Here is a 113,910-nt window from a genome sequence, read left to right as displayed (position 1 = left end):
TAGTAAGCATGTGATTAAACAGTGATAGCAAACAATTATAGAAACATTAAAGCACAGTCACAGTTGTTTAGAAAACCTCAAAATTGGACCTATTCTTTCTGATATTGCAATGTCAAAGCAAACACCTTAATATACAGGTACTGGTCATATACTTAAAAAACAGATTTTGCTCCATGGAAAAAGGTGTTTGACATCACATGGTGCAGAATGCAGACACAATGCTAGTATTCACCTGCATAAACGACATGTTTTTGAACATCTTACCAGACAGAGGGCTTGTAATAGTGCGTGGTACAGACAGACCCCCACGAGCCCACTGCGACACCCCACGCTGCACTCCCTAATCAGCTACACAGCACAGATAATACAGAGCAGCACTCAAAATAGGGGCTGGAAAGTTTGTTTGTATCTCTCCCTGACTGTCAGTGTAGGTGATTTGATTGAATTCTCCTCCTCCCTCTTGTACCTCAGACAGGTGTGCTCCATTTCCTGATTACCCTCACTATTTAAAGGAGCATAGGGCAGGATCTAGAAATCAGACTCCATAATACGCATAAAACCCTCTTAGATGTCAGAACTGATTATATGTGGTGTGATTGATAGATAAAATGTTCGCTGCTTTATTGAAGGGTTTGCCTTAAAATGGAATACATTCATTCGAAACTATGCCTTTAGTTGCATCAACTTCCCCCTTTGTTTGGTTTGAAACCAAACAGAATGTAAACTCGTTGACTTTGTGCTATTCTGTGGTTAACCTACCTGATTGTTACGTGGTTTGACATAGACGCAGAATATCATTCAGGCATATTCAGTGCCTGCCTGCCTTAGATTTTTCACATCTATTGTTATACCACTAAAAAAAAAAAAAAAAAAAAAAGATGATTTAAGCAACAACAAAAAAAGGCCACATACAGTATAAACAACCTGTTTTGATCCTGGTCATGAGCTAGAAAATACTGTAGGTCTGTGGGTTACACTCTGTGTTACCTCTACCTCTACCCTGGATACAGTGTGTGCCAGAGTAGGAGAGATCACTCTTAAATGGCACATGGAATGTAATTGCAATAATAAACCACTTTTAGGCAAAAAAAAAACCTATAAAGAAGAAGGAATGTTTGTGCCCCTAATTAAGTCTGGGTATAAAGGAAAGCAACAAAATAATTACAAAATATCTAAAAATACCCTATCATTACTCTTTGGGGTGGAAGCACTCCTTCAAATTCAATCATTACTGAAAAACTCTCTACCCTCCTTCCTTCCTCATTTCTGTATAATCTCTTCATTCTTTTCACTCCTCTAATCTCTTTTTCCAACTCCTCCAGATTCTCCTCAACTGCGGTTCCAGATATCACTCCTCGTGTCACTGTATTTTCTCCGATCACGAACCTATCATATACAGGTATGGTCCTTCCACACACACACTTCATTTTCATTGCCTTATTTTTCTGTTCCTTCATTTTACTAATAATCAGCAAACTCCCACGACATCACAGACACAGGTGGTTTTATTCTCCTCCTCTCCGTCTTAACACGCCGTGAAAACTCGTTGGCTGCTTGTCATGAAAAGAGAAAGATAAAGATGCTCCACACAGTGTGAACTTAAAGATGACCCAGTAGTGTAAGCTTGTAGATGCTCCATACACACACAACTTGCTCCAACAGTACACGTTTCTTACACGAGATTAAAGCCGATCAAACTTATCTGCGCTCGGTCTCCGCTCTGACTGTGCATCGGTTAATTGTGTCGTGCTGATACCTGACGCTAAACAAAGGTTCCGCCCCAGAAATACAGGTAAATAATCAAAACAATTAAACATTTCTTTTCAACATAAAACATTATGTAAACCCTTTTACTTCACTCATAAATCATGAACTATTTACCTTTTAATATAATATATAAAGTATAAACATTTAAGCAGCAAAACCTTTCACACAGCACTTACACTCCCACCAAATCATCACATTCCTGTGAAATCTGAATGTGGGATTTCCTTGAAAGATTGGGAATCTAATATATTTTAACAGAATGTTTTTTAGTGTGTGACTTAATTGGCCTCCAGTAAAGTAACTACTTTATGAATAGGCCTTTCAAGAAAAACTGACCCAGTTTGGAACTTCCCCTTGTCAAATATGTTGTCACTAATCATAAGTTTGAGCTTTCGCACCAGGCCATCTGCACTTGGGTATGCTTCGACAACTTTAGCAAGCTTCCATGCATTTCTGGGTGAGTTGTCATCTTGCAGAATAACAATGTCATTCACTTGTGAATTTCTTGAAGGTCTTTGACATTTTCGACGTTGTTGAAGATTTAGGAGGTATTCTCGCTTCCACCTTCGCCAAAACTCATCAGCCAGAAACTGTACTCTTCTCCATCTTTTGCACAGATAAAGGTCCTCTTTGCAGAACTGTCCTGGTGGGGGCAAAATTATTGACGATTTCATGGTCAATATATGGTTGGGAGTGAGTGGTTCTGGACCAGTTGGATCATGTAGATGTTCAACACGTAGTGGCCTAGTGTTGATTATAGCCATTGTTTCATAAAGAAACGTTCTTAGAGTTGTCATGTCGAGTCTGCTGGCGGACTTGTCAAGCATTACAGTGAGGATGCTTCTGATCGTGCGAATTTGCCGCTCCCAAACTCCACCCATATGGTTCGCTGAGGGAACATTCATTACAAATTCACAACCAATTGCTTTCTGACGTTCCAAATCCAATCCCTTTAGGAATTCAGAGAACACTCATCTGGCACCAACAAAATTTGTTCCCTGATCGCACCTAAATTGATCCACAGGTCCTCTGATAGCCACGAACATCCGTAGTGCATTTAGGAAGGCATCAGTTGTTAAATCATCCAGTGTTTCGATATGCACAGCTCTGGAGCATAAGCACGTAAACAACAATCCATATCTCTTTAATTCCTTTCGTCCTTCCTTTACAATAAAGGGACCGAAGCAGTCGAGACCACAGTAAGTAAAGGGGGGAGAAGTCTCGGTTCTCTCTTCCGGTAGATCAGCCATTTGTTGAACTTCTGTAACTTGTAATCTTCGGCATTTTGTATACTTGTATATATGTGATGAGACCACACCTCCAAAACCGATTATCCATGCTCCATTTGCACGTAACTCGTTCATTATCATGCCTCTTCCTTGGTGGAGTACGCGCTCGTGATGATGTTTGACAAATAAGGCTGAAATATGTGATTTCTTTGGTAGTATTGTGGGATGTTTCACTTTATGGTGCAAGGCTGAGTGGGAACGGCGTCCTCCCACCCTGAGAACGTTGTTGTTATCCAAGAAGGCATTCAACTGGTGTAACTTGTTGCGCTTGCCCAGAGTGTCTTTCTTTAGAAGCTTGATTTTTTGGATTTCATTAGAAAATGCTTCCTCTTGTACCAACTTAATGATGAAAATTTCTGCTTCTCTTCTTTCTTCAAGGATAGTTGTTTTGTTCCTTCTCTGGTGAAGTCCACTAAATTCCTTAATGAACCTCTTGAGCCTAGCAATAGCTCTCACTGCTCGGGACCATTCAGAAAATTTAGTGAGGTGGTTCACAATTGAACTCGGTTCTCTTGTTTCAACCAGACAAACACAGTCTTTGCGAAGTTCAGGGTCGTTCATTTTTATTTCTCCCACCATCTTCTCTTTTGGAATGATTTGTTTTCAAAGGAATTCTGGTCCTCTCAACCACTTGGACTCTTTTAGCTGTGCTGCATTAAATCCTCTTGAGGCAGAGTCTGCTGGGTTGCTTTCAGAGTTAACATGCCACCATTGTTCAGGATTTGTGCTGGATCTAATTCTCTGGATGCGATTTGCTACGAATGTATGAAACCGCTTAGCTTTGTTATTCACATAGCCCAGAACCACTTTTGAATCAGTTCCGTAATACTCTTGTAGGTTTTCTATCTCAAGCTCTGATTTGATGACATCTCCGTTGCGGACCGAAAACACAGCTGATGTTAATTGGAGTCTAGGGATAGTCATTAATCTGGTAGGGGCAACTCTTGCCTTCCCCATGACAAGTGAACAATTAATCTGTCCTGCGTTGCTTGTTGCGCGAAGGTATGAACATGCACCATATCCATTGCAGCTTGCATCCGAGAGTTGTGGAGCTCGTATTGTAAGACTTCTCCAAAGTTTGATTGTAAGTGACTTCTTGGAATCTTAAACTCTGCCAAATGTGGCAAGTCTCTAAGCCATGACTCCCACTTTGGCTGAATGTGCTTGGGCAGTTCTTCATCTCAGCTTACCTTCTCTTTGCATAGCTCCTGCAGAATCTGTTTTCCGATTAGTACAAAGGGGGCCGCAAATCCTAAAGGATCATAGACAGAGGCGACAGTCAAAAGAACTCCTCTTCTAGTCATTGGCTTCTCCTTCACTGTGACTCTAAACTGGAACTAATCTGCTTCGACGCACCACTGAACTCCAAGTGCTCGCTCGATATGAAACTCTCCCAGGGCCATGTGAAAATCCTTTGTTTGTGCTTGTTTCTTCAGGTGATATTACAGCAACAACATCTTTGTTATTAAATACAAACTTATGCAATCGAAGATTTCCTGTCTTGCACAAAGATACTGACTCTTTAACAAGATGTATGGCTTCAGCAGGTGATTCTACACTTATTAAGCCATCATCGACGTAGAAGCTTCTCTGGATGAACTTTATTGACTCTTTGCTGAATTTTCCACAACCTTGTGATGCCAAATACTTTAGACCAAAGTTAGAACAGCCGGTTGAGGATGCTGCTCCAAACAGGTGTACGCTCATTCTGTACACTAAGGGCTTGGAGTTCAGGTCACCATTGTCCCACCAGAGGAAGCGAAGGTAGTCTTGGTGTTCTTTCAGGACATGAAATTGATGAACCATCCGTTCGATGTCACACATAATGGCGATTGGGCCCTTCCTAAATCGACACAGCACACCAACTAATGTGTTGGTTAAGTCTGGTCCTGTCAAGAGTTGTCATTTAAAGAAGTTCTTGGAAACGAGCTGAACAATCGAAAACCACGCGAATTTTCCTGGTTTGTGGGGACGGCACACGTCGTGGTGTGGAATATACCATGCTGGTTTGTTGTCAAGTTCAGTCTCTGGCACCTTCTCTGCATCTCCTCTGGTTATTATGTCATTCATGAAATGTACATAATCCATATAGTATTGTTCATCCCTTTTGAGTCTTTTTTCCAATGAATTGAGTCTGTACACTGCACTTTGTTTATTGTCTGGGAGACAAGGCTTTTCAGTTTTGAAAGGAAGTGGGATTTCGTAATAGCCATTTTCTTTTTGGCGTATACCTTGTGTCACTTTAGATAAGAACAGGATATCTTCTTGAGAAACTGTCTTATCGTCTGTCATGTGATTGGTGAAATCAAGTTCAAGAGCTTTAATAACATCTGCGGGGCTTATCGCTTTAACTTGAGTTTTGCACATAAAGTGTATCATTGTCTTTAGCTCAGCTGAAGGTTGTACTATTGGCATTACTTGCCGAACTATGACTCGATGACTGGTTCCAATAGCATCAGCGTGGTGACCTTTTGGATTTGAACATCTGACGATGCTCTAGCCGAGATCTGTTCTTTGTGCATATGGATCATTTTCTTCACCAGCTTAGATTTCCTTTGGGAGTAGGGCTTGTTGACAGTCTTAGCCAATGAAAAGTCCAACCTTGCATTCCAATGGTGGTGGCATCTTATCTGCCAACTTCTCCAAATGAGGCCATTTTAGAGCAGTTTGAGATGTTGGGATGTGTGACTTGTCAGCTGGTATGAACTCTCACGTGTAGAGTGATCGCAACAAAATTCTTTTCTTCAAGTTATATCCTCTCACTTGTAGATTTGAAAGTTTTTGACAAGGTATTATTGTCGACTTATTTGACATTGTTGACAGTCTCAAACTAACATTCTCTTTATTTGTGTCCAAATCTTTAACCACTTCTTCTAAGATAAAGGTTGTGTCGCTCTAACAGGAAAAATCCTTCGATGGTCTTCTTCGCGGCTCCATCGACATATTTTCGGAGGTAATACAGTTTTTCTTTCTGTGGAATAGCCTTTCTGTCTATTAATGTTTCAAAGGAGAGTTGCCAGTCTTTGAATGTCAAAGGATCTCCACTGAATACAGCTGGTTCTGGTGTTGGGAGTCGATTGGCAGTTATAGCTTCTGCTAGCATGCTGACAAAATCTGAATTGTTTTGTATGGATGGTGAAGTTGGCAGGGCTTCATTTGTAGCTGTTTGACTTTGAGCGATAAATGGGGGACTTGAAGGATTAAGAGTTTGCATAGTGGAATTAGGAATTTGAAGTTGTACCAAAGGTTTGATATCATGTACTGGGTTAGCTGATCCTGAATTTTCTTCCACTTGATCATAAACTTTCACTCGAGCTCTTGGAGCATTTAGTTTTTTAACCTCTTCAAGATCTTCAAGCTTTCTACGTTTGTCTTGTATCGCTTGTTGTCTGGTTAAGTTCTCAAATTCAAACTGTACAAGTCTTTGTTTTTCTTCAGCCTCTAGTCTTTGAATTTCAGCTGCCTCCTTATCTTGTTCTTCCAACACTGCCAAAACTTCTTGGGATGCAGCAGCTTCAGCTGCAGCCTCATTCCTTTTGATTGATTGGATGCTGGAGTGGTTTTTAGCCACATTGTGAGCGATGAGATGGTTGCATGGAAAGAGAACCTGTTGAGTTTAGAATTGATCCTAGATCAGGCCAAGCTTCTTCCTGTTCATCTGATATGTGGCCTTTAACTTGGCTCTTTGCTCTTTTGACAATGAATGCTGAAAGTGACATGCACAAATCCGCTCTGCGTCGCATATCTGGATCTGGAGTTTATATTTGACGCAACTCTTCATAAATGTTCTGTACATCAGAGCAGCGGTTTTCCATGTTCTCAATCAGATCTTTTAATTCATCCTCAGAGGCTTCATCTCTTAATATTTCTTTTCCTATTCTTGCATGGTACCTCCATTTCTCATAGACAATTTTGTACCGACGTTGTAGATTCTTTAGCTTTTCTTCATGGAGTTCCTTTCCCTTTTCTGTTCCTTTCACTTTTTCTAAGTCCTTTCACATCCTCAGTTTCTTCTGATTGGATATGTGATTTGTTCATTTTAGTCTAGGTTTCTGCAGCTGTATCTGATATTTGAGACATCTTGACTGATTGTGATGTATAACTGTAACTGAGTCCACTTATCTAAACCTCACACTGGCTTTAAAATGTTAAAGAAAATAAATGTGAAATGACTTTACTCAATCTAACAAATACGCTTCAATTCGTATTTTTCCTCCTTTTTTTAATTTAAATTTTATTTATTTAAATTATCTTTTAAATTATTATTATTTTGTATTTTATTGATCTTTTATCGAATAACATGATTGACCGATTAAACCTAATTAATTTCAAATAAACAACACTGTTACTGAACTGAAGAATATGTTCTGGTTATAAAATTGTACCTTTTCTTTGAATTTGAATTGAAGTTTCTTTCCCACAGGACTGAGTTGTAACTTAAAAACTTAAATCCACTTCAAACTTATGACAGCTATTATCAGCACATTCACCTTCTTCCCCAAACATGTAGCTGAACACAGAGAGCAAGATTGATAGACAATGTCCTTAGTTGCAACCTTACAATTTTAAACCACCTTTTACACCACTTAGCTGGTAGTACTTCTTTGGTCTTGGCTTGAAATTTGCGCTTTAACACAGTCTAATCACAGCTGCCTTAAGTCTCTATGTCGGCCAATGACGTGGGCTTATCTGATATGCTGAGACGCTGCAGTGTAGATAGTTTCCCGCGGCGCACCGTCGTCTTTTCCACCCGCGATGAGCAGTCGAGTTTTCACTGTAACTCCTTCCATGACATCACAGACACAGGTGGTTTTATTCTCCTCCTCTCCGTCTTAACACGCCGTGAAAACTCGTTGGCTGCTTGTCATGAAAAGAGAAAGTTAAAGATGCTCCACACAGTGTGAACTTAAAGATGACCCAGTAGTGTAAGCTTGTAGATGCTCCATACACACACAACTTGCTCCAACAGTACACGTTTCTTACACGAGGTTAAAGCCGATCAAACTTATCTGCGCTCGGTCTCCGCTCTGACTGTGCATCGGTTAATTGCGTCGTCCTGATACCTGACGCTAAACAAAGGTTCCGCCCCAGAAATACAGGTAAATAATCAAAACAATTAAACAACTTAAGTTATACATTTCTTTTCAACATAAAACATTATGTAAACCCTTTTACTTCACTCATAAATCATGAACTATTTACCTTTTAATATAATATATAAAGCATAAACATTTAACACAGCACTTACACCCATCCCTCACAAACTTCACCATCTCAATTTCTCCTACTTTACTGTTTAACTGTTTGGTTTACACCAAAGGACTCGTACCAAACACCTGCGCACCCAGCATTACTTTGACTCGAGTTTGTTTCCTTTTCCTTCGTACTATCCTCTCTCTGTCCTTGCCACTACTTTCCTCTAAGTCCTGTTTAGCCCCGACATTTCTTCCTCAGTTTCTCTTTAAAGCTTTTCCTACTTGAGTTCAGTTTGAGTCTGTGTTTGCTTCCTCCTCCTCTGACTCTGGCTCTGACATGGAAACTACCAGAGAGGTCATGTATCTCGCCATTACCAATACCCACTGCGCCGACCGACCACTTTCCCTGGCCTCTTTCCAACACCATCGATCCTCTAGTCATAGTCTTTTGACTAAAATGCTTAGCTTTAGTCCAAATTTAGTCATCAGCACTATTTCAGCTATAGTCTATAGCAGTGTTCGCTAACTTTTCACACTCCTGTACCCCTTCAGACATTTAACCTGAAGCCATGTACCCCCTACTCCTGCAAACTTAAAAAAAACATAAAAATGTGATGTCATATACAGTGTAGCCCTAGAGTGCAATTTATCCCTGAGGGAACGTGAGCTGGGTTAGACCGTCATGAGACAGGTTAGTTTTACCCTACTGATGATGTATTGTTGCAATAATAATAAAGAGTAATAATCTGTAAGCAGACAAGAAAAAATCTTGTTCAGAATTATCACTTGTTTGCTTTATTAATTAATAAGCCTACTGGTATTTTCAGTGATATAACAATCTCTCTTTCTTTTTTTGAAATTAATTTACCAAAAATTTGTTAATTGGACATATTGCAGTAATGCAACACATTCTTCACCCCATGACAATTTACGTACCCCACTTTGGGAACCTAGGGTCTATAGTTTAGGTCAACTAAATGACATTAGAATCATCAACAAAAAAAGGCAAAATGTAGGGTAAAAAGGAAACAAGTGGTATTTATTGGCTAAAAGTTTGCTTATATAGATGAAAATTTGCCAAGAAAAGACAAAAATTGGACGATTTGGACAATTAATGTTTGTAAATACGCACAGTTTTGTTTTTATTAGTCGACGAAAATACAAATGTATTTTCATATTGTTTTTGTTACGTTATGTTTTGTTTTTTAATAGTCATTAGTAGTTATTGTCATTGCGCTGATGTTGACCAATCTGATGCTTTCACATTATACAACTGTCTCTGAACTCATTGGTTTGAATCCCAAACAATCCTGAGGCAAGACACTCGTCACGGCTGTGGCTACAGATGTAGCTTACTTCCATTTGGGTGACTGTGGCGTCACTATTAATTAGAGCTGGGAAGATTTTATCCTGATACTTGGGTGCCAATTCCATTTATATTGCAATTCTGATTCTTTATTTATTTTTTTCAATCATTGAGATTCGATAGCAACGATTATTGCAATTTTTATTTCCTTTATTGTCACACACTTCATAAACTTCACACGCAACGTCAACCTATGACATGTGCAGACGTGGTATGAAATTATAATTAAAAAATTAGAAAAGCAGTAAAGTTTATTTGTATCAGCAGCATGAAGCTTCTCAATAACAAATTAAAAAAAAATGTGGCAAAGCTTCCAGATTCTCATCTAAGACAAAGATCCAGTGCATGTATAATGTATGAGAGATGTTCTCACCCAGCCACAGCAGGAGAGAAACACAACATGAACATTTGCATTAAAGCACTGGTTTTCTCATACAGTGTAATGATGCTACAGCGAAAAACAACAACTCTAAACCAGGTCACTGTCTGTACACCGAGTACTTGTACCGTCTACATGAACTCATCGACCTCAAATTTATGTCCCAGGATGTAAACACATAATCCTCTTTGTGACAACGATCTGAAACCAAGTCTCTCGCCCTCCCCTCTCTCTCAAGCTCAACAGTTTCATAAAAAATGTGCGTGCGTTTCTTTTTCTACGACTTAAAGACGATTATCTTTTCATTTGCACAAAAAAGAAGAAGAAAAAAGCATCTATACTGTACCTATCAGGGTTGGGGTCAATTATAATTGTAATCGTGTATATGACAATTAATTACAATAATGATGTAATTAGAATTTTAATAAAAAATATTTTACAACTTGCATTTGTAATCATAATTTAATTGTAATTGACTTCAGATAATTGACTCTGTAATTGTATTTGGCATGGACATTCTATAAAAACTATAAATTACAATTTAATTAAATGTAAACCCATGGAACCATGTTACAGACCTATTGCTTACACATATGTAGTTAACAATTATTAAGAATATGTTTCAGATCAAGTAAATATAGGGCTATACTGACAGAAAAAAAGGCTCAGACACCCACACCAAATATATTAATACCAAAGTTTTTATTGATTAGGAAGCTTAACAGGGTAACCAAGAGATGAGAAAACTGACTCGTTATCATAAGCAGGGGCGTAGCACCACATTTGGGGCCCTGGGTACAAACGATGTTGTTGGGCCCCTACTGTAAGTTATGTACACTTTTTTTCCCCCCGGAAAACCATACTAGTATTTTTGCATAATTATACAAGCTTTCTTTTTTATTCACGTTAACCCAGAAGTTCTCAACGTTTCTCGGGTCGTGAGTGACCCCATTTTATTTGTATTACAAATGTCCAGCGACCCCGGAGACATTTTCTTCTTCTTCTAGAATTAGTTTTTGATCATGTTTATTAAAGTGTGTTACAAACACAGAGTAGCCAGGATTAGTGACAAAGTGACAAATGCACCACCTTAGATATTTTTATACTGCATTTTATTTGAACTAGATTCATATTTGAAAAAGTTATAGGATACAGTTATTTGATATTTCTTGTCTGTAATGTGTATTTGAAAAATAATAATAATTGAAAAAGAAATTAAAAATACAATTTTAATCCTTTTTTATCTACTTTTTTTCTCCTTTTTTTTCCTTTTTTTTTTTTTTTTTTTAACAATTACTAGACATTATAGGCGACCCCATTTTAATTCCAAGCTACGCCTCATCCTGACTCTAAGGTAGAAAAAAACTGCAGTAACCTAATGACTCCATATCCATTGCTTGTATCTTATAAATCTGTACTACTATATTTTAGTGGTTTATTGAATATTGTGTTTGTGACATATTTTTGCTACAATTTAGGGATGGCTGGTAATTTTTTATTTTCTCTTTTTTGGGGGGGGGGTATAACTAACACACACACACACACACACATATATATATATATATATATATATATACCCCTCCCATTTCTGCAAATATTTAATTATATTTTTCATGGGACAACACTGAAGAAATGACACTTAGATGCAATGTAAAGTAGTTAGTGTACAGCTTGTATAACAGTGTAAATTTACTGTTATAAATATTAGGTCTGGAGACATGCTTGGCAACTCCACTGAATTTCTTCAATGTTGTCCCATGAAAAGATATCATTAAATATTTGCATAAATGGGAGGGGTGTACTCATTTTTGTGAGATACTGTCTATATACTGTATACATATTATTAATATCATTATAAATCTGTGCATTTTTCTTTTGGGGGCCCAAAAGAAAAAAAACAAAAGTTGATTTCTCAATTATTTGCAAATCGAATATTACGACGGTTGGTGGTACCGAATCATTGGCACATACCAATATATAAATGGGGACCATTACCCCGTACGTGTCACGGGGGCCAGGGGGACCCCGGGGGACTCATTTTTCAAATGACTACTCCTCCGTTAGTTCTTGTTAGATCGGAATACAGTTTGGTATGAATACTCCATGAATGAATATGATGAGACGCTCAAAGCCCCTTTTTTAAATGGGACTCGGGGGCCCACCCCCCATTTCCGGTAATTTCCGAATTTATGGGAACATAGTTGTGTGTTCATAGTCGGTTTCAAAGGTAATTCAATGTAGATTACAATTATGCCTTGCACAATGCAATTAGGGGCCCGTGGGCCCACCCCCTTTTTTAGGCAATTTACATTAAAGTTGTTTTCTCTATTATTTGTGGGTCAAATATTACGACAGTTGGTGGTACCGAATCATTGACACATACCAATATATGAATGGGGGGGTGGGGGTGATATATCGTTTCAAAGGCAATTCAAAGTAGATTACAATTTTACGTTGCACAATTTAATTTGTTTTACTTTGAGGAACCGAATCATTTCACTGAATTCTTTGGAACGCGGCACGTGCTATTCGGTGCATAGACGTTCCGTGGGCCTGGCCGTAGTTCATCAGAACTTGTTAAGATAAGTCTCCACTTTTACAACCTTTACATCTTAAGGAATGTCTGTGCCTGCACTGATGTCAGTCTACTTTTAATTGTCTATATAGCTGCCGGTGCTAGTTGATTCCCTTTATATTCTAAAACACCTTTTTTTAGTCCCATGTTTCCCCTTTGATATTTTGTCAAATCATGTGGTGTGTACCCCCTCATTATATCACAAGTACATCCTTTCCAGCTCCATCTGTTTCTCTGCTGAGCTAACCGGAACACGTTATGTTCAATTGAATCTAATGAATTCCACATTGCTATACACAATTATTGCCATTAAAAAACTGCCTGCTTTGACTGTTTTTAAAAGCAAACACAGTGTAGAAAAACACAAGACATGGACAAAAACAGATCTATGACAAAATCTCAACCCTTTATTAGAAAAGTGGACAAAATCCCACTCATTTTGTTTTCGCTTAATCAAATATCTACCTCTCATCATAACCGACTGTAATACATAGTTTGTTGTAAAATACGTGTCATTATTTTACGCTGCGATTCTGTCCATTTCGCTAATGAGGGATTGGGACAAAGTCTGTTTTTATCCAGTCACCAGGTGTAACACGACATTATTCATTATGGTTTTTTTCCTGTTTTGTTGGTTCTTAGTCCTGTTTGTTTTTCCAAAGTTGTCTTCCTAGTCATTCTTTTTCTCAGCATATAATTGTTCTAGAGCATATTATACTAGATAAGTCTCATCACTGTAGTGACTATATCTTTTAGAAGATGCGAGAAGAGCCCAGGGTCATTTTGTACTAATTTAGTTTAACTTAACAGCCATCAGTCATGTCACATCAAATGATTTAATCACAATGAACAAAGTTCCATCACCACTTGATGCAACAAACATTATGAAGACACATGATTTCATTTTGGTCACAATGACCCAAGGTCACAGGAGGAATTAAAATAGTTATTAAAAGCTATACTAAATGATCTTTGCAAAATGCTTTTGCATTCCTGTCTTTAATGCCATCTGTTCCCAGCAACTCTTTGTACTGTTTGTTCACTCTCTTCAGTCTTTTACCATCCTGTCAACACTGAGAAGAGACTTTCTCACTCAACAAATGATCTGCGGTGTTATTTATTTGTTTTATTTATTCAGTTCATTTCCGACATGGTTGCAATCACAGAAATTCATTTTGACATTCATAGCAGAATCACATCAATGTTTTTTTTTTTGTTTTTTTTGTCCTTTTGCATGCCGGAAAGGGCGACGGAAAAAAGCGTTATGCTTATCCAGATCCGTCCCTTGATTTGAACACAGATAATTTTACATCAAACCTCGTTTCTTCCCTAGTCAAATATTCTCATCTTCTGCATAATTTCATCATTAACGTTTTTTTCTTTTTTGTTCACGCACTGACAATATTCACCATCGCACCTTCAACTCTCTTTTGAAATTGTAGTTTTCATGCTTTGAAGGTGGTACCCAATTCAGAAATGTGAATAAATAAGTGCAAAATCATTCTGTTAATGCTTCCTTCTTTAAATAAGAGATGGATTCAACTTTATCATCATTTTCAAGATTTATTTTTGAACCATTACTCAGAACAGAATCAATGCTGCAATAAATCAACTGAAGAGATTTTTTTTATTTTTTATTTTTAAAAAGTTCTTTGAGTGCAAAGAACATATTTTTAAAACAAAAAGTTTTTCATTCTCTTTTTAATACTTTATTGCATTAACAGACAAGATGTCATTTTCACAGACAGCTGTCATCAAAAGTACACTGCATTTTATTTTGATAAAACAAAACGGACCAAAACAGAGCAGAACAAACAATAATTAACAATAATAAAAACAAACATAAAAGGAAATTGAGGATAAATAAAAAAGTGTCTTTTTGTCACACATCTTTTGTTGAATCTATATAAGTGTGTAGCCTACTTAGTCTACTTTCAGAGTAAATTGTATTCATTTTTTCCAAGTTATCTCTAATTTTTAATATTATAATTTCCATCATCTAAAATTTGCTCTATCGTTCTCAACCAAAGATTTATTTTGGGTGAGATTTGTTGTTTACATGTCACCTGCTTTCACGGCTGCAATACATAAAACAATAACAACTGGAATATTTCCGCCTTGTTTATTATTAATAATATATGTATTCCCAGTTTAGGAACCACTCCCATTTTATGATTGCGCTAAATATCGATGTATTATCATTTTTATGTGTGCTTTTTACCATTTTTTGGTTGACACTAGGCCACTTGTTGTTCAATCTTTTCTTCAGAATCAGAATCAGAATTCCTTCATGTATCCCAGGGGGGAATTACTTTTGTTACAGCCGCTCAAGAAAATGTCACAAATGCAAAGAATAACAAAGACGAAGGAACGAATAAACGTTAAAAATTGTATAATTAAGTAAAAGACTGTTAGAAATAAGGATTAGATACACACACATTACAGTAGTAAAAAAATAAAGTAAGATAGATAATACTAATAATACTAATACAAATATACAAATTTGTATACAAATATGATACAGATATCTATATATTATTAACAACTATGCATGTTTTTTTTTAATTTTTTTTTTACCAAAAATAAATTAAAAACATTAATTGTAAATAAAAAAACAAAACAAAACAAAAAACACAAACAGGTCTGAAAATGGATGGTATTGGATGGAGTTATTATAATGCATCATTTTGACCATTACCAGCACTTCCTAAGAAAGGATGAGAAAGCCTGAGTGAGTGGGAAAGGCAAAGTTAAGGGGTTTGGGAGGACAGTTATTGATTAGATCAAATAAAAGGAGTGGCTGGTTTGTCTAATTTTTTGTTTGTTTAGTGTTTCATCTCAGTCTGTGTTAATTTCTGTGAAACTGATACTAAATTGCAGTAAATAAACTTAAAAATGCAGCACTTGACAGTGTTGAGGCTGTTTTTTCGCTGAGATACGGTAGATGTTCGGAATGCATTGTGTGAATTCCTTATAGATTGTGCTAGAATCACGTTAATATTGATATTGTGAACTTGTATTGTGTATCATATCGCACTCTGCAATTCCCACCCCTACTCAACATTGTGATTAATTACAGAAAAGAGAATGCTTAAAGAAAACAAAACAAAACAAAAAAACTACGGAAATAATTATTTTTTAGAGGAATTAAATGAATTGGATGTCATAGATACGGCAGATGCTGCTCCCACTGGACCAACAGGCTGGCTCTTTGATTCAAGTTGTATTGAGGATTTGGTTAGTTGTGGTGTATTTTCAAAGGACCTTTTAGTCGAATAGTCACACTGTGATTTTGCTGAACATTTTGACTGAAAAAGAATTACATTAATCACTCATTTCCTCTGACAGACTTCTAATAGATCACCACACTTGTGACTATTCACCTGCAATACGTTCATTTACCTTTCACCCTTTGTAGGTTTTGATCCTGGGATCAGAAGGTTGAACAATCTTTAGGTATTTTTTCTTCTTCATGAGGTGCTGAATTAATTCCAATTATGGCGTAATTATATATGCAATTTAAAAAATCGGTAACACTTTAGTTTAGGGAACACCTATTAACCAATAATAGCATGGAAATTAGTAACATATTCACTCTTAATTAGTCATTATTAAGTATTTATTGATGCCTTATTCTGCATGGTCTTATTATACAACCGCTAAGCCATTAACTCAGAGTTTTCCCTCAATAACCTCAGAATTATTACATATTAGTAGTAAGTAAGGAAGTTGTTATATAATGAATTATGATCTCAATATGTCAAGGTTAGGGTTAACCCTAATCCTAACCCCTAATCCTAACCCTAACCCCTAATCCTAACCCCTAATCCTAACCCTAACCCTAACCCTAACCCCTAACCCTAACCCTAACCCTAACCATAATCCTAACCCTAACCCTAACCCTAACCCTAACCATAATCCTAACCCTAACCCTAACCCTAACCCCTAACCCTAACCCTAACCCTAACCATAATCCTAACCCTAACCCTAACCCTAACCCTAACCATAATCCTAACCCTAACCCTAACCCTAACCGTAATCCTAACCCTAACCCTAACCCTAACCCTAACCATAATCCTAACCCCTAACCCTATTCCTAATCCTAACTCTAACCCAAACCCTAACCCTGTTTGGACTGAGAGATTGCCATTAAGTGTATAACAAGGCATTAATAAGAATTAGGCATTAATAAGTACTTAATGATAAGTAATTAAGAATCAATATGTTACTAATGCTAATAAGTAATTAATTAATGGTTAATAGGTGTTCCCTAAACTAAAGTGTGACCAAAAAATCTGTTGCTGTTGTAACTGTAATTAAATTGTAATTGAGTTCAGATAATTGACTTTGTAATTGTAATTCCCATGAAAATTCTCTAAATATTGTCAATTATAATTTAACGCAAAACTGGGGAACCATGTTAAGCTCTACAGTATGGACAGTTCTACACATATGTAGTTAGGTTATCAAACTTTCCCATACTTTACCATTTAGCTAGGGGCTGACTCAGCGTAGAAGGTGGGTCCCCAAACTGGGGACCCCCTTGCACGACATGAACCCATCCTTCTTTTCAGCCTGAGTCAGCAAACTGAAAAGGAATCTCTCTATGAATCTGAATATTGGCTGCATCGTAAACAAAATGCGACGTATGTGCAAAATCTGAGCTTGCGCATTGTTCAAATAACTAAAATAATAATTCATAATCACTGGTCATTTTGACAGCAAATTTGGATTTAGTTTTAGTCGTAGTGTTTTGACAAAAATGCAACTTAGTGTTACAGATATTATAATAATGCATAGGATTTTATACAGCGCTTTGTCATAGACACTCAAAATGCTTTACATTGTTGTGCATTATTCTTTCACTCCACACACAGTGGTGGCAAGCTACTATTGTAGCCACAGCTGCCCTGAGGCAGACTGACAGAGGTGAGGCTGTCATAGAGTGCCATCAATCCCTCCGACCACCACCAACACTCACACACTACATTCATACGAGGCAATGTGGGTAAGGTGCCTTGCCCGAGGACACAACGACAATGGCTTGGATAGAGCGGGATTCAAACCCACAACCCTATAGTTATAGGATGACTTACTCTACCACTGACAACAAAAGTAGTTTTAATTTGATATCTTCCAAAAATAGTTTTAGTTATGATTGGACTTAATTATTATAGTTCAGTTTTATCACTTAACAAAAATATCAACATTTAGATTTAGTTTTTGTTCACATGTATATTTTTATTTAGTTATTGTCTCTTCATTTTTTTTTTCCTATGAAGGTAGTTGCAAAGTTGCAAAATGGGAGAAATTGCTAAATAAAAATAATACAAATAATATAATATAATATAATATAACAATGTAAAAAATGTAAAGTTTTTTTTTTCAGTTTCAGTTTATTTGCTTGTTTCAGTCTAACAAAAAAAAAAATATTCAAACATAAATTACAATTTGAAAAATGACAAGACCGAAACAGGTAGAAGCCAAAATGCTTATATGCCCAACATAAATCATAACATTCAAGTTACCTTTTCCAATAATACATACAAAACAAATGCAAGCATTCAACATTGTTCCACAAACTAACCCATAGAACAGACAGACATCTTTGTTTAACTTCTAATCTTGCTTTTGGTAAAATAAACATAATCAAACATGATATTAATTTCACGTTACAAAAGAAGATTAGGACCAATTTTGATGGAGAAAATATTTTTAATAAAGTCTAGTCTATTACTATGGTCTACTGCCGACGGACTTATACTGTATATAAGTCCCTCCTTCGTCCTATAGACCCCTATATAAATGGAAATGATCGCTGAGTGCGCCCAGCCAATAGGCTTTGACTTCCTGTTTTTGAGTCTGTCAATCAAAGTGAATGCGGAACTGTGCACTGAAACAAGGCCGCGCGTCACAACAGCAAACAGGTAAATATGATTTTGGCTCTTAACTGACCCATAGACCTATATCAATGCGACCCGATCCAACCTTGTTCTGTGCGTGCAGAAAAGTAGAGGCGGGGCTTCTGGTAGATTGGAAGAAGAAGTGGGAGGAAGTGAGGCTGTTGAGGGCGGGACATTGAGATGTTTCTCAGCAGCTTTAAGTCAAAATTTCGACTTTATAGAGAATATTTTTCCCCATCAAAGTAGCCCTAATACGCCGTCGTATCACGTCACAAATGATTGGAAAACATGTGAACATGTCACGCATGTGTGAATCTTTTCTTTGGTGGATTTTTTACACAAGTAAAAATGTTTATATACAAGTTCCCATTTTTTTCTCTTCAAGTTCTCACAGCGCATTCTACAAGCTCTCCTATTTTGCAACTTCTACCTTCATATTTTCCCTACTCGGACACCGACCTGCATACATGTGTTATTAACTCCCTGAAAAATCCACACATAGAGTGCTCTACTGTATTGGTCGCATTCTCAACTTTAAAAGAAAAAATAGTGACCTATACCAGTGTTTCCCAACCTTTTCTGTCTCGTGTACCCCCCGATCTCTCTCTTCAGATTAGGAGAACGCCTTCGTCACTCCAATTTAGTAAAATGTCTTGTATTATGAATGAATGAATGTTGTTTTTCTTTAAGTCTTTACACTGGCTCCCAGTCAGCCTCAGAATAGACTTTAAAGTTCTGCTGCTTGTGTATAAATCTGTGAATGGGTTTGATCCAGAATACATCAGTGAGATGTTAGTCAGGTATGAACCCAGCAGGTCTCTCAGATCTATGGACACAGGTCAGATAGTGGAGCCCAGAGCTCACAGTAAACATGGTGATGCTGCTTTTAGTTGTTATGCTGCAAAGAAGTGGAACAAACTGCCAGCAGAGCTGAAGTCAGCGTCACATATGAACATTTTTAAATCAAAGTTAAAGGCCCTTTTTTAAACAGTTGAATGTTTTATCATGTAAAGCATATTGAGTTGCCTTGTGTATGAAATGCGTTATTCAAATACATTTGCCTTTCCTTTTGTTTTGTAAATTGTCAGTTGTTGTTTGCTTGCTTTGTTGTGTGATGTGTTATATGTAATTGTATACTAGCGGTGTCCTGATCCGATATCAATATTGGATATCAGCCAATTCCTTTTTAATTAATTTTATTCAATTGTAGAATACTGTAGATATCATGTTGAAGGTTAAAATTCATGTAACCAATTGGTTAATAATAAATGGGTCAGTTTTTCTCATACCTACTGTTGCTGACTATCACTTGATCAAGCATTTTCTAACATTACACACTACAAAATAAGTAATTATTATTTCTTTAATAAAGAAAAAAAAAACAAGAAAAGGATGTATGATTTATGTTGATATCAGATCAATATTGGTATCGGCTGATACGCAAGGCAGCAATATTGGTATCATATCAGAAATGAAAAAGTTGTATATCCCTATTGTATACTGCACTAATAAGACAATTGTAGTGGGTGTGGACTCCGGAAAGAGTAGCAATGGTTCTATAGCCAAAGCTAATGGAAATCAAAATAAACAGAAATACAGATATTGATGTTGAATTGTTTCTTCTTCTAGAACTGCAGCACCTGCAGCCAAGCAAACTTGAAGCACTTGTTGCACTTATAAGGGCTTTTCCTCCAGCCTAAATTCTTGCTTGTGTTGTACATCGCTTTGGATAAAAGTGGCTGCTAAATGAATTTGTAGAATTGTAGATTATGAGGCCATTGAAAAGAAAGGAAAAAAAATCCAGATACTGTTTGACAGGGATCTCTAAACAGCTCCCAAGTGTTTCAGTCAGCCCAAATGGTGTGAAACAACTTGTATCCTGGGGAGTTAACAAACTGTTTTGGCATCTCAAATATTCTCCTTTTTACCTTTGAAGCACCCAAACCATTTCAGCTGCTATAAAAAGCTGGTGGGGAACACACAGCAGGATGTCTCCAACTGGAATCAGTATGAAGTCCTAAGTGGCTTTAGACTGAAGGAAAGTGTTTCTCAGTCAACCTCTCATCACACGTGTACGTCATCAAAGCCGTTTATTATGTTGTATTTGTACAAATACCTACTTTATTTGCAGATTATTTGTATATGTTTCAGCTGTTTAATTACTGACAATGATTATAAATAAGGCAACAAAGAAACAGTTCATAATCATCTAGAACAATAAACAAGTTATTATAGGCTGGTAAATGTTTGTTTTTACTCAACGACTGCAGACTTATTATAAAGAGTCTAAAGACTAAAGTTCTCGATGTCATTTTAAAATTGCAACATTTCATGAAAAAACTTACTGCGATTATGCAGAAATCATATAAATGTAACCCAGCTTTGAGAAGTTGTAAAGTAAGTAAATCCATTAGTTAATGAGCCAGTGAATGAATGAATAATTAAAAAAAATAACAGAAAGGTGGGCATCATTATTTTTTTGATTTTTTTGCAAAGAAGAAATGAAACAAGATGAATTGCTAAATTAAACTTGTAGGAAATACAATAAATGAAAGGAATGAAAGGAAGAAGCAAACCTGATGCAGGCAGGTCTCAGCCCGTGTTGCCAGGTTGGAAAGGTTCAAGTTAAACACGTTGGGTTGGAAAAAGTAGCATTGGTGGGTTGATACAGTTTTTACTGCTTTTCACAACATTTGACTCCTTTTTTTAATATATAAATATATAAAACAATATCTTTTTTATTATTATATTTTGAAATGGATCTGTTCAACTTGGCATCATCAATCAGTCATTTTCATCATATGTATCATATGTTTGTGTTGCCATTTCTCCTTTTTTAACATTTAAATTGAAATGAATAATTAATTAAATTAACTACAAAGTCCTGATGAAGACCAAGAGGTGAAAACACATTACACCAATTTTAAAATTGCTGCATTGGCTCCTTGTGTGTTTTACGATGGATTTTAAGGTTCTTTCACTTGTTTTTAAGTGTCTTAACGGTCTTGGGCCTACTTATCTCACATAACTGCTTTTATGATGTAAATATTATGTAAAAAAATCTATAGAATCCTTTCTTTACCGGGCAAATATCTGAAACTAGAATACGAAAAAACTATTTAAATGATATTTTTTTGTCAGTAGAAGACTTATACAAAAACTAAATCAGGATTACACTGATAACCATTACTCATGTTACCAAAGTTGGAAGGCTCCAGCCCCCTGCACAGCTCATCTGCACCGACTCCGACGCCACTCATAAAGTGTGCAGATTGATGACTGGGTGGTTTTTCGCTGAGAGGACCATAATACATCATCAAACAAATGTAATCATGTAAAAAAAACAAGTCACTTCTCTTTGCGCAAGGTTTAATGATTGACATTTATTTTTTTTATTCACAAAATACCACAATCTTTTTCTGCCCACATGCAGTCCATTTGTATTTTTAGGATTAAAAACACAGCATAACATGAGACTGTGACCAAATCAGATGACTTCCTATGTCTAACTTAAGTGTTCCCACTTCCTTCTGATAATTTAATCCAAACCAGTCAGGAGTGACACGCGGGGATGTGGTGAATTGCTTGGTTCCATCTGGTTCCTGTCCAATGCCAGGGGAAAATATAATTATTCAAATAACAAAACAAACAGGCCACCATTGCACTCTCCTGAATTTATTGATTTCTGTCTCAATCTCATATAGAAAGTAGGTGGAGGAAGCGGGACATGTAAAAATCAGCTATGGCTTGACAAGTATATAAATGAAAGCATTAAATCAGAGACATCAATAAAACCATAATGATCCCCAACATTTAATGCACTATTTCATTCCGTCTCAAAAAATTAGAAAAATTACTTCCAAATTAGAAAAAGGAAAGCACTAAAGACATTCAGCCATGTTTAAGACTTAACATGAAGCTGTGTTGTGTGAAGACTCAGACTTATACTGTGTAATTTCAGGGAAATCAAATTTCAGGATGTTATATTATTAATTGTAATGCTGTGACTGAGCCACCACATTTGGAAAACTTAAAGGAGTCATTTCATACTTTCAAATCCTTCCTTTTTACATATAAATCATACAGTTGTGGTCTATATAAAGTGGAACTGCAATGCTTGGGTCTGAATACCTCATTATTATAGCTCCACCCCTTTTCTACCCCTTTTCTGATGTGCTTCTAAGAGCAACTTGTTTTGGTGCTGTCTCTTTAAATGCAAATGCGACACTTCATACCCCGCCCCTCTTCAGGTGACACTCGGTTCAACTCCACCCTGTTCGGCCATATTTGTAGTTTGATAGAAGAGATGCGATTATTTAGCGACGCAGAAAATGTTTATTCACGCGTTATTTACAAAATGTCAACAACAGAAGACTTGTCCATCCAGTCTTACATGTTCGAGCCAGAGTCTGACCCGGCGGAGCGAGATGAAAATGAAGATGATGAACCTGCAGAACCCTAACAAGTGAGCTAACACAAGCATCGAGCTAACGCTAGCGCCAAGCTAACGTCACGAAATGCATTTTAATACAGTCTTTTCAAAAAATGAAATGACTAATGAAAACTTTAGACTTAAATTAAATCACGTAGGCCATATCATCAAGGATCTAAAACGAGCACACAGCGCTAACATATGAAGACGGTGCAACTGCTAATGCTAACAAAACAATGACAGGGACGTCTTATCATCACACTTTTTAGCGTTATTTACAGCTTACCGAAGTGCTCTGTTCGTCGTCTCCAAAGATAGAAGGAATTGAACCCTCAATCAGACAAAGTCTTTCTGTAAATCCTTCTTTATACTGGTGGAGGTTGATGAAGCAGTCATCCTTGAAGTGCTTCGCGCACACAAAAATGACCTTACCCACAGATGTGGGTACATTTTCGTGAAAAATAAAACTCAACCAGGCACTTTGAAAAGGTTCTGATGCTGGGAGACGGTGTAATGAAACGTGTGGGTTTCTACATCCAACAACCGAACATTTTGACTTATCCTCTCGTAACTTCGGCATCCTTGAGCTTGGACTACAAAATAAAAGCGAGAAATAAAAATGGCGGATTGCTCGAAGTGTTGGGCCTGGAGTTGATGTCCTAATTTGGCAGTTCCGCTGCAAATACTGTGAATTAATAGTTCAAAAAACGTAATAGAGAATAGAAAAATCGAAACAGATTGAAAAATATGAGCAAAACAGAATATAAAGATATCTACGGAGCACCTGAAGAGATTAATTTGAACTTTTCTGTACTTCTAAACACTCTAAATATACAACAAAATGCATTTAAGGGCTAAAAAAGTGGATTTAGCATGATATGTCCCCTTTAAGTCCGTAACATGCGTTTTTCCTTGAGTAAGTCTACACAACTACAAGGAGAACATGCAAGAGGAACCTCTATACCATGTTATCTCCTCCATCCAACACACATACTGAATGTATCATTATCTTGTGTAGGGTGTCAGAAAACAAGTTACAAGTAACAAGGAGCCAGAGGATGGCTGAAACATGCAGGACAGTCGCTCTCTAGGACCAGACAAGAGAGTCAGTCAGCGCTGCCTCATTTTCACCATCAATTTACATAAAGTACGCAGACTTTAAATCCGTGGAAATTCTGAGTTTCAAAGGTGGTGAATGTTCTTGACACAAACTGTGAAAACAAAGAAAATGTTCATTGGAGAAAGAAATAACCTCCAAAACATAACTCCCAAACCGTTCTTTCTTTCTTTCTTTCTTTCTTTCTTTCTTTCTTTCTTTCTTTCTTTCTTCAAGAACATTTCAGGCCATCACGCTTCTAAACTTAAAATGATGGATAAAAAATAAATAAATAAATAAACTTTCAATGAAGGCTACAAATTGTGCTCATTGACTGCAAAAAAGCAGGGATAATTTAGGGAAAGTGCAATTAAGCTTGTTTTTATATCTTACACACTGACAGAAACATTTACGTGGAATTCTTATTTATGGCGCTAACTTTCTGTATATATTCTCTTTGTTTATTTTCTTTCTTTTTGTGTTTTGTCCAGATTCACAAGCTCAATACGATGACATTTCATTGATAATGCTGCACATTGGAGATTGTACGTTTGTAATGACAAATAAAAATATATTCTGTTCTATATGTATTAAACTTTATTCTATTTCATTACTTCATCCATCCATTCTGTATGCTGGAGACTCATTGGTTTTCCTGACATGGCCAACATCCAACTGTAACATAAGAAATATAAACATTCAAACGGCTGTAATTATTCTCTTTTCTTTCATTCTTAAAACAGGAGCATTCAAGTTATTAGGTTTGACTAAAATGATAAAAATAAATAGTCTTTTTACAGTATTTCAGTTGGTTAAAGTCTGTCACTATGGACCTTGGGCACATACATAAGCCCTCAGGCCAGACATAGACAACTGCAGCCAGGGGGGAACATGTGGCCCTTCGTCTAATTTTGTGCAGCCCCCAAAACAAATCCCAAAAATTGTATTTCAAGAAGTTGGAAGGAATATAAAGCCCAACATAATGCACAAAATAACTCCCAAAACACACAAATTGAGAGCAAATTGCACAAACTACACAAAAACACACACAAAATTATTCCTAAACTACACAAAATGACTTATAAAACACAAAGGCAGACACAACACATTACAGAATAGCACCAAAAGACACAAACTGTCAACAAAATTACACAAAATGACTGGAAAATACAGAAACAACAAAAATACAAAAAGTGACCCCATAAAAGCACAAATCGACAACATGAATGCAGAAAATGACAGAAAAACACACAAAAGTACAACAAAAACACAAAAAAATAACAAAAATACACAAAATGACCACAAAGACAGACACAACAACCACTTAAATAAAGAAAAATGACTACGAAAACACACACAAAAAAAACTATACATTACAGAATAGTTCCAAAAAGACACACAAACTGTCAACAAAATACAGAAACAACAAAAATACGGAAAGCAAATTGAAAACACAAATGCAGAAAAATACACGAAAATATAATAAGAACACAAAAAAAAATATAACAAAAACACAGAAAGTGACTGACTAATGAATTATTATTATAAGTGCTGACATAAATGTTGACTGTGTGGCCCTCGGATCGGATACCATGACATTTTTGTGGCCCCCGCTGTGCTAGAGTTGCCCATCCCTGCCTTATGTGGTTTTATTTTGAAAAGAAAAAAAAAAAAAAAGCCCCTGCGCTCGTGCTTGTGACGTAGACTTGATGGCGAGGAGCCCTTTGCGCGCTGCTCATTACGCACAGACAGCGCAGCGCGGAGTCGTGGATGGACGAGGTTGTGATGGATGGAGCTCTGTGAGAAATACTGACTGACATGTGTGCGACCAGACTCCAGCGTTCACATTGTCTTCTTTTTGCCCCGACTATAACTCATTAGAGCGGAAACCATCGAGAGGATACAGAGTTCACCCTATTTTGTCTTTCTGCACGGACCACCGGGACTCCAGAGGTGCGTGTGTCTTTATTTCTCTTTTAGGACAATATTAAGTTCCACACTTCATCATGTTAATGGAGATGTGGAGGATGTCAGGCTCTTCACCCCCCCACTCCTTATTTAATGACCACCAAAGTGTGCAGGAGGATCGGAATTAAATTAGTAAATGAGATTAAAAGTAAATCTTGGATCAGATACAAATATTGGAGGTTAGTTTAAAGAGGCGGGGCAATGCATTCCACCCCCATTTAGTGTTCTTAGTTCTTATTAAAGTATCCAGATAAACGTGTGCGCTTTTTAACACACATTTTCATTTTTCTTTGCACATCATGACTTCTTTAGGTTGGAAACACTTCCACAGGCCACCACAGAGGGCGCACTCTAGCTAACCCACAACCAGAGGCAATGCATTTAATCAATTCAAATAATGAATTTATCTGTACATACATCATGTTAGAGGACTGTGAGAAGAACCTGGAGAAGTTAGGGATGCAACCTTTCAGTTGTGAGGTTGAATTCAAACCACTTTTCCTGCAGTGGTTCTCAGATGTTTGTATAGTTTGCTGCTATTTTTAAACCTACTCGTGTGTTTTTTCTCTCTTTCCAATTATATCATTGGTAAAAAAAAAAAAACGAAACAACTTAACATTTCGATATATGCAATATTGCAGTTTTATATATCACCAAAATAGAAAACTTGATATATCGCCCAGCTCTAGTATACTTTTTTTTTTTTTAAATTTGGACGATTATAATTTTTTTTTGCATTTGTAAAGAATGAGGTTGTCCATGGTTACATCATTGTTTTGCAGTGTTTGGCTTTTTCACTCTTGGTGAGAATGGCACGCAAAGGCTGCATATGCTGTGCATTTCAGAGTAAGAGTAATAGTGTTTGAATGCTTTAGAAAGATATATGCTGACAATCTCTTTTTGGTAGTATTCCAAGCACCACACAACTGAAAACAATAGCAGTCCATTGAGCAAAAAGCTCCATGTGCGTATTCAATTCCTCTGGATATTGTCCGCCTTCTAAAACATGCACTTCTGCTTTACATTTAGCAAAAGTTGCAACACATCAGTTAATTCATGTTTCTTCTCACTGTTTTCATCGTTTGCCAACAGATGTTTGATCCCTAAATTCAGTTCAGTGTGTGTCATTTAAAAATAGCTTCTGTTTGGCCAGGTCAACACACTAAATCTTGTTAACTTATTTCACTTTGTTAATAAAGTCTATTAGGTGAATACTCTCACTGGCTGGTGTTCAACCTAATCCCAAGGCTACAATGATTTCAATTCAAAGTCAATGTGAGCATTACAAACCTGATTTTATGCAGTCTGTAAAATTACAGATTGAAACATGTACAATAATTACCTAATAATATAATCTAAGTAATTCTTCTGCCTTAGCTTTAACCGGACTAAAGAGCATGAAGCTAAAACTCATTCAAGCTCACGATGGGTTGAAACTTAGAAAGAATGATGAAAATATCCTCGACTTCCTCAGTGCAAGACAAACGCAAACTATGACATCAATGCTGGTACGCAAGACGCTTGTTTTACCATTTATGGAGAAATAACCAGCTTCAGTTTCTTACACAAGAAGCTGGAATCAAACCCACAACCTTGCATTTGTATCAATATTTTGGTTTTTGCCTTGGGTTCAAGAGCGGTCACACATATTGCTGTGTCAATGACAAGTTGCTTATCCTTTAATCCACTTTATCGGCCAATTTAAAACAATCTTTTCTGTCAGTTTTCTTTCTTCCTAAACCAGAATATTGATAAAGTAAGTTAAGGAGGTGCTGCTTTCTCTTAGTGTTCAGATTTGATTTAGTTGAATATTACATTGATGACTAATATTACCTCAAAACTTCTTCTGTGATTACTTGATTAGTACTTCCGTGTGCTTTGAAGTGAACTGTTATTGTGTTTATTATCCACATTCCTGTCAGAGCTGTGAACAGTATCCACTCTATGCTATATACTTACCACAAGGACTAGTATGAATAGGTTCAACTGGAGTAAGCCTTTACTTTAAGTTCTAATGATGTTGATTGAATAGTGTCTCTGTCTGAACCGGCTGTAGTAGGGCTGGGCTAAAAAATTGATTTATCAAATTTGTAGATAAAAACAATTTTTATTTAAGGTTAAAAAAAAAAAAATTCTCCCTCCACTACAGTTTTTTTGGACATTTTTGCATTTCGTCCTTGTGGGTTACTGTAGCGTGATGTGAGCCATGTTTACATGTGTTTACCCTTTGAGTAGGCTATATGTGTGCCACAGGCATGTTTCATTTTTTATTCTCACCATAGTGAGATGTTAAGGGAAGAGTTTATTTTATTTTTTTTATTGTCATGTTATATTTTACAAAATATGTAGTTATCTGATTTCTTAATCAGAAAATATGAGTATGAAAATATGAATTGAAATAAAGTCAGACCAGAAAAATCATTTTGGTTTAAATTTTCTGATGCTCATTTATTAACAAACAGCTGCACAATTTGTGCCTCTTTTGGCTTTTTTTTTTCCTTATAAGGGACAGCATGTGTGAGTGAGTTGTGTAGTGTGGCTTTTTTAGGGGAAGTTCTGGGTTAAGATGCACTCAGCAATCCATCTGACTTAGCTTTTCATGCTTTTTTGAGTAGCAGCTAAAGCAGGCACTCCTAAAACGAGTATTTTAATACAAAATGAGCTATAAAAAATTAGAGTTGCAACTAACGATTATTTTTGTAGTCGACTAATCTATTCATAATTTTTTTGTTCAGTCGACGAGTCACGATTATTTCTTTGTTTTGAAGCACATGTTTTGGACTGTTTTTTTTTTTTTTAAATCCTTCCACCTGTTGTACTGTGACAGCATGTTTTACAGAGAGGAATTAAAACAATGACATAAAACATGTATTTGTAGACTAGTTGTTATATTGAACACATAAAATATCATTGAAATCACAATAAAATCATGAATAAATTAAATATCACAAACTTAAAGTTAAACTGCCTTGAACAAAGTAGCAATAGTAAACAAAGAGTGTAAATAAGTAACTTTAAAAAGCTGGAGCTGACCTGCAGGTTGTGGAGGTCATGATCTTTAAACCAATCACAGAGTTCCTTTCAAAGGCCATAAAATAAAATAATAAATAATGACATCTTGTTTCAAAGAATTCTTCAAGTTAAGAAATGTCTAATTAATGTCATCCAAATCACATATTATATGAAAAACTGTGAAATAGTGTTTGCTATAAGATGTAATCAATGTATTATTTCTATTAACTTGGTAGAAGAGAGGTTTTTCTCTTTTCGTGCAGGTGTGTTAGTATGAGCAGTGAAATCCTTTTTGTGTCTTTGATATTTTTATAGTAATGAATCTCCTAAACATACCAAGTCTTACATTGAATACGGTCAATTATAAGACATTTATGAGAAACTACATCTATGACTATCAGTGATGTATTTTGAGGGTGGCCAAAGCATTCCCTCCTTTAGAAAATCTAGTTATCATCACCCTACCTGGTGGTTAGAGGATAATCTGCCCCTACTGAAAAAATAACTGTGACACATATGAACGTGTGCTCATTACTGACTTTTAATGAATAAGTTTAAGTTCCAGGTTTCACAGAAGAAGTCGTAGGATTAATAACTGTAGGAAGCCTTTGAGGCAACTACCTTCCGGCTTCCAACCACCTGCAAAAACTCAAATTTCAAAACATTAGGTCAAAATAGAAACTTGAGAAAGGCGAACTGCATTTCCCAAACAGGATGCATAAACTGAACCCCTTGGAGTCAGAATAACTCCTTATAGTCAGTACACCCTGAGTATAATCCTTCAAAGTCAGTATAACCCTCAGTATAATCTTTGTGAGTCAGTATAACCCTCAGTATAATCTTTGTGAGTCAGTATAACCCTTAGTATAATCTTTGTGAGTCAGTATAACCCTTAGTATAATCTTTGTGAGTCAGTATAACCCTTAGTATAATCTTTGTGAGTCAGTATAACCCTTAGTATAATCTTTGTGAGTCAGTATAACCCTTAGTATAATCTTTGTGAGTCAGTATAACCCTTAGTATAATCTTTGTGAGTCAGTATAACCCTTAGTATAATCTTTGTGAGTCAGTATAACCCTTAGTATAATCTTTGTGAGTCAGTATAACCCTCAGTATAATCTTTTTGAGTCAGTATCCCTTAGTATAATCTTTTGTTAGTCACTATACCTAGTATAATCTTTGTGAGTCAGTATAACCCTCAGTATAATCTTTGTGAGTCAGTATAACCCTTAGTATAATCTTTGTGAGTCAGTATAACCCTCAGTATAATCTTTGTGAGTCAGTATAACCCTCAGTATAATCTTTGTGAGTCAGTATAACCCTTAGTATAATCTTTGTGAGTCAGTATAACCCTTAGTATAATCTTTCGGAGTCAGTATAACCCCTTAGAGTCAGTATTAATAATGTAAACTGTATTATTAATGATACTAATAGAAGGGAGCACTGTGTTCACTATCCTGATAGGTTTGAATGGGAACATTTTGATTAAATTTTTGCCAGGTATTCAATAAACCTTAAACTTACAAAAATGCCAGAAAATAGAGTCCTTAGTATTCTGAACACTGGGGTTCCCCGGTCGGTAAAATCGGATTAAATTTGGGGGCAATTTTTTTGACAAGAAAATATGTTCCATAAGAATAACAATAATAAGAATAATAAGTACAAGGACAACAATAGTGAAGAAGAGTAAAGCAAAAAATAAAATGAGTGAATCATCTATCACAGTAATTCTCAACTGGTGGGTCGGGACCCAACAGTGGGTCGCGGACCTTTACTGGGTGGGTCGTGGACAGCTGGTCAAAAAATAAATAAATACTTATACCTCTCATATTGGACTTTTTTTTACAGGCATGATGTGAACTGTATGTTTTACGTAAATATATAGATTTACATAAAAAAAAAAAATATATATATATATATGTGTGTGTGTTTTCAACATTTTTGAAAAACTACATTTGGTTGGTTGAATTAAAAAAAATAAATAAACTTGGGTCGCGATTTAATGACTATGGCAAAATGTGGGTCCCAGGGTGAGGCCAGTTGAGAACCGTTGATCTATCACACTGAAATATAGATGATTGATTGATTGATGGATGTCTGGACTCCAAAGTCACAAAATTTATTTATGACATCTCATGAATGAGACCATGTTACAGAGGGGGAGTCCTCCACGCCCCTCTGCGCTTGCCTTAGGACAGTTTCCCTCCCATTGCTATCAGGATAGCTGTGTTCATCGCCATGACAACTGTTGTGATGGTGATGAATATTATTTTATGGAGACGGTGTCAGTCCCCCGACCCATATTTCACAATGATTTTAACATAAAATCAAATAAAAGAGCTATCAATTATAAAAATCTGAAAAAAATTAAAATCTCAAATCTAGAAACACCAAAACATAAAACCATTAGATGTGCTCTATTAAATATTAGATCACCGAGATCCAAATCTCTACTAGTAAATGACCTTATCTCAGAAAATAACTTTGATTTATTCTGTTTAACTGAAACATGGCTGTATCAAGATGAATATGTTAGTTTAAATGAAGCCACTCCTCCCAGACATTTAAATACTCATATGCCACGAGACATAGGCCGTGGAGGTGGTGTAGCAGCTATTTATCATTCCTCTCTCCTAATCTATCCTAACCAAAGGCCAATTACACTTCCTTTGAAAGCTGGTTCTAAATTTATCTCATATCGAATCAAAAACCTGCCAGCCAGTCTTATTTGCGATAATTTACCGTCCTCCAGGCCCTTATTCGGAATTTCTATCAGAATTCTCTGAGTTTATATCAAACTTAGTCCTCAGTTCTGATAAAATACTGATAGTAGGAGATTTTAATATCCATGGTGGACAAAGATAGTGATAGCCTGAGCTCAGCCTTTTATGTCCCTAATAGACTCAGTTGGCTTTTTTCAACTATAATGAAGCTACTCATCGTTTAAAATCATACTCTGATCTTGTTCTAACATATGGCCTTGATATTAATGAACTAAAAAGTCTACCCTGAAAATCCTCTGCTATCAGATCACTTTTTAATATCTTTTAACATTATCCTAGAGGATCTCGCACTGTGCAATAAAATAGTTACAAGTAGAAATCTATCAACAGTGCTGTGGCTAAATTTAAAGAGGCATTCCTGCTGCCTTAAACTCAGTGCACCATCCAATAAATAACTATGATATTAATTATAACCCCTCTCAACTGGATCTGCTTGTCGATAGCTCTGCTAGTCTACTAAAATCCACCTGGACTCAATTGCCCCATTGAGGAAAAAATTATTAAACGTCAGGGAAAGCTCCGTGGTTTAGCTCTGAAAACTCACACACTCAAACAAACAACCCGTAAATTAGAGAGAATGTGGCGCTCCAATAAAACAGAGGAGTCACGAATACTTTGGCAAGAAAGCCATAGTAAATACATGACAGCCTTACGACATAGTCGATCTACATACTACTCCTCACTAATTGAAGAAAATAAAAATAATCCGAGGTACCTTTTCAGCACTGTAGCCAGGCTAACACAAAGTCAGAGCTCTATTGAGCCCATGATTCCTCTAGCCCTCAGCTGTGAGGACTTTATGACATTTTTTAACGATAAAATTCACAAGATTAGAGATAAAATTAGCCACTCCCGCCTTCACCTGGGCCTGCTGTACCATTAAATGTAAATAGGCCTAACCTAAACTGTTTCACACATATAGGACTTCAGGAACTTAACTCTATTATTTCATCCTCCAAACCATCGACCTGCCTTCAGATCCGATCTCAACTAAGCTGTTTAAAGAAGTTATTCCCCTAGTCTGCCCATCTTTGTTGGAGACAATAAATATATCCCTATCAATAGGCTACGTGCCACAAGTCCTTTTAAAGTAGCTGTAATCAAACCCCTTCTCAAAAAAACCTACTCTTGATTCCAGCACTTTAGCAAACCTACAGGCCTATATCTAATCTTCCTTTTATTTCAAAGATTCTTGAGAAAGTTGTGGCAGCTCAGCTCTGTGAATTTCTTCAAACAACAGCCTGTTCGAGGACTTCCAGTCAGGCTTTAGAGCTCAACACAGCACAGAGACTGCTTTAGTTAAAAGTAACTAATGATCTACTCTGGGCTTCAGATGAAGGACGACTCTCAGTGCTGGTTTTATTAGATCTTAGTGCAGCTTTTGACACTATAGATCACTATATTCTACTAGAGAGATTAGAGAAATTACTTGGAATCACAGGGACTGCCCTAAACTGGTTTTAAGTCCTACCTATCTGATAGGTACCAGTTTGTACACGTGAATAATAAGTCTTCTGTGTACACTAAAGTAAGCTACGGGGTTCCTCAGGGCTCTGTGCTAGGTCCAATCCTCTTCTGTATCTATATGATCCCCCTTGGCAATGTTATGAGAAAATACTCTGTTAACTTCCACTGCTATGCTGATGATACCCAACTGTATGTATCAATGAAGCCAGGTGAGACAAATCAGCTATCTAAACTTGAGGCCTGTCTAAAGGACATTAGGGCCTGGATGGACCAAAATTTTCTTCTTCTCAACTCAGACAAGACTGAGGTCATTGTACTGGCCCGCGACACCTTAGAGAAACCTATGCTAGCCTAACTGCCCTAGATGGCATCACTCTGCACAAAGCACAACTGTTAGAAACCTTGGGGTTCTATTTGATCAGGACTTATCCTTCAACTCTCACATAAAACAAACTTCAAGAACTGCCTTCTTTCATCTCCGTAACATTGCTAAAATCAGATCTATCCTGTCTCAGGGCAACGCCGAAAAACTAGTCCATGCTTTTGTTACCTCTAGACTGGATTATTGTAATTCTCTTTTAGCAGGCTGCCCGAGCAAGTCGCTTAAGACACTTCAGCTGGTTCAAAATGCTGCAGCACGTGTACTGACTAAAACTAGGAGAAGAGATCACATTACTCCTGTATTAGCCTCTCTGCATTGGCTTCCCATAAAATATAGAATAAGAATTCAAGATTCTTCTTCTCACTTATAAAGCCCTAAATGGACAGGCACCAGTCTATCTCAAGGAGCTTGTAGTGCATACAATCCCCCCAGAACACTACGCTCTCAAAATGCTGGACTACTCGTTGTTCCATTCATCTCTAAAAGTAGTATAGGAGGAAGAGCTTTCAGTTATCAGGCCCCACTTCTCTGGAACCATCTACCAACCACGGTTCGGGGGGGCAGACACCCTCTCTACCTTTAAGGTTAGGCTCAAAACATTCCTCTTTGATAAAGCTTTTAGTTAGGAACCAGCTCATAGCTCATAATTAAGATGCAATAGGCATAGATGCCGGGGGGGGGGGGGGGTCTGGCATGCTCGGTTGGAGAGAGGTTGGAGAGGGCGTTAAGAGAGAGGTCATTTAGGTTAGAGAGGGACCGGAGAGGGTCCCATTCCTCTTTCAAACACTCCCTCTATGTCTGCTTCTTCCCTTGTGTGTTTGCTCCTGTACTCCTTCTGGCTTTTGTCTTGCAGGTCCGTGGGATCCTCAGTGTGGAGTTACAGAGACTCAGCGGCTCTGTCTCCACCCTTTTCTCTGCACACACCCAACACAGCATAACGTGGATGGCTGTTCATCATAGGAATGGGATCCACACAAGGTTCCTGCTGCTTAACAGAAGGTTTTCCTTGCCGCCATGATGAATTCATGTTGGGTGTGGGATACATATGTATGTGTATTTACGTATATATGCATATGTGTGTATCCATAAAATGAAGAGTCCGTCCTTAAGACTGCTCTACTGTAAAGTGCCTTGAGATACCATTGGTTATGATTTGGCGCTATACAAATAAAGATTGATTGATTGATTGAAAACATGCATCGAAAGTTGTAAGGCTCTCTAAGTGTGTGGCTGTCAAACAGATATACTTCTTTTTCGATCCCAGGGTTTAACTCATCTGTATTTTGGCTTTGATGAACTGCTGAGGGTTCAGTTTCTGCCAGAGGGCAGCAGCTGGTGTGTGATAGGAGCATAAAACATATTTATACCCAACCTTCTGTTGTAAACACGTTATCCAGACTGTGGTTGTTTAAGCTGGAGTCTATCCCAGCCTCATGCACAGTGCACACCACATCACCAGCCATCACAGGCCAAATGCACAATCTCCTGCTTGCACACATAATCTGCCTGTATAGTTACAATGAAAAAAAAACAACTAAGATAGTGGAAATAAACCCAATGGCATCATTTATATAGTACGTCCATCTGTTCTACTGGCTTAATCTGTTCAGGTTCATACAAGGCCAACACAGAGACGAAGACATAAAAGTACAGTTTCAATTCTATGCAGACATAATTTATTATTAATTACTGCTTAATCTCTGCTCGGGTTGCAGGGGTTCGTTCAGGTCAGGTCAGGAAACATTTACTAGTATCTGTAGATACAAATAAAAAAACACGTTAAAGGTGCGTCTGCAACTCTCATAAAAGTGACTTTTTGTCATATTTGCTAAAGCTGTCACTATGTATGGACAGCTTTACATCAAACTAGTAGTTTGTGTGAAATAAAAAGGCTCATTGAGTCCCTCCTGCTGCTCCTGCTGCCTTTGGCAGATTGCCAGAATGTACCATGACCGAGCAAAAAGAACCAATCAGAGCCAGGATTGTGTTTGATGGACTGTCTGACAGCTGTTGCTCACAGGCCCCGCCCCTTTCCCGGAGCTTTTTTACAGTGTATAGTCTGGAAGAGTAGAAGATGGAATTGGTGACTTTTCTCTTTTCTGCTTGAAAGGTAATTACTGCTGCTTGATTTACATTATGTTTGATTTGTAGTTGTTACACTAGAACTCTGTAGTGCATGTGTTGTTTGTGTGTGCAGCAGCCTCTGTGTGGGCTGCTGTAAGTGACACTGCTGTTTTGCTGCTGCTGCTGCTGCTGGGGTTTGTGCCCATAGAGAGAGAGAGAAGCGCTGCAGTAATATGCTTTTAACAGAGCATGTCATATTACTGTGATGTTGCTGACGGACTAACATTAGCTTGTTAGCTCCTCTGAAGGAGGGACTTTGGAAAGTTTGGAAGCAGGGCAAGAGAGCAACGGGGAGGGAGGGGGAGAGAGGGATCTGAGAGTTGCGGACTGCACCTTTAAGAAATCCAAACAAAACACGAGGTGAGAACAAGGACATTAATGTGGAAAAAACACATTAAGTAACCGTCTCTCCCTGCTCACTCTGGGTGTAAAACCGATGTCACTGAAATCAATGCAAACATCTCCCACTCAGGCCCCTGTATTTACTTTACCACGTGTTTGTGTTTTTTAAAAAAAAATGTTTCTTTAACCTTAGCATCATCAGCGTTCTATTCAGACTGGAAAGCCAGGAGTGTCAATCGTTTGCCACTCAACACATGGAAAGAAATTGAAAATAGATGCTCGTATGGTCTTTATCACTAAACTAAAACATCTCATAAAAATGTTAAATATATGCAATTAGGCATTTCAACCTCTGCCAAGAAGGAATTTTGACAACATTTTTACCAAAGAAAGACTTTACGCCAGGGGTCACAACCTTTTGAAACTGAGAGGTACTTCAAAGCTAGTGAATAATCCTAAGGACCACCGGTTTGATATACATTTTTTAAAATTATGAATATATTCTCGGTTTCCCTTTAATTGAAGGGTAAGATAGTGTTTTTTAACCTTTTGTAACATGTGGGGTCGCCTGGAATTAGAATTGGGTCCCCTGGAATGTCTTGTAATTGATCAAAAAAAATGTACTGATTAAAATGATATATATATATATATATATATATATATATATGTATATACAATTGTTATTATTATTATATTGTTATTATTATTTTTCAAATGCATCATACGCAATATTAAACAACTTTATTCTATACTTAAACCTTCTGTATAGCACATTTCATACACAAGGCAACTCAATGTGCTTTACATGATAAAACATTCAACAGGTTAAAATCAATAAGAACATTTATAATCATCAGTAAAATCAATTAAAATCATCAACAAACACATGACATCAACAACATGACCAAAAATCTCCCTCTCAATCATATGCAGTAGAGCCTTTAACTTTGATTTAAAAATGTTCACATTAGATGCTGACTTCAGCTCTGCTGCAGTTTGTTCCACTTCTTTGCAGCATAACAACTAAAAGCAGCATCACCATGTTTACTGTGAGTTCTGGGCTCCACTATCTGACCTGTGTCCATAGATCTGAGAGACCTGCTGGGTTCATACCTGACTAACATGTCACTGATGTATTCTGGACCAAACCCATTCACAGATTTATACACCAGCAGCAGAACTTTAAAGTCTATTCTGAGGCTGACTGGGAGCCAGTGTAAAGACTTTAAAACTGGAGTAATGTGTTCTGACCTCTTTGTTCTGGTTAAGACCCGAGCTGCAGCGTTCTGAACCAGCTGTAGATGGTTGATGATCTTTTGAGGGATTCCTGTCAGAAGACCATTACAATAGTCCAGTCTGCTGGAGATAAAAGCATGGACCAGTTTCTCCTGATCTTTCTGAGTCATTAAACCTTTCACTCTGGAGATGTTCTTTAGGTGGTAGAAAGCTGTTTTTGTGATAGATTTGATCTGACTGCTGAATGTAAGATCTGAGTATCTCAAGTATAAATCTAAAAATAATTTTAATCATTTAAAAATAAAAATAAATTTCAGAACAAAAATATCTGAGGTGGCGCATCTGTATCCTTAAAACACTATAACAAACTTTTCCAGAAAACTAATTCTAGGGGGAAAATGATCTGGGGTCACCAGACTATACATCTAGCACCTGTAGTTATCTTTGGGAGTTTGAGTACTAGTGCTTATGTTACAACAGGCCTGAGGGCACCTCTTGTGGTCTATGCGGGCTTCCTGGTGCTCACGTGCACCATGTTAGTGACCCTTGTCTTATGCCATGGAACATTTATTACATTTTGAAATGTACGTAGATCAGTTTGAAAAACCCCAAAAATCTAATTTCTTATCATTGCCGAAATTTCAAAAGTTCATATCTTGGTTCGTGCCGATACATTTGGACCTACTGTATAGCCATTAAAGGAGATAGAAATGTCTACCAAGCCTTTAAAATGTGAATTATCATCCAAGACTCTTCCCACCTTGGCCAGCCTCTGTTTGATATTTTGCTGTCTTAGGTGTTGGACATACAATTCTCACCCATTTATGTAAGAAACAGACCTGATGCAGAAATTGTGGCGTCAAATGTGTAAGAATAAATCAAACCAATGTCCATCTCGGTAGTGGCCTAAAAAAATAAACGTGAACAGGAGGAGGAGCTCATGGCTCATTCCACGAATAATAATCTTATTCTAACAGAATAATAGAAAACAGAATTCCAAATTCTTCACCACGTGAACTCCTCATTGTATTGCTTTGCTTTCTCAGTCACAGATGGATCTTTGCACTAAGAATTTGAGTCTTTGCTACAATAGATGGAGTTACAGACAGAAGAGTAATCACAGTCTGTGACATGCAACTGTAACGTGCTGGATTACTATTTAATGCTTCTTTAAATAACTGCGATTGGGAACATAATCAAAGGATGTAGAATTGTACCAGAAATATTACAGTTCATCAGGTAATAGAAAACTGATTTATTGCCCACGTCAGTGTGTTGGAGTAATATGATATGTCCTCTATAGCATTCTTCTTAGTGTGACAAATCAATGACATTAGTCTTGTGTGCTTTCTATTTAACCAGTTGAAACATTCCTGATGTGTGCCGGTGTCTCAACATTTATTTTGTCAAAGTATTGAATACTTTTGTCAGATGAAGTATCTGTGCACTATCATCTATGCATTTAAGCACAGTCAGATACAAGGGGAAAGGATTGTCCACATTTAGATTTTTTTTTCATTATTCAAACAAATGATAAATATAAAAATGCCACTGAAACTTTTACAAATCTGTGGCTGATGTCCCATGTTGTATCACTCTGGGAGCTTTTGCAGAGTTCCATATAGTTTCATTCATTTCTTCTTGGACAAGTGCAGAATACAGTTGGGATTGTGTAGTTCTGCATTTTTCATTCACAGAACAAATCATTCAAAGTCCACTGGTGAATTGGTGAAAAATATTTATCTATAACCTTTTGTAACCGGGGTCTTGCTCCACTTATTCATTAAAGGGGTAGTATCAAGAAAAAAAATCACTTTATATTGGTTTTGCTACCGTGATATACATCCCTTTAGCCTTATTCAGAGGTCCAAATTTGAAAAAGTTCTGTTTCCTCCCTCTAGGACTGGGCAAAAAATGGATTTAATCGATTAATCAAATTTGTAGATAAAAACGATTTTTATTTTGCAAATTTGAGTTATAAAAATAAAAATAAAAATAATAATAATAATTTTTAAAACATTTTTTTTCCCACCACAGTTCTTTCGGACTTTTTCGCGTTCCGATGTGAGCCAGCCCCCTCTTTGTTTACATTTGTTTACCCTTTGAGGAGGTTATACGTGTTCCACAGGCATGTAAAAAAATGTATTTGCACTATGCTGAGATGCTAAGGGAAGAGTTTATTATTTTTTTTCAATTGTAATGTTATATGTTATAAAATATGTAGTTATCTGATTTCTTAATCAGAAAATTGAAGATACTGTGAAGTTGCTGTTGTACTTTTGCTTAAACCTTTTTAAAGCTTGAAATTGTTGAATGACAGAGAATCATTTACTTTTTATTTTGGGATTGTTTTATGCATTTTAACTCTTGAGGACAATCACAGCAATAAAGTTGTACTTTTGACAATATATCTGATGTCTGCAGTCAGTTTTTCTTTAAAAAAATCAGAGATTTTTTTAGGCAAAATTGCCCAGCCCTACCTCCCTCCCTTATTATTTCACATTTTGTAAAAAGTCAGCTCCAAACCGGCGATTTGGATTTTTCTCGCTACTTGACGTCACCAAGCGGAAACTCCTCCTGACAATCCTATCTCCTCCTACCTTATAAGAATGTGAGCTCCTCCCTCTCAAACTATCATCTATTTAATATAGAATATATATTATACTTTATTGTCATATATGTAAAGCTACATACTAGGGCTGCAACTAACGACTATTTCAATATTCGACTAGTCATTGATTATTGAAACGATTAATCAACTGCTGCTGCTACCATGAAGCGCTGACATGGACTCACAATCACAATAGCCTGTGGCCTTTGCTTGGGGGGCGGACATTGCTGTGCCGGGTGGGTGGCTTGGGGGTTGGCTCGTCTGGGGGCCTGGGGTGGTGGGGTTCATGGCTTTGGGACGGGGGGGTCCGGGGTGGGGGTGGCGCTGGGGGTGGCTACCTTTGGGGGCGTCCTGGGTTGTTGGGTGGCGGGGTGTTGCGGTGGGTTGCTCCGCCGGCCGGGTTGGGCGCCTTGGCCTGGTTCCCTGGGGCGCGCCTTAGCTAAGGGTGCCGCTGGCGCGGTGGGCCGGGTCACTCCCCCCCTCCCCCTTCCCGGGGGCTCACTTGGGGGACTGAAAAGAAAAAAAAAACAATCACAATAGCCGCTTAAATAGCCAAACAATAACAGCGGTGTGTGGATAGCAAAATGAAATTGATTTGGTGATCACTGATCTCCCTCGCAAGAGCGAGGGAGAAGTCTGTCTACAAACACGCCCACTCATGAATGTGCATGAGGCCTCAAAACAGTCTGCTTATAGAAGCGTCATGAAATTGACTTTTCAGAGGGCTAAGACTCGAGAAAACAGGCGAGTTTGGGAAAATAAACCTTAAATACTATGTTGTTGGGGTTGTTAGAACAAATGGAGATGGGTGAAAAATAGCATAATACTGGACCATTAAACTTCTTCATCTAGGTCATCATAATGATACTGTTTTGGCTTAATCCCTGTAAAGTGTGCAATTACTATGTACTTTAGTCATTACATGGTATTTGAAAATAATTTTGGATTGTTCTCTTCCTGGAAGACAAACAGCCATAAAATAATAATATAAAGTCACAAATGAAGCATAGTGACTTTGCTGGCTATTAACAAAAGGTTCATATTTCCTTCAATTAAGTTTGACTTTATTTATATTGCACCAAATAAGAAAAAGGCATACCATGGCACTCATTACATATAATATAGTTACGTTTCAATGGCAAACACAACATTTCCACATGAGCAAGCGTCATCAACAATAGAGAAGAAAAATTCCCTTTTAACAGGAAGAAACCTCCAGCAGTCTACACTCATTCAGCCTCATGATCAGTCTCAAACTTTTATGCAATATTATGGAAATGTGACCAAATACAAACATTGTCATGAAGTTTGGTTTTTCTAGTGGTTAGTATCCATGTTTCAGTTACTGCTATCAGGCAAAAAGACTTAAAGTTTCACAGGCTCGGATAACCTTAACCAATATGTATTTATTTTTCTACAGAATATCCTTAATCAAACTCAACATCTAATATTTCACTAGATTCAATTTCAATCTCCTAGTTTACTGCATGTTTTTGGTTTAATGCCAAAAAATAGTGGTTCTCAAAATATTTCGGTTACAAAATTGCCCTGAGCTATCTACGTAGCTTAGGGAATTTTTTTTTTTCTTGGAAGCGATTTCATCTTCCTTCCGAGGCTTCTTCAATTTTGAAATTTTCTAGTTGGGAGTCCAGTATTTATAATGTGGAGTTGATTAGCCTTGGTTAACCTATTGGGTCGGTCATTAGCATACTAAATTATTTTTGGCATTGGTTGAATCAGGTAGACTGGTGTAAAGAGATAAATTGATTATAGATGGATAAAACAGATTGTATAGAGTATAGTGTGTCACCCCCCCCCCCCCCCCCCCCCCCCCCCCCTTCTGTTCAATGATGGGCTTTCTTGTTTTACAAAGATGGCTTCCTTGACACCTCTCTTAAACCATCTGTCTTCTCTTGCCAGGATCTTGACCTTAATACCCTCATTTTTCCTTCATGTGTTGGTAAAGTTTTGAAGTTTTGAAGTTCAAAGGAAGACAGATGGTTTGAAATAAGTGTCAAGGAAGTTTTCTTTGAAAAACGAGGGTTATCATCATGTAATGTTCTTCGTCGTGCTGTTGCTACAGTGAGTGATATTGCTGTCATGCATAACCGGTTAAACATGCCATGATGAAGTGCAAATGTATCTAGTCCAAAACCAGTTCAAGACATGCAACATATTTTGTAAACCTGGGCCTGCAATAAATCTAACACTACATGTAGAATAACTTAAGTACAACATTGATATTTACCAGCTGTGTGGTAAATTGATTTAACTTTCTTCAAAAATGTCTTAAAAAAGTCAGTTATCATTTTAAATGTGGGTAAAATGTGACGTTTTGAACAGAAGATCTCAATTCATTACCTAGCAGTTTACCCACATCTGAAGGAAAATGGACATTCTTGTGAAGATAATGATGTTAAGATCCTGACAGGAGAAGACAGGTGGTTAGAGAGAGGAAGCCAGTCTTTGTAAAACAAGGAGGGCCATCATTTAACAAAAGAGGGGAGTTGACACACTATCTATACAGTCTGTTTTATCAATCCACAATCCACTCATCAAAGAAGCTTCTTGAACGAGTGGTGAAAAGTCTTCTAGCAAAACTCCAACTACAGTTGCTTTAACTAAGCTAACAGATATCAGGCTCTGTGAATTGTCACTGTTTGATGGTGGCCTAGTTGTTAAGCACGCTGGGCTTGTTGCTGGTTTGAATCTCACCTGGGCCATCGCTGTGGGATATTGAGCAAGTCCCTTAACCCCTAACTCCTCCTCAGGTGCCGCAATATGGCTACCCACTGCTCCTCAGGGATGGGTTAAATACAGAGGACAAATTTCATATATGTAATAACATATATGACCAATAAAGGCGAAACCCCCCGATTTAATTTTTTTTTAATTTAAATAAAGGTTTATGGGAAAAAACAAAGCTACTTGAATCAACATGACTTTAATGTGAACTAGATTTTGTAAATCTTTAAAAGACAACTGTGCATAATAAAATCAATAAAGCACAATTTGTCAAGTGTTCAGCTTCGATGCGTTTTTGTATAAATGTCTAGCAGTCACAAGTTCTCAAACTTTTCTCCATCCCATTCCTCCATTTGTTAGTTTTGCAGGAGTGGAAAGCGAAACCTATGATCAATGAAGCTGGCAAGAACACGCTTTTAGCAATGTTTCTAATCCACAAACAATCTCAGCTGACAAAGAGCCTGACCTTTACTTAAAAGATGTCAGTCCACAATTGTCATTCAGGCTCAACTTCACATACTGTAATATGGGTCTGGTCTAGCTAAAATGACTTCTGTCCATCCTGGACATTGTCAAAGAAAGCTTCATTATCATCATCTCTGCCACCTTAAGTTCTTGAAAAAGCGCAGTGCTCCTAACTATACCTGATCACATCCTTCACTGCCATCTTCCCCTAACAATCTTGCTGCATCCTTCTGTCACACCCCTCCATCCTGGCCACTCGGCCATCACTCTCTTCTTCAAATCTTTTGTGCATTGTCACTTCCTGTAAGTGGACGACTCTTATTTAAAATCACTTCCTTCATTTACACATTTCATCTTGTCCTTTTTACTCATTGGTCTTTCATAGACATGTTTAATATCTTGCTTTAGCTGTCTTTTATTTGTCTGCTCTACATTAACTTTAGTGGCTATTTAATTCTCATGCGAGATAGCCATAATCACTAGTATAATTAGAATATTTGTAATCCCTGAAGAAAATGTAAGTGAGGAAGTAGGCGCTGGCCCGCGTCGCACTGCATAAGATTAGCATTAGTTTAGGAATTAGCATTAGCATTAGCTAGCATTATCATTGACTAGCATTAGCTAGCATTAACATGAACTAACATTAGCATTACCATTAGCGAGTAATAACATTAACTTAAATTAGCATTAACATTAACTAGCATTAGCTAGCATTACCATTAACATTAGCTAGTGTTAGCATTAGCTTGCATTAGCATTAGCACTGGCCTAGCATTAGCCTAGCATTAGCATTAACCTGACAATGGCTTTAATCTAGCATTATCACTAAATCATTAGCACTAACTTAGTATTAGCCAAGCAATAGCATTTAAAATGGTAAATGGTAAATGGACTTGATTTATATAGCGCTTTATCCCCACACTGAAGCAGTCTCAAAGCGCTTTACATATCAGCTCATTCACCCAATCACTCTCACATTCACACACCAATGGGACAGGACTGCCATGCAAGGCGCTAGTCGACCACTGGGAGCAACTTAGGGTTCAGTGTCTTGCCCAAGGACACTTCGACACATAGTCAGGTACTGGGATCGAACCCCCAACCTCTCGATCAGAGGACGACCCACTACCACCTGAGCCACGGTCGCAGGTGGTAGTGGGTCGTCCTTACCTAGCAATAGCTTGATATTGGCAATAAGGTTGAAAAAGGTTGAAATGGTTGATATGGGTTTGAACGTATTAGCTGAATATGCTAAAGGTTGAATGGTGTCCACTCTAAAAAGGGGATCGGAGCTGAAAAGTAAATGCAGTGTCACAAAAAATGTAAAAACTCAAAAAGTTTTAAAAATCACAAAGCAATAGCATAAATCTCGGGAACTTTTTGAACGTTTTGATTCTTTAATTGTTAAAATCGGACAAAGGGTGTAGGAGTAGTAAATGCAGACAGAAGGAAAATGGATAACAATAGCGAGGATGCTTCCTGCGTCCTCAGTAGTAAATAGGGATGTAACGATTCACTCAACTCCCGATACGATTCGATTCACGATACTGGGTTCACGATACGATTCTCTCACGATTTATTTTACAAAATGGGACTGTAGACAAAATTTTTTTTTGGGAAAAAAACTAGAAAATACTGTATTATTTTCCTTTTATATTTCATTGTCAAAAGAATCCCTTGATGAACTATTCAAAACAATGTAATTTAACTAAAAATAAATCTTGAATGAAATAAATAAAGGAATAATAGAAATGAAAATGAAGCCTATTATTATTATTCTATAATAAACAATGCAAAACTGCATAATTGTTCTTGTTCTTTTAAAAGTGCAACTGAAAATGTATTTTGTGCCTTAACAATTGGACTTTAAAAAAAAAAAAAACCGTGATTGCAATGATTTACGTCATATTTGTTTGGACCAGCAGAGGGCACTGGTAACACAGTGGTCAGTTGGCATGCAGATATCTTGCAGTGAAGAAGAGAAGCTATGCTAGCAGACAGAGCTAATAGAAAAACGTGACTTTTACAGATATTCAAGTAATATTACAGATATTCTTTCGGTGCTAAAGGGGTAATGAATCATTTATTAACATATTTAAGAGTAGAAGGCGGCCAGAAAGAAAGTATTAGCAGACTCCGCCCGCCGCTTACACTTGTGGATAGCGCCCTCTGCGGGTTAAAAAAAGTACTGCGATTCAATTTTCAAAAAATCGATATCAACCGTGATACCTATGAATCGATTTTTAACTGCCTTACGATTAATCGTTACATCCCTACTAGTAAATAATCATTCATGTGAACTCTGGCCTGAGATCATTAGTCAGCCTCCTCTTTACTAATCGTCCTATGAAACCACTATTTCATCTTCTTATTCAATCAAGTGTATTTCCTAAATCTCTCTTTGTCCAATAAAAATAAAGCATGTGGTAACATTTAGATAGTTTTTCAATATTTTCAAGCATGGCAAGTTTTAGTGTCCATCTGTTTATCATTATTCAAACCTACTGGATTTCTTGACTATTTCTGTCTCTTTATTTCAGACTGTCGACAGCGGGAAGCAATTAAGAAAACTAACAAAGCCAGGATCAGTTTGGATCTCAGCGAGCGATGCTCTACGAAGCAATGAAGACCAAAACTGAGGCATATGTGGCTCTTTGAACAAATGCATTGAGAAGACATCAGTGTCGAAGCAGAGTTATCTGTCGCCCACCTCCTCTGTGCGTGACCACATCGTGGTGAGTTTAAAGCAGCGTGGAGCTGGAAAAAAAAGAGTCGAATATGGTTCCACTGAGTGCTCCAGTCTGCCTGCTGGGAGCCCTTTTGGGTAAGAAGTGTGTGTGTGTGTGTGTGTGTGTGTGTCCATGCTTTAAACTTACTTACAGTTGAAACTTACACACTTGGTGCTTGTTTCCCATTGCTATTAGTTTGGGTTCAAAGATTCTTCAATAACATTTTGGCTTGTGAGTCTTTAGTATGAGTGATAAAGATACAGATTTCTGAAGTTATTAGGTATTAGCTTGTATTTATATCCTACTTTATATTTTTAAAATAAAAACTAAAACTTCCACTTCCACTATAGTCACACTGTTAAAGGGAAGCTACCCTGAGCTGCCCTGAGGTAATCTGAGGAAAGGGTAAATCCTACCTACACCTAAATCTAAAGCTGCAGTATGTAGATTCGTGAGATTTGTATAGAAACAACCACGCTCCCCCCTCCCATCCCTGTTTCGAGACCGGTCGTCCCTTACTGGCGTCCTTTTGATCTTTTGTTTTGTTTTAATTTATATATATATATTCTGTATACTCCGAGTTATTTTGTGTATTTTTGTTGTCCTCTTGCATATTTTTGTTGTTCTGTTGTGTATTTTTTGTCCATCTGTGTATTTTGTTGTCCTTTTTTAGTCTTGATCTTTAAAAGCTAAAGACTAAGACAAAAACCTTGGTGTTCTGATTGACTCAGGTCTTACATTCAGCAGTCAGATCAAATCTATCACAAAAACAGCTTCTACCACCTAAAGAACATCTCCAGAGTGAAAGGTTTAATGACTCAGAAAGATCAGGAGAAACTGGTCCATGCTTTTATCTCCAGCAGACTGGACTATTGTAATGGTCTTCTGACAGGAATCCCCCAAAAGATCATCAAACATCTACAGCTGGTTCAGAACGATGCAGCTCGGGTCTTAACCAGAACAAAGAGGTCAGAACACATTACTCCAGTTTTAAAATATTTACACTGGCTCCCAGTCAGCCTCAGAATAGACTTTAAAGTTCTGCTGCTGGTGTATAAATCAGTGAATGGTTTGGTCCAGAATACATCAGTGAGATGTTAGTCAGGTATGAACCCAGCAGATCTCTCAGATCTATGGACACAGGTCAGATAGTGGAGCCCAGAGCTCACAGTAAACATGGTGATGCTGCTTTTAGTTGTTATGCTGCAAAGAAGTGGAACAAACTGCAGCAGAGCTGAAGTCAGCATCTAATGTGAACATTTTTAAATCAAAGTTAAAGGCACTATTTTTCTCTGCTGCGTATGATTGAGAGAGAGATTTTTGGTCATGTTGTTGATGTAATGTGTTTGTTGATGATTTTAATTGATTTTACTGATGATTTTAAATGTTCTTATAGATTTTAAACAGTTGAACGTTTTATCATGTAAAGCATATTGAGTTGCCTTGTGTTTTTCTGTAATTGTTTTGTCCTCTTGTGCAAGCGAACAGTGCTTGCTCACCCCGGAGGGTATGGCTCTGTCCCACTGGCAGAGGGGCTCCTCCCCCTGTCCAGACCACTGGTTCCACTGTAGGATCTGGTGGTGGTTCTGGAGGGATAAAAGTGTCCTCCTTTCGAACCACTTGTAGAGACAAGCCTGAAGTTTGCCTCTCTGAAGGTTGTTTTGTCACTTGGCGCTGGCATCAGCTAAGCGGGTTAGTGACCTCCATGCGCTCTCGGTTCACCCGTCATGCGCTCAGCTCTTTCCGGGCATTTTGAGGATGATTTTGAAGGCCTTTGTGCTGAAGGTGGTGGGCTCGTCATCTCCCATAAGCCTTTCCTGCCTCACAAGATGAGCAGTGGCCTCATGTGTTGTGTCCAGTCCATGCATTACGCACATACATAGACATGACGAGGAGCCTCAGGAAGGTGATCAGCTGTTTGTCTCCTGGGCTAATACCTCTGCCATGTTTACTGTTAATGGGGCATGCTTTAAAATAGCACTTTAAGTTTGTGATGAGGCTATACTATGTGTTGTGGGTTTTATCTTACATCTGACTAAGTGGGATGGAGGGATTTAGCTGTTTGTTCTTGCAGCTAGCGTTGCCTGGGGTTTTGGAGGCGGAGTACCTTGTTTCACTGTCTCTGTGAAAGGACAAAAGTCCTTTTTTTCTGTTTCCATCTTGGTACGCAGTCAGAACATCTTAGCCTTTAATATTGTATAAAAATTTGATTAATGAGTGGATCTTTATTTTAACATCTGGATCTTTGATTTGATTATTAATGCTTGGCTCATTAAATGGAATGTTAATGGCTTGAACCATCCAGTTAAGAGGAGAAGGCCCTTACACACCTCAAAAATTGAAGTGCAGGAATAGCATTTATTCAAAAGACACACCTCAAGAATTCAGACAATGCTCGGCTGAAATGTGGATGGGTGGGACAGCTCTTTCATTCAACTTTTTAAGGTAAAGCTAGAGGTGTTGCAGTATTGATAAATAAAGGCGTCTCCTTCACATATTCCTTTGATTACAGCCGACCCCAATGGACGGTACGTTTTAGTAACCGGTAAGCTTTATAATTGCAGTGTTATTTTAGCCAACATACTGTATATTCTCCAAACTGGGATGACCCTTAGTTTTTTCCCCGTGTCATTAATCGGCTCCCTTGTTTAAATTCACACTTGCTGATCATGGGAGGGGACTTTAATTTTTGTCTGGACCCTGGATGGATAGGTCATCTTTTAGGCCAGGATATGCAACATCTAAATCTGTTTTATATGCAGTCATTTCTTTCCATTTATGGCATTTTCAGATATCTGGGCGCTTCTTAAACATACCCAAAAAGGCAATGCAAATTCTCTCTTTTCGTATGCTCATCAAACCTTTAACACAATTGATGATTTTTTTATTGATAATATATTAACAGCAGAGGTTCAGACATGTGAATACTACCCTATAGTAGTATCAGACCATGCTCCTTTTTTACTTAAACTGAAGTTCCCTGTTGCTATAACGCCCAGACGGATGTGGAGATTTAATCCTCTTCTGTAATCTGATGAAAACTTTCTGGACTTCATCCAAATCTCTCTGTTTTTAGATATTAACATGACACCAACCAGATGTTTCCATGGTGACTGTCTGGGAGGCGCTTAAGGCGTATCTAAGGGGCCAGGTAATATAATTTATGGCCTAAAAAAAAGGACTCAAAATCAAAACAAGTGGAATTGGAAGAACAAATAGCTGATTTAGATCAGAAAAATTCACAAACTCACTCTCCAGATCTGTACAAAGAATGTTTAAAGTTAATAACGGCATATGACATGATTACTTCACACACTATTGAAAATGTATTGTTAAAAAATTTGAGTAATACTTATGAGCACGGAGACAGAGCAGGGGAGGTTCTGGCAAGGCAGCTGAAGGGTTCTGCAGGGCCAAGCAAATAATCAGGATGGCGAGATTGTCACTGACAAGTTAGGAATAAATGATGCATTTCAATGTTACTACCACAATCTTTATAGCTCTAATAATTCTTGTGACCCTTCTTTAGAGATCTGCCTATTCCAACTTTGTCTCCAGATCAGATCACTGCCAATTCAGTTGCAGGAGATTGAGGAGGCAATCAAATCATTACAACCCAGGAAATCAGATGGCCCTGATGGCTTGCCGAGTGAGTTCTACGCAGCGTTTTCTAAACAATTAACACCTGTTTTTGCAGCAGTATGCGTAGACTCTTTAAATAGGGGGACTCTTCCAGACACTTTGAATCAAGCTTGTAAAACACTGCTCCCTAAAAAAGTTAAAAACTAATAACAAATAAATTCTGGCCAAAATATTGGCCCACCGTCTAGAAGGGGTTTTGCCCCAGATTATATCATCAGACCAGACTGGCACTGTCACAAGGAGCCGAGGCGCCGATTTATCAAGCCATCATCTAGTATCCATAGAGACGCCTCGTAACTGACCAGCTTTATGAATCTTTTTGTTAAGACAAATGAAGGTGTATTGGTCCATGTACCGAGTGTCTCTTTCCCCTGCTCTTCTTCTTCACGTTTTTTTAGCGGTAGTTTCCTCTTCCTCTTCTTCTGTATTTTTGGAGGTGGTTTGGTTGGCAAACAACGTGTCTTATAAACTCATGTTTTATTAATAAGCTTTATGATGTAGTTATATAACGTATATGACTTATAAGTTACAGTTATAAATATATATATATATATTTTTTTGCCTCCAATTGGAGGGTCTGTCATTTAGTACCAGTGCCAACTGCTGGTTTCTAGCGGTATTGCAGGAGAAACAAGTATCAAAAGTTACAGATTGCATTCGCCAAATGTGTTCCAAAAGTCCTGTGCAAAGAGACAGTCAATAGAATGTTAACAAAGACACACAGAAAGGATTACACACAGACAACTTTGTTTACAAGTCCTAGTTCTACACACATGGATCAAGGTACAGACACACGGATTGTATTATGCACACACAAATGCTTTTACACACTAGAATTCTACACATCAGTAGAATATTTCAGTACTCTTTCCACCTCTACCCAAATGAGAATAGCGCTTTATATGCAGCGCGTCCTCCGTGCCACACAAAGAAACACAAACGGCCCAGCATCATTCCCCCGAGCACGAGACATCAATGTGAGAAATTGTAACCCGCTAGCAACGTAGAGGCAGAGCCTGGCACCAATTGGTCTACAAACTGACACGGTTGGGGTCAATTACAATTGTAATTGCGTGATTGATCATTAGTTACTATTGTTATGTAATTGTAATTGTAATCGAACACATTTGTTGCTGTTGTAATCATAAATGAATTGTAATTGAGTTCAAATAATTGACTTTGCAATTGGAATTAGAAATGAAATTCTATAAAAACTGTCAATTACAAATTAAATATGCAAAACCATGGGAACAATGTTTACATTCAATAAAATATATTTCATTTCAGGTTTACCATCACTTCTTTTAGGGATTATTTTACCATTTAAAAAAAAAAATCCAGGGGTATACGGACAAAAAAAAAGCTCAGAAACCTAAACCAAAAATTTTAATTCCAATATTTTCATGGATAAGGAAGCCTAACAAGGTAACAAAAAATGAAAAACAAATTGGATGATTGACAATGTTTTTTAGTGTATTTTTTTTCTAGCTGATTTAAAACATAAGTCAAAACTGGCCCATTATCATAAAAGATGCTAACAGAAAGCTAACACAAGAGGAAGATTATGTTTTATGGGATTATTTTTTAAAAGCTCATTAATTATGATTAATTGAATTTGTAATTGACTTTCCGGGGGAAAATAACAATTGTGTATTTAATTGTATTTGGAAATGTCGGTCTCCGTAATCGTAATTGAGTTGTATTGAATTGGACATGGATAATTGAAAACGTAAATGTAAATGAAAAATGGAATTGACCCCAGCCCTGACGTGGTGACCACCGCCGTCTCCCTTTCCACCTCTTCATGTCAGGCAGGTTTATCTTACTGAACCATGGCCATGAATGATGGGGGGGTTGATCCAGCTCAATAAAGTGGGTGCAATCCTGTCCTGCCTCTATTTCAGGGAGGATACATCTTCTGTCCACACCTTGACTGGACACATAACTGAGCTCCAAACAGGAGCCTTTGGGTTTCAACTGCCTGCCGCTGTGACTTTCTCATATTCAAAATGTCTCAAATTTTTCATGCCAAAGTCACACCACAGAATGCTTTCCTAGCAGCAGCGTGCTTGTGAGAGCAGTTGTGTCGAAACAGTTCCGGAATGTACTGCAATTTGTTTCGTTAGCAATTACTTTGTTTTCCTTTGTTGACATTGTGGCTGTTTTCATTGGCATTGTTTATAAAGCAGTCCAGTTATGTCCAGAAATTACTTGTTGACAATCTTGTTGACAATCTGACCAAAAGCCAAATTGCTAATTAATACAGAGAAATGCCAATAATCTAAAGTAATTTTTAACACAACACGTTTCATCAGTCATATGTAAATCAGACTTGTCAGATCAGATGTGAATAGTTCAAGTGGACAATCATCTCTATTGTTTAACCTCATGGATCCATCTGTGCCACATTCTGAAAACGTGAAAAGATTGAAGAAAGTGAAAAGTTGAGATAAAATTGAGGAAAAACTCTAACTTTAACTTTAACTATGTCATTAGCAGCTTACACTGACTATTTTAACAAAATATACACTATTGTAACCCAAATGCATGTTTCTAAGCTTATAGATCTTGGCTTCAGCTAATCTGAAGGCTCTGGTTCTGGCTCTGCTAGTTTCACTTTATTCTGCTCAGTTTTACAACCATATACAAACACCTTCACCTTCTACCTCTTAATGTTTGCACAACAGTTGATTTACTGCTTGTTGTGTACATTTTTTTCGCTGTTATTGGGCAGCTGCTAGCGTGTTTCGCTAACTGTAGAAACCAAAGTCTTTTAATACTGGGTTTACCAAGGACCAGGACACTCAATTTCTCTTTCATCGCCTGAAACAGATGACCATTTGTCATCGAAAATACACTGCAATTTTTTTATATATATATATTAATTAAATAAGTCAAGAAACACCAAAAAACAAAACAGTACAGAACAGAACAAAACAGAACAGAACAAAGAAAAACAATGAACAAAATCTAAAAAAAGGGGAAAGCAAAAGTTTAAAAGACATACATAAAAGGGAATTACAGATTTTGGCAAAATAAAAGCAATATTTCTAAATGTTGACAAACTATAATTGTGCTTTGAACATATTTCCATTGAACGTCGTTTTGGGTGGGAGCCTCTTAACTCCCGTAAAATCTATTCTCGCGAGACTTTGCTGCAGGAAGATGGACACTCAGAACCTCCTTATAACACTCTGCATTCCTTTGTTGTTTCACGTCTAATGTGGCACTAATCATTCTTAAGTCTAATGCTAAGAAATGTCTCGGTCCCCTCTTCTGTCTACACGTACCGCGCCATGTTTTCTCAGAGAGAAGTGGTCATGTGACCAGGTACCTCACATCATGTGACCATATACCTCACGTTCTGTGACATATATTTGTGGTAAAAGTGTTTCCATAGCACTTTTGCGACACATTTGAATGTCGAAACGTCTGAAATAGCTTCTTATTAAAGCGTAATAACATTTTAGCGATATTTGAGTGTTTTTTATTTTTTTTTGTTTGTTTTTTTTTTTTTTTTTTTCGAAATTCAGGCATTTCCATCACCAGTTTTTATTGCGCTATTTAGATTTTGCGCATTTCCAAGGGTAATGGAAACGCAGCTAGAGACGAGCTTTGAGTAGAAACTGGCAGACGAGCTACGAACGAACCGACACCTTTAAAACACATCCCTGAAAGAGTACATGGACTACAGAGAAGCCCAAAGGATTGTGGGGAATGTAGAATTTCACTGGAAACTACTACGTGGCAGGCAGTGCGCTCGAATATAACAGCTCTGATGAGTGCAGACATTCCACGCTCTGTCTACGTTCTGGCCGAGTATGTTACGGTACAAGCCTGATCAGGGTTCTCCCTGCATGTTTCCTTCACAACAGACCGCTCAGGAACCAATTAGAGCTTGAAGCATCTGACTTTATACATTTCAATGTTCTCTTCAACAGTTTATAAGTTACTAGTAAGGGGAAGGTGCTTTTACCTCAATTTTCAACCATTTTCTGCTCCAAAGGTTTTATCGTTGTTTCCGTTGACCCCTCTCAATGAGGCTGTGTGTGTGTGTGTGTGTGTGTGTGTGTGTGTGTGTGTGTGTCTACCTACTAACTAAGTCTAAGTATCCTACACTTGTAAGTAGGGATGTAACGATTCACTGAACTCCCGATACAATTCGATTCACGATACTGGGTTCACGATACGATTCTCTCACGATTCATTTTACAAAATGGGACAGTACTTAAATGACTGAAAAATATTCCTTTATTTTTTTGGGGGAAAAAAACTAGAAAATACTGTACTATTTTCCTTTTATTTTTCATTGTCAAAAGAATCCCTTGATGAACTATTCAAACAACTTGAATGAAATAAAGGAATAATACAAATGAAGAAGCCTATTCATTTAAATTCTGGTTCCATCGTAAACAATACAAAACTGCATCATAGTTTTTTTTTTTTTTTTTTAAAGTGCAACTGAAAATGTATTTTGTGCCTTAACAATTGGACCTTAAAAAAAAAAAAAAGTCTGCACTGTCTTTGCGTCAGATATTTGTTTGAACCAGCAGAGGGCGATGGTAACCCAGTGGTCGGTTGGCATGCAGCTAAGTGCAGTGAAGAAGAGATGCTATGCTAGCAGACAGGGTTGATAGAAAAACGTGATTTTACAGATATTCACGTAATATTACAGATATTCTTTTGGTGCTAAAGGAGTAAATAATCATTTATGAATATGTTTAGGAGTAGAAGGCGGCTAGAAAGAAAGTATTAAAAGATTTCGCCCGCCGCCATGACTTCTGGTTAAAAAAAGTACTGCGATTCAATTTTCACAGCATCGATGTGAACCTTGATACCTATGAATCGATTTTTAACTGCCTTACGATTAATCGTTACATCACTACTTGTAAGCAGGTTACATATAGCCAGAGGTGTAAAGAGTACTTATATATTCTACTTAAGTAGAAGTACTGTTACTGGATTGAAATTGTACTCAAATACAAGTACAACTAAATCATACATAAAATACTCAAGTACAAGTAAAAGGTTGCTCCATTAAATAGTATTCAAAGTAAAAGTTAATACCGTAGTTATTTTCACCCCCTACATTTATTGTTGTTCCCTTGCATACAGTAAACATCTCATGTATAAACTTAGAAAGGAAAAGACCAAATGTTGCACAATTGGAACTTAAATTATTTTCCACAAAAGCATCTGTATAAAATAAAAGGTTTGTCAAAAAGTACAATTCTTTTTTAAATAAAACAAAATCTCAGGCTCTAAGTATAGTTACATTTAAGAAATCTAAAACAAAAAAAAAAACCTACATTCAATGCTGTTTTTGCGTCGTACATTACATTGAATCTGATTGGTCGGCTATGATGTGATGCATTTGGTTGTTGTCTGGACATTTAATTTTGTGTAGTTTCACAATGTCCGTTGATCATTTTAAAACAGAAAATAATAATTTACTCAGTAACAGTTGGGTGTAGAAATGTAACAAATTACTTTACTTCCTTTAAAACATATAAGTACAAGTAAAATGACTGATTTATAAATATATTCAAAAAAGTACCCATAAAAGCAACTGAGTTACAGTAACTGAGTAATCTGTTACTTTCACCTCTACATATACAGTAAGCTACCGGTAAATAATAACACTACTCATAATAATACATTCATTGTACATACAGTATTCTCACAGTCTGCTTTTCTGTTTTGATATGGTGGTTCTGGATGGTGGATCTTCACGCATAGTTAGTTACCAATTTATTTTCAGAAACCAGGCTCTCCGGACTTCCTAGCTAAGTTAGAAATCGGTTTGCTTTCACTTTTACACGAAGTGATTCAGAAACCACATTATTATTAGAAGATAATGCAAAAACTCCATGGAGAGGTTGTTTTTCTGAGTCACTTCCTCAATTTTTATTGGAAAAAGTAGGGACTTACACCCTGGAAAATACAGTACTTAGATTTGATTTACAAAAAAGTTGAATTAATATGGCTTAAAAAATATTGCGTCTGAACGTGGTATTTATACAGACTGTCTGACTTTTTATTGACAATGAATTACAAATAAAAAGGAACACAGGTCAGTTTTTGACACAAAAAGAAAGAAAGACGGCAATTGAGCTGATTAAATAACACAGAAATGTAAAAAAGAAAAAAACGTTTAAATTGATCCAAAAACAAATAATAATAATAATAATAATGCATTTATATAGTGCTTTATCATAGACACTCAATGTGCTTTACAGAATTAATGCATTATTCTTTCACTCCACACTTAGCGGTGGTAAGCTACTATTGTAGCCACAGCTGCCCTGGGCAGACTGACGGAAGCGAGGCTGCCATAGTGCGCCATCGGCCCCTCCGACCACCACCAACACTCACTCACTCACACACTATATTCATACTAGGCAATGTGGGTGAAGTGCCTTGCCCAAGGACACAATGAAAGATGCCACTGGAACTAGGAGTGTGACGATATCACGATAGGGCGATATATCGCAATATTTTTCCGCACGATCTATTATGGATATTCTCCCGCTAAGTATCGATTTTTAATTTTTTTTCCTTTCAAAACCTTTTCTGCTTTTTCACTAAAATGTTCAGGTTGGTCTTCACAGAAATGTTGAAGAAACCAATATATTGTTTACTGGAATATTGCACTATAATGGTGTCACTGGTAAGAAAGACCCTATTTGTTGTTTACAGAAAGCACTATTGGAGATACTTATTGGTTTACATTGGTATGTTGACACTTATTTACAGAAATGTTGCACTAAAATAGTGTCACTGTTCATAGGACACTTTTTCAATTTATTGTCTTTCAGAGATATAAAATTAAAAAAAAAATTTCACTTAATCTTTTTTTTTCTTATGTCATAGAACATTGTAGATTGATTTGCAATCAATTTATTGATAATCGCAGTTCGTCATATCTTAAGATAACCGTTATTGTGAGCTTGCATCGCATCGTGAGTACCCAGCTTTTCCCACCCCTAACTGCACTGTGGCACTGGAATTCTCAGTGGTCTCCCATCCAACTCTAACCAAGCCCAGACCTGCTTAGCTTTAGAGATCTAATCGGGCAATGACAGACTGGGTGTAACATATAGAACTCAAAGAAGGTTTCTCATCTAACAAAAGTTTAGCTAATAAACTCTAACGTGGCTGAATGTGAGGACGATAAGATCTGTGTAGATGTTTAAACTTCATGTGATAGACCGGTTTAAATAGCTGTTCTGGGGGCTTTACCATCTCAACTTTGCTTTCCTCTGACCTTTTATAAGTTTCCTCCTCAATTCTCTGACTCTTCTTTTGCTAATTAAAAATAATCATAAGACAGGAGGGACACAGATGTAGGTTGGAGTATAGCAAGTATATAATGACCATGTACTTGTATAGCGTACTAGAAAGTATACTAATTTATTACTCTTCGGACTAAATTGGAGCATTTTAAGTTTATAAAAGTATACTTTCAAGTATACAGCACGTACACTCATCTATATACTACTAGTGTACTAAGTATATACTTCTAGTCCACATTTTAGTTTATTAAAGTATACTTTATAAGGTCTTTTTAAGTTTACAAAAGTACACTTTCAAGTATACTCTCTCAGTTTTAGTACAAAATAAGTATACTTGTAGCACAAGTATAAGCTTTAGTCTTAAAGTATAAGTGTAAGTCTAAGTATTAATGTACTTAGTCCTTAGACTATTGTTTATACTTTTTCAGTATAAGCTAAGTATCCTTCACTTTACGTTTCTTAAGTATATAAAATATAGTATATAAAAAGCACACTCCAAGTATACTGCCTCAGTTTTAGTATAAAATAAGTGTACTTGTAGTACACTTGATATAAACTACTTTTCGCTAAGGGCTACCATGTGTTCCATATTTACTGATGAGGAAACACATTAAAAAGACATGTATGTATGAAATGAATTAACCTGTGTGTTGGCATTATGAACTTTTGGCATTTGTGTATGGTTTACAGTCTTATTTTGTGTTTAGCCACATGTGACCACAGCCCCTTGTGACCCCTTTGTGACCCCACCCCCATTTGGGACAACAGATGGAAATTAGCCACTGGCTAACAATTAAGTACAGTTGTAAGTGAATACACACGTCTGAAAAATGTTTATTTGTTTGACAGAAGCTCTTAGAAACTATAGTAAAATATTTGATATTTGCATCCATCTTTTATCCCATGTAGAGGCTGATATCATGACAGACACACTATAGTTTGAGCTTTTTCCAGAGAAATAATTCCAGATGTGCAGCAGCACTTTCACTTAATCCGTGTGAGAGAAAAAGGTAACAGCTGCTGCTAGCCTTTATTCTGTGAGTTTCTGTGTGTGTGTGTGTGTGTGTGTGTGTGGTGTGTGCGTGCGCTAAACAGTAAAAGCACAAACCCAGTGGACTTAAAGGGACATTTTATTCCTTCTTATATAGGATGGAATCCTCACTTTTTACTGTCCTTATTTTTTTATTTTATTTACTTTTGCTTACATTGCTATGTAAGCACTGGCAACCACACGTGTGTGTTTCTGCGTGTGTTTCTCTGTTGAGTGTCTCTTGAATCTTTTTCATGTGTTAAGAAGGCACGGCGTGTTTTTTCCAAGGACACAAAGGGTTTAATCGAAAGCTTCAAGTTTTTCATAAAATTCAATGTCTTGGATGTAAAGACTTTTCATGGTGATAAGCTGCAGATGTGAGGGTTTTTTTTAATTTTATTTTGTAAAAGCAGCAAAGCTTTCCGATGATTTTTAAGTACATCAGCTTTTAGAAATATGAATCATTAACTGCTAAAACAGCTGTATGAGTCCCCAGGTTGTTCCCTTTTATGTTACACACCACCTATTTCACTTTAACAGTTTGTCGCATTTGTTACAAAAAACAAAAATCCTGTCATAAACAATGATATATTTCACCCAGCATGTAGCTGTCTAAAAAGCTGTTTCAACATTTCAGACGTGAATTTTAAATGTCTCTTTCTCACCGAGCGTGTCGCACTGTATTATTATATTATATCATTTTTAATTTATTTTTGATGGAGTGTAGATGAGAGAGAAATTTTTAATTGCGTTTTTATTTCCACTGTGGTTGTGATTTCTTTGAGAAAACTCAATACAGATGGTTCCTAAACGTTTTGAATATTATGTTCAGAAGTGTTGTTAAATCAGATTATCATAAACTCAGACTCTCAACTTTGATTGTGACGGAGCAGCGCCGTCACTAACCGAGCAGCAGCGCACGCACACACACACACAAACACGTCACACACATTCTCTTTCTCCCCTCCGTATTTCTCCTCACATCATGCATTTAACTAATCTCCTTCTTCCCCAACTGTTGCTAGAGTCAGCCAGGGGTGCACACTTGACTGTTCTAGGCTTCACCTGCTGCACAAACATTCACACATTCTCACACACACACACGGAAACTCTTACCGGTGACATGACGCCTCTGAGCAGCTGGCGGACAAAACGGGGCGGAGTTAACTAAGGGATTATGTAAGGCAGTAGCGCAGGGTGGGAGATCATGTGATCAGGGGTTATTTTGTCTTAATTGTTTTTGCATTTATATGGGGATTAATTTAGGATGTGATGTGAAAAATGCATTTGTTTATTAGAAAATCAGTTATCATTTGAAAAGGATGTGAATATTTTTTTGTTTGTATTCCTTAATAATTGTTTTTGGTTTAATTTAAACCACACCCATGGGAGGGGCTAACCTGTTAAAAGCAGTGTAGGAAGCTGCATAGAGGGCAGTCTTTTTCTGGAGGTGCATGTGGGAGCAATTGAAAAGGATGTGAATATTTTTTTGTTTGTATTCCTTAATAATTGTTTTTGGTTTAATTTAAACCACACCCATGGGAGGGGCTAACCTGTTAAAAGCAGTGTAGGAAGCTGCATAGAGGGCAGTCTTTCTCTGAGGGTGCATGTGGGAGCAATTGTACCTGAAACATTTCTGAAAGCCTCTCAGCTGGAAGTAGAGCTGGGGACCAGGTTGTGTTTTTTTTTTCTTGATGTAAATATTTGTGTTCCACTGTAAATATTGAGCACCGGCACCATTTTTGGAAAAATAAATGAAAGTCGACTTGCCATATGGATGGTCGTGGTTCTTCTTTTTCAACGAAATGTCGAACCCCGCCAACAGTTGGTGTCAGAAGTGGGATATGGCAAGTCGAAAGAAAAGCGTGCGTCTGCCAAGACAGCGCACCGGACTCCGGTCTCAGCAGATGGAAGCAGCAAGAGGAGGATGCAGCAGTTTGGTGATCCAGCATGGGAGTCTGTCCCACCATCATCATCTGAGGGGATGAAGGAGAAGGTGGAGCTGGGGTTAGCCACAACTGTCAGTGGGTCAGCCAGAGCCTGAGCTGATGACTCTGATTAGAGACTTCCTGGAAGCACAAACCAGGAGAGAAGAAGGACTGTTGAGAGAGCTTGCAACATAAGTAGCTGGCCTTCCGGTGAGCAACCAACCACCTTCACGTGCCACTGTGTCAGCAGCTCAAGCTTACCTGTGACACCAAGTACGCTGACCGCCAGCAGTCCCAGGTTTTGACCTGCCCACACCAGCGCCAAGTCATCGGCAAACGTCGGCAGAAGCATCCGCCTTTCGGCACCAGTACCAGCAGCAGACTTGAGGAGCAAAGACCTGACCACAGGTACTACAGTGACCCCAAAATACCCCCTTTTAACACAGGGGAGGACATTGAAAACTATCTCCTGCGTTTTGAACGCATCGCCAAAACCTGGAACTGGCCAGAGAGTGAGTGGGCGTGCCGGCTTGTTCCGCTTCTGTCGGGGAAGGCATTGGAGGCCTACACGGCGATGGATGAAGAGCGGGCTCACTGCTACAGAGACTTGAAGGCAGCGTTGCTGGTGAAGTTCGACATCTCACCAGAGACCTATAGGCAGCAGTTCCGGACGACGATCGTGCCAGGAGGAGAGAACCCCACGGAGACTTACCATCGCCTAAAGGGACTCTACTGACGCTGTGATTCATCCGGAGCAGCACACCAAGGGAGGTCGGTGAAATCGTCATCCTGGAGCACCTTCTTCGCGTGCTATCCCCGGAGGTGAGGACCTGGGTGAAGGAACACGACCGTGGATGGGCTTGCAGCTAGCTGGCAAACTGGCTCTCCAGTACCTCAACGCCAGAAGAGGACCAGCTTCACGGGCTAGTGGTGCAGCACCTAGACCACCACCACTACCTCAGCATCAGCCAGGGAGGAGGGAGTCGGTGAGCCAGGAGCCACGAGGTAACCCCTACTCTGCCCCAAATCAACGAGGATCTGGTAAGGACTTTGTTTGCTTTTATTGCCAGCAACCGGGTCATAAAGCATCTGTTGCCCATTAAGAAGACAAACCTGACTGGTTGCCTGTTATGCACCCAGACCTGAAGCAGGAGATGAGGGTGAGCGGTTACACTGCTACAAAACTGTGACTGTAAATGGACAAAAAGTAACTGCACTTTTGGACAGCGGAAGTTGCAAGTCTTTAATTCGACAGGATATGGTCCCTGTGGGCTGTCTGGACTATAGCCAGCAAGAGGAAGTGACATGTGTGCATGGGGATAAGCACCCTTACCCGACAGCTGAACTCACATTGACTATAGATGACCAGCCCTATCTTATAAACTTTGGTGTCGTTGAGAGATTGCCTGTTGCAGCTCTTCTGGGTGTGGACTTACCTATCCTTTTAGACTTGCTGGGAGAGAATAAGCAAACTGTTTTTGGGGAAACAATGAATATTAACAGTGTTGTCTCCTGTCCTGTTTTAACTCGGTCCATGACTAAAGTGAGTGCCCAACCACTCCCAGACCTTAACAGTGGTCTGCGTGAGCAGGACACCACAGAGTCCACTGATGACCCGTGCATTAAACCGTTCGCAGACTTTGACCATAGTCTGTTTGATGGTGGAACGAAGGGCCCAATAAAGTCCCGTCGCCAGGGCCGCTGTGAGAAGCAACTGAGGCTGGTAGAGCCAGACACTTTACAGTCAGATATGTTGTGGAATGTGCCTGAATACATTTCTTTGCTGCAAAGGGAAGATGATACTTTAAAAAATGTGTTTTCCAAGGTTGTTGGGGAGGCAAAAGAAAACTGTGTGGGGAAAGAAACTTTTATTATGGACAATGATGTGCTGTATGCTGTTTGTAATGACCACAAACGTCTGGTAGTACCTGTTATGTGTAGAGCACTTATCATGCACCTTGCACACACTGTTCCATGGTCTGGACACCTAGGTCGCCACAAGACATACTTACGCATCAGTTCACGCTTCTATTGGCCTACTATGTACACAGACGTCCAACAATATTGTGCAACATGCCCAACATGCCAAAGAACATGCCCTGCCCGTAAGTCAGACCGTGCTTTCTTGCAACCTCTCCCTGTCATCTCGACTCCGTTCCGCAGGATTGCTATGGACATTGTGGGTCCTCTGGTGAGGAGCAGTGCAGGACACCAGTACATCCTGGTAGTGTGTGATTATGCTACCCGGTTTCCAGAGGCTTTTCCGCTCCGCACAATCACCGCCCCAGCTGTCCTGCGAGCGTTGGTGCAGCTCTTTTGGCTCAAGTACCGCCTTTCTCTTATTTCTGAATCCACGTACCCCCTTTGTCCGACTACAACATTTTGCTTAGAAAACATTAGTCTAATGGGACCAGCTTTGTCTTCTGAACACGTGAAATATAATTAAAAAATAATGCGTTTCACAAGTTTGGACGGATGAATAGTGACATTATTATTTATGCTAACATTTCACACAATGTGTGACATGTTTATCTTTTATCCTTCCATACAAGTGTTAAATCTGACCATAAACAAAATGATGGCTCTGTGTGGCTTTATGACAGTAAGATGTGTTCTTTTTACTTGGTCTATACCTTTAAGGAAGTGGTTAGCATTATCTCTTAGTTCCCACTTTGATGACGAATTTGACGTGGCACTGAGCTGGAGAAGCCGCGCCTCCACGAAGCTCTCTGCCATGATTGACATGTAAACGGACACACCCACGAAGGTGAGCATTTCAGCGTCCTGTGTGTCCGATATATGTACTGGCGAATGCCCAGCCCCCACGCTCTGTCTCGTGTGGGTGGGAGGAAGGTGGGCTGTCCTCTGTCCCTACGTCACCATGCGGGGAGGAGGAAGTCATTGTCCCGTCTATAGACACGCCCATTCATAAATATGCATAAGTAGGCCACAAATCAGCCTGTTTGTGTAGAGTTGCTCAAAAAGTGACTTGTCTGCGATTTTTACATTTAAAACCAGGCACTTTCTCAACCCCAGTAGTCAGCCAACCACCAGGGGGTGAACACATGATTAAGGCTTCAATTATGCTGTTTTTCACCCATCTCCAATGTTCTAAGAACCCCAAAAACGTGGCATTTGAAGTTTATTTTCCCAAACTCGCCTATTTTATGTAGTTTTAGCCTACTGAAAAGTCTTTTTAAGAGCACTCCTAATGTTTTTTGGGCATTCATTCATATGCATATGTAAACACATACACGCTACTTCAACGTGTGCATTTATCACAGCAGCAGCAGTAAATCATTAAGAGTCTTCCTTCTCCTCCTCACCTTACAGGAATCGTCCATTTAAGACGTTAGTCCATTGTTTTGTCTGACTGCTGTGTTGCATTTGGTCCCAAACATGTCAGATCATCCCATAAAAAGTTAATATGAGGTGGTATAACGGCTACTAAAAGTGAAACTGATTGTGAGCGCTCTTCATTTTATCTATATACTGAACGTAAAGATATTAACTGTGATATTAACTGTAATATTAACCCTTGCTATGTTTGTTTGACCTGTGAGGTAGTCTGAGAGGGAGGAGCTCATATTCTTATAGGGTAGGAGGAGCCAGGATTATCAGGAGAAGGAGTTTCCGCAATGTGACGTCATAACACAAGAAAAATCCAACTTGCCCATTTTTAAATAATGTGGAATAGCAAGGGAAGGAGGAAACAGAACTTTTTCAACTTTGGGCCTCTGAATGAGGCTAAAGGGATGTATATCACTGTAGCAAAACCATTATGAAGGGATTTTTTCTGGTTTTGCTTTAGGTAAGGCAACTATAAAATACGTCTGCAGCACTTGTTTTAAGTGGTTGTCGTGTATTGAATAAAACCTCTTATTTGTGAGCTGGGTTGGCACTTTTATATGAATCATAACCCCTCCCATAAATGTTAAAACCATCATGTCAAATCCATCACCTGCATCTCAACAGGATTTACAGCTCAGGAACAGCACATAAACAAACAACTCAATGCATATCACAAATAAGATCAAGGTTAAGCCATTTCCAATATCAAAGAATAAATGTAGGGTCATTGGGATCACAGCTGGAGTTACATCAGATCACACGCTGTTACCATGACAACACGTGCTCAGAGAGCAGGATCTTACAGCAAGCATAGATACAGTATTATCCTCATAATTCATACCAAAAGCAGCAATCTAATGCAAGATATTTATTAAAGTAGTCTGGTTTGCTAAACAAAAGATACACTGAACATTGATTTTTTTTAATTCTTTAATATTTGTTAAAAATATACCTCATGATGCTCAAATGTTGCGACAAGTAACAGAAATATGTTTTCTATATTGATACAAGTGTTGTTAGATTTATTTATTTTTTGCAAATAAAACAGTTGTATGCAGATGAATGCATATGAGTTATTAAACTCTACGTACAGTATATGTGTACTGTTGAGCCTATTGAATAGGTCTTTGTTCATCCTGTGAATAATGGCGATTGGTTGGTTTGATGGTAGTTAATGAATCACTACAGTGTTATTTAGTTATAATACAGTACTAAAAACATGGAACACTAGCAATTATTTAATTCTGAATTCATTTTGGAATAAACCAGCCACTTAATTCGGATTTAAGTTTAATTCGGAATTACATTTGCATTCGGAATTAAGGGTTTACAAGGTCAGTTTAAAGAGGATTTCACTTTTGTTATTAATTAAGCAGGAATTAAAGCTCCCATGTAAACGTGGCCATTGTGCATCAGTGTTTTCTTATTTGCAATTACAATGAGAAATAATATGTTGGAGATGTTCTGTTTTGAGCTCACTGGCATGTTTCCAGTCATAGTAAACCCCAGGAACAAATGGTGAAGTTTCCTTGTTTCTTCCCATATATTACAGGCAAAACGAAACACGCACGCACGCACACACACACACACACACACACACACATACACACACACAGCCTTTAGATGGCCAGGAACATAGCCATTCTCTGGGCACACACTCCCTCATTGCTCATTTTTCAGCAATTCTTGTTTTTCTGGATGTTTCGTCCAGGGTTGAGGTCAATCACATTTTTCAGTTACATTTAAGTTTTCAATTACCCATGTTCATTTACCATTACAGTGACCGGAATTTGTTCCAATTACAATTACATTTTTTTATCCTCATAAAGTCAATTACGATTACGTTCTCAATTACTAAACTTTGAATACAATAAATCACGATTACTGAGCCTGAAATAAATAACCGAATTAAAGTTAACCTTCCTCTTGTGTTAGCTTTCTGTTAGCATCTCTTATGATAACTGATCCTAAATCAGCTGTAAAATACACTAAATACAAATATCTACTGTATCATCTAATTTCTTTCCTATCTCTTGGTTACCTTGTTACTAGGGATGTGTATTGCCTGGCATTTGGTGATACGATTACAAATATTTTTTTAATATATGACTGAAGAAAAACTAATCTGTAAATTTGTACACCTTGAGAACATTATGTATGAAACATATTTTATTGGCATATTTTACACTCAAAACATTGGCTTTAACATGCCATGTGCCAACAACTTAAAATGAAAAAATAACATACAATCTGCCTGTGGCTTTTAAACCAACTTTGACTTTAGTGCAACATGACTTTAGTGCAACTTAACTAAGGTATATGCCTAGAACAGGGGTCTGCAACCTTTACTCTCAAAGGAGCCACTTTGCCTCATCTCGCCTGGATTAAAATCCTTCCGGAGCCAAAAAAATACGTTCTCAATGAAGACAATACAGTGTATAAAATTCTATACAGTTAAAATAAAATCTAATCATTTTATAAGTTAATGGATTTGAAGGGCTACATAAAATAACTTGAATTTGAGAACACATGATCATGCGATGTCACATTTTTAATTTCTTGCAACATATCAAGCATGCATATTAAGCCGGCATGTTGGCAATTAAATAAATCATTCACCACTCTTTTTGTTATTTTAGTTATCTTTACAGGGATTTTAAACTTAAGGTTAACCACAGGTGCAGGACAGTTGGTGCTCTGTAGATGTTTCAGAGGTGAAGTAGGAATTTGGCAGAGTTATTGGACAATGTGATCTATTGTTTTATCAGAGTTTTATTTGTAGTTAATGTCATTAATCATCAATACCCTCTTTAAGAACAATTCATTGTTTTAATATTTTTAAAGCTACAGGGAGCCATTGCAAAAGAGTCAAAGAGCCACATGAGGCTCCAGAGCCGCAGGTTGCAGACCCCTCGCCAAGAACAACAAATAAATGCAGAAAGTTAGTATTTTCTTTTTAGATTTTATGGAAAAAAACACAAGCTGGTCAACATGCCCAGGTTTATATATCACCGAAACGTCTTTTTTTTTTTCAACACCTCTACTTGTTACACTTTCTAATCAATGAACATATAGGTTTTAATAGTTTTGGTGTGGGCGTCTGAGCCTTTTTTGTGTCAGTATACCCCTCGATTTCAATTTTTTTTAAAGGTAAAATGTGGGAAAGCTTGATATCAAACAAATTTTAATAATTGTTAACTACATATGGTTCCCCAGTTTTGCGTTTCAATTATAATTGACAATTTTTATATAATTTTCATGGCAATTACAATAAAAAAGTCAATTATCTAAACTCAATTGCAATTTAATTACGATTATTACCCTGTTTCCGTCCCACAATCCACTTTTCTGTTTTGACTCCATCGTCTCGACACGGCTGCAGTAGCTTCAGACTAAAATGACCACGTTTATGTGGGAATGGCTTTCACGTTTTTATTATTATTGTTTTGTTGTTAAATGGATGCATATGATCTATTTTATTAGTTCCAACCATCAACTGGCATATTTATTCAGTCACTATTCACAGTATCTACATTGTCTTGAGAAGCCACTCTAATGTTCTCTTATTCTTACCCCTACAGGCTTGTTACTAATAGCTCCCATTCTGATGGCCCCAACATCTGCTAGCATGTGCACCCCCTTAAGGACGCTCAACAACAGCCTCAGCTACAGGCGACGGTACATGGTGAGACAACAATATCTTTTTTTTTTTTTTAATATTGTTTGAAAGAAAATAACCAAACACACCTTCATTGATTATTCATCTACTGTATCTCTGACAGATAGGCGCCTATTTGACCTAATCAAACAAGGTAGATACACAATTTGGTTTTTCCTTGAATTCTCAAATAGGATTTGAACAAGGCTTAAAAAAAAGAAAGATCTGTAATTTGTTAAAAATAATAATAATATGCCTCAAGTATGAGATAAATATCTTTCAACCTTTTGGGACATTAAAATCTTCATGAATGAATGCACAACAAAGGCATAAAAATAAATAAAAAACAGACATTTTGAAAAAATTTAATTGAAGTCCAAATTTGCTGTGACTCTGACTCATCTTAGAAAAGAAAATCAACAACATGAGTCCCTGTAACTGACTGGATTTAGGTTGTTCCCAGATTCCGTCAGCGTTTCTTCCCTTAATGGTTTGTTCAAAATGGACCCTATTCTCCAGTCTGGACTTTAGAGCTTTTTTACACGCCTGCAGTTATGTGCCTCTCTCCTGTGCGTATTCTCTGGTCCAGGCTCCTGACACGCCCACCGCGGGCAAATCAACCAAAAGCGCGTAGTCTGTGAATGAAGGAGGTCTGAAGCAAAGGAGGCGGACTGGGCCATGATGTCATTATTTTTGGGCTGTCTAGAAATCACAGAACATAGAGTTTTCCCAATGCTTGTAAATGTCATTGAAATCTGTGCAAATGATAAAGCGCACTTTTAATTTGAAACACCTTCGTTGATTAACAAAGGTTGATTTGATCAGATTACTGTAGGGTGAAGATCGAACACATTTTTCTTTCTGAGCCACAGTTTTCTCCTCATATTAACACCAGATTAAGGTTTGATTGTGTGGAAAGTCTGCTTCTATTAACTTCTTACATTCCTGCATTAAGAAATGATCAGCGTGCATTAGTCATCACCCTCTGTCATCAATGTTTCACTTGTTATTTACTCTTGTAGTTGATCAAACTGTGGCTGTATGTTATACACAGTGTTAAATAGCCTCATCAGTCTGACGTCTGTCAGAGTTTCCTTGTAAACGAGCTGTAGCAGCCGACGCGTGCACCTCTGCACACAAACAGCTGATCAGATATGCGACGCACCGCCTTCCAGGACAAGGAGTGGACGGCACGTATAAAATATAATTAAATGTAACACATTTTGTCCTGTTTAGAACTGGTAAATGTGAACATATTAGAAATGCTGATGGTCAATCCTTTGGCTTGCTCGTGTGACTCCCCCTACTCCCGTGACTGCACGACATTGTCAGTTTGGATAGATTATTTCCAGGAGTTTTTTCACACAGTCCGTGTGGCTTCAATTGTAATAAGTCCATACTTCCAGTGCAATATAATGATTCACCTCATTGGGGCGCTGCACTTATCCCAGGTACAGAAGCGTGTAGGAGGATGAGAACTTAAGCAGATGGGAGAATACGCGCAAGGCCAGATTTGAATGGGAACGCCCACATTTCAGGTTCGCTCCCCCCAGAGTGCGTAACTGGGATGGAGGCGCACAGTGACTGACTTAAGTACAGGGGGAGAATAGCACGCAGCCAAAAACAGCGCTGCTGCGTGGCTTTTTGGACTTACGCGCATGGGAGAGTAGAGCCCTATGTAAATGATTGGTTGTGGGTATTTTTCTTGACATTGAGCAGTTACCAGGAATACCATGATATTTTAACCATATTAATATGTTCACTGAAATGATTCACTGCTTTGAAGTTGAAGCTGATACTCGCACTACTGTTTGAGTATGTGTAGACCAGACACTGGTTAGTTTGCATAGTTTCACTTTTTAACCTCTTCATCCCCAACTGTCTCGCCGGGGGCAGCTTCAGCTTCCGCGACTCTCACGGGTCTAAATGTTGTAAAGAATTATCCTAATCCTAAGCAACTCAGCTAAAACGGTAGCCAACACAAAGTCAGAACCAAAGACTTCAGCAAACACACCAGGCTATTATGGTCAGAGAGGCAAAAGTCGACAACTCTGTAAGCTTGGTCTTTTTTAGTCACATTTTTTGTACAAAAACATGTGTATCTTTGGCCAAATGCTTATTATTATCACCAAACTTGCTACAATTAATGTTCATACATTAGTTCAATTATTTCTGCTTGTATAGCCTTCGCTAATGAGAATTGGTTTTATATTTGATATAAATCTCCAGTTTTTTTCTGTTTTTAAAACATGATTTATCGTCACTCAGTTTTATATATATTTCCAAAATTTCCATTACTCATTAAGGGTCCTACTTCAATCTGAACAAAAATTTGCCATGTAGGTCATGTAGTAGCTTAGAAAAGCGTTATTTGTCGTGTATGGGATTTTTGAAGAAAAGTTTCTGGGGCTTAAGAGGTTGTGTAATTTAAAACAGTATTTTTTTGCACCTGCCATTCTGTATGTTTCAGTAAAAAAAAAAATCCCTGATCAGATGGTACAGATGTTGAGAAGTGAACTTGTGGCAAAAGGATACCGAAGATGAGTTCTGATAAACATTGCATTTTAAAAATAAAATGCTGATTCTTTAATTATTTCTTTCTACAGAAGCACTACTTTCCCATCAACTACACTGTCAGAGTTCATCACGAGGAGATATTTAAACTGTCAAACATCAGCAAAATGGTAAGAACCATTTTAATTAGTTTACCTGGAGCTTGAAATAGTGACATGATCTTGTTTCTCCTTGTTAGAATTATTAGCAGTCTTGAATATGTTACTTTTTCCTTTGAATAGTGTTTAGATGAGGATGGTGTGGATGAGCTGGTCTTACAAAGGCTATGGTTTCAAGTTAACCAAGGCGTCTTGAAAAAGGTAGGACAAGCTGTCACTTGTAGATCGTTGTGTCAAAAAAAAAAAAAAAAAAAACCTTGCACTTTTTATAACAAAAAGTACATTTTGGTTGGATTTTGACTGCACCCGACATGTTCAAGTGCAATTGACATTATATTTGGCAACGTGTCTTAACATTTCAGATGGTTGCAATTTCCTTCAACCATTTATGGGTTTGTTTTTTTAAACTTCAACTGTTGCATGTGATTTACTCACATTTGCAATGCAGATTATAACAATATTAACTTTGCTATATGTCAGTCAAGAATGTCTTACACTAACACATGCAAACAAATCTGAACCTAACCAGAAGAAACACCACATTGGAGAATATCTTTAAAACAGTTAAAGCTGTGGAAAACATAAAAAGAAAATAACAGATGAAGTCAGTAGGAGATAAACAGATGTAACAGTACAGGAGTTAAGTGGTCACGTTTTTAGTCCCAGTTATAAAAAATAGGCCGCTGCATTTTGGACGACCTGGAGGCGGTTGAGCTTAAAACGTAAATGATCATGGTTCTATGATTCGGATCACTGATCCAATTAACTGCCAATATCTGGCAAAGAAGAGATTTGGTGCTTGATGTAGGTTTTTGCTCTTGTTTCTTTTTTTTTTAAATTAAGTTTACTTGAGCAGGAAATATCTGTTCACTCCGTTGCCTTTAGTTTTGCTAATGTCTCTGCCTTGAACATTGCTGCTGTCTGTGTCTGAAGCCGACAGTTAAAAGCTGCCAGTGAAATATGGTAAATAAATGTGCAAAACAGTCCTGAGCCGCTCAAGTTGTTCATTCATTAGAGGCAAACATGTTAAATAGATTACTTAATAAATTATATTTTGTAGACGCAATCCTCATTGCTCAGGGTTATCAGATCAGTTTCACAGGTTTTTATTCACATTAGAAATCAGACCCATAGTGTGCAAAGAAATAGTACAAAAGCCAACAGGTTCAAGCACCGGTCTGAAGGTTAGAATTTAAACATGAAGCGAACTTATTGGGTTCCCATAAAAATCGCCTGTAATCGGATCTGTAGTCAACACCCTCAGGCCTGGAGATGGTTTAAAATGTTCTGGAAGTGTTTTAGCATCATCTGCATCAAACTATTGTTTCCAAAATGTTCCAAAATTCTCAAAACACATTGCAATTTACACCAACAATGTTTTTGAAACATGAATTAATCTAATCTAGCGTTTCACGGGACATTGCCTTTGTGAACTACATAATGTCAGGAACATTTCTGGATAAAGCATCAACATCTAATAACAAAATGGCGATTCTATAGACAAATTTCATATAAGACCTGCTGCTCCCATCCCATCACGGTCACACAAATACTCTACCAGCAACAGACTAGACGTCATCAAATTATACACAATGGCATTTTGTTGCCTCAAGGTACTAAATACGACACATACGCACATGACCTGACTTCATTTTATCACTTGTATAAAATGTTTATTCTTCTCAAAGCAAGTAGATACAATCTACATAATAACTATAAAACTGCTCAGTTTTTCAGTTTTCACCACAACTTTAGAGCTGTCCTAACTGAAGGTAAAAAATAATTTCAGATTATCCAGGTTTTGCCAAAGAGACATCCTTCGCGTTCCTACACTGCTGAGTTGGAAAGACGCTTCAAGGATGCTGAGGGTGTGTTTGTGCTTTCACATCCTGCTGAGGTGAGTTAGAGAGCACACGCACATCTGTACTAAAACTATATTTACATCACTGTCGATAGTAAAACTCAAAAGACGAGACAATTAAAGACAACATACCAGCTGACATGGTCGTGTTGGTCCCTCGTGCACAAAAGGCACACCCAAGTTAGTCTCATAAATGTTCAGTCACGCTAAGATCAGGAACGCTGGCGGGCCGTTGCATTCTCTCCACTCCCAAGTATTCTCTGAAACATCAGTTGGATCATCCCAGCATCTTTTTGCATTTGAATTGGCAACAATATCAAGCCTGGCTTTTCCACTGAGAAAACAAGAGTCAGAACCATAACCAAAACAAGGATCACTTTGACAAAGAAAGTTTAAGAAATATTTGAATGTCACATCCTGCAACTCCCACAGAAGCTTGTTCTTTTACAAAAATGTGGCACATTTGAAAAAAAAAAAAAAGATGAGAATATTAGGGAGAGGGAAGTATGGGCATCACTGCTAAGGATGCTGCCCCAGCGACATCACTATGGATAAATAGATATTAGTCAAGAGCCGTGTTTGGAACGTTACTTTAAAAAAGTATTTAGTTATAGTTACTCACGACTTGTTCCAAAAAGTAACTGAGTTAGTAACTGAATTACTCTATAATAAAAGTAACTCATTGCCAAGAAAAGTAACTATTTGCGTTACTATTAAAAAAAAGTTGCTATATGTCAAAGAATTCAGATTTTTTAAGATGCATGTGTCATTTTCAGGTGCTTCATTAAATTTGAGTTGCTTACAACAGATGTGGACAAAGGCTTCACTCCTGGATATAATGTACACTTCACATACACGTTCTTGCCTTTGACCACAATTAATTTATAGTAGTGTTTGTATCGCCACCTTAAAAATGACATTTGTGCGCTGGCACATGTGTAAAAACACTGGCTCTGATTGGCTACTATGAAACATAACGCTGCCAATCGTAATCGCTCGCCTTGTTTTTAACCCACCTCCTCACTACAGCCGCGTATGAAGCCAGATGTGCTTTCGGATTAACAGTTTATTCAATCAATGCATGTAACGCACCTCATTTAACGTTCAGTAATGATAACGGCGTTGTAACGGTGTAAAAAGTAATTAGTTAGATTACCCCGTTACTGAAAAAAAAACCGCTGTTACCTAACGCTGTTATTTTAAATGCCGTTATTCCAAACACTGGTCAAGAGGCAATTACAGCATTTAACACACATGCACACACAAGCAAAAACACATATGCTCAAGTATTGCGATGGCACTTAAGGAGTGGATATGGCAACATTATGCATCTAACCATTAATGCAACCAAGAAGACCAACAAAGTAAAGTTTACACAAATGACTGCTGTGTACCAACTGGCCAATTTCAAAAACCAAACTAAGCAGAATTATAAGGAATGGCTAAAAGTGTTTAAATGGGCCCTCTGCATTCTGCTGGTTAAACAAATGTGGCCCCAAATGAGTAGAAGATCTGTGCTTAAAATAAAGTCTTTCATGAAGCCATAATCCTCGTATTGCCTTTTAAAGATTAGCCTTATGTACAGTTAAAGAGACAGGGGGCCGCTAACTCAAATGGCACGCCCCCTGTCATCATGATTTGATGACATCATCTGAGCGAACTACCTCTACTCTCACTACCAAGTCCATTGTGTGAAATTCTCTTGAGTGAAAAACAAACCTTACCATTCTAAACCTGTTTTGATCTATTGTACAAAAAAGTTGAATAGATGCAATTTTAAACCAAATGTTTAATTGCTTTAATTAATTTAACTTACTAAATCAATCTCCATCTGTTTGTTTGCAGGTATTCTATCAAGAGCTGCCTGAAACAATCCAGGACATTTGGGACCGGTTAACAGAAGAGCCTGAGAGGATGGTGGACACTAGCTGGGGTTACGCTTTTCCAAAATCACTTTTGGACAACCTCTGCCACACAATGTACTGTCTCTTTCACGAATGCTTTAGCAACACAGAAGATCAACAGGACTGTGAGTACAACTCAATAGATGGGAAAATATTCTTTAAAACTCATTACAGTTTAAAACATTACAAGGAAATTTACTTGGTGGTTAGACTTAGACTTTCTTTATTGTCATTCAAACTTGAACTTTACAGTACAGATAATAACAAAACTTTGTTGCTTTGGCTCGTATATATATATACATATATATATATACATATATATATATACATATATATATATATACATATATATATACATATATATATATACATATATATATACATATATATATATATGTATACAGTATATACCTAATACGCAATTGACCTTATATTTCTTTAGCTTTAGCATTCCTTAGTTGTAAAGTCAATATTAGGAGTTTAGACGAGTTAGGCTTTCAGTTGAAATAGTCCATAGAATTTTTTAGCTTGCCATAATACTCACATTATGTATTTTCTATCATCCATGGGTAGTGAAAATGTTCTCAAGTAGCCACACACAAAACATGCAACAAATGATTATTTGCTTGCTCAACAAAATTATAATGTATTTGGCTAAAGTGTTGTAGATTTACTAGTATTAGCCAATCTGTTCTGTTTGACCCTAAAATAATTGATGAAATTATTATGTATTCATTGTTGTTGTCAACCCCAGACAGTGGTTAAGTATGGTTGACTCAACTCAACTTTATTTATATTGTGCAGAATACAATAAAGTCATCTCAAAGCGCTTAACAATATAAAATTCATAGTAAGAAAGAAAGAGCCCAACAAGATCCAAATGAAGAGACCCACACTTAATCAATCAGTTATAGTAATACAGTATATATGATGACTGACAGCCAGGTTAAGTAAAAAAAGAGCAAAAAACACATAGACTTGTTAGTGAATGTGCTGTATCAGGATGATGATGATGATGATGTATTGGAAGCAGAAGAAATAATCAAACATGATAAACTCAAAGTGCTGAAGAGATGGTGTCAGCCTCCACACACAACTTATGGCAGTTTGTTGCATTTAAGGATAGATATAACCACCAATTGGCATTATTATCTTTAAATGATAAGATTAAAGTCTTGAATCCTCCTCTTCTTCTTGATTTATGAAGTTGTTAGTGGGTGGTATTGTTTTGTTTAATTGAAAAGAACAAAGTAAAACCTTCAAATATATGTCTGAATTATTGAAATAACGCCAGTAAAAACCTCTTTAAGCCAGAAAGCACATTTTAATAACATGTCCAAAAACAGGGTTAGCATTAATGCTCCCACAGGGTGAACATGTTGTACTCTAACATAAAAAGCACTCATTAAGAGTTTTCACTTACATCATGACCACCTTGTGAGAAAACAACAAAAAGGCTGACTATAAATTAATGTTTCCATGCTTTTCGTCCCTTGAGAATACTTTGGATTATTCTAAAGAATATGAAATTTGCTAAGGTGACACATAAAGCTGGAGGCTGGGATTCGTTTGTTAGCTTGTCCTAGCAAAAACAAAACACAGCGCAAACAGACAATCCTAGAGAATTGTAACACTTTCAATGATCTGCATGATCAGCTTTTTTTCTCTGATGTAAGAAAATACTGATGTTTTCCTGGACTTGCCAACAAGTGAAATCATCAGAAAAGAGTAGAGCACAACATTCAAGGTTCCCATGACATTTGCCAACACAGACCTGGGAGCTGTAAAATGTTTGGGTATATATCTACCCCATTGTCAGTGACTCTGACTCATGTGTTTACTTTCTCTTAACTCTATTATTTAGGCAGTAAAAGCACTTATGAGGAATGTGATGTGAGGTCTCAAACATTCTCGCGATCTCGAGTGCCACCTCTTCATTTGGCTATTTTATTATGGTTTTTAGTAGTCCTCCTTCTACCATGCCCTTACAAAACAGGCACGTGAATTTCTTTGCCGTTGCCTTGTGAATCCCGAATTGGTTTGCTACCAGGCGATACTCAGCACAACTACCAAGTCGCGAGAGGACAGAGGCCATACGCATCTTTAGGAGGATGGTTTCACGGACACAGGAATCATCGGGGGACATGAAACCCTGAACCAAGTGAATATGTCATGCGGAATTAACGTGTTTTCCGTGTAAACCTCAATTCGGGATACTATTCCCATGTAAACACGAAGCAGAACACTTAAATTACAAATGACTTAATTTGGAATTATAAAACATGCCATTGAGACTTAAATCTCTTTTCAAACAAGGTTTGCAGGAATTTTTTATCTCCCGTGTTTCAACTGTCAAGTGCTAGTCGTCGTCAGAGGAGTTCTGCTGAGATTAATTTTGTCTTCTTTTTGAACAGTATGTTAAGTTGAGGTTTTGTTTATTCAGACAAGGTTTTTCAGTCTAGTGAAACTTCAATGGGGAACATCAAAGGCAATCAGCAGAACACCTCTGGCGAAGACTGGCAGTTGACAGTCGAAACATGTCGGTAGACAAACGTTTCTTGTCTTGTCTGAATTCACAAAACCCCAACTTGACATAATCTTGCTGGACCTATTAAATCTCTTTTTCAACAGAGATCTGGAAGAGAGTTTGCAATATTTAAGTTTTTACAATATAGAAATTGCTGCACTCACTTTGCACTGACTGAATGTTGCTAAAAGATGAAGACAGTTATGTTCACTGATTGATGCTGTAGATTTTTACTTCATGTGAGAAACACAATGTAAATGCCTTTAAATGACAAATAGTATTTATAGCTATCACATCATCTTTTTATGTCAACATACAAGAAACTGTGCCACGGTGAATCCTAAGCAGAAAACGAATTTGTCCCATTTGCAGAGAACGTTTTACTTTAATTGTATTTGTAGCTCGACTTTCCATTAAACATCCTGAATATGTTACATTTTGGCAGAGCTTTGTTAGGGATGCGCCTTTTCAGTTGTTATACTAAGAATGAGGACTTAAACAACAAATCTGGCCTTGTATTCTTATGATAAAGTCATGATAGACAGAAAAATGTTTAATGTTTTTGGAGGTCTTTGTAACATTGGGCCAAGTTGGTTTAGCTCGTGTATTGCTAAGAGCATGAACTGAATCAAGGACAGCTGTGAATAATTTAGAGGTAATTCTCAAAAGAAAATGTGTAGCGTAACAGAAGACTAACCTTTTCCATAAGATGTTTTCTTTATGGACAGAAATCAATATGCTTCATAATGTTTAAAACAATCATCAGAAATAAGTATTTAATGGTGATTATTTTTGTGTTGTTTTTCAGACTGTGGAAAGACACCCTGGAGAAAAGGCAGAAAGAAAGCTCTTCAGCCTGGAAGCTGAGGATCCAGCAGAGTGACTCTGTCCCTCTCTTTCTAATGGACTCAAGATCAACCTTTTTTATCCATTGGGGCAATTGATCCTTAAAGACAAAAACTAACTCCTGACTCTTGAACTGCACTAAGATTCTTCCAAATGCACCAAATATAACAAAGTCTAAAGGTGACACAGACCCTGGTTGCAGGTCAGGAAATTTCTATGGTTACCTAGTCTATCTGAAAGGCTTGGTCTGGTGGATCAACCCTCCAAAAAGTAGTTTTGATGGACAACTGTTTATGTCAACATACATTTTGCGTTGGAGAGCCATTGCCATGGACTTGGACGCTAAAATCTGGAAGTCTAGTTCTCCTCGAAGGACAACAGAAAAGACCAAAATTGGACAAATTCTGGATGCTTTGGTTTAGTTTTCCTTAAAAACTATATAAAGTACTGCTAGTATGCTGCAGTCCGTGAAAGTCCATTACTTTTCCCTCACTAACATGTATTTATTACTTTTCATGTTCATTATCCATCCCAGACAAACACTAACTATCGTCCCCCACTGGGAATGCAATGGGTTTTTTTTCGTTGTGTTGTTTTGGTGACAATGGCTGAATCTTTACTTTGCTTTTGAGCACAAGGAATGACCAAACGCATTTTAAATGTCTCAGCCAGATTTTCAGAGTGCCAAATCTGAATAATCACAAATGAATGACGCGTTTACAGGAAAATGTAGGACATGTGCTAAATATTTTATGCCTGACATTCTAATGACTCAGTGTTATCCATTTTATTTACCTGAGATACTTTTTCCCATTTTTGTTTAGTTTTTGTTTTTTTAATCTCCGTCAATGGTGTACCTGTGTTTATTTATTTCTTTCTTTTTTGTTACATCGAAAGTACTTCACGGATTTTGACAAAATTTTAACCAAAGATAGACTTTACGCCATGGAAGATTACATTGAATCTTGGATGGCATCCAGATCAATATACTGATTCTGGATCACTTTAAAAACTAAAAAGAAACACCTGGCTCTCATCATTGACAACATTTTTGAAATCATATCTTGATCCCTAATTGACAGATCTTTATGAAATTTGACTCAGTTATGTTGTTTTGGTTCCTAAACTACTCTGCCAAGTTTCATTCGGATCAGATCCGGATTGCGCATTTCATGGCAATTTTTTTTAAGGGTGCCCATACATTTGGACCTACTGTATGGTTATTAATGGGATTATACATTTCTTCCTAGCCTTTAAAGTGTGAGTGATCATAGTACCATGATCAGGATCACTCATCCAGAGAACTGCCAATATCTGGCAAAGAGGATATTTGGCGCTTGGCGGAGGTTTGAACCCTCCGAGTGCTCTTGATTTATTTTGTTTTTATCAAATGTGACACGCACATACAGTATTTTCCAAATAGAGGCTGCACTAAAATTGGATTGGTACAATGACCAATGACTAATTAAAGCAAAAAACTTGATTAACCTTTAAATACAAAAACAATTCCCAGGAGTTTAATATTGGGTTTCTATTGTATAAACAAATGCTTAACTTCAAATGCTGGTAGCATAAAGCCTCAATGAAACCACAGTTCTTAAACAGCCGTGCTTTGTGCAACATATCAATGTAAAGATTAGGTTGAGTTTAAACTATTGTGTAACGAGGTACACTGTAATTTTTTAATTTGATCGGATTAATACTTTTTGAGATATGTTTGTTGAAAGGACAGTTGCTAAGCTATGACGTGTCTTTTATTTTAGCATCCCACTGGAAGTTGCACATACAATCAGCAGGTGACCCAGTATGCAGGTGGAAAGCTCACCTATGATTAATGATATCATAAGTGATGTACTTTAAATTCATAGTATCTCATTGTGTCTTCTCCAATAGGTAAAACAATAATCATCAGTTACAGTCTTACTCCTCTTTGTCATGTTTTGCGTTTACTAAAGTTTAAAAATGGTGTTGTAATGGTTACAAGGCAAACACTCTTTTTGTCACGTTAAAATGTCATTATGCTGAACTGCTCTACAGGTGTATTTATTATTGTCAAGTGAAATTTTCATTTCATTTCATTTTTATATTGTGACTTGTGAATGTATGCAAAGAAAACCCAGGGATGGAATCTTAGCATTGTGCAAAACCGTGTAAAATTATACACTGAATATATAAAGAAAGGCCCTTGCCTTCTATACATACTAAAAGTCTCCTTTAATCTGACCTTGCTTATCATATGTAACATCATGCTTGTATTTTGTGATAATTCAATCATTCTAATGTTTTCCTCAAGAATTCCTTATTGTAAAAAGCAAGTCAGTATTTTCAACAGCAAACCATCAACAATGGGGATATAACTGAGAATATATGGAATAGAAGAACACTTTTTTTTTATGAACAAGGTAATGAGTTTTTATTTTTGGAAATATATAATTCTATGTGACAGTGCTTTTATGAATTAAATGCAAAATAAAATGCTATTTTTACCCCCATTTAACTTCTTCCTCTTTTTCTCCCATGTCTCGTATACCCTATTCACATAGGTGAAAGTAACAGATTACATGGACTCACATTACTGTTGCTTTTATTGGTTCTTGTACTTTTTTGAGTATTTTTCAAAATCAGTAATTTTACTCGTACTTAAAGCTGATATCCGGAGTTTCTGAGAAATCTATGTTTATGTATGATTCTTTTGAAAAATACCTAACTAGTCTTACTACGGTCTACTGCCATTGGTCATTCATATACATTAATGTATATAAGTCCCTCCTTCGTCCTTTAGACCCCTATACAAATGGAAATGATCGCTGAGTGCGCCCAGCCAATAGGCTTCGACTTCCTGTTTTTGAGACTGTCAATCAAAGTGAATGAGGAACTGTGCACGGAAGCAAGGCCACGCGTCACAACAGCAAACAGGTAAATATGATGTTGACGCTTACCTACCATTGACCTATATCAATGTGACCCGGTGCAACGTTGTTATGATCCGCGATGCAGAAAAGTAGAGGTGTGGCTTCTGGTAGTTTGGTAGAGGCAGTGGGAGGAAGTGAGGCTGTTTAGGGTGGGACATCGAGGCGTTTCTCAGAAACTCCGGATAGCAGCTTTAAAGCCACACGGCGGACTTTTTGACCGAAAGAGTTGACGCATATGAATTATTTTAAATGATTCCTCATGCTAATATACAGCACTCGACAGTATCAATGCTCAGAGCGAGGCTGCCCTTTTGAAATACCGCTCATGTAAGGTTGGAGAAGACAGACCGTCGTTGGCCAGGTCATGTGACCTGGAGAATGCCTGGAAAACGTTTACAGCAGTCACGTGACCACAGGCTCTGATAAACTCATGGAGCTAAGGCTTATGTTACTATTTTTCACTAACGCTGCGTTCACACCGGATGCGTCACCAAATGTCCGTACGATCAGATTACATACAAAGTCCGATCCACATGTCAAGTGCGTTGGCCGTGCGAGCGTGCTCCCGATTTTACGCACATCCAAAATATTGAACTCCTGCGACTGTTTTGCATGACGAAAGCCAATCAGAGTCTTTGTTGACGATGACATCAGGCCGTCAACACGGACACCGGTCTGTTCACCCATTCAATTATGGAGTAGAAGCAGCGTGTGACCACCTGGATCTGTATGACACGGCCTTTATAACAGGGACCAGACTAGGAAGGATTTGGCGTGGAGGGGAATCAGCGAGGAGGTGGTGGTAGCATGTAAAAGTTCTCTCTGTAGTTTTCATCTATGAAAGTCGGCACTGAGCTAGGATAGAATTCATTGCTAATCACACCAGCTTTTTTCACTGGTAGTTTATGTTTATGAGAGGAGAAAAAGGAGCACAGCTCCTCGCTTCAGCAGACAGTGAAACTCACACAGTTGGAAGTGTCGCTGGTGGGCGGGGCATCGCTTCAAACGTGCGTATGAAGTGAATGGGGACATTTTTTGATCCTGCGGACCCTGCGGTACGTTTCGTGCTGCAGATGCGTCCGGTGCCGCAGAAGACGCATACGGTGTGAACGTAGCATGAGTGGTGCTTTTTGGTCACTCCAGCACTTTATTGCTCCACTGATGTGATGACCAGGGAACTGTGTGTGTGTGTGTGTGTGTGTGTGTGTGTGTGTGTGTGTGTGTGTGTGTGTGTGTGTGTGTGTGTGTGTGTGTGTGTGTGTGTGTGTGTGTGTGTGTGTGTGTGTGTGTGTGTGTGTGTGGAAGCAGTGACAGAGGCTGTATGTTTACAGCACTTATCATAAATAGGTCCACTTTTACGATTTAAAATATCAACTTATGGAGTTACTAAAGGATGAGTTCACTCAGAATGTTGGCTTATTCAAGAAGTTAACCGCTTTAATTTTTCCCTGATAAATTGAGGAAGTGTTGTGCAGCCGGACAGCCCTTTGCTACAGCCGTCTGCACTGTAGCGGGAGGACACAGGAAGGGGCAGCTGCCTTGGTTCTACAGACAGTGAAGGGCGGGAGAGTTGTCAATTGAAGTCGCTTAAAAAGTTAAAATTTTTCAACTTTCAGCGGCTAGGTCGCACTTGACCGAGTTGCTCAAGTTCACACAAGTCACGTCGCTTGAGGGGGGATAACTTGAGGTTGCGTCATTTACATTGATTTGAATGTAATTAATTGCATACACAATCAAAAGACAAGGCAGGCTGGCCCGACTCACTGTTGATTTTTGCAACAGTCAGTTGTGGCCACAAGTTACAGGTCTAGCGCCCCTATTGGCTAAAAGTTACATGATGTCACTTTAAGTATATTTTAAAAGTAGTCATTTGTTACATTTCTACACCGAGCTGTGACTGAGTAAATTCTATTTTTTTTGTTTTAAAATGATCAACATCCAAGATTTTGTCTCTTTCTTTTTAATTTTATACATGAGATATTTACTGTATGCGAGGGAACCGTGGCAAGATTTATTACCAAAAATAAACTTTTACTTTGAGCGGCAGTGTTATCTGTCATTGTGTTCTTGGGCAAGGCACTTCACCCACATTGCCTAGTATGAATGTAGTGTGTGAGTGAGTGTTGGTCGGAGGGGCCGATGGCGCACAATGGCAGCGCCTTTGTCAGTCTGCCCCAGTGCAGCTGTGGCTACAACAGTAGCTTACCAGCACTAAGTGTGGAGTGAAAGAATAATGCCTTAATTCTGTAAAGCAACTTTGAATGTCTATGATATATAAAATGAATGCATTATTACTATTTAATTGAGCTTCTTTGTACTTGTGTATTTTATGTATGATTTTTTGTACTATTTCAATCAAGAAACAGTACTTCTACTTGAGTAGTATGTATCAGTACTCTTTACACCTCTGCCTATTTAACACCCACTGTGAACTACAAATAGGCACCAGAAGTATGCGCGCAGCAATGGACCCTGTATCTGAACTTTCACTTCGTTTAGTTTCTGTGTTTAGATGGCTTTTATTGTGAAAAACTAACAGGAAATCCTTGCTTACGGTGACCGGAAGCACGTCTCTGCCAGCGTCAGTGTGATTAGCGGCAGTGATATTTGTAAACAGTGGCAAAGCCCCCCTCTTTAACGCCGGATAATGGGCTCCAGCGGCGGGATACAGATCCCCAACCGTCTTCCACTACTGCTGAGTCATGAAGGAGTGCTTCTGCCGGGCTCCACCGTCCGCTTCAGCGTGGACTCCCCGCGGAACATGCAGCTGGTGAGCCAGCGGCTGCTAAAGGGAACGTCTCTGAAGAGCACCATCATCGGAGTGATCCCCAACACCAGGGACCCGGGGCAAGACATCGACGACCTACCCGCTTTACACAAGTATGCACCGTCCGCTGCGGTGGCTTTAAAATTACGTTAAACGCGTAACAAGAAGATGGGTGTTATTATGTAATGAAGGTGTTGTAAAACGCTGAACCCTCTCGACCTCTAAACCAGGACTGTCGAACTCAATGCATTCGAATTAACCTTAGAATATTATATATCCTACTCAAGTAGAGGTACTGTTGCTTGATTGAAATTGTACTCAAGTACAAGTAAAAAGTAGCTCAATTAAATAGTACTCAAAGTACAAGTTACTAGTTACTTTCACTCCCCACATTTATTTTTGGTAATAAATCTTGCCATTATTCCTTGCATACAGTAAACATCTCATGTATAAACTTAAAAAGGAAGAGGCCAAATGTTGCACAATTGGAACTTAATTTATTTTTTATAAAATAAAAGGTTTGTCAAAAAGTACATTTCTGTTTGAAAGAAAATAACGCCAACAAATTCGATTCCGAATTTTAAAAAAAATGGTCTGGCTAAATAACCTTCATTTAATGCTGTTTTGGTGCAGTGCACTAGTTTAATCTGATTGGTCAGCTATGATGTGATGCATTTGATTGTTGTCTGGTCATTTCACTTTTTGTAGCTTCACAATGTTCGTTGATCATTTTAAAACAAAAATGTATAATTTACTCAGTAGCGGTTGGGTGGAGAAATGTAACATATTACTTATTTTAAAACCTATTTAAGTACAACTAAAATTACTGGTTTAGAAATATACTCAAAAAAGTACAAGTACCCATAAAAGCAACTCAGTTACAGTACTTCACCTCTGGAGGAACATAACAAACAATTTCTAAATACTAACAATGAAAATAAACCAAAGCACAATCCGAAAATGTTAAAATTCATCAGACTTTTTGCACAAAACATGATGAGCACCTAGGGCTGGATGATATGGGCCAAAATTTATATCTCTATATTTTCTGAAAATGGCGATATATATCCAATATAAATCTCAATATTTTTGACTCCATAAAGTCTGACCAGACAATTCTAGGTCAAATTTGCTGATGCAAAATGCCACACAGGCACATTTATTAACAAACAGCTGCACAATATGTGACACTTTTGGCTTTTTCCCCTATAAGAGACAGCATGTGTGAGTGAGTTCTGTAGTGTGGCTTGTTTAGGGAAAGGTATGGTTTGGCACGCACTCAGAAATCCATCTAACTCTCCTTTTAATGTTGTTCTGAGAAGTAGCAAAAGCAGCAACTCCTAAAACAAGTATTATAATAGAAAATAAGCTATGAAATAAAAAATATATCGATAATGGGCAATATTGTAATCTTCTATATCACCATAACAGAAATCTCGATATATCTTGACTCTCAATATATTGCCCAGGCTTATAAGCAACTAGACATTTCTTAAGACAAGTTTACAGATCACAGTGAGTTTGGTTTGCTATGATTTTTATGTCCTATCTGCTGCTCTTATGAAAACAAATATCAGACGGTGCGCAAATAAGGAAAAGCAGTTATTTTTGAATAAATAATTGTACGTAATGTTTTCTGTCAGACATGTCATGGTAGAAAAAAGAAAATTAAATAGTGGCCACAAAATATTGGATGGATACCTCGTTGAAGCGACTTAATGTTTCTGTTTTAAAATATGACATGTTGTACACATGTACATTGTTTTATTGTTTCATATTTTACATTATACCAATTTCAAATTGTAAAAGTACAATTCCAACACTTACGGTTGACAACATGCAAAAACACATAATTTCCTGTTTACAACACTTGCTGCGAGAGTCCACGTTACATCGTAAAGCCCTGTTATGCGTGTATACTTATTTCGTGGCCACAAATTACTTTTCTGTGCACACTTCATAGCTATTTTGTGACCATAATTCAATGTTGTCTGATTGGATGATCTGGCAGGCCATTTTTGGCCCACAGGCCGCATGTTAAATACCACTTTTCCATACAAACCTCAACAACTTGAAAATAACTATTTTTCAGGATCCAAAATGGCAGATGAAAAATTCCCTGTGTTTAGAGAATGGTCTTTAATTCAGGCCCATCTAAAGAAGAATACTTAGTAAAGGAAAGAAACATCACTTTTCTAAGTATAAACCCTCACCACAACCTCATAAATATTCCCCCCTATTTTATTGTTGGAACAGCTACACTAATATTTTAAATAATATTAAAGACTGCTCCTTCTATCCTAGACCTTTCAGTCTATTTATTTCAGACATGAACTGTTCTAGAAAGATCTGCAGAGACCTTGCAGTTACGAAATTGGTCTTTGAACTTTTACCAGGAGTGTTCCAGCACAGTTACAAAATTGTAGTTTCCTGTGTAGGAAAATGATTTACTTGTAAAAGCCAGTCTGAATGGATTTAGATGTTTTACATAATAAAGAGACAGAAGTATCAGGTTAGTGAGTCTTAAACTGTTTATAGCAGCTATCTGAATCATCAAATCCACAAAATCTGTTGAGCCTGTGCCAACATCATTCTAGTTGGGTAACCTCCATTTAGATAAACAACTCACAGAGACTTTTTTTGTTGCTGCATATTTTCTCAGAACAGTCAAGTCCACCATTGACAGTTCTGTTCCCTGAGAGATGGTGAAACAACTGCGCCACCATATAAATGGTGTTCAACCATTTACTGCAAGAGGGAACAGAATATTTCGGAAACTGGGGGCAGGGGTAGAATAGCGATTTGAAAAGTGAGGGTGTTCCAAGTGTATGGGCAACCGTCGACTCCCAATTAATTTTATTAATATAATTTACTTAATTTAATTATGATTTTCCCAGAGAACTTTAAAATGAGGTAAACATTTTAACCTATTTTCTTTGGCCATTTTGCAACTTCTTTTGGCCCCTTTTTGCCCCTTTTCATAACTATTGACGCTTTTTTGTTTTTTCAGATTTTAGCTTCTTTTTGTCAATATCACTTTTTCCTCATTTTTCGTCAATTTTTGCTAGTTCTTTTTGACACTTAACTTTAGTCCAATAAATAACTTTATTTCCCTACTTTTTGCCTCTTTTTTGTGGTCTTTTTTCACTATTGTTTGCCACATTTTGCTCAGTGAAGCTACCTTTTGCCATTACTTAGCACCTGTTTCCTCTTTTTGTCAATTTTATTTGCCACTCTTGACTGCTTTTGGCCCATTTTAGTCACTTTTCACTCTTGTCTTGCTATGTTTTTGGACCATTTTTTCCCACCTGTTACTAATTTTTTTGTCACTTTACTTACACTTCACTCATTGCTGTTAACTCTTTGTTTACCTTCTCGGAACAGCGGCTTCGTCAAATGGCTGGCTATGATTTACTTGATAATAATAAATAAAATTAAGGCATAAAAAGCCACATATTGACCATCACTGACTTAATAACTTCTACTTGGTGTCACTGTTAATGTAGTGGGCTGGTCTGGACACAAAAGGACAGGGCTTAATTTTTGTCTCAGTCCACCCCTGGTGGGCACGGTGTATTTACTCCATAAGAGACTCACTTTAATGTCCCTTTGCTTCCTGAATATGAGCCATGTGCTTTAGTAATGTCTTAGGATGAGATACTATACTTTTAACTTCACATACTTGGAACTGGGCATTTGAGCTATTAGTCCATATAGTTTTACCTGAGAACATGATTATTTTTTACATCAAAGATGTAGGATTGATAAACTTCTCACTTCTAAACAATAAAGGTTACAGAAATCAAACGAACATTCCTGATGTTGAACAACAAATAGTAATTAAAGCGAAACAAAATAATCCAATGTGCCTCTTCCCAGTATTTTATGATAGAGTGAATGTGAAACAGATGTTAATTAAATGAGAACAAATCAAGCTTTTCCAGTTCCCTTGATATGGTTGAGTTTTCAATCCACTGTGACTTCAGAAGCCGTGGCTGAGCACACATTTTAATCAAGGCCTTTAGTGATAAAACCTAATTACCATAGTTATGCAGAAATTCTTTGCAATCACAGAAGAGCAGGTGATGTAGCCAAATATAATGCAATTCAACACGTCTCCTTTCACAGCTGTGACACACCTTTCAACATCTTTCTTTTATCGGCTTTACATTCTTTTTAATGTGTTGTTCATCCTGTTTTGCTTTCACTAAAGTCAAACTGACGGTTTTTGTTTCTCGTTAGGATTGGGACTGCTGGGGTTGCGGTGCAGGTGGTGGGCAGTAACTGGCCGAAACCTCACTACACCCTCCTCATCACCGGACTCTGCCGCTTCAGTGTGACCAGTCTGTTGAAGGAACGACCTTTTGTCCTGGCAGAGGTAGAAATCATACAATCACCTATTTTTAGGGTGCATTCACACCGACGGATCATAGAGCGTTTTAACTGCTCCAGGGTTTGTTTGCTCGGATAGTCCGCCTTGTTTGGGCGGTGTGAATACTCAAAACAAAGTCTAGAGTGGATCAAACAGGCGAATTCTAGAGCAATTGTTCTTGTCGGTCTTTCCAGTCGAAGCCTAGAGTGATTAGGAGCACTGTGAACACAACCGCTCTTGGAGCGGATTAAACACAGGAAGTACTGGCGATGACGTACAGTGCACAGGATGGTGGAAGAGTTGGCAACAGTGCATAACAGGGCAATAAAATCACCAAAAGCATGGCAACTTGTTGCTGCCCTATTGTTGAATGTTGTGAAAAAACAAATGGAGAAGGCAGAAGTCTCAGCGCACACTTAAGCACTCGCTTTGACCCATAGATGAGAGCCTCTTCTTCAGGTTTCTGTTTTTCTGCCTAGAGAAGGTTTCTACTCAAGTAACGGTTGGCTCATGTAACTGCACCAGAGCCTATTTGGTGCGGATCAGAAGTTGTGCTCAGAATGCAAACCGAGCCAAACCAAGATGATAAAATGATCACCTGCCCACCGCCCATTCGAACCAAGTCCAGCACTAAACCGGTGTGAATGCTCCCTTACTTGTATTCTAAAAAGTTTTTGTTTTTTTTGTGATGATTTTCTGAGCAGTTGACGGAGCACGCAAGTGTATTTTATTTATGTTTCTGTGTCAGTTCAGTTCAGTTTATTAGCGATCAATCAATGCCACAAAAATACTATAAGGTAAAATACTGTATAATAAAGAGTCACATAAAGCCACATAAAATACTATAGGGTCATATTCTGAACAATAAGAAGTCCATACAAAATTAAAGTGCCTTGTTTAGAGTCATCACAGCTTGTGAAAAGAAACTGTTCAAATGGCGAGCAGTAGAACATTTGATAGAGCGTTACCTTTTCCCTGAAGGAAGCATTTAAAAAATGGCCCAGGCAGGGTGGCCTGAGGCGTCATTCACAATTTGCAAAGCTCGATTTAAGAGTCTGGCTTTATGTGTGGTCATTAGGAGCGGCAAATTTTGTACAGCCAACGGTCCTGTTGGCTGAGCGAACCACTTTGTTCAAAGCATTTTTTTTTTTCAGAGTGAGACTATCAAACCACACAGTAATACAATTGGTTAAGACACTCATTTACTCAATAGTAGAAGTTTAAAAGTATCTTAGCATTTTGGGTGAAGTCACGCCAGAACTGTAGTTACGTTTCTCCCTTCGTCGACATGGACCACACGTTAGTTGGCGTACAGCAGCGCCTCAGAAGTAGAATCTGGTTTCAGTTTGACGGAGATGCTCGTTACTACATCATGACGGTACTTGGTCCACGTTAAAAAGACCATTAATTGGATGGGGGGTGGAGGAGTTTTTACGACAGTGACATAATCAAAAGAGGGAGCGCTAAGTGCAAGTTAATTAGTTCTGCTTTAATATATGAGTCGGATTAAGTTAACATTTAATTTTTTATATATTTTTTTCTATATTGTGTGTTGGAATGTCAGTGCTAAATACATATTTTCATTGTTTTAATAGATTTATTTTTTGAAGCATTATTATTAATTTATACAATACATTTTAGTGAGGTTCGTACACATTTATACCCATAAATACAATCAATCAATCAATCAATCAATCAATCAATCAATCTTATACCCATTTTAAAATTGCTGCATTGGCTCCTCATGTGTTTCAGGATTGATTCTAAAGTTCTCTTACTGGTTTTTAGGTGCCTTAATGGTCTTGGGCCTTCTTATCTTTCAGAACTGATTTTACCCTATGAACCTTTCACTGATATCCTCTGACGCAGACCTTTTAGTAATCCATTCCCTACAGTCAGGACACGCACACATGGTGAGGCGTCGTTCCAGTTTTATGGCCCCTGGAACAGTCTGCTGGAGCATCTCAGGGCTGCAGAGAACATTCATATTTTTAAGAACAGGCTCAAGACCCACCTTTTCAAAATAGCTTTTAACTAATTATTTGTTCATTTTAGGATTGTTATCTTTCATGTTTTTATTGTTATTCTTTATGATGTTTTCATAGTTTTAGGATTCTTATCTTTTATGTTGTTTTCATACTTTTAGGATTGTCATCTTTTAGTTGTTTTCATACTTTTAGGATTATTCTTTTATGTTATTTTTATAGTTGTGAAATTTATATTTTAGGATTATGATTCCAGTGTTTCCTCAGGTGGAGTCCTCTGCACTTGGGGCTGTAATGAGTCGTGGTTGCAGTGGTGCTGTATCGTGGCCCTCAGTGATAGTGAATAGCTTTGCTATCTTGCTGTCCTGGGGGCTCTGTCTCAGCGCCCTGTGCCATCGGTCTCTGTCCTGCTCCTGGTGCAGACGGCTCCTTGTGATGTCTCCTTACCTAGCTCTTCTGTGCCCAGTCATGTGCCATTGTCTTTGTTTTAACTTGCGTGTCTGTGTGTGGTGTACGGGGTTTGTACGGGGTGGGTGTATTTTTAACTATGTAAAAGCACTTTGAGCTACATTTCTTTGTATGAAAAATGCTTTTTATAAATAAAGATTGATTGATTGATTGATCGACATGTTTCATAGCCAGTTTTCAAACCATTTGTGCGTTTTACATTTTCACAGATTTGTGCATTGTGGAAGTAATGCTCTATCTAAAGGGAACATCAGTAAGGCTTTTCAGAGAAGCAAGAAATGCACATAACTGTTTTTAATCATGGCTTGAACCGTAGGTGGAGCAGCTGGATAAACTGGAGCAGTACATGACGCCGTCAACACACAGCGTTTCAGCAGAAGATGGAGAGCTGGGGGAGTTGTCCCAGAGGTTTTACCAGGCTGCTGTTCAGGTAAAAGGAGATGTGTAGGTTAAAAAGCAATCATCCCTTCAAGGTGTTTCATAAAAACTGAGTTGTAATTTGGAAAATACGTGAGTGGAATTGATTAAAAGTGACTAAGAAAGAAAGATCCCTTTATGTTCAATGATAAACATGCAAAGATTGATGCGAACTGAATTTTTTGTTGGTCGTCTGTGCTAATTTCTTAAGGCTGCTGGAGACGATAATTTTTGTCAGATAAAGACATTCAGCCTCAGAGATCAACAAATTGTTGAAAACAAAATGTTTTTATTGCATTCTTTTTTGGGGGAGTTTGCCCCCAAAAAACTTTGTCTAAGTAACTACCTAGCGCAATTGTCCGTGTCTGGCAAAGAAACACAAGAAATTACAGTAAGAATGAAGTAAAAACACTTCTATACGTCCGTTTAGGGGACTCTACATCCCACAATGCAATGCATGAAACCTTTCTGATAAAGTGTTTTTAGTGGAGATGAAAACAAACTTTTACACAGCAAATTCAACCTTTTGCATCCTTTTTTTTTTTTTCAAACAAATGATCTTCAGTTCATTAATCAATGAGGCTTGCACTATGGATTTATCTGATTAAAAAAAAAAAAAAATTTCGTTAAGTGTGTAACATTTGATCGCAGGTTCTGTAAATTTTGTGTCTTTCCATACATTAAAAAGTTTAAGCCTTTCTCAAGGTGTGCATTGTACTTTTGGCCTGCCATGCTGGTTTTAAACTTTAAAATCTGGGGGGCTCCACCTCTGTCTGCATTAGAAAGAAAATGTATGTCTTAAGGTGCTTAGAGCTAAAATTAATTAGGATTAACATGTGTCAGAGAAACACAAAGCAGTCAGTTTTACAGCTTTTGAATGATATTTCAAAACAACAGAAATTGAACCACAGCAACATTGATAAACACACCACATTTTCATGTTTCCCATCTGTTTTCATTTGTGTATGCATGCCTGTGTGTAGTTATTAGGTATGCTGGACATGTCTGTTCCAGTCGTTGCTAAGTTCAGGCGCCTGTTGGACAGTCTACCCAGGGAAACCCTGCCAGATGTTGTTGCCTCCATGATCCGCACGTCGAACAAGGAAAAACTGCAGGTGAACCTCCTGCTCCTGCACTGATGATGATGTCACATGACTGAGTGTTTTTCATACAATATGATGCAATATGTTGCTAAGATTGTTCAGACACTGACTTCCTGTTCTGTGACTTGTGCTCTGAAGGTCCTGGATGCTGTGAGTTTAGAAGAGCGTTTCAAGAAGGCACTTCCTCTTCTGAACAAACAGATTGAGGGATTAAAACTTCTGCAGAAAACAAGGAAGATAAATCCTGACAACGAAAAAAGGGTAACAGATATTTCATATATATTCTTACAACCCTGTTATGGTTCTTGGTGGTGTCCAACACAGAAATGTATTTTCTTCATGGATTTATGTTAATGTATAGTTCAGTGTCGTACAGAATGAGTTTGAGGTATAGATCAAGAAAACTCGAGACATAGGCTGTGTTTTATATGGCACACTAACGCACTATACACTGTGAACTCAATGAGTACAAACTGTCTACTACACTATATACCATAAGTATATATGATGATGACTGTTCCCACTGAAGTATACTTCCTAGTTTCCCAAGATGCATTTCAAACCTACGACAAAAACTTGAAGCACACTGAGTCTAAATATCTTCCTTGATTCGCCATCTTTGAAAGTTCTGAAAGCATTTTAAGAGAAAGTGACCAAGAAGAATATCAACATGTGGTCATTTGATCCATGGAACTCACATTTCATTCCGACATTTCAGAGATTCCATAATGTCTGCCATTTACTACTGACAAAACTTCTGGTTAAAGGTCCAGTATTATGCTATTTTTCACTCATCTCCATTTGTTCTAAGAACCCCAAATATAGTATTTGAGATGTATTTTCCCAAACACACCTGTTTTCCAGAGATTTAGCCCTCTTAAAAGTAATTTTAATGACGCTTCTAAAAACGGGCTGTTTTGGGGCAGCTTTATTACCATAGCGATTTTTTTTTTGCTATGCACGCACTCTTGTTATTGTTTTCAGCCAAAAAACTGTACAGTAAAACACATGAGCGGCTATTGTGATTGTGAGTCAGACAAAAGCTGCTTCAGGGTGTGTTTATCACATCAACAGCAGCAGCAGCAGCGGTGATAGCTGTTTCAAACACTCACCAGAGCCGCTACGTCGCCTTCGTGTCATCCTCCCCACTACTGATGATAGGAATAGTCCCTTCAAGGGGATAGTCCACTGTTTTGTCCAACCGCTGCATTGCATTGGGTCACAAAAACGTCAGAACATCTCAAAGGAGATACGAGGCCATTTAACGGGTACTAAAATTGGAACTGATTGTAACTGCTCCCTGGGTTCTACTCCATGGCTGCCCACTGCTCCTCAGGAAGGGATTACATGCAGAGAACACATTGCCAGTATGTTGCTTTACATATATGACAATCAAGTATAATGTCTATTCTCTATTAAACAGCAGTGTTTGTTTTACCTGTGAGGTAGTTTGAGGGAAGAGCTCACTTTCTTATTGGGTAGGAGGAGCCAGGATTGTCAGGAGGAGGAGTTTCCTCTCTGTGACATCACCTGGCGAGAAAAGTCCAACTCGCCGTTTTGGAGCTGACTTTTTACAAAATATGGAATAACAAGGAAGGGAGGAAACCGAACTTTTTCAACTATGGCTTTCTGAATGAGGGCCAAATTGGATGCTCTAAAGGCTCCTGGGTCTTGAGTTCGACACAAGTGCGATATAGTAATTTTGACATGAAACAGTATGAGTAGTACGTTAGTATGCCTTACCATAGTGTACAGTAGATACATGTGCTTTTACGTAAATGCCTCTATTTGAATGATTAGGTACTCTCAGTGCGTAAGGGTGGAGTGTTCCCTGGTCGGCAGTTTAATCTGGAGGATGAGGACGAGGATGAGGATGGTGATGACACAGCCTCCTTAGAGAGGAAGGTCCACAATGCCAACATGCCTGACGCTGCACTCAAAGTTTGCCGAAAAGAACTGAAGAGGTGGGATATATAGTATTAATGAATTAATATTAGCTCTTCATTTTTTTCCTCCAAACTGTATATTTAATGGGATGCTTGTCTTGAATTCAAAAACCTGCCTCGTTTGCCAACCCCTGGCGTTTGATGTTGTTTTTGTGTTTTCAGATTGAAGAAGATGCCTCAGTCCATGCCTGAGTACGCCCTTACCAGAAACTACTTGGACCTGATGGTGGAGTTACCTTGGAGCAAAAGCACCAAAGGTAAATCTAACCTACAGACATATTTGAGGAGGTTTAAACTCAGGGATGCACAGAAGTAAACGCAGATCCTCCATAATCCTGAATCATTTCTGAACACTTGTTTAGATTTCTTTTATTCTTTTACACCCTAATCTTTCACATTCCTCAGACTGCCTGGACATTCGAGCTGCTCGTACTCTGCTGGACAATGATCACTACGCCATGGACAAACTGAAGAAACGTGTGGTGGAGTATTTAGCCGTCAGGCAGCTGAAGACTTCACTGAAGGTGCTTCCTCAAAAAAAAAACTACAAACCCTTCCACAAAGTTTGAGGAAAATTTGCAAATTCTAATTGAAACATTAAACGCACATTGCATTTTTTTTTTAATCAAGAAGACTGAAACCAAGGCAAAATGGTCATTTACTCTAAAAAAAAAAACAACTAAAATCACTTAATAAATCACATCATTAGCTTCTCCTTTTGAATCAGAGGCCGTAAACTATCAGGGCAGATTTTATTCTGTTTTGTGAAGCACTGTGTTTTTACTGTAAAGCACTTTGTGATTTCTATCTATGAAAGGTGCTATATAAATAAAATTTAATTACTTATTATCTGGTTAAAGAGTAACTAAACCCCTGCTTTCTCCTGACCTGTCACTAGGAGGGAAATTCAAAAAATGCCTTGATTATGGGCAGGGCCCCTGGAGCAGTTAAGGCACGCCCAGTCTACTATAAAATCTCCAATGAACAATGCTATGCTAACTAGCTACTCATTACTCAATATACCTCTATTCACTCTTCTCTCAATCAAACTACTCACCACAGATTGTAGAGCCCACAGGTGCTAGTTTTTATAAAAGGGGCGGGGCTAACAGCTTGTTTGTGACACAAGATTGTCCTAAAACATCACATGATCTTGTTCTCAGCCAATAGCAAAAATCAATTGTAATCGCTGGGTTTCAACCCATAGAGGGCAGTCACTCTTACATTTTACAACTAAATATGCCAAATTGAAATACTAAAATGTTGAGAGAGACCAGGATTAATCACCGACACTACTTCATACACATACATTTGTATTGAGCAGAAAAAAGTGGTTTTGGGGTTTAATTATTCATTAAGATCCAGATAAACCAACAGCCTAAAAGTTGTCTCCCCTCACACACACACAGTTCCCTCTTTTTGTATTTAGTTTCAATTAAATATTACTCTATAAGAGATTAAAGATGGGCTACAAGTTGTATTATGTGAGTCTTCTTGCTTGGTGTCTTCAGGGCCCAATTCTCTGCTTCGTGGGTCCTCCTGGAGTGGGTAAGACGAGTGTGGGTCGTTCTGTTGCCAGGACTCTGGGCAGAGAGTTTCACCGTATCGCTCTGGGTGGAGTCTGTGATCAGTCTGACATCCGCGGACACAGGTATGCTCATGATGTGCTGCTCCATTTAGTTTTTTCCCCAGTGCTTCATGGCATCAGTTGAAGGGCCTTTTTAAACATAATTCATCAACACAACATGAGATAAATCAAATCATATTTTTAACATCAGTCTTTTATTTAGAGAGGGTTGTGAAAAGGGCGTTGGCCTTCCCTTTAATGCTTTCTCATTCTACTTTTCACGTGTTTGGTGTCTGTTTTTGTGTTGCCATATTGTCAGACGTACGTATGTAGGCAGCATGCCAGGGCGTATAATCAATGGTTTGAAGACCGTGGGCGTCAACAACCCCGTCTTCCTCCTGGACGAGGTGGACAAACTGGGAAAAAGCCTGCAAGGAGACCCTGCAGCTGCTCTGTTAGAGGTTAGTCTCTTTTTTTTCATCACAGAATGGCCACGGTTACATGATGGTTTTTTTTAATTCAGAATTAATGATTAAAAATTAAATAATTCAGAATTAAAGTATTCTGCTTCGGATTTACATTGAAATAGTAATTCCAAATTGAGTTTTACATGGAAAACATGTTTAATTGCATTTATTAAGTTCCGCTTTAGGCCTATAGACGTATTCATATCTAGTGGAAGAAAACAGATGGCTGTACTTTGGCAAATCAAAGCCAACAGTTGCAATGGCTGCTCTACCTACATCTACAGGATGTTAAATGGAAGGAGAACCCACACGTCATTTGTGAAGCTATGTGACCTGGGGCAGGGCTTCCTGTCCCCCGATAAGGCTTATTTCGTTCGCCGATGTCCGTAAATGTTCACATTTTTATGCTTCCGTCCATCCACTCTATTCATTAGACGAATAACTTCTAAGGCTCTTATTAAATAAATAGTCTTGGCTTAAGTCCAACGCTTGCTTCTGGGGTCCATCCTGGATTATGTGCTCGCCAGCATAGAATATATGCTTCATCGTGACAGGTCAAGAAAACAAGCATGCGCAGAACGCCCGTAATTAGTTTAAAGCAATGAACGTAATCATGATCAAGGAATTATTTAATTTGGAACTAAAACCAGAATAAACCAGCCACCGACTTCGAATTTGGAATGGCCATTGTAATTCGGATATAGGTGTTTACAAGGAGGTCATTTTTAATTTTTTTAAAGAGGATTTCATTTGTATTCTGAATCAAAGGGGGAATTACACTCATGTAAACATAGACAGTATGTGGTACTGTATTTAGGTAGTTTTTCAATTTGTCTTTTAAAGCCCATTAACCATAAGTCACAATGTCTGAATAGAGCAGAAAGACAAAGTTGCTCTCTTGACCCCTTTTCAATTATTTGTTAAAAAGTCTTAAGTAAACACTCTTTGTTGTATTATATATGATTGTATTTGTTGTACATTCCCAGATAATAGTGTGAGAAAGCTGACAGGAGGTAATCACAGATTAAAACAGGATGTGATTTTACTTTTTCTTAACATTATATATCAATATCAAAAACAGCAGGGATGGGTAAGCATAACATCAACATTTTTATTGATCTTCTTTGACATAAGAATCTGTCTTTCCTTCCTAAATAGTCTCACTGCTTATTACTAACATCGTGACTTTTTTTGGTGAAAAACTAACATCAGCATTAAAATAATTTCCCCCTTCACTTAAGGTTCTGGACCCAGAGCAAAACCACAGCTTCACAGATCATTACCTCAATGTAGCATTTGACCTCTCCCAAGTGCTCTTTATCGCCACTGCCAACACCACCGCCACTATACCGCCAGCCTTGTTAGACCGGATGGAGGTGCTGCAGGTCCCAGGTGGGTTTAGTCTGGAGTCTCTCCAATCTTACACAAAGTAAATGTGATCTCAATTATGTCCATATAATCCAAAAAATACACATTTCATGGTGTATGTTGTTAAATTCAAATAATAGGTGAAACTTTTGTTAGAACTGAGGCACGTTTCAGCACTCAAATCTAAAATTGTTCAAAAACCATTACCCAGCTGCAGTTCTTTGTGTTAAATCCATTCCTCGTTTCAGGATATACCCAAGAGGAAAAGGTAGAGATCGCTCACCGTCACCTGATCCCAAACCAACTAGAGCAGCATGGACTAACCCCTCAACAGCTTCACATACCCCAAGATACCACACAGGCCATAATCAGCAGGTACTCATGTGCGCCCCATGTACAGTTTTTCTTTTTCATTCACTATTAGTGTCCAGAGTTTCTGTATTTATTGCGTCAGTAGAAGAAACAGGATTTGGGGCCTCATTTATAAAGGAAGGCATAGGATGTACAGTATAATGAACAGGGTTCTCACCAGGAATTTTTTACAGCGTGGGGAAATTGCGTGGCACCGAGTGCCACCGACGCAGCGATTTTTAATTTTATAACTTTCTGAGGGCCAAATTTAGTGAAAAAGCTAAAAACTAAAGCTAAAGTACTTTTTTTCCTTTATTACTGCCTTACTTAAAGGTGCAGTCTGCGACCCTTATAAAAGTGACTTTTTGTCATATTTGCTGAAGCATTCACTATTAGGGATGTAACGATTAATCGTAAGGCAGTTAAAAATCGATTCATAAGTATCACGATTCACATCGATACTGTGAAAATTGAATCGCAGTACTTTTTTTAACCAGCAGAGGCTATCCAGAAGTGTTGGCGGCGGGCGGAATCTGCTAATACTTTCTTTCTGGCCGCCTTCTACTTTTAAACATGTTCATAAATGATTCCTTACCCCTGTAATATTACGTGGCTATCTGTAAAAGTCACGTTTTTCTATTAGCTCTGTCTGCTAGCATAGCATCTCTTCTTCACTGCAAGATATCTGCATGCCAACTGACCACTGGGTTACAGCGCCCTCTGCTGGTCCAAACAAATATCTGACCTAAATACAGTGAAATCAATCAACAATAATATGAATAAAAATCTCCCTCTCAGTTATACGCTGTAGAGAAAAAAAGTGCCTTTAACTTTGATTTAAAAATGTTTACATTGGATGCTGACTTAAGCTCTGCTGGCAGTTTGTTCCACTTCTTTGCAGCATAACAACTAAAAGCAGCATCACCATGTTTGGGTCCCCCTCGAAAACGAGATGCTACATCTCAAGGGGTTTTCCTCAAATAAATTTAAATTTTTGTGAGCTCTGGGCTCCACTATCTGACCTGTGTCCATAGATCTGAGAGACCTGCTGGGTTCATACCTGACTAACATCTCACTGATGTATTCTGGACCAAACCCATTCACAGATTTATACAGCAGCTGCAGAACTTTAAAGTCTATTCTGAGGCTGACTGGGAGCCAGTGTAAAGACTTTAAAACTGGACTAATGTGTTCTGACCTCTTTGTTCTGGTTAAGACACGAGCTGCAATGTTCTGAACCAGCTGTAGCTGTTTGATGATCTTTTGAGGGATTCCTGTCAGAAGACCATTACAATAGTCCAGTCTGCTGGAGATAAAAGCATGGACCAGTTTCTCCTGATCTTTCTGAGCCATTAAACCTTTCACTCTGGAGATGTTCTTTAGGTGGTAGAAGGCTGTTTTTGGGTAGATTTGATCTGACTGCTGAATGTCAGGACTCAGTCTTTAGCTTTTATGGGGGAACCTCCTGTTACAATTTGTTGTTTTATGCATGTAATTAAGGGTGTGCGATCTGACGATATTAGATCGCGAAGGATTAAAACATTACGGCGATCTGCCACATCACAGAGATTGTAGAAATTTCTGTAGTGTGCATTTCTTCTCACACAGTGCCTTGTCTGTGTCATATGTCTATGGCCCATGCACAGAACATCCAAAGGTTTTTTTCTCTGCCAAATCACACCATTTGCTAGTCAGGCTAATGTTAGTACTATAGACACAGCAAAGAATGAATCAGAGCTCCATCAGCGCAGAAAGTACTCTCCGCTTGTTATGTAGCAAATGTTGCTAATGCTACCCCACTTTTGTTAAACAAAAAGGCTGTGTTTGACGAAAATAATTTGTCAGCCTTTTTGTTTGATGTTAATTGTACTTGGAACAAGTTTGATAAATTGCTTATGTATATTTTTTAAAATGCTTAAAAAGTACCCTGACTTACAGTAAGTGGTCTTTTATCCCTTTTTTCCATTTAGGGCGATCATTTTAAGTAGGTGAATTGATATGTTTTATTGGTAAATATCTTTAAAATAGTCTAAATGATCTGAATGAAAAAAATTGCAATAAAACCGTGATTTTGATTTTACAAAGAAAAAATTGTGAAATCATTTTTTTTCCATATCGCCCGGCCCTACATGTAGTATTGGTTTTTTCTTTCAACGCAGTTACACTCGAGAAGCTGGTGTGCGCTCCTTGGAGAGAAAGATCGGAGCAATCTGCCGCGCCGTGGCTGTCAAGGTCGCAGAAGGTCAAAGACTTGCCAAGACAAACACTGTGACGGAGAATTCAACACAGCACAAAGGTGAGATCCTGAACCGGATATCTAATACATTATCTTATCACCAAGGAAGAGGTAGAGACCGTAAAGCTGCAGCTTTTTGAACAATACCTGACTCACTCACTCTTCTCTGATAAAACACAACCTCAGCTTTAGATTATAGCTGCAAAAATGTGTTTTAAAAGTAACTGCCTATAGCGTTTAAAGATCCTGAATTATTCATCTAGAATGTTTCTCTTCTGATCAGTATCAGTGTCTATTATCGATGAGAGGAAGTAAACGTCCATTACAGCAGTCCAACAACCAATTTAAAGACCAAGTTTGGAAAGAAGTTTTGCATTTGCACATCATATGGAAAAAGGGACATAATGTGCTGTGCATCATGACTTCTTAACTTAACCCATCCTTGGACCACATGTTGGATGTCAATGCTGTAACACTTGGGCGATACACAGTGTGGCAGAGTGTGAGGATTTTAAAGGACTGGCTCATGTTGGCTGTGGATTCTGTACTCTTCCTGAGTTTTCTCATGGGACCTCATGCCTATTCCAATTTTAATCATTTTGGGATTCTCTCCTCTTTTCTCTGAACCTTTTAATGACATTCATCAGTAAGAAATTGACTGTTTTAAAAAGACAAAACAAAGACCGAGAAGAATACAAGACTGTCAGGTAAAATTGCTGATAGTCATGAGATAAACCATAGAACATAAATCTATAAAATCTGGATGAAGATGAAAGATATTAACTACAGTTTATAAACCATAGTTCATTTTGGTTTGTTAAATTAAGCTTATAACTGGACTTGTGTGTTTTCAGACAAGGCTGCTCCTCCAGAGATGCCCATAGTGATAGACCACATCGCCCTGAAAGACATCCTGGGACAACCTTTGTTTGAACTGGAGGTGAGCAGGTCATCAGGATGGAAACATGGAGAAGAATCAGCAGAAAATGAGCTGCTTTCATCATTCTTTAAGGCAGTGGTTCTCAAACTTTTCAGCCCGCAACCCCCAAAATAAAAGTGCCAGAAAGCGGGGACCACCACTGACAGGGCCATCTATAAGGGGGAATAAAGGGTAGAGCTTTTTGGGGCCCATCCATAAAGTCAGCAAAATGATGGTACATTGTTCTATGAATCTGTGATAACCACTTTTATTTATTTCTCTGAATAACATCCACTGTTATCCAGGAAGTTAATTATTTGCACCATAGTATATAGTCATCTTAAAGATGTAAATCCCGTTTTTAATCAGAAATGAAATGGGTTAAAAGTGACCAAAAATGGCGGAAAAGGTGTTGAAATGGGATTTAAAAAAACCACAGAAATTGCTTAAGTCACAAATTAGAGTGGCCAAAAACGGACAGAAAAAGTGGTAAAAAAGGGTTAAAAGTGTAAATATTGGCTAAAAAGTGGCAGAAAAAAGTAGGAACATTTAGTTTAAACTGGCAAATAATGGACAAGACAAATCATGAATGGGATTAAATTGGCAAAAATAAGCATGAAATATGGTGAAAAGAGGGTAAAAGTCACAATAATGGAACAACATCAGCGACATTAGGTGGAAAAAGTGTTGCAGAAAAGGCCTTTATATTTGATAGATTAGTGGCAGAAATTGAGCAAAAATGCATTAAAAGGAGCAGAATAATGGCAAGAAAAAGTAATGGAAAAAGGTTAAAATATGGAAATTTTGGTGTCGCGACCCCAAGGTTGAGAATGACTGCTCTAAAGAACTTGTTTGTGATGTCTGCACAGATGCTACTATTAGTTATCTCAGTTTGTTTTAATCCATTGTATGTTTTAATAGACATATTTTTCAGGTGGGTTGACTCTGTGCAGGTCCAAGGGCTCATTAGAAGCAAACATACTGTTCGTTTTGACAGATGTTCCTCTTTGTGTCTGAAGGTGTCCGAGAGGCTCACCCTGCCCGGCGTCGCCCTGGGCCTCGCCTGGACTCCGCTGGGCGGGGAGATCATGTTTGTAGAGGCCAGTCGGACTGAAGGGGAGGGACAGCTGACTCTCACTGGTCAGCTGGGTGACGTCATGAAGGAGTCTGCTCATCTGGCCATCAGCTGGCTCCGAGCCAATGCCAAAACCTACCAGATCACCAACAGTAAGTGTATATATGACGCACTAAAACAATCATCAGATTTTCACTGGGAACATTTGTTTACGGACACACAGCATCACGGTCGCCAACCTCTGCTTTAAGCCTTTCACAACAACACGTTGGGCCTCTGATTTTCCATGATTGCAGAAAACGGACTGTGTTTTTCTCTCTCGCTCTCTCTCTCTCTTTATTGATTCACAGGTTGGCAGTAATGAAAGGTTTTACAATAATGGTTTTGGACCATGTTACGCATTTTCATGGTATTTTTCCCGTTAAATTGGTAGCTGAGGGTCTAGCAGTGTGGCTAGTGCGCCAGTCCATCAAAAGGACAACACTCACTCCCATTCACTCTTACGGGGAATCTAGAGACTCCAATCAACCAAACAGCCATGTTTTTGGATAGTGGGAGTAAACCGGTGTACTCAGAGAAAACCCACACAAGCACAGGGAGAACATACAAAGTCCACACAGAAAAGACCCAAGTGTCCACCCCAGGGCTTGAACATCTGAAGTAAATAAAATGTCAAATAAACTTGAATATATTATCCTGTAACCGACCAGGCACATTTAATTTTTGATTACAACTACGTATAGCAATGCGTGCTCAAGGTGTTCCTTGGGGAACTATGCTAGATTATCACCCTCTTCATATAATAATTGATACCAAAGGCAAAAACAATAGTATTGTCTCTGATTTGTATACATTTATAGTCAAAACTTCATACTAGGGCTGGGTGATTTTGCCTACAAAAAAATTTCTCTGATTTTTTTAAAGAAAAATTTGAGTTTTGATTCGATATTTTTTTTCAATGCACTTAAAAATGGAAGGATTTTGACATCTCTTCGGATTTAGACTGGCGTGCATGCATGTGTCTACATCATTTATTTATTGCTAAGTTTTGGAAAAAACATTCTTTTTATTTAATTTTATCATTATTAGTTTATTTATTTATTTTTGATTTTTTTCTTTTCTTCCTCTTTTTTCTTAGTGGTCTTAAGCCTTGGCTGCATTCTGTGGGGATGCATGGGAGGGTGTGGGATGATATGTACAGGAACAATGGCTGCTCAGTGTGACCGACCACAAAACTACAAAATTGATCACAAAAAAAGACATTTTTCAGGAAATTAAAGAGTAAATTTCCTGAAGAAAGTTGTCTGAATAAATAAATCTTAACATATTAGTTGACTCTATTAAACATATTTCACATGTTTGGTGTGTGTGTGTGTTTTCATTTAAATTTGAAAAGCGCGTCTTGGAATCAATCTTTTGAATTAAATTATTATTATTTCTTGTCTATACAGTGTGTGTGAGTATTTATTAGTGGAGGACCTATACCAAGCACGAGTAACTTTAACTACATTCATCATCACCTTCACCAATTCAACAAATAACTTTTAGCTTTAAAATAAGGCTGGAACAAAGATAAAACTTGTGCACCACACAATCCCCCTATGCTGTGAAATATTCCTAGCGAGAACCCTGTAGTTGTGTATTTAATCAGCTGTTTTTTCTCTGTGTGTGTGTGCGTGTGCGTGTGTGTGCACGTGTGTGTGTGTGCGCGTGTAGTGGTGGGAGGTTCAGACCCATTGGAGGGAACAGACATCCACCTCCACTTCCCCGCCGGCGCTGTGACCAAGGATGGCCCCTCTGCTGGTGTTACCATAGTAACCTGCCTAGCGTCGCTGTTTAGCGGGCGGCTAGTCCGATCAGACGTTGCCATGACGGGAGAGATCACCCTGAGGGGGCTGGTGCTGCCGGTGAGTTCCTCTGTTTAGTACACACGTGTCATTCTGCCACCTTTCAACATCTGGATGAGTTTGGAGCACGACTTTAAAATACAAAACGCTTCTCTTGTCATCCATGTGACTTCTATAGTGTAACTGACTACAGTCTGGGTTTCATTCATTAAAGTTCATTTTTCACACCAGGTTTGTTATGGTTCATTATGAAATGGTTCATTACTGTCCTCAAAGGAAAGTGACGCAGCCATGTTTTCCTGTAATGCCACAGTGTGGTCAGCCTTTATATTCACGTGTGTCAAACTCAAAGCCCAGGGGACGAATTCAGCCCTTTAAGCCTAAGGCATTCAATTTGGCCCGCAGGATCATTTAAAATGACAGTAGTTGACATTAAGATGTTTTCTGTAACTAATTCAGTTGTAGATATCTCAGTCCCTCCAACAACACAAATTCAGTGAATCTCTACAATATTTGCAGAGCTCACAGGGTCCTCTAGGCTTAGACCAGGGGCTCTGACATCCTTGGTGATGACATTTGAAAAAAAAAAAAAAATCTTAGAAGAAGTCATCTCCTTAACTGAGGGCAAACTTGACACGCTACAGTTCATCCATCAGTGCCATCAAGCTGGAAAAAATGTGGATGATAAGGTTTTTATAATAGACCAAGTCTACAGGCATCTTGAAAGAAATCTTTGTACACAGATAGCTGTAGGGCTAGCCATCAGAGAAGCTACAGTACGTATCTGGTGAAGTTCTCAGATGATGCCATGGGAACAGTTGATCAATGTCTGTGAAGTGTTGTAATTACAGCTTTTTTGACTCCTACAACTCCATCGGACCCAGCATTACACATGGCACAGCACAAACTTGGATAAAAAAATTGATAATCTGTTTATGGGTCCGTGATTTTCGGAGAAGAGGTGTCCAAAACACGAAAGAACTGGTAATTGACTTCAGAGGCCTTTAACTGATGCTAGCATCATCCATGGTGAAAATGCACAAATTAAAAGTACCTGGGAACTGTGTTTGACGCTGAGCTAAAGTTTGTCCAGAACACAGTCAATATTTTATTTATTTTTTTTTTTTTTTTTGTCTGCACATGCTGTTGAAGGTTAACACTACAAGAAGTGCAATCTTTTAACAGCAATGCATATTTTGTTATTGCAATGAAATAAATTTATTTATTTCATTGCATAATTGTGACCATCACCAGCTCTCCCTAGGGAAGGGTAAGAAATACTTTATTAAAGGGAGGGTGTAAAAAAGAGAGGGCAGTGTTACACCAAGGTGAGGGGGTGGAGGGGGGTGGGGAAGTTAACAGGGAAGAGGGATACAAGATAGGAAATGGAATGGGTGGGGAGTAGTTGATAGGTTTCAAGTGATGCGATGTGAAATTGTGGTTGTGTATAACTATATTGTGCTTATTGTTGTGTTATCAAGCCAGTTTGATAAAACTGACTTGATAGAACACAGTCAATATTTAAATATGCTCAACGAAGGATTCAGTTGTTGCAGAAGCTCAACAAGTGTTTCTGAGGACATTCTCTCTTGTTTTTACCATTGGGTTATTGAAAGCCTTTCACCATTTTATTTTGTTTGCTGCTTTAAGAGACAGAAATTGTCTGAACCAAATTTGAACAACTGATTCTCTCCTCTGACTTTTCTCATATGCCCGCTAGTGGCGCTAAGATGCACCAAGGAAAACAAAGTATTTTATTCCTTCAGCTCTCAGGCTAATTAAATGCTGAAAAATAACTCACTGAGTGGTGGCTTTTGGCTAAATTGGAACCTCAGGCTGTTTTACTTGCTATTTTTATTTACTTTTTAATGTATCTTCGACATCGTATTTATGGAACTATTGTATTTATTGCTGATCTGTTGCTGAATGTTGCATTTGTTTGTTCAATTTAATGCAAAAAGGCAGAGTTACTCTAAACTGAATTATCCTTCTAAACTGAAACATATTATACCAGCCACGTTTAATCTCAAATTGTTTAAATAACCTCAACTTTTTCCCAAGATTCATTCATTTTCCCTAAATTATTCTACAGAATTTGCAGTGAAGATGCTGCCTTTAATACTTAACGTATCATTTATACATGAAAATGCAAACTAGGGCACAATCAGAGGTGCAAAGAGTACTGATATATCCTACTCAAGTAGAAGTACGTACTGTTACTTGATTGAAATTGTACTCAAGTACAAGTAAGTCATGCATAAAATATTCAAGTACAAGTAAAAAGTATGTCAATTAAATAGTACTCAAAGTAAACGTTACTAGTTAATTTCACCCCCACGTTTATTTTTGGTAATAAATCTTGCCACGGTTCCCTTGCATACAGTAAAAATATCATGTATAAACTTAAAAGGAAGAGACCAAATGTTGCACAGTTGGAACTTGATTTAATTTCCACAAAGGCATCTGTATAAAATAAAAGGTTTGTCAAAATGTACAATTATTTTTTAAATAAAATGACACCAATGAATTAAATTCAAAATAATAAAAAAAAAATTCTCATGTTCTAAGTATAGCTACATTTATGACCTCTAAAACTGAGAAAATAACCTCCATTCAATGCTGTTTTTTTCACGGTACATTACGTATAATCTGATTGTGATGCATTTGATTATTGTCTGGTCATTTTATTTTTTGTAGTTTCACAATAAAACTAATAATAATACTTTAATCAGTAACTGTTGGGTGTAGAAAATGTAATGATTACTTTCTTTTAAAACATTTTTACGTACAAATGAAAATGACTGATTTAGAAATATACTCAAAAAAGTACAAGTACCCATAAAAGCAACTCAATTACAGTAATACAAGTACTTGTAATCCATTACTTTCACCTCTGATAAAATCTGCATAGACCAAACTGTTCTGTATTTGGCTCTTGAACTAAAACAAGTTTGACAGCCATGCATAAGAAGTAGTTCAACTGTAACTTGTTTCTCTTGGATATGAAAACAGTCTGAGACGAGCTCACAGTTGTAGCTTTGATATAAGAAGTCAACCAATGTTGATTTTCTCTTAATCTTCTAACATTTTCTCACCAGGCAAAAGCTTGAGTAAATGCAAACAAACTATTAATTAATTTCACATTTACGTGAACAAATACAGATTTGAAGAGAATGTGTATTTATTCAGAGATGTAATTCCATCAAGATTATTTTTGTCTTCGTTTTGAATAAATTAAACCTTAACATACTATTCAAAAAGACAAAAATAATGTTGCTGAAATTACTGTTTGCTTATTGATGTGCCTTTGATGTGAGTGAACATGTCTAACTGTTGGTTGCTGTGTGGTCTGTAGGTGGGGGGGATAAAGGACAAGGTCCTGGCTGCTCACAGGGCGGGTGTGCGGCGCGTCATCCTCCCAAAACGCAACGAGAAGGACCTAGAGGAGCTCCCGGCCAATGTGCGAGCCGACCTGGACTTTGTGATGGCCGCCAACCTGGACGAGGTTTTAAACGCCTCCATCGACGGAGGCTTCCCGGGACCCAGCGGCTCCCTCACACACTCGCAGCTCACCAGCAAACTCTGAGCGCACACATTCTAGTCATCCTAACAGGCTAGCTGGAGCTAAATAAAGTTTATAGACAATACTACTAAGTGATTACAGTGCAGTAATTCACAGCAGCATTTCAATGCTAGAGATTCCAGCAAAATTCATTTTGAACAATATGTTAAGCTGAGGTTTCATTTATTCAAACAAGATTTTTCAGAATTTTTTTTATCTCCTGACATGTTTTGACTGTCAACTGCCAGTCTTTTCATCAGAGGAGTTCTGGTGATTGCCTTTGATGTTTCCTTTGAAGTTTCACTTGACTTCCAGCAAGAACTAAACAAAACAAAACCTTAACATACTGTTCAAAAAGAAGACCAAATTAATCTCGCTGGAACTATAGACCCATTTCAATGTGGACAAACATGAGCCACGTGACTGATGTGCGCACGCATACTTGGTGCAGAAATCATGTTGTTTACATGTGACTCTTGAAAAATGAATGAACCACTGTTAAGGCTCAAAAATAGTTTGTAGTATGTAGAAAGCTTGTAACCTGAGAACGCAGCCGCTTATTTAATGAAACTCACTTTAAGTACAGGTGAACGATTGTGGAACCCATGCAGCATTCCCGAAAATGAGTGATCATCCGATGTGCGCTCCTGGCCCGATGTTCAATGGCCAGACATTTATACATATCTGATAGAAAAACCCAGTGTATACAGGTATAAAAAAGAAAACCTAAAAGCATTAAGTCTCTAGATGCTTATAGCTACTAGTTATGAATGGGGTAGGCGGGCAGCAGTACTCCTGTTACCGAAGGTTTCCGTGTATTTCCGCATATTCTGATCAGTTTCAATGGATGAGTTTCCATCTCTACATTAAGTCTCCTCCTCACTGTCTAGGGATGTAACGATTAATCGTAAGGCAGTTAAAAATCGATTCGTAGGTATCACGGTTATCGATTTTCTGACAATTGAATCGCAGTACTTTTTTTAACCAGCAGAGGAAGTGTTGGCCGCCTTCTACTCTTAAATATGTTAATAAATGATTCATTACCCCTTTAGCACCGAAAGAATATCTGTAATATTACTTGAATATCTGTAAAAGTCACGTTTTTCTATTAGCTCTGTCTGCTAGCATAGCTTCTCTTCTTCACTGCAAGATATCTGCATGCCAACCGACCACTGTGTTACCAGCGCCCTCTGCTGGTCCAAACAAATATGACGTAAATCAGTGCAATGACGGGTTTTTTTTTTTTAAAGTCCAATTGTTAAGGCACAAAATACATTTTCAGTTGCACTTTTAAAAGAAAAAGAACTATTATGCAGTTTTGCATTGTTTATTATAGAACCAGAATTTAAATTAATAGGCTTCATTTTCATTTGTATTATTCCTTTATTTAATTAATTCAAGATTTATTTTGAGTTAAATTGCATTGTTTTGAATAGTTTATCAAGGAATTCTTTTGACAATGAAAAATAAAAGGAAAATAATACAGTATTTTCTTGTTTTTTTCCCAAAAAAAAAATTTGTCTACAGTCCCATTTTGTAAATGAAAAAAATCATGAGAGAATCGTATCGTGAACCCAGTATCGTGAATCGAATTGTATCGGGTGTTGAGTGAATCGTTACATCCCTATCACTGTCCCATGTCTGCATATTAGTCCATTCACAGCTATTTCTGGTCACTTTTTGCTGGATCCAGACTGAGATAGCGCTCTGTCCGCTCCCGTGAACCATCGCCTCGATAGTGATTATGTTGACACAATCGCTTCTGAACAAACATAACATGGTTATTTGGCAACTTTAAGCCTCTTTTTGATAGCACGCAACCATAGGCGTTGTCTATTCTTCTAGGAAGGGTGCCCACCAGCCGGTATGTTGTAACATTAAAGGCCTGGATTGTTGGTACTAATATTTGTGCAATCAACAATGTAACACGATGGCATTGTGTTGTTTTTATACGAAAACAAAAGGGTTTCAATCGCGTGCCGATGCTAGTACAGTGCAGTTCCCTGGTTGTTTTGCACTGAGCCTGCTCACGCATGCACCTAATTTAGTATGCATAATGTCACACAAAATGAGTCTATTACATGGCAGTCAAGTGAAATTTCAAAAGAACCATCAAAGGCGATCAGCAGAACTCCTCTGAAGAAGACTGATAGTTGACAGTCGAAACATGTCAGGAGATAAAAACATTCCCTGAAAAACCTTGTCTGAATAAACAAAACCTCAACATAATTTCAATCCTGCAGAGACACAGGTGATCAATAACTCCACCAAGCATTTATTTGAGCTGAAGGGTTGAGCAGATCAAAGCAGGGAGGAGCTGATTACTCACAGCTTTTCACACAGATGTTGCATTTCTGTACTAACGAAATCAATCAGAATCGTTCAAAATGAACAGGGTGATTTGGTTTCCAAATAAAATTAATTATTATTATGACATGTCTCAAAGTTTTCCTGCAATCACTGACACACGCAACAAGTTTGAAACTAGTTAGCGTTTAGTGTAAAAGTTTAGTTTTTCTTTTTGCTGTTGAAGCAAAATCAATTGATGCAATCAATAAATACGATGAGCAGATTGTTTTAATGTCTCACATATTAAACCTTTTGAAATCTGTGTTCATAATTTACATTTTTTAAAAGTCAATTTAATCACAAACAGACGTTTAAGTGATTTCTTCTTTTCTGACAGGTTTCCTCACATAAATCAATGAAATATAATGTAGTTTCCATTATTCTGTCCTTTACTATAATGTCTGGAATTAATACAGATCAATTTGTGCCTTTTCTAATCATAACAGAGCTTGATGATGTGTGGATGTAGAAAGATTTCTAAGACAACCACTAAATAAAATATTCCGGTAATTTAAGTGTTTGCTTTTTTTTTTCAGATGAAAAACTAATTTGTTTTAAAATTGTAGCACAGTATGTTAGTGAAAACTAATAAAGAAAAGCTGTTTTACTCTGTCCCATTAATTTGATGCATTTTTAGATAAACGTTCAATCACCTCTTGTTTTATCTCTGAGGACTCGGTAACCTTAACCTTTGAAGAAACAGGAAACAGCAGCACAATGAATGTGTGTAAATGGTGCATTTTAAACCTGTGAACTTAATGTTGGTAAAAATGACTTTTTCCTCCCCAACTTTTGTAAAATATTAATATATACACTACCGGTCAAAATTTATAGAACACCACACTTGGTTGTAAGTAACCAAAAAAAGTTGGAACACCTGTAGGAATAAATTTGATAAATCTGCCGAGTCAGTGATTTTGATAAATGCAATAAAAACTGTCCAGGTGAGGGCAGTGTTGCATTGATTTATGAAAACACTGATTATGGAAACAATGTGCATTCACTTCGAGCTTGACTTTATATACACTTGTACAGTGCCCGTCAGAAGTATGTATTCATATAGTGGGAGGAGCTTGAGTACAGTTGTCAATTATGGCCAAATGAGTATGTGTTTGAATGTTGGATGAACAAAGGTGTACATACTCTGTACTGCTATAAAGGGGTTTATTTGTGGGTGCAAAGTAAACTAGTGTGCGCGATTTCCCTGGTTTAATTCTATGGGACATGGGCATGATAAAGGTGTGTGTTTTTTTTTTTTTTTTACTAATTTTTATATATTTTTTTTGTTTGGTGTATTTTTCTGTAATGTATGTTTTTTGGAGTCATTGTGTGTATTTTTGTATCTTTCTGTTGTGTTTTTGTATAATTATTGTTTTTTGTTGCCATTGTAGTGTGATTCTGGAGTCATTTTGTGTATTTTTGTATCTTTTTGGTGTAGTTTTGTGCATTTCTGTTGTCATTTTGTGTATGAATATTTAGTTTTGTGTATTTTGAGTCATTTTCATATTTTTGTTGTCGTGTGGTGTATTTTTCTGGAATATGTGTTTTTTTGGAGTCATTTTGTGTGTTTTTTTGAGCCTTCTGTACATTTTTTGTGCATTTCTGTTGTCGTATAAATGTTAAGTTTTTCATTTTATTTTACCCATTTAGTATATTTATTATCATAAATACTGTGTGTGTGTGTCTGTCTGTCTGTCTGTCTCTCTCTCCATCTCCGTGGGTTCTCTCTCTCACACGCACGCGCGTCAGCAGCGCACATGCACATAATCCGTCACAGGTTGTTGAGAAATTAAAAAAAAAAAAAAAAAAAAAGAGAACGCCGAAAGTACCACAAAAAATAAACGTTTTGCAACACCAAAGTCGCAACTCTCTCTCTAAACGGCTCTGTGTGCGTTCAGCATGTATCTCGGTGTAGTGTAGAATAAACCTACCGTGAAAGTTTCCTACCGGCACTCACGCACGCGCATCAGTCATTAGCGTCTTAACACAATAATATAAGAAGAAACACTCACCCTTACGCAGAACAAACGTTAATCACAGTGGAGCCGTGTTGTGGACCCATCCGCTCACAAAAATGTCACATTCCTCTTTCTGAAGAAGCAGAATGTTTGCGATAAGGTCGGCTAACGACCATCAGCACAGCCACCGCCCACAGTCATGGAGACGGAGGAGGAAGTGGACTCCGTGACCCGAGATTTAAAAGAAGTTTGGGATCACGGGAATAATTTTAAATAACCATGAAATATTAAATAATCATGAAATATGAACTTAAATACCTTTTAGCAGTACAAAAACGTTTTTATATTGACCGTTTTTAAACTCAAACTGCAAAATAGTGACGTCATGAACACGGAACCGGAAGTACCGAGAGTGCCAGTCAAGCGAAAAATAATCCTACGCGGGAAAGCCTCCTACGTGCGCATGCGCACTAATAGCGTAGTAATTATTTACACATACACGTACAATATTTTGCTAACCCTAAAAATTAAAGGAAAGATTAGAACCTGTTTTCAAAATGACGGACGCGCACGCGCAGTTCGCCAGGTGCGCACGCCCACTGTCTAGCGTGCTACACCATAATCTAAAAATGAAAATTTTGACCGTTATGTAACACCAAATTACTCCAAAATAACAGATGCACACACTCGGGCTATGTGGAAGCCATTGACAAAGTTTCAAGTCGAACAGACACCGCATCGGGGGAAATTTGCTCCACAAACACACACACGTAGACCTTTGCTGCTTTATAGTTACAAGATTATATATCTATATATAAATAAACCTTGGGGGTTGGATCCCAGTCTATACATCGAAGTGTCCTTGGGCAAGACACTGAACCCTAAGTTGCTCCCAGTGGTTGACAGCGCCTTGCATGGCAGTCCTGTCCCATTGGTGTGTGAATGGGTGAATTATTTGATACTATAAAGCACTTTGGGACTACTTCAGTGTTGTCATAAAAGAGTTCTATAAATTAAAGTTATTGGTTTATATACAGGTATTTGTTTCCATAAAGGAAGTTCCATGTTCTCCTTTAGTGTGCATGCTATGTATTCAGTGCCCTGGCTAGCGTGGCATGTCTGTCTGTTACCAATGTTGTGCAAAAGTAGCCCCTATACGTTTGTGCACACAGGCATGTAGAGCCCGCTAACACCCTGGGGTCACAGGAGGAAATAAAAACATTTCAGTGCTCGTTTGCAGACTTTCCTGTGGCTTCAATGAGCTTCTGTGCCAGTGTGAGTTCACTGTAGACGCCCATCATTAAAGCCTCAGCGTTCTGACATCATGGAGTTCTGAGTGAGGCTCCCTTTGACACGCAGCACACCCGATCCCATATGAAGGGAGGGAGGGGGGGATTTTAAAACCTTCCTCGCACACTGAATAGTGGCAAGTTTTAATACAAACGCTAAAAAAAAAAAAACCCTGGAATTATAATTTATAATTAAAATTACAATTTTTGCATTTCCTGAAGAAAATGCAAGTGAGGATGCGGGTGCTGGCCCGTGTCATTCAACATCAACACTGCATTAGCATTACATTAAACAACATTAGCATTTGCCAGTATTAGCATTAACATTAGCATTAACCAAACATTAACCTTGCATTAACATTAATCTACCTTTTGCATTAGCTTAACATTAACCTAGCAATAGCATTAACCTAGCATTAACATTAGCCTAACATTGGAATTAGCCTAACATTAACCAAACATTGGCATTAGCCTAACATTAACCTTGCAATAGCATTCGCCTAACATTAACGTTGCAATAGCATTAGCCTAGCATTAACATTAACCTTCCAATAGCATTAGCCTAACATTAACATTAGTCCAACATTGGCATTAACCTAACATTAAACTTGCAATAGGATTAGCATTACCCTAACTTTAACCTCGCAATAACAGCCTAACATTAACCTCACAATAGCATAAACCCAACATTACCATTTGCATTAGACTAGCATTAACATTAGCCTAACATCAACCTCGCAGTAGCATTAGCCAAACATTAACAATAACCTTGCAATAGCATTAGCCTATCATTATTCTCACAATAGCATAAGCTTAGCATTAACATGTGCCAACCATTAGCATTAACCATCAGACAGCTGATTATTTTAATAGCTGAAAGGTTGAAATCAGTTGAAGAATGGCTGAATAGCTGAAGTTCAAAGTTGAAACCGCTAAATCTTAAAACATTGAAATTCCCATTTAAAATGAATGGGGACATTTAACAAAAACATGTATTAAATTTTTTTTTTTAAATAAAAGTTATGAATCACAAAAGAACGAGCACCCTTGTGAATTTCTGACACGTTTTGATATCTAAAATCATTCAAACACTGAGGGAGTTGAAATTTCTGTGACGGAAGAAAAAAAAAAAAAAAAAACAGATTAGTAGATTAGATTAGTCCTTACTAATTAATACAGTGGGGCAAAAAAGTATTTAGTCAGCCACCAATTGTGCAAGTTCTCCCACTTAAAAAGATGAGAGGCCTGTAATTTTCATCATAGGTATACCTCAGCTATGAGAGACAAAATGAAGAAAAAAAATCCAGAAAATCACATTGTAGGATTTTTAAGGAATTAATTTGCAAATTATGGTGGAGAATTAGGTTAATCTTACTTTGTAATGTACCCTTTGTTGGCAATGACAGAGGTTAAATGTTTTCTCTAAGTCTTCACAAGGTTTTCACACACTGTTGCTGGTATTTTGGCCCATTCCTCCATGCAGATCTCCTCTAGAGCAGTGATGTTTTGTCACTGGGCAACACAGACTTTTAACTCTCTCCAAAGAGTTTCTATGAGGTTGAGATCTGGAGACTGGCTAAGGCCACTCCAGGAACTTGAAATGCTTCTTATGAAGCCACTCCTTTGTTGCCCGAGCGGTGTGTTTGGGATCATTGTTGTGCTGAAAGACCCAGCCACGTTTCATCTTTAATGCCCTTGCTGATGGAAGGAGGTTTTCACTCAAAATCTCATGATACATGGCCCCATTCATTCTTTTCTTTACACGAATCAGTCATGCTAGTCTCTTTGCAGAGAAACAGCCGCAAAGCATGATGTTACCACCACCATGCTTTACAGTAGGTATGTTGTTCTTTCTCCTCCAAACACGACAAGTTGAGTTTTTACCAAAACGTTCTGTTTTGGTTTCATCTGACCACATGAAATTCGCCCAATCCTCTTCTGGATCATCCAAATGTTCTCTAGCAAACTTCAGACGGGCCCGGACCTGTACTGGCTTATGCAAGGGGACACGTCTGGCACTGCAGGATTTGAGTCCCTGGTGACGTAGTGTTACTGATGGTAGCCTTTGTTACTTTGGTCCCAGCTCTCTGCAGGTCATGCACTAGGTCCCCCCGTGTGGTTCTGGGATTTTTGCTCATTGTTCTTGTGATCATTTTGACCCCACAGGGTGAGATCCTTCATGGAGCCCCAGATCAAGGGAGATTATGAGTGGTCTTGTTTGTCTTCCATTTTCTAATAATTGCTCCCACAGTTGATTTCTTCACACCAAGCTGCTTACCTGTTGCAAATTCAGTCTGCCCAGCCTGGTGCAAGTCTACAATTTTGTTTCTGGTGTCCTTTGACAGCTCTTTGGTCTTGGCCATAGTGGAGTT

At 37.9% G+C, this 113,910-nt stretch overlaps 2 protein-coding genes across 2 annotated transcripts; both read left to right on the top strand.

Moving 5' to 3' along the window:
* The first annotated feature begins 25,773 nt into the window (after positions 1-25,773).
* On the top strand, positions 25,774-76,824 carry il34 (interleukin 34). The gene is made up of 8 exons (XM_028450824.1): positions 25,774-25,955; positions 45,678-45,961; positions 66,694-66,797; positions 69,377-69,454; positions 69,566-69,643; positions 71,232-71,339; positions 73,149-73,332; positions 76,543-76,824. The coding sequence occupies exons 2-8, from the start codon at positions 45,916-45,918 to the stop codon at positions 76,599-76,601; spliced, it is 657 nt and encodes a 218-aa protein (XP_028306625.1). The 5' UTR covers positions 25,774-25,955; positions 45,678-45,915; the 3' UTR covers positions 76,602-76,824.
* A 5,230-nt stretch (positions 76,825-82,054) lies between these two features.
* Positions 82,055-106,030, top strand: lonp2 (lon peptidase 2, peroxisomal). Its single transcript, XM_028451488.1, has 17 exons — positions 82,055-82,372; positions 86,502-86,637; positions 89,401-89,514; positions 90,485-90,616; positions 90,743-90,865; positions 92,405-92,568; positions 92,713-92,807; positions 92,956-93,074; positions 94,062-94,201; positions 94,437-94,578; positions 95,826-95,976; positions 96,201-96,327; positions 98,463-98,599; positions 99,394-99,479; positions 100,478-100,685; positions 102,250-102,440; positions 105,736-106,030. Exons 1-17 carry the CDS (start codon positions 82,140-82,142, stop codon positions 105,964-105,966), a joined length of 2,529 nt encoding a protein of 842 aa, XP_028307289.1. The 5' UTR covers positions 82,055-82,139; the 3' UTR covers positions 105,967-106,030.
* The last annotated feature ends 7,880 nt before the right edge of the window (positions 106,031-113,910 follow it).

The sequence above is a fragment of the Gouania willdenowi genome, chromosome 6 (assembly GCF_900634775.1).
Source record: "Gouania willdenowi chromosome 6, fGouWil2.1, whole genome shotgun sequence".
NCBI lineage: Eukaryota > Metazoa > Chordata > Actinopteri > Blenniiformes > Gobiesocidae > Gouania > Gouania willdenowi.
The sequence above is the reverse complement of the archived record's forward strand: the minus strand, read 5'-3'. Positions and strand labels throughout refer to the sequence as shown.

Coding starts and splice junctions, on each gene's coding strand:
- il34 (XM_028450824.1), top strand. CDS start 45,916: ATGGTTCCACTGAGTGCTCCAGTCTGCCTGCTGGGAGCCCTTTTGG. Junction 45,962..66,693: donor CCTGCTGGGAGCCCTTTTGG/GTAAGAAGTGTG, acceptor TTACCCCTACAG/GCTTGTTACTAATAGCTCCC. Junction 66,798..69,376: donor GCTACAGGCGACGGTACATG/GTGAGACAACAA, acceptor TTCTTTCTACAG/AAGCACTACTTTCCCATCAA.
- lonp2 (XM_028451488.1), top strand. CDS start 82,140: ATGGGCTCCAGCGGCGGGATACAGATCCCCAACCGTCTTCCACTACTG. Junction 92,569..92,712: donor TGCCGAAAAGAACTGAAGAG/GTGGGATATATA, acceptor TTGTGTTTTCAG/ATTGAAGAAGATGCCTCAGT. Junction 102,441..105,735: donor TGAGGGGGCTGGTGCTGCCG/GTGAGTTCCTCT, acceptor TGTGGTCTGTAG/GTGGGGGGGATAAAGGACAA.